The sequence below is a fragment of the Pogona vitticeps genome, chromosome 4, assembly GCF_051106095.1.
Source record: "Pogona vitticeps strain Pit_001003342236 chromosome 4, PviZW2.1, whole genome shotgun sequence".
Taxonomy (NCBI): domain Eukaryota; kingdom Metazoa; phylum Chordata; class Lepidosauria; order Squamata; family Agamidae; genus Pogona; species Pogona vitticeps.
The window spans coordinates 110,438,798-110,582,976 of NC_135786.1; the positions used below are offsets into that span (position 1 = coordinate 110,438,798).

Below are 144,179 nucleotides of genomic sequence, written 5' to 3' on the forward strand. Positions count from 1 at the left end.
AGAGACACACACACACACACACACACACACACACACACACTTTGTGACTTCCTCTTCTCTTGCTTTCCCTGACCATTGTCGCCATCTGTTTCTCTCTGTGGCTTCTCTCTCTCTCTCTCTGTGCCTACCCTTTCTTTTTCACTGCCACCCTCCCCATGGCTCCCCCATCTCCCTCTCTCTGTCTTCCGGCCTCCATCTCTTTCTTGCTCCGTGGCTCTTTTCTTCCCTTCTCCTTCTCCTTCTCCTTCTCCTTCTCCTTCTCCTTCTCCTTCTCTCTCTCTCTCTCTCTCTCTCTCTCTCTCTCTTGCTGGCTCCTTTCTCTCTCGCTCTCCCCCTTCCCTCCGCTCTCTCTGTCTCTCTTTTTCTCTCTCTGTATATTTTAAAGTAATTGAAGATTCCTCAGATCACCCCCCTCAAGATGATGGTCTCTGGGAAAGGAACACACCAAGTTTTGAGACTTGGGGCTGATTATCTATGGAAGGCCTCTCAAAACCTTAACATCTGTGGCTGCTGCAGATAGAAAGGAAACAGACTAGTGTCAGCTACTGCTATTTGTGTATTTCCATAGTTCTCTTCATGGGTTGATTCTGTTCTTCAAACTGTACCCTGATTGCATCTGGAGTGATCCAGATGACAACCAATTTGCTCCAGACTCCCAATTCAAAAAGAAATTATGATCACAAACAGCCTGATATTGCTGCATAGTATCACGCCCATGTTGCCAGGAGAGTAAAAAAGATGCTAAGCTTTACATAGCAAAGGTCAGTCTGAATGTTGACAACACCAATAAACAGCAGTCAAGATGTTTTATGGGATACCTTCTTCTTAGTGATTGGCTGCCTGAGTGGAGTTTTTAGATGGATTGTTGTCTCTCACTTGTTTCAATGTGATTTTGGTGTTGTTTTTGTTTACCGCCTTTTAGTGTTGTATTTTTAAAATACTTTTTATTATCTGTATGCTTACTGTTTTTAGGTTTAAATATTATATTTTAATCATGTAAGCTGCCTTGGGCCCTTTTTAAGGCAGGTTAAGAATGAATGAATGAATGAATGAATGAATGAATGAATGAATGAATGAATGAATGAATAAATATATATTTATTCATTCATTCATTTATATATATATAAAAATAAATAAATAAATGTAAACCAGCAGGCAACAAAGTCATCTAACTAGATATCCTTTTAGACAAGCATAGCCTCTTCCTACAGTTTTGGAGACAGCATGATGGACCCCAAAAAACATCTCCATAATTCTGATTTCAAGTATTACACCATGCTGTCCTCTGAAGATGCCGGCCACAGAGACTGGTGAAACGTTAGGAAAAACAACCTTCAGAACACAGCCAAAGAGCCTGAAAAACCCACAACAACCATTAGATCCCGGCCGTGAAAGCCTTCACGAATATATTACACCATCAACTCACCCAGTGTCATCACTTAACCAAGGTATGTTTTCATCTGGGCTGGCATTGGAAATTTCTATTTTGTGGCTCCTTCCTTCTCCCATCCCATGAGAGAATGGAGAACTGCTCACAGAAGATTCAGTCTTGTCTTGTGGATCTTATCACTATTCTTCACTGCCTGCATTTTTATGCCTTTAACCTGAGCAAGATTGCTTAATGCTCCCTCCTAGAGTAGCTTAGCAGAATGATGGCACTGCAATGCCCTGGGTATGTATCTTCTTGATTTGTGTACAATCTCAGGATCCTCTCCAACTTCAAAGTGCTCTGTATTTTGTGTGTGTATGTGTGTGTTGACCTAGACTCTTTTCCTTCAAATTGCATCTGCTAGGGTTTTGATGTTGCTTCCTCCTGCCTCTGATCTTCAGGCTCAAGCTGAGTTCTCTTGACAGCTGAAGTAGGCTTATTCTCACTACCACCTGAGGGTGAAGGGAAATCAATCTGCTTTCCTTTATTCCCGGGGGTATGATATGTATTTGTGTAACTTCTATAGAAAAACCTCTTGATTGATTAAGTTAAAACTAATGATCAGGTATAATAGTCATATAATAGTAACAGAGAAATTGGAACTGCTAATGATATATATAATTTCATACAAGCAATGTAATGGGTTGAAAATTAAATGTAGTTCTCTGTGCACACAAATATGAAAGAAATGGACAATAACATTAAAAATAATTGTTCTTGTTCTTATGATTCATGATCACAGCGTGAATTAAACATGTAATATAATCATAATAGATGTGTTTCATGAATAAATGAATATGCTTCCTGACAGGATTCAGATGAATATGCAGTTGTACCCAATTTTACAAACATACGTACACAACTGAGATAAAGAAAAGCTCTGCTTTTTTTAATGTGCTACACAAAGAAAGCAAATCAGACACAAACAACAACTGGGTTCAATGGGGAAGATGGGAAGGATAGCAAAAATGAAACTGGAGTCCCATTAACAGGACAAAAAAGGGGGGGGGATGACTCACATTACAGGTAAGTGTAGGCAACAATCAACACAATTACATACTGAAAAGCATTTCATTTTGCGACTCACTCTTTTAAACCTCACAAAATAACAACACAGAGCTCTGCGACTTAATTGAGTATAGAACTTCAGTAACCTCATCTAATCCCTCTCCATAAGCCCTGTGATTGGAGAACAGTGATGACGTTCTTGCCTCAGATTGAATGCTGGAGAAATGAAAGGCTAAAATCCCCCTCCCAATCACACCAGCTTTTCTGAGACACAATGGTTAGAATCCTGTTGAAGCCCTCCTGGATGTAAGACTGATTATGCCATCAGACACAGATATTAATCTTCATTTTGAAGTTTTCTATTCCCCTTCCCTCAGCTTTAAGGCTCCCTGAGGATCCCTTTTGACCTGGGAAATTCTTCAGGAGCCTTGGAATGGGAGAAAGCCATTAATATTAAAAAGAGCAGTTGTCCCAATCTTGGTAGAAGTAATGCTGGTGGTGACTTTTGGATATTAAAAGCTCCTCTCTCCAGCACAACTGTCCCCAGGATCCCAAAGGCTTCCCCCAGTTCAAACAGATGCCTAGGGAGCCTCAGTACCTGAAGGGAGTGGAATAAAGAATATTTAATGTCCATGACTGATGATATCATCAACCTTACAACTGTGGAGTTGTGCAACAGCATTTCACCCAGTGTTTTCCTTTTGTACATGCATTTTAGATTTCCAAATCACTGGATCACTTTGAAGTAATCCAGATGCTTTTGCTTTGCCCAGAACTACATTGCCCCAATCCACTTTGGTCTGAACCTCATGAAACTTTAGTAGCGCTTTTTCAGTTCGGAATTTGAGATTTGGCAGAAGCTGATGTAGAGCCTGACACCCAACTCTGAGCTGATTTATGCATGTTCTGACTCTAGATGGATGTAGTCACAGGACAAATATTGCTCTTGAGCCACTTCCAACAAAATATAATATTGCTGCATATCAGGATTGTTATTAATAGAGTTAAATAAAATGTTAGAGCCTGCAGTTTCATCCAGGGAAACATGTCTCATCTTCTTATTTCTGGATATGTGTACAACATCTGATGCCAGCATAAACTTTCAGTGAAAAGATGATTCATTATTACATTATAAAGCACACAGTCACAAACCTTTCAAATACATTTTTGCATCAAGTTCTCCACTTGTTTTTATGGGTTTTGTTTTTTTATGGGTTTTGTTTTTATGGGTTGAATTTGATGAAAGCCAGTCTAGCCATTTGGCACTCTCAATACAGCATCCCCACCCCACCAAAGATCCCTTCCCCTTATTCACAAGCAAGGTGCAGAGAAATTTGAAGGAAGTTCATTTACATTGATAGCACAATGCAAATTCAGGTAAGAAACCTGGTTCAAAGTAGGCCAATCACATTTTTTAAAAAAGGAACACTATGTCATCTTTTCTGCAGTCTGCAGTGAGATGCAAAAATAAGTTTTAATCCCATACAATACTTAATAATACCATAATGAGCCACAACATGAAGACATTATTGGTTATGTGCTGTTGACATGACAACAGCTGAAACAGTCCAATGGAACGTGTTTCATATAGAGGTGCTTGGCTTATTTTAAATTAAGCAGCCATTGTTTCTTTCATACAGGCAGAATATATGAACTTCATACTGTTCTTAAAGGTGCCATCATCCTTTACACTAAGAGAGAATGATCTCATTTTGAAAAAATTCCTTTGAAATTATTTGAACATTTCTGCTAAAGCAACGTCTAAATCCCAGTTTTAAAATTCCATCCAAGAAAAACACACTGACAACTCCAGTCTATCATTCTGTTACTTTTTATTTATCACAGAAAGTTTTTTTCTCAGCTTCAAATTCCTATTGGTATCACCAGTGTCTGTGAGAGATAGATGCTTAGCATGGTTAGCAATCTACAGGTATGTTTTCTGTAGGCACTACATAAGGAACACCGAACTTTCTTTGATAACTATTTAATCAGTACTGTTGTGTTACCCTAAAATGATTCCAATGTGTTGCTTCAGAAAAATCCTGCCATGGAATATGCACTGATCTCCCCCACCAATCCATAAAAGGCACACTGGCTGAAATCCTGTAGTGCAGTTCAGCCTATAGGAATGATGTCATTGGATAGAGCAGAGTGCAGCTGATGAAAAGCGTTCTTTCACAATTTTGGGGTACACACAGCATGCACACAATGCAAAGGAAATTGCAAAGGGATGTCTTTCAGCTGCAATCTGCTGCTGCTGATGACAACACTCTTTTTGGAGAGGCATACCATCCCAACAGGATTCATATAATAGAATCATAGAACTGTAGAGCTACAAGGACGTTCAAGGGTCATCAAGTCCAACCCCTTGGCAAAGTAGGAAATCTGCAGCTAAGACATTCCTGGGGAAGTGTCTATTTAAAACTCTCCAGTGAAGGAGTCCACCAACAACCTATTCCACTGTCCAATAGATCTTGCAGTCAAGTGACTTTTGGGAGACACTATGCCCTGATCTTTCTCTACATCTGTGACAGTATTTATGCATTTCCAGATCTCCAGGAAAGCCCCATTCCTGCAAAGGGGGAAATGTTAACAGTGAGGACAGCTTATTGAAAATTGTCTAACTGCACCAGAACTCAGAGTTTTTTCGGGGTGGAGTGGAGATATGGGCTTAGGTCCAGACAGGACAGAGACTCTTCTGGCCGGCATAGAGGCAGCCTGAACAACTGGGTGCTCTGCTCCATTTCTCCCACTTTCCCCCCATTTCCAATCTTTTCTGGGACCAGAACAACTCTGTAAGGTAGCCATAGAGAAATGAATGCGGGTCTCCAAAAGGGAAATGCTCTTGGTCTCTTTTTCATTTGTACTTAAAGGGACAATGTAGAGACCCTGCTTTTCTTTCACACTGGCTGGAGTTTTCCTTTTCCATTCTTTTTTTCTCAGACACCTTGTATCTGGTCGATCAGAACAGCAAAAATTCAAGAAAAATACAATGATGAACAAAAATAGAACAAAATCTTCCAGCCCTACTGTTACATACAGCACTGATGTTACCTGTCTGTCATGGGTTTGGAGGGAAAGTTCCATCCTATGGGGAGTGGAAGGCGGGACATCAGGAGGAGGGGCTGTACTGCATATATATGTGGAGCGTGTGTGGAGAGTGGGAAGAAGAGAAGAAGCAGCAGCTGGGAAGAAGAAGCTGGTGTGGGAGTCTGTGTGTCAGACAGGGTACTACTGTGTGTCAGTCAGTACCAACCTGATAGGTTCAGGTGTCTGTATGGTTAGCCAGAACTGATAGGTTCAGGGTCTGTGCTTCAAGTTAAGTGTTCTGTGTGAACCAAACTGTGTGAATGTATGAATGAGACTAAGCCACGTTACTATATCTTATTCACTTGATCCTTTTATTTTTCCCTGTGTGTTATTTAATAAACCTTATTCTTTTATTTGTTAAAAATCCATCCCTGGTCTGTGTGACTTCTTATAGGGAATGGTTGGTGGCAGCTTAGTGAAACTGTGGCATATCCCAGTAGGTCTGGGTTTGTCACATTGATTGGTGGCAGCGGTGGGATACGACTGGTCCAGTTGTCCAGTGGTCCAGCAAAGCCTTGGCAAGTGTGCCCAGAGCAAGGGGGGTCTAGTCAGGGACAATCTGAGAGCATGTAGGTAATCTTCTAGGTGTACCTCACGGGGAGGTGCACTAGTAGAAGAACGTGTAACCTCAGATTGGGGGCTAGATTAGGGAGCTCTGAGGCAGCCTGTTTTGGCAGGAAAAAAGCTGAGGCAAAACTGTAAAGTAGAAGTGATTTAGCCTGCCTGCTGCGAGGCCTAGCAGAGGGGGGTAGACTCTGGCTCGCAACTGTTGCAAGTTAGTGCTGAAGAACAGCAGAAATCTATAGGAAGGCTGGTTCTGAGGCAAAAGAAAAAAAAAGTGGTCGCTTTATTTTGAGGCTTGACTTTTGAAAGCAGCCTGTTCTGGGGGGGGGGATTATGCCCTTGACTCGAAGCCAAATGGCAGAAATGGGTGAAGTGAAAGACCCCCAGGTAGACCAAGGTTCTGAGGATGAATTTGGCTCAGTGCAGGGTGACAGCACGGGAGAACAGAACCCAGAACTCAAAAGAATGCTCATAGCCCAACAGCATGAAATGAGGATGAGGCAATTTGAAGTGGAGGAAAGGGAAAGGGAAAGGCAAAGACAATTTGAATTGGAATTGCAGAGAGAGAAAATGGCATTTGAGTTAAGAAAATTGGAACTGATGAATCAGAACAATAATAACAATAGGGATTCTGAGGGAGGCCAATTGTCTAAAGCTGACCTGAAGAAATTCCCTGTGTACCACAAGGGAGATTGTCCTGAGGTGTTCTTTTCCTTAGTGGAAAGAGCGTTTGTGGACTTCTCAGTGAGGGAAACTGAGAAGATGACTATTATGCGATCTTTAATCAGTGGCAGCCTTGCTGAAGTTTATTCAGAGATGCCAGAGGAACTGATGAAAGATTTTGCAGAGTTTAAAAAACTGGTGTTTGCAAGACATGGGATAAATGCGGAACAGCTGAGGCAAAGATTCAGGTCAATCACCAAGAAACCAGAGCAGACTTTTACCCAAGTGGGGGCCCAATTGGTGAGGCTGCTAGAGAAATGGCTATCTCAGGAGGGGACAGAGACCTACCAGCAGCTTAAAGACCTGATAGCGCTGGAACAGTTCTATTCAGTCCTGCATGGGGAACTGAAATTCCAGGTGAGGGAAAGGAAACCGAAATCTGTGGCAGAAGCAGCCGAGATCGCAGATTTTATTTCCCAAATAAGAAAGCCCTTGGGTGAGGGGAAAGCGATGGGGAAACCTAAAGAAACCTACAGCAAGTACTCTCAGGGACCAGGGAAAAGCCAGCAAGGGGGAGGGGCCCATGGTGAAGGGAAGCCCTCAGACATGAAACCAAGACCTCAGATTTTGGAGGGAAAACCAAAACAAAATGAGAAAGACTCAAAATATAGCAGAAAATGTTATTTCTGTCAGGGAAAGGGCCATCTAATCTCAGAGTGTGAGAAATTAAAGCAGCTAAAAGGAATTGTGCCTCAGGATTCGAGTGGAACCAAGCCAAAAGCTGTGTTCTGTGTCCAGAAAGAGCAAAGCTCCTTGTCACTGAGGGAGCCTGTTGCCATGGCTACTCAATCTGGAACAGTTACATCTGCTGATCAGGCTGAGGAAAATGGTCCTCTTCTGGAGGTCAAGCGCTGCTTGCTCGTGAGAACAGATTCTCAGTTGTTTGAAACAGCAGGGGTGGACGTAGGAATACTTGACCATCAGTATCGGGGGCTGAGGGACACTTGTTCCCAGGTGACCCTGTGCCATCCAGATATTATTCCTAGGGAGTATATAATCCCAAATGAGAGCATGAAGGTGGCAGGGATTGAGGGGCAGGTGATCTCACTGCCAGTAGCGGAGGTACCTGTGAACTTTCAAGGCTGGAGGGGAGTTTGGCGGCTAGCAATTTCATCGACTCTGCCAGCAGCCGTGCTCGTGGGAAATGACCTGGCTGAACATGCGAAACGGGTGCTAGTGATTACACATTCACAAGCCACCACGGGGACAGTTCAGGGGGGTAATGATGAGCCAGAGGCGGAAGCAGAGGGGAGCTCAGAAGCTGTGGTGGAAACCTTAACCACAGACAGCCGATTTGGCCAAGAGCAAAAGGCAGACACCACTCTCCAAAAGTGTTTTGAACAGGTGACTGACGCCCAGCTAACACCTGAAACCCCAGTGAGATTTCTAGAGAAAAAGGGGATTTTGTATAGAGAGACCCTGAGGAATATCTCAAAAGGGGGAGATGGGATCAGAAGTCAGCTAGTGGTACCTGAAAAGTATCGCCCCATGATCTTACAAAGGGGGCACTCTGACATGTTTGCTGCGCACTTAGGGGTGAACAAAACACAGCAGAGAATCACACAGAATTTTTACTGGCCTGACATAGGGAAGCAGATCAGGGAGTTCTGTAAACAATGTGATGTGTGTCAAAGGCAGGGGAATAGCCGCGACAGGACCAAAGCAAAGTTGTGCCCTTTGCCTGTGATTGACACTCCGTTCAAATGCATAGGGGTGGATATTGTGGGACCTTTGCCCAAGGCCACAAAGAGGGGGAACAGGTTCATTCTCACCATTGTGGACCATGCCACGAGGTAGCCTGAAGCCATTCCCTTGACTAACATTGAAACTAACACAGTGGCAGATGCCTTGGTGGGGTATATGTCCAGGATGGGATTTGCCTCAGAAATAATCACAGATTTGGGCACATCGTTCACATCGAAGCTCATGAAACGGTTATGGCAAATCTGTGGAATTAAGCACAAGGAAACCACTGCCTATCACCCTGAAAGTAATGGGTTAACTGAGAAGTTCAATGGGACTCTAATGCGCATGATTAGGGCTTACTTGGCAGAGAATCCAAACAATTGGGACCAGAAGCTGCAATCCCTTTTGTTTGCTTATCGATCAGTGCCACAAGCCAGTACCGGGTTCAGTCCATTTGAACTTTTATTTGGGAGAAGGGTGAAAGGGCCCCTTGATTTGATCAAACAAAATTGGGAGCAGATCACCCAGGATGACCCACAAGACGTTGTGACATACATAGACATCTTGATGAATGACCTAAAGAGAAACCTAGAACTGGCAGCAGAAAACCTGCAAGCTCAGAAGGTCAGACAGAAAACATGGTATGACCACAAAGCTAGAGAGAGGCACTTTGACCCAGGGGAGGAAGTGCTTTGGCTTAGGCCCTGCAGAGAGAACAAACTGCAGCTCAAATGGGCAGGACCATATAGGGTCATTTCCAAGATGTCAGACCTGAACTACCTTATAGAGCAGGAGGAGAACCAAGCAAGGAGGGTGGTTCATGTGAATGCCCTAAAACCCTACTACAGAGGCGAACAGAGGGTTTTATTTGCGATAAAAGCAGCTGAGAGTGAGGAAGCTGAATTACCCTTCTGGGAGGGTAGAGGGGAAGTAAAATACAACCCAGAGGAGGTAAAGATCAGTCCTGCACTCACCCAAGACCAGCAGCAAGAACTAAAAATGCTGCTCATTAAATATCAACAGGTGTTTTCCAACAAGCCGGGGATAGTGAAGGGAGTGATGCATCGGATCCACACAGGGGATGCACCCCCGCAGGCAATATCCCCATACCGAGTAACGGGACCCTATAGGGACAAGGTGCGGAAGGAGCTGGACGAGATGCTTAGGGAGAACATAATCGGCCCCTCTTCTAGTCTTGGTCCTCTCTGATAGTCCTAGTGGACAAGCCTGATGGGAGCATTAGGTTTTGTGTTGATTACAGGAAATTAAACCGCGTAACCACTCCTGATGCCTACCCAATGCCCAGGCTAGACAACCTGATTGAAACCATAGGGGGTTGTTGGTTCATCTCATCATTGGACCTGGTAAAGGGATATTGGCAATTAAGAATTGATCCCAGGGATCAAGAAAAGACCGCCTTTTGCAGCCCTTTTGGTCTCTATGAGTTTCGAGTCCTGAGCTTTGGTCTCAGAAATGCACCAGCCACATTCCAAAGGCTGATGGACCAGACCTTGGCAGGGCTCAGTGACTTTACTGTGGCCTACATTGACGACATAGGGATCTTCAGTAATACCTGGGAAGATCACCTGAAACACCTGGAGTTAGTGCTGCAGAGGTTAAGTGCAGCAGGGCTAACAGTAAAGGCGAGCAAGTGTCAGCTGGGTAGCCCAGAAATAAAATACTTGGGTCACATAGTAGGGGGAGGAGTGATAAAACCCCTCGAGGCCAAGATAGAAGCAGTTCGTGATTGGCCCAGACCCAACACCAAGAAAAAAGTCAAATCATTTCTTGGGTTGGTGGGCTACTACAGAAAGTTCATCCCGAGGTTTAGCGAGATTGCGGCTCCGCTGACCGATCTGACGAGGAAGAAGGCTGATGACCGCATCCCGTGGACCAGCGACTGTGAGGAGGCGTTCCAGAGGTTGAAGCAGGCGCTCATCAACTATCCAGTGCTGCGTGCTCCAGACTTCGACCGGGAGTTCATCATCTACACCGATGCGTCTAACAGCGGGGTAGGAGCAGTTCTTTGCCAGGAGGATGAGAATGGTGACCAGCATCCAGTGTCCTACCTGAGTAGGAAACTCCAGAAAGGTGAGAGACATTTGGCAACCGTGGAGAAGGAGTGCCTGGCAATAGTCTACGCGATCCAGAAGGCCAAGCCTTACATCTGGGGAAGACATTTTGTTCTGTGCACTGACCATTCACCACTGCAATGGTTAAAGACAATGAAAACCCACAATAGTAAACTTATGAGGTGGGCTTTAAATCTGCAAGACTATGACTTTGAAGTGAAGGTGGTCAGAGGGTCAGTGAACTGTGTTGCTGACGCCTTGTCAAGAAGACCTGAAGAATGAAGACGGCGAAAGAAACATGGACTATGTATATATATTGATGACAAAAAGTTAAATGTACCTGTTTTTTGAACTTGGTTTGTATGAATAAAGGTAAATTGATGTATTGTAAATGGTAAATGTTTAACTTAGAGTGTAAGTATAAGTAAGTATGATATTGTATGTATAACTGTTTTTGTGTGTTTTATCCAGGTTGTTTTTTGGTGAAAAGCACGTTAGCTTTCCCCCTACAAAACAACTTATAAAGAGGGGAGGTGTTACATACAGCACTGATGTTACCTGTCTGTCATGGGTTTGGAGGGAAAGTTCCATCCTATGGGGAGTGGAAGGCGGGACATCAGGAGGAGGGGCTGTACTGCATATATATGTGGAGCGTGTGTGGAGAGTGGGAAGAAGAGAAGAAGCAGCAGCTGGGAAGAAGAAGCTGGTGTGGGAGTCTGTGTGTCAGACAGGGTACTACTGTGTGTCAGTCAGTACCAACCTGATAGGTTCAGGTGTCTGTATGGTTAGCCAGAACTGATAGGTTCAGGGTCTGTGCTTCAAGTTAAGTGTTCTGTGTGAACCAAACTGTGTGAATGTATGAATGAGACTAAGCCACGTTACTATATCTTATTCACTTGATCCTTTTATTTTTCCCTGTGTGTTATTTAATAAACCTTATTCTTTTATTTGTTAAAAATCCATCCCTGGTCTGTGTGACTTCTTATAGGGAATGGTTGGTGGCAGCTTAGTGAAACTGTGGCATATCCCAGTAGGTCTGGGTTTGTCACACCTACCTGTATATTTGCTGTCTTTTCTCTTTCCCTTTTTCTCTTCTTCCTCTTCATTGGTTACGAAGTTAATGGTGCTGAGGTCCCATCCTGTAGCAACTGTGGATGACTATAAAAGCAAGTCCCTAAACAGTGGTATAATGAATGGCTTTGCAGATGGAAAGGCAAGAAATATTCATTTATTGGGGGGGGGGAAGCATGCTCTCCTTCTCTGTGGGCACCAATTTAACATTTCCCTTAATTTTTTTTAGTTTTTTCCCTCTTTTTTTGCTTGTTAATTCTCCTGTATCTTTTTTATTTCAACATTTTAATCTGATGAATGACAGATTTAACACAAAGTGGTGTGTGTGCACTTCACATTGTGAGTGTCTCTGGGCTTTTTGCTCTGCCCCTGCTAGCCCCAGAAATACATAGAAGCCCCTGATGTGGTCAGTTTTTAGACATTTATCCAAAGACTGTGTACATTGCCATGCCTCAATTTATAGCAAGAATATTCATAAGGATTCTGTGGAATCATTGGACTGGTTCTTGTACAACATTGTTCCAAAGCAAGAAATCTACTGTATTTACTGTTTGATTCTCAAACAGAACTTATTAAGGGAGCTCCAAATGCATTTCAGGCAAGTGTTCTTAACCTTTGGTCCATGGATGCCTAGGGGTTCCATGAATGCTTGGAGGGTGCCCTGAATTGGGATTAGAAACAATTTTTCCCCTTTGATTTCTTTCCTGATGTTTTGAACATTGTCACTGCATGGTTGGCAGTGGAATAGGGCAATTTTACACATAGGAGCAGATCTGTGGTGAGGGAAATGGGCATTTTGCTGGTGTAGGTGAAGGGGAGGATGTATGAGATGGGAAATGGATAAGGGACATGCCCAACTCGAGAGAGCTACCATAGTTCCCCATCTGATTACAAAGTTTTATGCGGGGGCAGTGGAAGGAAGGAAGGAAGGAAGGAAGGAAGGAAGGAAGGAAGGAAGGAAGGAAGGAAGGAAGGAAGGAAGGAAGGAAGGAAGGAAGGAAGGAAAAGGACCCTGGGAATAAGGGCAAAATATGTTGGTTCTGGAAAAACCATGAGATTGAATTTCAAACATCTGTCTATCCCTGAGTACAACAGGTTGTGAAGAATATTGTTAGGACATGACCAACTAAAATAAAGTCACTGTTGCTCCATTTCCTTTAATACTGAGAATTTAAACAGACCTGTGGATGGCAGATTGGGAAATCCTGGCCAGAGCATAACAAAGCTATATGACCAATTAAGAAACACCATTGTAGAATTTTGCTCAGGTATGTCCCCAAGTTGTCAGTGTGGTAGAGCAAATAGAGTGATGGACTATGACTCGTGTGACTTGGGTTCAAACTCCCACTTACCCATCAAAACTCAAGGGGTGGGAATGATAAAACCATTCCTTTAACATCTCACATCCTTGAAAAACATGAGAGTAAGTGGTATGATAACATATAACAACACCTTCCCAAGACTCTGTGTGGGCACTATTTCAAGTTCTGCAGGAAAAAAAATGGAAAAAGGAAGCTGTTTAAATCCATCCTAAACTTTATTACATCCTCTTAACAAAAGCTTTCAATGGCCCTCTACTATGTTGTTCTTTTCCTCAGCTCCAGGTTGGAAGCAAAGCCAATGATATGTTACATTTTAAGAGACTGAAATAAAAACGGAAAACACTAACTTGTCAGTGAAAAATAAAGTGCAGCGCATCAAGGTTATGATCCATAGAGCACAGGATCAGGATAACAAACAATAAACTAAACACTCCAATAAATCTTTCCCATCTTTCCTGTGAGCTTATATTGTAAATTTGTCACCAAAGTTAATCAGATAACGAGCACGGCCATGAGATCTCTCATGCTTTACGCTGTTTTGAACGCGTTCAGTAATGATTTCTCTTGCCCTTTGTACCTACTAAATGAATGATGAACAGATATTAAAGTGTGTCTTGGTGCCATTATTTATGTAGCCTATTTCACATAATGCATGCTTAATTAAAAATCAGCAGTGTAATTATGAAGCCTGTGAACGAAACAACAAAAGCTATTCAATGAGTAACATTAAACAGTTAATTAGATTTTTCTCCCTTTCAGGAATTTTTTAAAAAAACTCTTTTATATCCATATTTAATGTTCCCTGTAGAAATTACAATGGCAGAATCTACCGGAGAAAATCATCAATAGCATCAGTTATTGTTATTGTCAGGAAAAGCTCCATGTTTGGAGTGTCATTTTTAACTGGCATAATACTCTGCCAAATTAAGTTACATTTAAGATATTATTTCCCACTGCTTTCATTTGTTTCTGTTATAATGGAAGAGATAGTTGATTATAATACAATCCATTTGTGATAAGTGTATTGTTTGCACTTAGATGCAGTGGAAATCAAGACTGGCAGAATATGTTGAAGCCCACAAGGATACTCACCTGTCTACAAGGTATATGTGACAAATACAGCTTCTGTCCCGGAAATGAGCTCATTTCCATCTGCACCTTGCAGATTATCCACAGAACAGATGCAATTTCCACCCCCAAATCCAGATATTGTTTGAGGCAAAGAAAAAAAATCACTAAATTCATCCCCTACCTTCCCATTCCTCTTCATGTAGCATAAGAATGCGGTAGGCAGAATGCTCCTCCCAAGCTCTGGTGATCTTTCTCTTGCAGTTAGAGAAACCAAAGATTATCCTGTTATTATAAACAAGTATTTAAAGCAGGGGGTTTCTGGTTTCCCTCTTGTGTCACTAGCAGGGAAGGATGAAGTCTGTGGTGAACAGATTGTTTCATATTGTGTTTGCGGGCAACAGGATATTTGTGTCCATTCTCTTTGATTTATGCTTATTAGGAGTGGCTCAAGATTTCATAACCTCCATGACAACCATGGTTCTGTCTTGAGTAGTATCTGGCCCCACCCATGCCATTTTCTGCACCTGGCATTCTGTGTTGGTCAGAATGAGAGTAATATGGGTTTGGAGGATATTTCAGAATTTCCATTGTCATGAACAGGGCAGTACCTGGTAGGGTTTAGAGAGTCACTGGTACTCATAACCTCTGTAGAGGTGGGGAATCAATTAAGAATGCCCAGCCACTGAGACTGATGGGTCTGGATGGCTTCACAAAGGCTTCTGAGGAGTTTCCTCTTCCTGGAATCTTCCTCAGAAGAGAGTTTTCAAGCCCCCTGACAATAATCATTTCCAGGCAAGAGAGAAAAAAAGGCCACACTTTTTTTTCTGTGCAAGATCTCCACAATTTCCACAAACTGTCTTTGCATAAAATTTGTGCCCTTCTCGATTTTTGAAGGAAGGCACACTCATCCAATAGACTCTTCTGATGCTTCTGATTCTTAAATGTCTATTCAACAAAGCAAAAGTTGTCATCATTTTACACAATGTGCATTGTTTCTATTCAGTCACTGATTTCATTAAGGCATTCTTCACATGATTCTTCTTTAATATGTGGGAAAAGAAAAGTTCTCATTCTCTTCTGTTGTAGGAAGGTTTATAACATAGCTTGCTCTCTTGTAGTGAGAAGAGAATAATTTTGTGATTTCTTGGCCCAATACATCAAGAGAAGTGAAGCTATACATCCATACTCAAAATGCCACTTCAGCATAGTTTAGTCATTTCAGGGAATAGTGTTCAAGCAGTGCATACAATTTAATACTTATGTGGAAAACAAGTATGTATTTGAAGAAACAATAGAAAGTGATGCATCACATCTCATGTTTTAAAAACCCATACAACAGAACTGAGCACAGACAATTGTAGAAGGAATGAGAGAGAGAGAGAGAGAGAGAGAGAGAGAGAGAGAGAGAGAGGATGTCCATGTCTTTTACTGATGTTCATATTTTTATTACCAAATGTGAACAGGCTATAGGCAGGGCTCAGTCTTCAGAAAGGAGACCAAAATGTATGACATTGATGTGCGGATACATACCCATATCAATGTATCAGGAGGGCTTGTTTTGGGGAGGGTTCAGAGGGTGTTATAATGACAAGCTAACTCTATCGCCTCTCTGGCTTCTTCAGATTTTTGGCACTCATTCACTTACTTTTACTATCATATAGAATGAGACCCCCTGGTTGTCTTGAGTGGGCAAGTTTATTTACTTATTTTATTTATTTAAAATATTTTTATCCTGCCTTTCTCCTTTAAAAAAACCCAAGGCAGTTTACATCATTAGTTTTCGATGTGTCACATAGGCAATTCTTCTTTCATCTGCTCTCCATTGAACCCTGGATAAAGAGGAGTAACAATGTGCTGGTGATTTATTCTTTAGGTTAATTGCCTTCATTCTCACCCACCTGGAGATATGGAGCACCAAGGTAAGGGAAACAAGGACTCTGCTCATCACCTCTAAAGATCTCCCTTGGGGGGTTGGAAAAACCTTCACCACCTCTATGTCTAGAAAGGGCAGGTTTGCTGGAAACATGGACGGTTAGAAACTTGCTGGCCCTCTGATGTAGTTTCTCACAGTCATTTACCTCTGCAGTACCTGTTGTAAATGTGGGTCTAAACCAACAAATGTGGCCTTAATTCAACCAATTTATGTGTCTCCCTTCTCTGTTTCTGACCCTATTCAAAATAGATGGTAGCAAGATACAAATTATATTTCATGGTCTAAATTGCTTAATTGACACACATACACAGATTGGCATGCTTTAAAAATCAGCTTTAATTCATAATGTATAGGTATACAACATGGGGCACATGATGATGAGAAGAGGGTGAATAATCTATCATTGGCAGATGTTTTCAGCTGTACCACTGACTTTTTATTGCATTTTCCTCAGTTTTAATTTCATTTCAACTGGCTACCCAGTTATTTCCACATCAAAATGATGTCTCTACCTATATGGAAATCCCTGTAGTTTTATTATCAAGCTGAACATTGACTTTGGTGACAGCAGCTCTTCAAATGTTTTTTGAAAGCTGATTAGCTATATAAATTTTTGAAGAACCATTTTCTGCACCAGTTGACTAATTACATACTGTCAGGCTAGCAAAAAAGATGTGTTTCTTTAACATTCACTGTAATTGCTAGCAGAACAAAGGCCTGGTTTCTATAGCTAAACATGCCAAGAAAATAAGAGATTGTAACCTCCTATTACTCATTTTTTGTTTTCTATTAAGAAACATAGCAATGTTTATTATTCTTAATTGTACCAGTTATTATCATAATTTACTATTAGTAGGAAAACACTCAAATAATGACATTTTCCTTCATATATCGATTGGAAGGTTAGGTACAGAAGGCCCACAATTGTTAGCAATATTCAAAGAATAAGGAATAATACTGTCTGAATGGACAATGAACATTTGGCTAGGGATTTTAATAGAAGAGCTTGAAAGGTCGTTAATGAGTTGATTATCTGATGGCTTGAAAATCTAGTTTCCCTGCATTGGAATGTGACACCATGCAGAGCTACAGGTAAAGAACCAGTAAAGAACCAGTTTGCAGTCTTAATTCAGGAAGACTAAGAAATAATAGAATGCTGAGTGCATGGGATGGAATCTGTATTGGGGGAAATTGGGCTGCATCTGGGAATCTGATTTAGGGACAATAGCTTTGCAGTGGCAACAGTGGTCAAATTACCCACCTCAAATGCTTCAACAGGCAACACAGGTCCAGGAAAACATGAAGTAACTTGTTCTCTCAGGCACTTCATCTGATTAATCTGGATCTGAGCCACCAAAAACAAAACAGAACAAAAACACAATAAAACAAAAACAGAAAAAAACAGGCAACATATGGGTGCATGGAAGATGTGTTATGAGCAAGCACAATTTCTGATATTGCCCAGAATAATACTAGACTATGTGAATGGCAGAGCTTGTCTATTAAGGCATCAGCCTTAGCTTAAAGTGTTTTGACTAGAGATGGGGATGTCTCACCATTTTGGCAAGTCGTCCTGCTTTGTAAATCGTTGATGACTCATGCAGCGCGAAGTTGCCCCCATGAAGCGACAAATAAGAAAGTTATTCATTGATTCATGGAGGAGTATTAAAAAAACACCCCCACTGTCCCCCTTCACCCCCAGCCCCGCCAACACCCCCTTCCTATTAAAAAAAACCCACCACCCCACCATTCTACCTACTGGCCGCCAATCAACTGATCGGTGGCCGATAGGCAGCCACCCCCACCAGAGCTGCCCAACCCCAAAACCTACCCTCCACCTCCTTCCTCTCCCTACCTTAGTCCCCCCACCCTCACCGACACCCCCTTCCTATTAAAAAAGAAAAAGAAAAAAAACAATTCTGCCTACCACCACCAATCACCTGATCAGTGGTTGATAGGTGGCTGATACGCAGCCACCCCCCACAGCCACCCAACCCCAACAGCCTACCCCACCCCTTCCTCTCCCTACCTTAACCCCCACTCCACCCCACCCGACACCCCCTTACCTTAATTGCTGCTGCCAAGGTCTACTTCTGGTGTCCCAGCCATGGCATGTAAAAAGGAAAACTGGCTGCCCTTTGCAAAGACGGCGGCTGCAGCTTCATTTAGGGTAGGGAAGTTGCAGCTGCCATCTTTGCAAAGGGCAGTCTGGATTCCCTTAAGGAATATATTTTGAAAGCAGTTAAGGGAAACTATATTCTGTAATATTACCTCTGGGTTTCCCACTGCTTGGTGGAGAGCACCCAGCGCTTACAGGCCACATATTCAAAATAATGAAATATGGGCCCAAATCTACCCATAAAATGTACTGAATAGTGAGTAAACATTACTCATTGTTTAAGAATCAGAATAATGTGAATACTTGTATCACACTGCTTTTCTGAACAGCAGGGATGCAACAGTCACCTTGTTTGTTTTTTAGTTGGTTCATATGTTAAAATTACGTTGCTGAAATATTTCAATTCTTGAATAATGGGTAATGTTTACTTATTCGGTAAATATTATGGGGTATTTGGGGCCATGTTTCACTGTTTTTAACTTACAGTTTTAAAGTAGCCTATGACACAATAGGCTATATAACATGACATTGAACAGGATCTAATATTAATAACAAGAATTTGGTTTGGAGGGGTTCCATAACACATTAAAATCTGTAAAAAAATGTCCCGGCCTCTGATACAAACTATTAGAAAACACAATATTCCAAGCAGAACTTTATATTTAGGTCACATTGCAAAAGGGTAGGCTATTTGAAGGGCACTCTTGCAACTACTTTCTGTTTTGTATTTCATAATAATTGTAGCAATCCTGATAGGAGCATTGGCAATAGAGAAACTGAAACAGTGAACATTTTGCATACACCTTGGTTCAACCGTCAATCCAAATGGAGACTGCAACCCAGAAATCAGAAGAAGAATTAGACCCAGAACGACATCAATGAAAGAACTAGAAAATATCATAAAGTGTAAGGATGTGTCACTGAAGACCAAGGCCAAGATCATCGAGACTCCAATCACCATGTGTGGGTATGAAGGCTGCACAAGAACCAAAGCTGAAACGGTAGAGGGGGGACTGGAAAAAAACATATTGAAATGTGGTGCTGGAGGAGAGCTTTGTGGATACCCTGGACTGCCAGAAAGATGAACAAATGGAAGTTAAAACAAATCAAGCCTGAACTATTTGGTGTCAAAAATGTTGAAACTGAGGGTCTCGTGCTTTGTGCACATCATGAGAAGACAAGATTTTCTGGAAAAGGCAATAATGCTGGGAAAGGTGGAAGGCAGCAGGAAAAGAGGAAGAACAAATATGTGATGAACTGACTCCCTAGAAGAAGTCACAGGCTTGAATTTACAAGAGCTGAACAGGGCTTTTGAGGGCAAGACATTTTGGAGATTGCTCATTCATAGGGTTGCCATATGTCTGGGATGACTTGACAGCACATAACATTAGTTGCTGTTTGGGCTATGAGTATTGCGTCTCTGGGATGCATACTTAAATACACAGGACTGTTTATGGATTATAGCAGTACCTGCTAAATTAACGTCAGTTGGACAATAACGTAGGTGCTTTTAAAGAATAACACTTTTCTTCATGAATCAGTTACTTCCCAAAAATACATTCTTCCTAAATGCCAACAGTGAGTATAATTAAGTATAGTTTTCATGGATCCGTGTTCTGGATTTACTGGGACAGCTGAAATGACTGGTTCTGCTGTCTGCATAGAATCTGCCGCTATCCATTTGTATAACCCAGCCTAGTTTTCTTTTGAACAATATTCAGAGGAAGACATACAATCCACTGCTAAGTCTTCAGTAACTGTTACATGTTGCTACATTGTTTCTGACTTAGGTAAAAGGTAAAGTTTCCCCTTGACATTCAGTCAGTCGCGTCCTACTCTAGGGGGTGGTGCTCATCCCTGTTTCCAAGCTGTAGAGCCAGCGTTTGTCCGAAGACAGTTTCCATTGTCACGTGGCCAGCGCGGCTATACACAGAGCGCTGTTTACCTTCCCACTGTGGTGGTACCTATTTACTGTATCTACTTGCATTTGCATGCTTTTAAACTGCTAGGTTGGCGAGGAGCTGGAACAAAGTGATGGGAGCTCACTCTGTTGCGTGGCTTTGATCTTACAACTGCTGGTCTTCTGACCCTGCAGCAAAGGCTTCTTCGGTTTAGCCCACAGTGCCACCACGTCCCTCTGCACTTTCAAGGGTTTTCTAGGTATAAAGTCCCCAGAAGCAGTTTACGAATGCCCTCTCCTGAGGGCGCTCTGAGAGTGTGCAGCTTCCTCAAAATCACACTGGCTGGCTCTTCTCCTACAACACACAAGTGGGGAATTCAACTTCCAGCCCAGGTGCTCCAACTCACAAAGCTCTCCTCAGCAACCTTGATTTATTCCTTCAGTTGGCAGTGCAAATGTCCAAAAGAAGATTAGACAAAAAGTGTACACAACTGCCTCTAATTCAGATGTGCGTGCCATGATCACAAACCATTATTTGAACTTATATCAGTTGGCATGCATTAATATTTGATGGAGACATAAAATCACACATGGAAACTTCAAACAGTGCCCTATGACGGCCAAATGTTTTATCTGCAATATTAATTAATACTCAACAGCACCACTGGGAATGGGCAGTGTTGAATTTAGCACTTTGTTTTTATTTATTTATGGGCATTTCCAGCTGGAACCTCTAAAACGCTTTTAATCAGAGTGTGATTTTGCAGCATAACAACATGTAGGAGCCACAAAAGCATAAATAAAAGGGCAAAACATGGGACTGAATTATTAGCAAGTAATTCTGGCACCATAGTGTAATCAAATTCAAGACCTTGCTCAGAGCATGTTCAAAGTATGGAAGAAGGTTCAGAACTGTGTTTGCTGGACCTTCCCCCTGACCTCTACATAGCAGGTCTTACCGCCTCTAGAACAACTTGCCCGTAGAGATCCATCTGGCTCCCTCTCTGGGTGTCTTTAAAAGTAAACTTAAGATATGGCTATTTAGGCAGGCCTTCCCTCCTGCTGTATTTTAATACAGTGGTGCCTCGCACAGCAAGGTTAATCCGTTCTGGATTAACCCTCGCTGTGTGAAACATCGCTCAACGGAAAGTAAAAAGCCATTGGAACGCATTAAACAGCGTTTAATGCATTCCAATTCGGCTGAATACTCACCGTTGTGCGATGTTCCTGGATGGCCGGCAGCCATTTTCGCGCCCTCCCCTCACTGAACAAGGGTGCAAAAACGCTGCGCGTTGCCATTTTGGGGCACGCGGTGGCCATTTTGGACCCGCCTAACAGCTGATGGGCGGGTCGCAAAGTGAAGGTCGGTAAGCGAACCGCTTACTGACCTTCGCTCTGTGATTTTCCCCCTATCTAGGTGCCGTTTTGCAATCGCATTTGCGATCGCAAAAACGGCATCGTTGCGCGGATTCATCGCTCTACAGAGCGACCGTTGCGCGAGACACCACTGTATTTACATTTTTACATCTTGGATTTTTGCATGTTCATTGGTTCTATTGTTTTTAAATTTCATAATGCTGCCCAGAGTAGTCTATCTGTCTAGATGGGCGGGGTATAAATCTAAACAAACAAACAAACAAACAAATTGTCCACATATGTGCCAACAGATATAAGCTAAACATAAAGGGCAAAATCCTTTTAATCCCTATCACTCCCACAATACTTCATTGGATAGATGGTTGTGAAGATGTTTAGCTTGTGCCTCGGGGCATTTGTTACCCACTTGTTGTTTTAAACAGGTTGATCTCCAGCTTACACGGCTATGAGCTGAACATCACATTGAGAACTATGTCCACAAGGCATAGTACTCTGTGATTCCTAACAGGAACCTAGGCAGACATTGCAGTGTGTTTCACTACAGTGTGTACAACCTGTGCCCTCCAGGTTTAGAGAACAGTCTTGTCCAGCAATCCTGATACAATTTCAGCCCATGATTTCAGCTGAGGTCAGGGTCCTTGATTGCTGTAGGGTCACCACCTCCTCCTCACTAGACCCTTGCCCAGACTGGCTCTTGAAAGCAGACAGACTGTTAAGAACTGAGTGGGCAGAGGCCATTATTAATGGGTCTCCACTTGAGGGAAAGGGGAACCTTGCCCTCAAGGAAACACTTATTAAGCTGATTCAGAAAAAGCCCAACCTGGTGACTGACAATGTTAACAACTACTGCTCAGTCACCAACATCCCCTTCATTGGTAAGCCAGAGGAAAGAGTGGTGGCCGATCAGCTTCAGGTTATCCTGGAGGAAACCACTGCCCTTGATCCATTGCAGTCTGGGTTCAAGCCTCATCATGGCACAGAGACAGCATTGGTTGCTCTGCAAGATGACCTTTTGAGGGAGGCCAACAGGGGCAAAATGTCCTTGTTGGTCCTCCTCAACTTACCAGCAGTCTTAGATACCGTTGACCATGGTATCCTCCTGGGGAGGTTCTTCGGGTTGGGGAGTAGCAAATAGGGCCTTGGCCTGGCTCCGGTCCTTCTTGGAGGATGGTCTTCAGAGAATACAGCTTGGGGAGAGGCTGTTTGCTCTGTGGACTCTCAATTGTGAAGTCCCGCAGGGATCAATTATCTCCCCACTGCTATTTAATATCTATAAGAGACTGCTGGGGGAGGTAATCAGGAGTTCTGAAAGTTCGTGTCACCAATACGCAGATGACACTCAACTCTATCTCTCCTTCCACTCTTCTGCAGTGGATGTTGTCCCTTGAGCACTGCCTGGACATGGTGCTGTGATGGATGAAGGAAAATAGACTGAGGCTGAACCTGGACAAGGCAGAAATCCTGCAGGTGGGGGCTCTAATACTTGTAGGTTTCCATGCAAGGCGGAACTCAGATTTTTCCAGGATTCTAGGTCACATGGAGCCTCATTATATGTAAAAGAGACTCCTACTTCAAAAAAACATCCCCTTCCACATGTGCAGAGCCTGGAGTAGCACGTACCCTTTTGGTCATGTTCACTTCATGGTAAAAGGGAAAGCCATAAGAGGGCTTATATCCCTTTGAAAGAAACTGAATGGGGGAGATGAGTGTTCTTTGAAGCTGAAGGCAGCAACTGTGGAAAGTTGGAAAGAAAAGCAGAGTTGAAGATTCAGAGAAAGCTCTGCCTTCCAGATTACTGTTTTGAATAATCAAAACAAAAAAGTGAGAATATTTCACAAAACACTTTTAAAGAGTATCTTAATGCTTGAATATCATTTGATGTATACCTTGCCCTTTATGAATTTTAGTTATGGATTCTCTGTGTTCATTGTTTATTTATTTTATTTAATTTATATGCTGCCCAAACTACCTGAAGGTCTCTGGGCGGCTTACAACATTTAAAATACAATAAAATTCAGAACAATATTATTTCAATTAAAAGCCTTCTGGAACAGGAAGGTTTTAACCTGGTGCCAAAATGTCATCAGTGTCAGCGCCAGATGAATCACTCTCGGGATGGCATTCCATAGTCTGGGGGCAGCTGCCGAAAAGGCCCTTTGCCTACAAGCCGTCCCTCTTACCTCCTTAAGGGATGGCTCTTTCAAAAGGGTCCCCCGGGCTAGATCTTGACTGCCGGGTAGGTTCATATGGAAGGAGGCGGTCCTTCAGGTATCCAAGGCCCAAGCTGTTTAGGGCTTTATATGTCAAAACAAGCACTTTGAATTGGACCCGGGCAGCAACTGGTAGCCAATGTAGCTTAAACAGAATCGGCTGGATATGTTCCCTAGCGGCCGCACCACTCACCAGCCGCACCGCTCGATTCTGGACCAGTTGCAGTCGCTGGACCGTCTTCAAAGGCAGCCCCACGTAGAGCGCATTGCAGTAATCTATGCGGGATGTTACCAGTGTGTGTGTAACTGTCATGAAACTCCGCTCATCCAGGTAGGGCCGTAGCTGGTATAATTTCCGCAGTTGGAGGAAGGTGCCTCTGGCCACCGAGTCCGCCTGGGCTTCCAGTGTTAGACTGGGGTCCAGAAGCACCCCCAAGCTGTGGACCCTGTCCCTTAGGGGGAGTGTAACCCCATTCAGGGCAGGGAAATGGCCCTCCAGCCTGTCCGGTGAAGCAGCCACTAACAGCACTTCCGTCTTGTCTGGATTGAGTTTTAATTTATTAACCCTCATCCAGTCCATTATCAGGTCCAGACACGAGTTCAGCACAGAAACTGCCTCATCTGGATCAGTGGAAAACGAGAGGTAGAACTGAGTATCGTCAGCATATTGCTGACTCCTCAGCCCAAACCTCCTGATGACCTCTCCCAGCGGTTTCATGTAGATGTTGAACAGCATGGGGGACAGTATTGAGCCCTGAGGAACCCCATGGCTTAAGCGCCATGGGGCAGAGCAACTGTCCCCCAGCACCACCCTCTGGACATGGTCAGCCAGGAAGGAGTGGAACCACCATAAAACAGTGCCCCCGACTCCCAACCCAGCCATCCTATCCAGAAGGACACCATGGTCGATGGTGTCGAAAGCTGCTGAGAGGCCCAGGAGTATCAACAGGGTCACACTCCCCCGTCTCTCTCCCGGCAAAGATCATCGTACAGGGTGACCAAGGCAGGGCGACCAAGGCTTATCTGAACGTTTAGTTATGGCAACTGGACTTTCTTGTTAGGTTGAAATGTTTTGTCTTAATGGGCAGAGACGGACTGCGGAAGTGGGATTATCCCTCACCCCCAGTCTTTTGTCCTTCTAACGAGCCTATTCGGACCAGGGGGAAGTGAAACCAATGTAGAGGATATATCAAGGATCTTCTACCAACTCTCTTCAGACTGAAGAAGCTACTTGGATGAGTACTGAAAGTTTCAACCTAATAAGAAACAAATCCAGTTGCCATGACTCAGCTTCCAGATAATCTCACCTGGATGACTGAAAATCTTCACAGATATATTGCCAGGGAATTTGAGTTTGAGTGCTTAAGTGCTTAGTTATCTCATTAGCTTAAAACAACAACAACACCCTTTCACCATCAGAGGCAAGCTCCATTTCTTATCCTATAAAACAAAAACAGGACAGTTGCTCATGGAGATGTCTGTTTTCTGTGCCATCAAGTTGGAACCAACTTATAGCAACCCTAATAAGGCTTTCAAGGTAGGTGAGATATTTAAGGAGTGGTTGTAGTCAGCCTGTAAAGTCATTGATACACTGTAATGGGCAAAACAATGCACATAGTAGGTCTGCCATGGAGCATGATTGCCACCGATAACTGAAGTCAATTTTTATTATGAGTTTTTTGAGGGGAAAGAAGGAGAGAGAAAGCATAGCCTCATATATATTTTCTCCATAAAGATATATACATTGGCAGCAGCCAAGAAACATATACCCAGGTATCTAGTCTGTGGGATGACTGACAAATCTGAGGAGTAAACCAATGACAACATGGAGTCTACAGTCCTTGACTCATTGCATGAGAGGAAACAATTAGCTTCCAAGATTGCTCTATACAGGTGATTGTTCGTTCATTGTTAAGACAGTACAATCCTTTGTATGCTTATTCCCAAGAAAATCCTACTGGTATGGGAGAACAGAATTCCAGCCTGAATTGGACATTTTAACTGATCTTGGAAGAACATTCTTTGGCTCCCATGAGATTTCTCATGGTCAGATCAACCATTAAGGCAAATCTGCATTTCCTTTAAAACAACAACAACATCATGCCTCCAGGAATACAAATCTTTAAGTGTTAGCACCTGTGGTGGACATCCCACACATAACTCCTGTCAGTCATTTTAGAGCTCTAGGGCAGGAGCCTATGACAGGACAGGAGGGGCGGAGTCAAGAGAACTGGGAGAGACAGAGGGTCAGTTGGGGAGAAGATTGAGAAGTGTTTAGACAAGATATTGGAAAGTTGGTGTGATAGAGAATATAAAAGGGTTAAAAGCAATAGTCTGAGAGTCATAATTGGTACAGTGAGGGTAATACCCTCTGGTGGCAGCGTAAAAGAGTGAAAAGAACAAGTTGTGTCTGAGAGTGGGAAAACAAACAGGGGACACTGGGAGTGTGCGACACGACCCAGTAACTTTTGTGAGCCTTACTGAAATGTTTTTCTCTTTCAGATTCTTTTAAACTGAGAAATTCTAATGAGGAACTTCCCACTTAGTTTTACATTTGGCAATTTAACTTCAGATGCAACTTTAATGGCTACTGAATTTTCTTTCCTCAGCAAGCAAGTGGTAACGTGCCCAGCATGTCTTTATAGCCTGCCCATGACTGGCTTCAGTTACATAGATCTCCTAAAATTATAGGTAATGTGCTTTACTGTATTCTTTTTCATCTGTATTTCCCCCCATTAATTCTAGGAAAAAGGTTCAAACTTCTCATGCTGCTCTTGGATAAGATTACTTAATTGGTAATAGCAGCAAAAAAGCACCTTGGGTAAGGCAAAAATTGTTTTACATTTCATCCTTGGAAGGTATTTCACAGCCCTTGAGAAGAAGTATGAGTATAATAATGCTACTAAAAGAAATGGAATAACTTCCTTAACCTTCCCCATTTACCACAGAAACACTGATTTCACTTTCTCTGTTTACTTAGACTGTGGAGCTCAGAAAGAAATACATCAACAGCAGATGTATAGAAATCAATATACTGCATTTCATCTAAACTATACTTGCAGCTCAATACCATATAACTGCTGAAGGCATTTACAGACTTTCTTAAGAAGAGAAAACAATAATTTTGGAAGTGTCAGGATTGGGGTGGGGAGGAGGGATCTCCCACATTTTTCCCAGATGCTAGTTAAGTCACTGGGACTTCTGCCTGCTTCCTGTTTTTCCCTTTTCTAAATTAGTTTTTCTTTTACAGTGGACCCTCGACTTACAGATGGCTCGACTTACAGACTTTTGGAGTTACAGACTTATCTGGCCACAAAATTTAGGTTCGACTTGCGGCCAGAGAATCAACCTACAGACCAGAAAAAAACCAAAATGGAACAAAAATGGAACAAAAATGACCGGTTACGGGATTAATCGGTTTTCAATGCACTGTAGGTCAATGGAGACTCGACCTACAGACTTTTCAACCTGCAGCCACCATTCCAATATGGATTAATTCCGTAAGTAAAGGGTCCACTGTATACAATATCCAAAGAACATTATCCTTATCCATGTGGTCAGGCTGAACATGTATAGGGCTCAAAGGTTAATGCAGAAGTGGGGGTGCAGATAAGATTTCCCCCCTTCCACATTTCACAAAGTTCTATGTAGGCACCTTTAAAGTTTCTTTAGCATGGTTGCTGAAGATATAATCTTATCTGACCCCATTTAAATGCATCCTATTGACATTTTAAGGTTGAGGGTATTGAGGCAATGAAAATCTCAAAGCATCCTCAGTAAATCAGATCAGAAATTATCGTATTGCACAGGGATATTTATACAGTATATATATTTGGTTCTGTCATTATGGTCTTATTTATTTATTTATTTTATTCCATTTATACCTCGCCTATCTGGTCATTCTTAACTTAATAATTTACATTTGCCTTGAAATGGAGAAAACATTGGTCACTGTATATGAATCTGATACTGTTTCTAAGCAAGAACTCCTTCACTGACACAAGGGATTGACAATGAAACAGACTCTTTGTTCTGTAGATTACTGCCTGGCATATCCTGTTCTTAATCACCAATAACACACCTAGACTGATATAAGAAAGAACTGGAACAAGCTAGGAGGATTTTCTCCTTTGAAAGACAGCCCAGACAGTACATCAGCCACTTATGCCTGAGTTGGTAGTGCGCAAACTTGAAAGCTTTTTTTATCATTATTATTTGAAGTTTTGTACATTAATGCCACAGCTGCATTTTTTCTCTGATACTTGTTAACTAGAAAGGGGTTTCCCAGTAAGACCTGTCTTCTTTTTTTAGCACTTCTTTTTTTAGCACCTCTGTCTTGTCAGTAAAACCATGTGTTATTATTCTGAGGAATGAAAATCTTTCTGGTTTTGCTACAAACGTCCTTGATCAGTGGAAACCACTGGCTGCCCCATGTCTTTTCCCAAATATCTGCTTCCCATCGGGAAGTTTCATGATATTTTCATGATGTGAAAATCTGATAAATAGAATCTAGGTTCAATGTTGTCTGCAATACTTATGTGCCTGTCTGTAGTATATGAAACAGTTCAGTAAACAGTATTGCTGAGTATTTTAAGGGACTGCTTTCTGTTTGTTGGACTGAAACCATAATGATTTAACAACAACAAAACCCCTTAAAACACATCCACCACTTTAAAAAAAAAACATAGAGCCTCAATTTATTGAAAACAAATTTGCTGTTTGCCCACTGGAAGCTCCTCAGGGATGGAGCCAGCTTTACTTCCCTCGGGAGGGAGTTCGGTGGCTGAGGTGCTGGTTCAAAGTCCTCTCTCAATCTAACTTCTAAGGTTGGCTGGACACGCAACATGGCATATCTCACATTTTGGCAGGATCACATAGGAGGATGCAGTCTATTTGATGTCACGCTCCTAAACTGTTTAAGGCTTTATAGGCCAAAGTTAGCATCTTGAAGTGATTTCAGAAACTGACTGGAAGCCAGTAACCCCAACTGCCCTCTAGGGGAGAAGAAAGAAAGGGAGAGAAGTTACCGAAACCCTGTGAGACATTAGATGCTTGCTTCTGCTCCTGCTGGATTTGGAGCTTCTTTTGAGTGTTTCGTTTTGTTTTCATGGTGTAGAAGTACAATGCATCTATGACTGTGATGTGAGCTACTTATGGATATGGGTCAAAAGGTAGACTAGATATCTGCAAAATGAGTGATGTGTAAGTTAAAAGTCTGAAGGATTCGATAATACAATAACATAATTGTGAAGGGTTGCCACTAGTGTCCTGAAAAAGCCATCTGCCTTCGCCTCACCCTACCTCCAGCAGCCTGGGTGGAGCAGCCACTCTGGGTTTTCAGAAGGGCTAGGAGGAGAGAAGCTCAGGTGTCTTTGAGGAACTGGGGCATAATGCACCAGAAAGGATGGGAGGAGGGCCTGTCATTGGGGTTAAAAGAGGATGAGTAAGACTTTTCGGGATATTCTGGGCCCATGACACCTAGAATTTTTTGCAAACACCAGTGTGAGAGAAGGTGGCTCCTCAAGGAGCAAGAAGGCAGGTAATGCTCACCACCAGCTGTCTCTACTTGTCCTTATTAAAGGGCTTTGCACCCAGCCCTGGACTTGTCCTGTTTAGCATTGGGATGTCACTGGCCTCATTCATGGGAACTGAGGCTAGTACTGAACTAACCGTTTCCAGGGGATTAGTGTAGGAAACTCAGTTCACTGGGCTGTGGGAGGGACTGACTTCTTCATCTGCCCTTCCCTTCACCCTTTGTCTGTAACATCACCCACTAAATGTTTAATTGAATAGCATTGGAACAGATTCTGTCAACAGCCAATCAGAACATCCAGAGAGGAGGGAATTTTGAGTTGCACAAGGATCTAAATTGTGGAAACCAGTAGAAAATATTCTTTCCGTTGACTCTTTTCTTGTTGGTAGGATGTGTGGGCGTTGTTTGCATTCAATGGCCTTCTGGAAAATGCATGGTCTTGCATTGTAATCTGAACAGTTGTATCTTGATAGACACACAGTGTTACACAAACACACACCATGCAAAGACTGCTATTCTCTTGAATTCTTGAATCACTGTTATATTCCGCTATCACTGAACTGTTCTGGGACCAAAAAATACCAGCTGTAATACTCAAAACCAAGATAATCAGAATAAAAAATTAAAATGTTTTGAATAAATAGCCTAGGTTTACAATTGAGGAATTGGCCATCGTCTATCCATCTTAACCATATAATTCCTTGCCCACCCAGTCCATAATAATGAGACAGACACAGGTATATGGAAAAACTAGGGCCACAACTTTATTAACTTATTTATAACACAACAACCTCCCTTTCACAAGGGGGCCTACCTTAGTGTATAAAACTGGTCTGTAACTGGAGTCAACCTTGACCTTCCAGTCCAGACTGTCAATCAAGTTCCTATAATGAAACAGCATGCTTCCATATCTGCACTAGCTGTGGTACCCCAAGTTTGCCCCATCTGGGTCTTTATGCCCTAACTGCTCAGCATCCCCTGGGTTCCCCAGCTTCCCCTCCTCTCAACTAAACCTCTGCTACTGCCCTTCTGAGAAGAAGGGTGCTTAGCATCCTCTAGGTGTACTCTTCGGAACTGATCTAACCCTCATCCTTTTGCACTACCCTCCACAGCATAGGGACTACTTAGTATATCCCATGTTCCCCACCAAGCTGAAACATTTCAGCCCTAAGACCCCCTTGTAAATCTTTTAGGAAAATGTCCATTCCCAGATCTGACAGATGCACAACATCCTCTCTCAATAACTCTGGCTGAAAACTTTAACGTGCGACTGTGTGAAAACTGGACTCAGGCCTCACCATACAGCTCTGCCCACCTCTCTGTTTATGCCCTTTCAGGCTTGATCAATCCGGCTGGGGTCAAGTGTTGCCCTCCACACCAAACGTGGAATAATTGCTGACCATATGATGTGTGTCTTCGCCACAAATGCTCTGAGGCCCACTATGGCCTGGAGGACTGGTGACTTGCCTGACCTTTGGACCAAGTCATTACCTCCCAAATGAATCACCAGAATGTCAGGAGGTACATCCGGAGCACCCTGGGACACCACTTCCAAGAACCCATCCCAGAGCATGCCTTTCCATCCCCTCCATCTCGAAGAGGCCCAGGTTGTGACCCAACTGGTCCAACTGGCATATCTGGCTGCCCAAAAAACATAACTATGCCCACAAAACAGAACATGAACTTGGGCCAAGGTCTTCTCCGGATGACACAGAACAAACAATGCAGCAGGACCTATGGCTAAACATAAGCCCGGTATTTGTGAGATGACCATCTGCCCACTTTCTTGATATTCTCTGTTGCATACCCTAGGGCAGGTGCTGTAGAAGCAGCGCCGTTCTGAAAACAGTGCATCCCAAATGGGGCATCCCTGTATCCTGGCCTTGCATAAGACTTGGGAAGTGACTTTCCAAAACTGGTATTTCATTAGCAGCGACATATTCTCATGGTGCAAAAAAGCTTCTTCTGGAGCTTTTAATATCCCCTATCCTTTAAAATTCTGTTAATCTTTGGGCCTTGGACTCTCTACATGACCTCTGAACTGTAGAAGAGCCCACAATCTCTCTAGCTTGTGCCCACTCCCTTTCAAGGACACTAAGCTTTTCCCACAATGACCTATAGTCTGGCCAGTCCTCGTCATCTGATGAGGAAATTTAAGGAGGGGGAGGTGGGAGGGGTGCTTATGTTTAACAGGCTGTTTGCCTTTCCCCCCACATGCCCTTTTTTACATGCCATAATTTTTAATGTTTGTACTCTGCAGTCCTCTTACCCTGTTTTTTATTATTATTATTATTATTATTATTATTATTATTATTATTATTATTATTATTATTATTATTATTATTATTATTATTATTATTATTATTATTATTATTATTATTATTATTATTATTATTATTATTATTATTATTAAACCTAACAATATAACTAAATCTCTATAATCACTCCTTTTCCCACCCAGGCGGAAATGTCCTGAGCACACTCCCGTACTGCAGTGAGTCCTGGACCCTTTGTGCACAGCAGGAGAGGAAACTGAACACATTCCATATGCGTTGTCTTCAACACATTTTTGGTATCACCTGGAAGGACAAAGTTCCAAATAGAGTAGTCCTAGAACGAGCTGGAATTTTTAGCATGTATACATTACTGAAACAGCAACGTCTAAGTTTGCTTGGGCATGTTGTGAGAATGGCTGATGGTCGGATTCCAAAAGATCTCCTGTATGGAGAATTAGTGCAGAGAAATTGCCCCAGAGGGAGACCACAGCAGGACATCTGCAAGCGGGATCTGAAGGCCTTAGGAATGGACTTCAACAGATGGGAAACCCTGACATCTGAGCGTTCAGCCTGGAGGTAGGCGTTGCATCATGGCCTCTCCCAATTTGAAGAGGCACTTGTTCAGCAAGCCGAGGCAAAAAGGCAGTCTCGAAAGCAGCAAAATCAGGAATCTGGACAGGAAACAAATTGTATTTGTCTTCAATGTGGAAGAGATTGTCACTTTCCAATTGGCCTTCTCAGCCACACTAGACACTGTTCCAAGTCCTCCATACAGAGCATGTTACCATAGTTTCTCGAGACTGAAGGATGCCTAGTGTGTAATAATCACTCAAAAAACCCCAACACAGGCAGCTGGCTGCCCTAACAATTCTCTCCCCCCTTTAAAAAATATATACAGATATGTCCCCTGAATTATCTGTTGCACCGTTAATACCTCTGTGCCAACAACTTGTATTCCATTTAAATATTTAGCTATATATTTTATGTTATTTTATTTTATCTATCCATCTATCCATCCGCCCGTCCGTCCGTCTGTCTGTCATCAATTTACATCTATGTATTCAATTTATGCTCTTTTATCTATTATTCCTCAGTCTCACTCATTCACACAGTCTCTCTCCCTTATTTATTTATTTATTTATTTATTTATTTATTTATTTATTTATTTATTTATTTGAAAAAGATTTTGTAAAATGCAGTGGGGGGGGAGGAACAAGCCCCCAACTGTGGAGGGCTGGGGTCGTTCCAAGTCCCCCAGCCCCACCTGCTCTACTAACTTCCTTTATTCACCCTTTCCACTTTTTTTTATTGTGTCAGTTCCTCGTTACTCACTCCCTACTTTTTTTTTCTATACACTCGATGGACTCTGTACAGGCTCTCACCCAATCCCCCCAACTCCTTTCTAACCCTAAGTCCTGGTGACAAAGAAGCACCACAGGTCCACACGGTCAAAATCAAAACCGCTGGGACCACCATGACGCTGTTCTTCTTTCTCGATCCAGCTCCAGCCGAGAAGGCAGGACAAGGTGAGGCTGGGCAGCCTTCTTCAAGATTTCATTCTTATCCAGCCCCTCGCCGGATGTGATGCAGCCATGGTTGTGTCCATCTCTTCCACCTGGGTGGGCAAAGGAGCCCAAACCCCAGCAGCTTCGTGCCTTGCGGAGAGGCACCTGTCTGTGAAAGTTGTTCACACTGTAATTATTTATCCAATGTCCAAGATATATACCACACTCCAGTAGTAAGTCACAACTAGAGTGGGCCCATCAATTTGATAAGGATTTAGTGAGTCAACTTCTCTGCAAATTCCATGGATTCAATACGTCTACTTTAGTTGCAACTTACTACTGGATTTAAAACATTGTGAACGTTGTGAAAGCCCTTTTGATCTGCCATCTTTAAAGTTCTGTATCAAATGTATAATTCTCAGAGCTGTTAAAAGAAACTGATGATAAATAAATCCATCATTTGTGTGGTAATTGCCTCCAGTTTTTTTGTTCATTTTTCTTCAGACCCACTATGCTGAAACTCAGTCAATAATAATAGCACTGGGGGAGAAATCACCTAATTAAAAGAAAACTCCTCAGTCTGAGAGAGCAGTATTACCGATAAAAGAACAAAGAACAATTTGGTTCTTTGTCTCATAAGACATATGCATTTGTTTTAACCGTTCTGCAGGGGCTGTGTCTTCTCCTTTCCCCTTTTATTCTTCTTATCTTCCTGATATTAATTGATTAATTACATTAAAGCATGACTTCTAACAGGCATGTATTTTAATACCAAACATACACATTATGAGTGTCAAGAGGAAAGCATCATTCCACTTCTACCACATTCCCACCACAATCACATTTCAAACCACTTCATTAAATTCACATTTAAATGCACTCAACACACTCCCTAGCTATGTCTATGCATTAGCAATTATTACAATATTATCCTATCAATGAAAAACTCACTAAATCTGCCAATTGATATTTGGTTTGATGCAGAGCAACATCTTGAAAGGTAACTGTTTAAAATGCAAGCCATGCAATATCAATTAAAATATGGTCCACACTGCTTCATCTTCAGACAGATGTAACTTGCATGCAACCGTCCGTAGAGAAAACAGCAGCTAAATAATTTACCCTATCATGTTTGTTGTAGAACACTTGTCTTAAGTGTACACAGATTGTTAAGGGGATTGGGAAGATGACTTAAATAGGTTGCTTGAAGATAACTTTCTCCACATCCACATCCTTTCCCCACAACCTCTTCCTTCTACATTCGCTTTCCTCTAACATCCTAATATTTTCCCATAGCCAGATTCCGACCAACACAATACATGTATCTGATTTTATACTTCAGCCATTCCTAAACTATAGACTAAAGGCAGGTTACACATTTGTAAATCACATAACATTATGAAAATAAATCAAAAACTGTGACAAACATCTGTCTAGAACAGTGATGGTGAACCTTTTTGAGCCTGAGTGCCCAAACTGCAACACAAAATCAGCTTACTTATTTCAAAGTGCCAATAATGCAATTAAAACCCAAATGCTGAGATTTTAGTTTAGAAAAAACAACTGCAAGGGTTAAATGCTTGGTTGTTTTTTCCTATGGGCGGGATTAACAGATAAATACTTACTGATCCTCTAATCCCCCATTGCACCCCTCCGCTGGACCACTGCACCAGGAGTGCCGAAATCTGTGATTGGAGGATGGGTCAGTATTTCTCTATGTCGACTTATGGCTCATGTGCCCACAGAGAGGGCTCTGTGTGCCTGCTGTGGCACGCGTGCCATAGGTTTGCCATCGTCGGTCTAGAACAATAGAAACTGTAGTGGAGGCTTCAGGCCACAGGTCTGAGACCCTCCTAGAGACTCTACTGACATACCTCCTTCCCCATAACACCAAGAGGTGGTGGTTTCCTAGCAATTGTACATTTTGTTTCCTCATTTTTGAGGTTTAGCTACTACCAGTAGGAACTTGGAGCTAAAACATGCAGACGTTTTTGGTCCCATCCTTTTGTCTTTAGAGAAACATCATACTGGCCCAAATACCTTTTGGAAAAGGAACATCTTAACTTTCCTTCATGAAACACAATGGGCAAGATCCAAGCCATCTAGTATTTTAAAGGTCACCCCTAAGCAAAGTTAGACCAACTGTGAGCCAGCTCTGGGACTGGAAAGCATGTGCAGTTGTACAGAATATATGTCCGACCCATATAAATGCAGCCTGGGTGTTGATTAAAGGAGTCCAAGGACTGGGCTTGGTAGGAAGAAGGCAGTGACACTCATTGCTAAGCAGTAAGCCTTCAACTGCGAACAAAGTGCTAAAAAATCTAGTACAGGCAGTTGCCCAAATGCTGCTGAGACTATTTAGTTAAATAGTGCTAATTTTTGTAATACATATATCCTGCTTCTTAATCATGAGTAACTTGGGCAGATTTGAGGGCCAATTTTCTACTTCTGGGTCCCTTTAGGGACCGTGCATACTTCCACTTCCCCCAAAGTGCAAAAAAAAAAAAAAAAAAAAAAAAAAGGAAACAAAAAACCCATGTCTTAGTTTTCAATGTTGAGTATTTTGGTTGCTAAATGGCATAGGAGATTATTGTGACCTATTAAAACAGTGAATTGTCATACTTAATTGTTTTGAGGAGTTCACTCTTTTCTGCTGGGGAAAAAAGATCAGTATGGGGGAGAACTGGGATACAAAAAAAAAATCAGTCTTGAGGCGCTGAAAGAAACCTCAGGGCCATGTTTGGTCCACTCTTGTTCTAGAGGTTAGAATATCTGCTTCTTTTGTAGGGTTGGGTAACAAGAGGAAAAGATGCATCAACTGGGGTAACATTCAAATACAATACTCTCCTATCTACCTGAATCAGGTGATGTCCCCAAATACAGGGCTATCATGTGCTCTTTTGCCCTCTGGTTATCAAGGGAATTGGTCTGGAAACACCACACAAACAACACTATTTAGTTTAACATCCTGCCTAAAAGATTCACATGAATTCTCTGCATAGTAGTGACGTTAATGAGTAATACAGTGGTGCCTCGCATAGCGATCACTCCGTTTTATGGCGAAATCGCTTTGCAATGCTGTTTTTGTGATCGCAAAAGTGATAACTTTACGATGGCCCCTATGGGGAAAATTCACTTTGCGATGATCACAGGGAAGCGATCATCGCAAAGTCCCCATTTTTGGCCAGCTGATCGGCGGTTCCAAAATGGCCACTGGGTAAACAAAATGGCTGCCTGCTTTTTTTCCTCACTTTAGAGGCACCGAAAATGGCCGCCGCAATGGAGGATTTTTGCATAAGGTTAGTTTTTAAGCCCATAGGAACGCATTAAACGCGTTTTAATGCGTTTCTATAGGCTTTTTAAAATCGCTTAGTGATGAAATCGCTTAGCAGCGATTTTTGCTGCACCGATTAACATCGCTAAGCGAGGCACCACTGTATTTTCCCTGGGCAGTATAAATGGGTAGCCTCTTCTTAAGGGATGAGAGATTTAAATAATTCACCATTATTGATTTTAGAACTGCTTCAGAGGAACATCTAAATTGTTCATTTGTGTGCTTTTGAAGATTGTTTTCCACCATTTTTTCTGAAGTGCTGAAATCTTTTTCTGTGCCCTCACAAAAGCCACACTGCTGAAGCACAGAGGCTCTTCTTAAGAGTATCTGTCAAACTCCACATATCACTATCCTGTCAGTCACACACAAAGGTATAGTAGGTGGAAGAGACTGAAGTTTGTGATATGATACAATGTATCTCCCAGATGAATCCCAGGACTCTTGGCTTTAGGCATTGGCTGCCATTTCTATTGTACTAAGGGTTCCAAAGGACTGGAAAATACTTTATTTATGTGTTTGTAAGCAGTACACTGTAACAGTGAACATAACAGGAATGGCCATGCTATGTTAAGATCAATGGTCCATCTCTCTCAGCATCCTTTCCACCTGCAGTTATGGATGTTCAAAACCTTCTCATTTTTCTCTGTCAATATTTCTATTTTGCTGCAGCTGCATCTTTTCAGACTTCAAAGAAGCAGGTTCCCCTTTTTAGCTGCTTAGAAGCATGCTGGCTGCTCTTATGATCCCATCTTCCTCAAGTTCACTTCCTAATTTACATGTTGATAGACACCAAGCCCAGATACAGTGGTGCCTCACTTAATGAGTGCCCCTTGAGCGATTAAATCGCTTAACGAGGGGCTCTGGGCCATCGCTGGAGCATTCGCTCAGCGATGGCCCCTATGGCGTTTTTTCGCTTTGCGATATTCGCTAAGCGATTCGCTTAGTGAATATCGCATAATGAAGCGGGGGAGAACAGCTGATCGGCGGTTCGGCAATGGCCGCCGGAAGGTCTGCGCCGCATTTTCGCGCCCTGCACTCGCTTACCGAGGGCGCGAAAATGGCGGCGCTATGGAGGAAGATCGCTTAACGGTGAGTTTTAAAGCCATAGGAACACATTGAACAAAGTTCAATGCATTTCTATGGCTTTTTAATTTCCGTTTAGCGATGTTTTGCTATAGCGAAGGTTAATCCAGAACGGATTAACCTCGCTATGCGAGGCACCACTGTACTTCATCCTTTTGAAGACTGCCATTGAATTCAGAGCCTCCTCACTTTTCTAAGGAGTGGTACATATCTTAGGTATTCATATTGAAATGGCTCGAGTGATGTGACAGCACACATTCAATGTTGGGGCAGTATATTTCTGAATTCATTTTTATTTACTTATATTCTGCCTTTCACCCAAGTGTACAATATACTGTATGCTTTAAAAATATTACAGTTAAAAACACTGCCTTAAATTCAGTAATAAGTTGCAAATAGAGAAGGCCCATTGAATCAGTGAGTACAGTATATAAGTTCCATCGAGTCAATGAGTCTACCTTAGTTGCAACAGATTTCAGCTGTTGTCACACTGTTGACACATTGTCACACAGGCTCCCTCTTCAAGGACAAGAGCATCTGAAGCAGAGCACAAAGGTCCAGAGAAGAGGAAAACAATGCCTCTCTCCTTCATCAGCTAGGCTGTGATCTAACTCACTGGTTCTTAACCTTTGTTACTCAGATGTTTTTGTACTGCAACTCCCAGAAGCCTTCACCATCAGCTCTGCTGGCTGGGGTTTCTGGGAGTTGCAGTTCAAAAACACCTGAGTAACTAAGGTTAAGAACCACTGATCTAACTCACTGCCTCTCTGGCAAAGCTGTCCACTAATCTGCATTACATTGAAAAGAGGATGGTTACATCTTCATTGCCTTCCTGGAAAAGAGACAAAAACAGATGTTGGATGCATTAAGGCAGGGGTGAGCAATTAATTTCTGGGGGGGGGGCACTTGAAAAATCTGAACTGTGTTTGGGGGCTTTACTTAAAAATAAAATGAAACAGTGATGTTTTGATTATTTTTATTTTATACTTGTTAATCTTCACAAATAGTAAAGAGGTTTTCTGTGGCATGTTAAAGATAAGCAACTGATCAACTTTAAACAAAAAGCTATAAATGTTGATGTTCAAAACTGTCCAACAGGAGCGGTTCACAGACTGTATGTGGCCCTCAGGCCACACTTTGCCCAGGTCTGCATTAAGGCCACAAATTTATCAAACTACCTGCAGCCAGAACTGTGGAGATCTCTGGACTGAGACAGGCCTCTTTTGGAGACCTTCTACAGTAACATAAAGAAGAAACCCAGCCCTGTCCTAGTCTCAAGGCCTACAATTTGAGCCTAGCTACCTCTTGTCGAAGGAGGCCATCTTGGGTCAAGATTTTCCAACATTTTCTGGGGTTTCATACTAAACCAAGTTGTTCCTGGCCTCCAGAACCCAGATGGCAAGTTTATTAAATCCTCTCTCATCATCATGGTGCCTCAGTTTCTATTGTGAATGGAGAGAGTTTGGAAAAGCGGCTAGGGACTCCTCTCTAAACCAGGGCACAATGCAGTATATTCCATAAAGGTTCTCAACTCTTTGTCTCTATCCCTAGAGATATACAAAGCTTCCCCTCTACCAGATATGAGGTGTAGAACAGAAGCTATGATTGCTTCATCATCCCAGTATGATTTAGAAAGAAGGGTTTAAAGTAAAGTTATTACTTTATTCTTGTATTTCCCTGTGCTCAGTAAAGAAAGTATTTATCCTTTTATATCATATGTAGTGTACTAGGTTAATACCCCAAATCCATATCCTTGCTTCAGCATCAGATTTATATGTATTGAAAGGTGCATGTGCCTGTACATGCTCGTCTGTGAGTTGATGATTCATACTGAGTTGGACAACGCAGAAGAAAAAGTGTGTTTTGAAGAGAAGTTCAAGAAGTTAGAGAACATTGTGATATGGAGGAAAAGCCAATCTTCCCCACCTCCCAGGAGTGTACAGCTTTCTTTGTTATTCTTGGAAGTCACTCCCTGATTAAGTGAAATGTATTGTACAAAAGTCTATGCTTGTTGTTTCTGTTGCGCAAGCTTTCAGTGGCATCCAGGAAATGACAACCTCAGTTTTGCATTGCTATAGAATAACAGGTCTGGGTGGGGACATGAATCAAGACAAGTCGTGTACCGCCTTTAATATTTCATTGTCCATGTCAGATTAATTTAGACACAAGCAAACAAGGGAGAAGAGCTGTATACAGTAAAACCTGAAGAAAATCTCACTTCACTTTCAAATGTCCCTTTTTATGACAGCGTGTTTCTTTTTCATTATATTTGATACACTTCCCACATATTTGCACACTTGCAGAAGATCAGAATATCAGGAAGAAGAACAGAATGTTGTTATTCTGCTTCATGTGACACATGAAGCAGAAAAGGAAAAATGATTTACAGCTGTGGCAAGGTTCCCTAGAAGATAGCTTCTTCCCAACTTGCTGTCTTCTCTCAGAGGCAAGTTCTAGGGGTTTACATAGATTAATAGTGAGGGTCTAATAACCTAGCTTAGTATCTGCATGAACTGATCGCTAAATGGTGGGAAACCATTGCTAAAAAAATGCCTCACAATTTATTTGTTGATAAAACACTTGGAAACTAAGTAGATGCAATGTAATCTATATAGTTAGCAATTAGTAGTGGTGTGAATGGCTTTTTAAAACTAAATTACAAGGAAGAGAGTTCTGCAGTGGGATTCCTGAGTATATTTTTAGGTTTTCATGTCATGTTACAGAGGTGATGTTACAGAGGTAGTGCAGGCATGGATTGGGAGCTCCAGATTTTACACAGCTGCTCCCTGGAGCTTGGTCAAGCAACTGTGTCGCTCCAAGAACCTGCCTTGGGCTAAAACACTGACATCCCAAGAAAGCCAAGAAAAAGCATTGGAATTAGTTATTTTTTTTAAGCCTGTGGGTCCATGCAGTTGGAATTATTATATCCTTTTTAGCAAGACACACTCAAACATATTTACCCCGGTGAGCCCCATTGTGAGCAGAGAATGGGAGAAGATGGCTGGCCATCCTTTAAACCCACCATACACATTGAATGAAACATTCTCCTTTTCTGTGCAGCTTCCCCTGGGATTTTTCTTCCTGACTGGAAACGTGAAGAAGCATAACAGCTCCACAAAATGTCTGTCACTACTGTGAAACCTAACAATTCTGTGTATCATTGCCACTGGCACAGCAGAATTCCCTCAGAGCAGCTTCCAAATATCCAGCACCACTTTAAGTGAATCCTTAAAATTATGTGACTCCAAGCCGTGGCCTCAGACAATGCTGTATACTTTGATTAGCTGAAATGGGCATCATGGTTTGTTTCATGGATGTTTATCTATGCCATATATTCTATAGTATCATCAAATAATACAAAATCACATGGACTGCCATAATCCATAGGATTCAGTGATTAATGTGTGAGCAACCGAGACAGAAAACTATGAAGTGAAATGGAAAAGAAGAAGAAGAAGAAAAAAAAACAGCACTGAATCTACTTCCTTGTGTTCTTATCATGTGTCCAGAGTAAGAAATATTTTTCAACAGAATATTTTCAGTACTGATAAGGGGTCAGGGAAAATACTGGTAGAAACAAGACAAAAATCAACAAGTAAACAAATAAAGTTTTGGTTCAGACTTAATATAGATACCGGCATATAATGATAAGGCAATGTACCAAGCAAAGTGGTCCAGAGATGAAAGCATTCTACATTATTTGTGTAAGTAAATTACACTAAAGAAAGCCCATTGAATCAGTGTAGGTTTGATGAGACAACTCCTTTGTAAATTCCAGTGATTCAAATGGGCCTACTCTTGTTGTGACTTATTATTATGTTAAGCAACATGATTTTGATTGGTGTCTTTCATGCATTTATCATAAAAAGGAAATAAAAAGTAAAACATTCCTTCAGCTTCCATACTTAATATGATATCCATGAACTATCACCTATTAAAAAGCATGAGATTAACAAGCCCACTGAATAGTTTTCTTCCCTTGAAATGCACATTTCCCCCCATTCTTTGTAGTCTGTTTAAGCCATCCCAAAAAGACCAGAAAGGGTCACAACACTATCCGCTGCACATTTTCCCATCTTTGGTATTAAATCATTTCACATAATAATGCATAAGTAACTGAGCTTTGATGTCTGTACGTCAATGTGACTTTTAAGTATTTCCATTCCTGCAACAATTTTTTTTATTTCAGTGGCTGTTGTATCATCCCTCACACAGAGAACCTGTGGATGTTTTTCTTTCAGTAAATTAAAAATAACCTGAATGTTAAAGATATAACACTCAACCAGGGTTAGTATTTTAATCTGTCTGTCAATATATATATATATGCTGAATATATATATATATATATGCTGAATAGGAAAGAAAGAAATAAGATACATCCTGGCAGATCACTGAGAGAAGCATCCAGAAATCAAGGGATGTGTTAATTCTGTGGTAAAAGGTAAAGGTTCCCCTTGGCAATTTTTGTCCAGTCGTGTTTGAGTCTAGGGGGCAGTGCTCATCCCCGTTTTCAAGCCATAGAGCCAGCGTTTGTCCAAAGACAGTTTCCGTGGTCACATGGCCAGTGTGACTTAGACAGGGAATGCTGTTACCTTCCCACCGAGGCGGTCCCTATTTATTTACTCACATTTGCATGCTTTTGAACCGCTAGGTTGGCAGGAGCTGGAACAAGCGACGGGAGCTCACTCCGTTGTGTGGATTCGATCTTACGACTGCTGGTCTTCTGACCTTGCAGCACAGAGGCTTCTGCAGTTTAACCCGCAGCACCACCACATCCCTATTAGTGCCACCACGTTCCAGTAATTCTGTGGAGAGTTCTATAAATTAGATTTCGTGTAGAAAGAAAAGCACCAACCCATTTACATGGCTATACCTCTGTTTAGCATACCTTAGAGGTATGAAGAAATCTTGTCATTCTCTGGTTTCTGATCGAGAACAGATAGCACCAACCACAGGGCAGCCTGCTGAGGTCTTCTCACCTCAGCAAGAGTTCACAAGTCCCCTCTATTGTGAAAGATGTAAAAACACAAAATAGGTGACTCTTCTATAAGTATGCACACACAAAGTAAGAAAGCAAGCAGGCAAAATGTTCAAAAACAGCAAAAAGTGACCTGTCCAATGCTAGCATAACAGAGAGAAAAAATTCAAAAGACAAAAACCTATGCCAATTGTTATACTTTAATGTGAGATTTCAAGGCTAAGTCCACTTCTTTGGACAAATGAAGTAAAATACACAGTTCACAGTAAAACAGTCATGCTGGTTTTAAGAGTCAGTAGTATATAGGGACCTTTACCTTTAGTGTATAGTTGCATCTCACATTTGCAGTAATTCATGACCTGTGTTTGTTGTTCAGATCTTTTCTAGTCTGGTTTTGTAAACATTTGCATTTTCTCATTTAGCACATGCAGACAGATCAGGATTTATACCCCAAGTACGCCTCACCCATCAAGACTGAGTTTGTTTGTTTTTAAGTCATACTTAAAACGGCAATAAAGTTTACTCTCTTGGTAACCCAGGCCAGCCAGTGATCAGATTTCCAAATTTGCATAGCAACTGAAATCCAGTTGCATAACATACACGATGTAAGGCTGATGTCATTAGCCATGGGAAGGGGTGAATTTCCAACAATCGCCACTGCTGGTAAAATCCTCCCAGTGACAGTGAGTTCTGAAATTAAAGATTTCTCCCCCATTCCCCACTGGATTTCCACAATAAAAGGGATCCAAAGGGAGGAGTTGTACATTTTTATTTTTGAAAAGTGCCACAGCTGATGACATCAAGTTATGCTGCTGAATTTCAACCTGTGAATGCATTTTCACCCCATGGACTGAAGTATGTCTGTGCACATTTCAATTGTACGCATTTTAGTCAGTAGTATTTTAAAATATGCATACGGTTCTGTGTGCATCTAAGTTCCTGAAAACATCCTATTCCCTTGCCAAATGTGTGAATTCTTGAGGCATGGTGTGCTTCTCCTCATGTTCAGGAAGATGTGAAAACTGAAAAGGTTATGTTTGTCAACAACTGTTGAATTCAACACAATTCTTTTCCAACTCTTGACAAGAGTACTTCAGTGTGCAATTATTATCACAAGACAAAAGACATAGTGTGGGGCTGAGAGTGAATATTACCCCAACTGTTCCACATATCAGTTCAGAGCAGGTTAGGATGATATTGCCTGGCTCCTTGACTGGTATTTGACAGCTGGGCTTTTCCCCACTCACTCTGCTGATTTGGATAGAGAAATATGGGATGGATAGAGTAGCTCTGTAATTCATTAAGTTGCCATTCATTAGGAGAAAGAATAACAGGCATTTTCAGCAAAGAAGTAGTGGGCACATCTTTGGTGAATGGGGGTTCTTTACATTTGCTCACCATGTTCTGGATTCTGGAGATATAGAAAAAGGCATCCTCTGAGCAAATCCTCAAAGATTTGGGGTTGGAGGAGGTGGGTTTTGAGTTGTGAGACATTTCTGTTTCTTCCTGCATATAAATTTCGATCATGTTTTTTCTATACTCTTTATGCATTTTCCCATAGTATTTCCTAAATGCATGCAGCGTTTGTCTAATTTTTGTCTTCTGAAAATGTATAATGTATAATATGCATTTTAGGGCCATAAATCATCAGAAGGCACAGAATTTTTTTATTTATATTTATATTTATATTTATATTTATATTTATATTTTTTTATTATTATTATTATTATTATTATTATTATTATTATTATTATTATTATTATTATTATTATTATTATTATTATTATTATTATTATTATTATTATTATTATTATTATTATACTAAAGTAGGATAAGCGCTCTTGCATTGCCAGTCTTGGGCAGTGTGAAACTGATACAGAAATACACACAAATTTATTTCCCAAACAGAATATTTAAATACTGCAATACTTTCTCTTCTGTTGTAAGTCTGATGGGATAGTCAACAATGCTACTAATGAGCAAACTACCCTTTTGTGAACACTGGCATACCTGCACTGCTAAGACAGTGGTCTACCCATGAATTTAGTAGTGCAAATACTCTTTACGACAATCATGAACACTATTGTACTATTTTTTATGTTGTTAGCCGCCTAGAGTGGTCCTGACACGACCAGATAGGCGGGATATAAATAAAATAAATAAATAAAATAAATAAATAGCTCCACTCCTCATTAAAAAAAAATTCAGAAATGCGGGATTGGCCTACATAACCAGAAAACTACTAGCTCTTAATTGCTCATTTAAGAGTAAACCATCTTTGATTACTTTATCTTAGAAAAGGGACAGCTTGTGATAATATGCTGTTCCTGGAGAATGCCTTTCCCAGCCCCCAGGGTGATCACTACAGCCAAGCCCAGAGGGACAAGATAGGGGGGGGGGTTAGGGGGGAATGATGTCATAATCTTCACTTAGAACACTGGTTCGTAACCTTTGTTACTCAGATGTTTTTGGACTGCAACTCCCAGAAGCCTTCACCATCAGCTGTGCTGGCTGAGGTTTTTGGGAGTTGAGGTTCAAAAACACCTGAGTAACAAAGGTTAAGAACCACTGACTTAGAACATCCTGGGGTGCTGAACCTGTGAGTCCTGGCTTCACTATACCTCCAAGAGTAAAACCAATTGTTAAAACATACAGAGGACTCAGATTATTCCTGGAATATGTAATGTACTCTCATAGTTTTTCATTGGATCTTCTTATTAGACATCACACAAGCTTTGAAATTATAGGCACCAATAAAGCCCACAAAAACCTCCTTTGAATCTGCACAGCTTTATAGACCCATTGGTGAGAAGATAATTTACAATAATGATGGAAATTTCCCAAGCTTTTCTGCCAGCTCTGCTTCAGGGAAAGATAACACTTCTCCAGCTGTGTTGGGCTATATGTTTCAAGAATAGCAACTTATCTTGCACTTAGAGTATCCATCCCTTTGGGTCGCCAGAAAACACGGCAGAAAGTGTTTTTCTGCACATAGCAGAGATTGTTGCTTCCTACCCTAGTGTTTTCAGGCAGCAGAATTTATCTCGTCAGCAATCACAGTAACAAGGAAGTAAATTAAGTAATGTGATTCCTGATCCAAATAACAACAACTTTGTGGCATCATAAAGACTAACCGTTTGGGGTTTGGCAAAAACTGTCATGGATACCAGCCCATTTCATCAGATGCTATCCTCCACACCCAGATATCATTTCTAATAGGAAAGAAACATAGGAAGTTCTGGTTAACAAAATGAAATTCAGCCAAAAGATTCAGCCCAGTTCTCACATGGATATTTCAGAGGATAAAGCCACAATGTGAGGGTTCCAAGAAATGGCGAACAACGTGTTTTATAAGGTCTGGAAGACAGTTAGGTAAACTAGCAAGAGAAGAAACCAGAACTTTTCCTGATAATATTGGTGAAGTAGAAGTGCATTTATTGTAATTAGTTATTGTCCCATTTGTTCGTGGTATAGTGATTAGAAATGGGCACAAACCACAAAAATTTTGGTTTGTGGTTTAAGAGTAGCCACAAACCATTAACCATTCAACTTTTTTTAAAAAAAAGAATCACAAAGCAGTTCTTTTTTAAATAAAGTTCATGCCTGGGGAGGGAGGGGAAACTAATGATGGCTCAGTTTTAGTCACAATGTGGTTTCCTCTTCATGACAACTTGAAAGGAAATTGGCATTTCAGATTTCTTCTGTGCCCTATCCACCCATTCCATTTTACTTGTCTACTAAGCATGTTCATCTCTACTGGAGGGTTACAACTATCAAGGTAAAAGGTGGGTAAAGGCTGCACATTGTTTGCTTCTGGTCACAGAGTGGGAATAATGCTTATTATCACAAGAATTCCCTCTCTCGTTCTTTCTTTCTCTGTCTATCCCCCCCTTCCCTCTCTATTTTTCCCTCCTCCTCCTCCTCTCTCTGCCTCTCAACCATTCTCTATTTCTTCTCATAATAAAGCTTATTTTCAAAGTATATGAGTAGCCTGCAGAAAAGTTAATTGGAATTCTATAATGCATTGTGTGTGACATCCACTGCAGGAAAGTATTAATGCTTAAGAAACCACAAGGGAAATTAATCCTATTAAGTGAGAACAGGTAAAAAGGCCATCGAATGCCAAGGTGGTTAAGTAGGGACATGGAGAAAAGGTTGTTTGAAATGATACACCTCCTAGCAGAACGGAAGTCTTGTAGCAGGATCCACTGAAGGAAATCAACAGACCAAGGTGAAGAGAAGGGAAATAGAGAGTCAGGAAATAAACTGTGAATGGGATACTGCAGGAAAGGGTTCTCCTGGCATAGACCTGGGATTTCCTTTCAGCTGTGGAAGGATACTGATAGTGAAAAAAGAATTGTGAAAAGTGCAGTGATGTTCACAGTCAGAAAAGATTAAGGGAAATTCACAGAATTGTTTTCCTTTTAGCCAGAAAACACCAACAGCAAAAAGGTGCACAGGGCCAGTATGTGTGAACATTCTGCATTTTGTTAGGCATTTATGGAAGTAAAGTGTGCAGTCGCAAAGGCTCATGCTGTAATTATAGCTGCATGGTAGTGTGGCTATGTCATGGTGCAGCAGAGCAAATCAACATTTTACCAGGCAATTCTAAAAATTCAGGCAGGCCTCCCAAAAATAATTACACTGAAACAAGACTTTGGATCAGCACCAGCACAGACCGGTCTTGCTCTATGCCAAATTTTGGGAAAAGAGTTTTGAAGTTATGATTTTTAAAATGTAAAATGGTTTCCTCCCTCATTCACAACCATAAGAGGTTTTCTTAGAAGAGTTTTTTTTTTTAAGAGAAGCTTTCTTTAAAGAAAGTAATGGAATGACAGTCATCCACAAAGGGGGATATTTTGCCATGTTTATCCAGGGAATTAACATACAATTTTGTAAGGCATATTCAAAGTATTTTGCATTAAAAAAGCACAGAGCAGTTGTGTTTGTCCCAGCCCTGAATGTTTTCAATAAAGATTCTCTCGGGATTTCTAAGAGGCTTCAAAGGGGATATTAGCTGCAGGTCTGGGACTATCTGAACCTTTGACTCTATCAACCATGACCCAATTAACTGACTCTCAAGAGGCAAACCAAACTCCTCTTCACATGCTGGCATCAGTTGATCATTTAATCAACATACTTTTCTAAAGAAAGATGAAGGTCCATTCATCACTGTCTTTTAAATAAAACAGGTTTATTGATTACAGATGTTTTGGTAATAATTCATACATATCCTCTTCAGGTTTCTCTATCATCAATAACAATCTTCTATTTGATCTTACAGTTACTATATACTCTTCTGACTAATCACACCTCAGATCTCTCAAATATCTCTCTGTCTCTCCTGACTCCACACTCTCTTCCACACTGACTGACTGTTCACTCTCAGGCTCCGCCTTTTTACCTCTCTCTCAGCTCCGCCTCTCAACAACATTAGCCTACTTCTTAACAGCATGGGTTTGGGAAAGATAACGTTGTCGAGGCTGGACTGTGGAGCTAGGAAAACCAGGACTGGAGTTCTTGATTGAATCTTTGGACTAATGGAAGGAACATACTACAGACTATAAGGGCACCTACTGGAGAGACTGAAACCCTGTGATTGCTGTTTAGTTTGGACTTTGTCACTGGATTGCATGGGACTCTGATAACAGAACGTTGTTAGGTTTCTGGAGAAGAAGGAATATTTTTGCCATGGTTGTACAGTGGTCCCTCGCTTAACGAGGATAATCCGTTCCAGCGAAAGCGCTGTAGAGCGAAATCCTCATTAAGCGAAATAAAAAATCCCATTGAAACGCATTGAAAACCCATTCAATGTGTTCCAGTGGGCTGAAATCTCACCGTCCAGCAAAGATCCTCCATGGGGTGGCCATTTTCTGTGCCTGTAAAGCAAGGAATCTATCAAAAAACAAAGCAGGGAGCCATTTTACACAGCGGGTGGCCATTTTGAAGCCACCAATCAGCTGTTTTAAAAAATCATCTAGCAAAAAATTGGTTCCCAAAGCAGAGAACCAATCGTTGGGAAGCGAATTTTGCCTATTAAAATATCATTTTGTGATCACAAAAGCGATTGCAAAACAGTCATTGTATAGCGGTTTTGTCATTTAACGAGGCAATCGTTAAGTGAGGCACCACTGTATTTTAAACTGCTGGGCTAAAAGTTTATTTATATACTATAACATCTGTGTAAAGATTGGAGGAAGATCCTAGGGGATATTTTTGATTGTGGGTCTAGTTTGTTGATAAAATAGTGGAAACTTCTGAAAGATATTTGAGGATTGGTCTCTTTGGTGAAGGACATAGTATTATTTATACAAACCCCACTCATTGGAAAGATTGAAATGGCCTCCCAAAAACTAAAGCACCAAATGCTGGAGACCTTTCTTGTCCAGTCTCAAAGTTTGGGAAAATTAGTGGCACAAAAATCAGATAAAGAATGGCAGACTACCATGCAAAAGATAATAACAGCAGGATTTCAGCAAGTAAATGAATGTCTTAGGCAAATAGTAGATCAGATGAAAGAGATGACATTAGATGTCAAACAACAGTTAAATGAAACTCCACTAACCCCAGAATTGCTTTTAGTGAGTATGATACCAGGCAACATAGATGAGATAAAGAGTTACCCAGTGATCTATATAGCTACTACAGTCAGAAAGCTTAATGTTAAAAATTGGAAGAAAGCAGAGATACCAAAACAAGAGGAACTTATTGAGAAGATATGGGAAGTGGCAGAAATGGATATTCTTTCAGATGTGTTGAAAGACTGTCCAATTCAAAAGGAAACTGAATGATGGGATTTATTATACAAATGGCCTCAGTTCCCAGATAGTGTTGGAGTAACATAGATTTAAATTAAGACGTCACTGTAAGTTGAAAGCTGGAGGGTAATCAAATTGTAAAAAAGCGGAAAGTTGATTTGTTATCGTAACATGAATAGATTGGATGATTGTATATTTTGTGCTCCCCTACCCCCAACCCTTTTTCTTCCCCCTACTCCCTTTTACCCTTTGTATTCCTTACCTTATTCTTAGTTGATAAATATATATATATAAAATAAAAAACCCAGAAAATTCAATGCCCTCCTTCTCCCTTTCCTATATGAAGAAACCTAAGCTTACAAGAGCCGAATGAGTTTGCAATTCCCTGCTCACAGGACATCCACTTTCATTTTTCTTCACTCCTCTTGACTTGGATAAGGTAGAGGAGGAATGAGATACTGTCACCAACACTTACAGATGCTGTTCATTCCCAAAGCTCATCAGGGTTCATCTAGCATTCACAAAAACTGGCAGGGAGTACTGTATGTCTGGCTTCTCTTCCCTCTTCTGCATGCATGGAAAAGAACAGATAGGCCGAGCTAGGAAGTACATTTCTGCTATCTCCTATTAGAGATAATGGAGATTCCCTTCAAGCTAGCCTCCAGAGTGGGACTAGAGGAAGGGGTTGCCCAGAAACCTCAACAGGTTGGATGGGGGTCTGCAAGGGCTTGATAAGACTTGCAAGCAACTATCTGCCAAATCCAGCTGCCATCTTAAGGCTTTGTTTCAGACCAGTTCGGACAATCATGCCAATGTTTTTTTTCTAAATGAAAAACACCCGGAGCGCCCGGAGAAGTTTGATAAAGGCATTATGGGAGAGTGTCCCAGGTATCTCAAGAGAGAAAGAGAGAATTTATTCAAGAAAGCCTCACAGCTTCAGATGGCTGAGGTTCACAGGAGTTCGTTCGTTTAGTCGTTTAGTCGTGTCCGACTCTTCGTGACCCCATGGACCAGAGCACGCCAGGCCCTCCTATCACAGGAGTTAGAAAAACAAAAGTCACAGGCAGGCATATATCAGGACTTAGGAGTAAAGAAATAGACTTGGGGGTCACGGCCAAGAAAAGTTTTGTCAGGCAGGTCAAGGAGTTCAGGCTGCATCTTGGAGCAAAGAAGAGGACAGGGTTAAGACTGAAGGACAGAAATCACAAGCTTTGAAAGTCAAGAGAGATGAATAATTGTTGCTTCAAGTTGAGATCACACAAGGTTATAGAGGAGAGGTTGTTACAGCAGGAACTGATAAAACCATACGCGTTTTTGCTGAAGGAATCAATGGAAATGTCCATATTACAATCTCTTCCAGAAGTAAGATTTCTTTGTATTCTTGAAGGCTTTCACGGCCAGTATCTGATGGTTGTTGTGGGTTTTTCAGACTCTTTGGCCATGTTCTCAAGGTTGTTCTTCCTAACATTTCGCCAGTCTCTGTGGCCGGTATTTTCAGAGGAGTTGTGACTCCTGTCCTCTGAAGATGCCGGCCACAGAGACTGGTGAAACATTAGGAAGAACAACCATCAGAACACGGCCAAAGAGCCCAAACAACCCACAACAACCATAAGATTTATTTCTTTTTAGCGGCCTTTCTTCCATCATGGACCTCAAGATAACATATAGAAGCCAGACAGTTTTCTACCCAGGCACTACTTGGGTTAGGCCTTCATCATACTGGGTTCTTCATGTACCCTTAAACCAATCCACCTGGGCCCTGGATATGGTGACCGGTTGAAAGCAAAGAACACAGGAGAGACAAGAACCAAAGTTTAGCTCTTCTCAATCCTATTTGTGGGAAGAGAAAGTGGACAATTTCACTTAATTTCTCTAGGAGAAGGAGAAATCATCCAACAGTTTATCAGAGCTGGAACTCATACAGTTTTGCTCCTTTCTATCCCAATGGATTTTTGTTTTTTATGCTACCATTTGCAAGTGCCAATAGCAGCAACTGTGAGGGCAGCTTGGCCACCATTCTGCTTCTTCCACAATGCCTTCTACTTCATGTCATTTCAGGACATCATAATGGTGATGGGAAGGCGACCACTGGAAAAAATGGGATATGGGGTAGGAGGGGAGGGTAATCTTGACATTTGACTCTCTATTTCTAGGGAAGTAAGAAGAAGAAAAAAACCTCAGGATGTTCTCTGAGGGAGGAAGAAGTCTTCTGAAAAATTCTGACTCATCACCATTCTTCAGGTTTCAGCATCTACCCCAGATCATCCAAATGCTGACATTCCAGAAACATTTTGCCTCTTGCACAGACCTCTATAATTCAGTTCATTCTTGGTAATCCCAGTCATTGATATGACGAAAGGAAATGTTATTCCCAGCTTCAGGAAAAAATGTGAAACTAGCACTCTGCCATGGTTTGTACACCAATATCCCAACAGTTTTATATCCCCATGAAAGAGGGTTCAATTTTTTCTGCCTCATTTCTCAGAGTCCTTTAGAATTTCTTTTGATTTTATTTTCGAGCTTTCTTGAACACGTTGGGAGGGGATGCTTCTTTGTTTCTACTTGCTATGTCTTTCTTGATCCATTTGCAGCTTCCCTGTCTGCTCACACTTCCTGTTCTAAAAAAGCTCTGTGGAAAGAGTCATGATATCTTTCTTTGAGGTGTAACTGAAATATGAATGCCTGGCATGTAAATATGTGCTGGCTGCAACAGATATGATTGTGCGGTAAAAAGACAAGATAGCCAAATACCTGTCTTAGCCAATTAATAGGTGAAATAAGCACAATAACCTTCTCTAGATTTCTCTTTTCAAATTTTGTTTGAAGGAAATATGTTGAAGTGAAGACAAAAATGGAAAAAGGAAAAGTGTGGATCTGATACAGACTCATCATCATTTGGATAGTATGACATTGTTAACAGAATACCTGTTTTATAGGTGAAGGTATTAGTCTCAGCAAAAATAGATCCATTGCATCAGTGGGATTCACATAGTTGCTGATTTAGCTTTCAACAGTTGATTCAGTGGGCCTACTTTGTTTGGGACCAGAAATTGGAATCAGGTCTTAGACTCCATGACGTTGCTGTTTTTGCACACATTCATAATAATAACATACCAGAATTTGGGTGCCATCTGCGGACCATAAGGCAAAGGTAAAGGTTCCCCTTGATAAAGTCCAGTTGTGACTGATTCTAGGGGCAGGGCCCATCTCTGTCTGTAAGCCAAAGAGCTGGCGCTTGTTCGTAGACACCTTCCATGGTCACATGGCCAGCATGACTAGACACAGAACACTGTTACCTTTTCACCAAGGTGGTGCCTATTCATCTACTCGCATTTGCATGCTCTTGAACTGCTAGGTTGGGAGGAGCTGGGACAAGCAATGGGAGCTCACCCCATTGTGCAAATTTTAACTGCTGACCTTCTGATCGATAAGCCCAGTGGCTCAGCAGTTTAACCCACAGTCCCAACCACATCCCCTGTGGACCACATTGGCTACCTAATAAACCAAAAATATTAACAACTGATAACTGCAAGTTATTCAAATAATCAGAAGATAAATTTTTTTGCCTGGAATAATTATGATAAGAGTGATTTGAAAATTGTTTAAACACTGTGTAGCATGTAGAAGTAGTCAATTCTGCATTGGATTTGGTGGGACCCACTCTCTCAAACTAGTCATCTCATGGGGTTACAGTTTGATGTTGTTTATGGGGTGTTCATGTGAAGGAAAATGTCAGAATATTGAAGGGTATGTACTTTCTCAGCCACTAAATATATGAAAACTTAGTGTCCCTCCTGTAGGCTCATGGACCATTTTCACAGCGGAACAGTTCTAGGAAATGTCTTCTCATTGCAGCTCTGCAGCCACCTTATGTGTCAGCAAAATTTCATTTATTTATTTTACAGTACTTCTAAAAAGAAAGATGGACTAACAACTGTCTTCCAACACTTCATATTTATCAGGTAAGTTCCACCCACCTCCAAGTTTAAGAACATCACACTCTGCTATGTGCATCCGTCAGCTTTGTTGTACTGCTATTTGATACTGATTTAAACTTCAGTAAGTATGCGTACATATTGCATTGGGTGGGTGGGTGGCCAGATGACAAATGACATATTTCTGCAGATTTATCACACTTCAAAACTTTCCTTATGGCATCAAGACTTGCACAAGGAACTCAACAATCTGTAAACTCTCCCTAGGACTTTTCAACCCATTGACTTTTATCTTAATCGGTATGCACAGCTCCATGCCTTATATATTTTTCTACTCATACTTTTCCACTGCTATTTTTCTCGCATTCATTGTTCATGTAGTGTTCCACTTTTTCTCTCTAAGGTATTAAGCCATTCTTTCCCCTCTCATTCTTTGGATGTCCCTGAATCAATTGATCCGCCTAATAGCTATCAGACATGCTGTAATTATCTGGCATCCAAGTGTTCTCAACTTGATTCTTTGAGATTAAGCACCGAGGGACAACCGGCTGATGAGTCAATGGGTTGGCACTGCAGAATATGTTTCAAGATTTTCTTTGGTCTCTTAGAGTTTGTTCCATGTTGCTGCTTGAGCTGTTGTGATGTATGGCAATTGTAACAGATTTTTTCCTAGATATAAAGTACTCAGAAATGGTTCACAAGTCCCTTCTCCATTGACACTGTGTGGTTGTGCACCTTGCCCAAGGTCACACAGGTAGTGGGGCACATAGCCCCTACCTGGTCACAGTGATCTCAGATAGCCTCTCTCCTGGGAGTCCATCTAGGCATTGGCGGTTCATGTCCTGAGTGAAGTGTATGTGTATTCGCCTTTATAACTAGACCAGAAGCCCTACTTAAAACAGGAAAGTTTGAGAAAGAGTATTCACAATGATGGGTGCTTCTTGAAGTAGTTCGAGACAGTCCAACTTCAGGCAAGTGGCTCCAATACAGGTCTTTATCATATTCCATGATGGCCTCAATTGATGATGTGACTGACATTCTGGAAGAACAATATTGGTTAACCTGTTATCTGCCATGTTGCTCAACATTTTAAAAGCTTAAAATACAGGGGAAGGTTACAATGTGTAAAATTCCTCTGTAAATTTGGTGTGTCTTCTGCTGTTTCCACGGAATCTTATGCAGGAAGGTGGCATTTTCTGTGAGAACTGTAACAAGAAGCCATTTTGTGCAGGAATTGTGATAGTCCTGCACAGCTTGGCATTTTTTTTTCCAGAAAAGAATGAACATGGAAATTCTGAGAAATTCCTTGAGATGCCTCTCTGGATTTCTCAGAAAGGAAAACAAATCTTTTACTTAGAGCTCTCACTGTGAGGATAAAAGTGATTTTTCTCTTGAATTTCCTCAACGAGCAAGAATTGTGAGATTCACAATTGAATCCATAGAATCAGACATGTAAAAGTGGCATTGTATGGGTGTGTTCCTATTACAAATAGCAGTTTTCTGCAATATTACATGTTATGTATTTCCTTGCATATGTATTTCTAAATGCATCTGCTTTTAGAAATAAGTCCAATACAATGTAAGGGGGCTTTAATCCTTTAAGAAGGCAGAATGGGGTGGATCATCTCAATGGGGCTGGGGGATATTTTTCAGATTTCCTTATAGCCCAAGAACCACATTCCCAAGAGGCACAGATGGGGTAGCCAAATGGAGGTGAGGTGGCCAAAGAGACTGAACTGCATATTTTTCTAAAGATTGCTGCATTGAGATTGGTGAGAAATAGCTTTAACAAAAAAGTTCATTTAAAAAAACAAAAAGGGCCCCTTACCCAATAGTGGACAGTTGTTTTTTTTAATGGGACTACAGGGGCAGGATTGATGGGGACCTCAAAACATTGCAAAATTGCCCTCTGCCACCCGATTTTAAAACTATTTTGGGGGTGTAGGGGCCTCAAGGTCAAAAAGTGCTGGAAGGGTTCAGAAATGCCCCCCTGTGTTGACAGCTGGCGTCTCCTAGGCCATTCAATGTCTAGTCTTGAGATGGAAGACTGCATCCTTAATATGCCTTTTATGAATGACATGAAACTTTCAGCAACTACTGAAAAAGATTACACAGAGCTGGCTTTGATCTTACCGTCTGGTACATAATAATTGTAGTCATAAAAATGGTGACAGATCTGCATCTGCACTATAATATTTCACAATAAATTATATAGAACAACATGTAACCCGCCAAAGGTTTGCTTTTAAACACATGAATATTTACTTTGTTTTATTAAATCTTCAGGGAGAAAATGCCTGCCTCATTAATCTGTTTCACTACTGACAAATGGACTGCACAATTAATGATCTGGCTTATTTCAATCAAGGTGCTGAGAGAAAGAAAGTTTTGAATTTAAAACAAAAGATGCCCAAGCCTGACTATACCTATGCTTGAATATAATTGTAATATGAAATTTCCATTAATCCATTCTGGATGGCTTCCCCTCTTCGAAGGTTTATGCTGTCATTTAGTGTTCATTTTTCACACATTAGAGGTTTTTCTCCTCTGTGCGTTTGTCTGAAAACAGCTTTTGCTGAGAATGTGAGAAAATTCAGAAAAAGAACCTAATTATATTCTTGATTAGGATTTGGTGTACAACCATGTATAACTCAATTTGATTTTTTTTTAAAAAAATGTCTACCTCCTCAACACCAGCCACAAGAGCTTAGCTTTTGAAAATATGTTTAAAATTCATGACATTGAAATCAGTGGGAATTATGACTGCTTAACTTGGCCTGGGCTGTTTACTTTTCACTGTAAGGATATGAAGGGCATCCCCCGAGCCCTTAAAAAGCTTTGACTTGAGCTGGAACACCAGCTTTGCAGAAATTCAAAAGAAAAGTATTTACTGCAAGTTAGCTGTAAATAGGCATGAAGCTGCTTGCAATATGCCCTGTTTTACTGAGCACTGTTCCATTCTGTGCCTCTTTTCAGTGCTTGCTGGCAGTAACCTGCTCCCTTCATGTGCCATTACCTCTTTGTCCCCACCCTCACCCTCTGTCCTGCTTTGCCCTGCTCCGGAGTTTGGGAGGTCGATTCCCCACTATGCCTCCTTGACAGGGGCTGGATTCAATGATCCATAGGGTCCCTTCAACCTCTGCAGTTCTAAGATTATATTCTAACCCAATTAAAACCATATTTAACATGGTAAGAGAGATGCTGCTACAACCTGTGAGTGCCCTACCCTCTTTGTTCTACTCTGTGGCCATCAAAATTAGCCTCAATCCAGTTAATGTTTTGGCATTCAGCTGAACATCTATCCCTACAGTAACATAATAACATGAGAAGAACTTTCCTGGGTCAGAGCAGACATCTACTTAGACCAGTCAGAATATTCTTGGGCTGGCCAGCTAGATAAATAGGATATGTAGACAGTAGTGCCTTAACTGCTCTTGCAGTATATCAAAGGGTATTCAATGGAGTGCTGTTTCTGAACATGGTGGGTCCAGTTAATCTTCATGATTAGAGATGCAGAAAAAAATTCACAAATCTCGCAAGTAAAATTTCAACACTTCAATTAAAACAGAAGGTAGAAGTATGCAAGTTTTTTTCAGCATTATATGTGCTGAAACAAAGGTTGAAATTCACTAATAAGGCACAACTAGAGCAGACCAATTGAATCAGTGAGCATTTGGTGAGTCAACACCTATGTAAATTCCAGTGATTCAATGGGCCTACTCTAGTTATGACTTACTATTGGATTTCAGCCTAAGTCTAACAGCCTATACTGTATCTAACTCCATCCTTTTTTCTGGAAATGCTGGCATGTGGTTAACAGAAGCTTACCTTGCCAAGCAGGAATGTTTTGCTTATTTCCACTGCACAATGGAATGGTCTATTTATAACGGATCTATAAGGCCTCTTTGTCAACTCTGCACTGAATAAGGAGATCAAAAGGTTTGCATATTCGTGGGTGTGGATGTCAACATTAACGTGATCAATTTGGTCATATCTGGGATATTTTCATCCAAGTTTATACTTTAGAGGTTATTTTGGTCATTTATTGACTGGTAGGTTCAGACAGGAATTCTATCAAGGAACAGTTCGTAAGCATCCACAAGCACATCTCTGTTGCACTTCAGTTCAGGGATCTGGGATCTAAAGGATCACCTTTGATATCTACTTTAATCATCTAAGCAGATTGTGGAACTCTAGATGGGGTTGATTTGGGAGGGTCCCCCTATCTTGATACCACTGATGGTCAAATGTGTAACAATGAAAGTTGTTGTTCAGCCTGGCTTGAAAATCCTTGCCTCTGATATTTTTTTAAAAATGTAGGCTGATAGCCCCGTTTGCATGAGAGATTCTCATACAGTTCCCTATCGCAGTCCTATTTAAATAAATATGGCTGTAGTTAAATCCATTTATTTTGCTCCTTCTCTTTCCTGAATGCTCCATTTACAAATCTGTTAGCAGTTTAAACATTATGGTAGGCCTAATTCACCACATCATCCATTTGACCACTGAATTCTGAATAAAATGTTGAAGCTATGCTCATTATGCAATTATAGTTTCCACTAAGTGCAGCAGTGTGGGAGAGAGAAAATCTGAAAGGAGACAAAAAAAAAAATATTCAGGCCCACTCACTTGTGGTATCTCTTTAGGCATGACATACCAGAAACAAGGAAGATTAAGGCATCTGGGGAATTCATTATTTGTTCTCAATATTTGCATTAGGCATGATCAATCCAGAAACCACACCTTATTTACTGGTCCTTTTTACAATATTCAAGAAGAGTTCTTGCACCAGAGTGCATAGCCATGGGGACATTCCTAGGTATCCAGTTCAGACCTTGAAGATGCCTCTTCTAGTGCTGATTGCTTGGATGGTCTTGTCTACAACACCTCACAGTTTCTATCTAAAACCGTATAGTTTTGTCTGAAGCAGCTAATTGGGGAAGGTATTCAACACCTTTCAAACTCACAGACGTTGCAGCTCTAATTTTGCTAGTAGTTGCCAAGAGTTATTATATTTCACCTAAGAATGTTAAAACAAGTGTCTTTTATGTTCAGTTCTTGACAACTCCTGGGCATCTACATCTAGCCTGTAGATCTCAATGAGCAGCTTTTTACCTTGCTTCTTAATTAACAATTCCCTCCGTTATAAGTGATGCTTTGCAGACAGGAATAGATTGGTGGCAGCATAATAAAGCCCACAGCAATGGTTTCTTCATCAACAGAAATACAGCTGAAGAAGCTTAAGTACACTTAAGGAAAGGAAACTAAGGATGTAAATTATACCTTCGTTCTTCCTCATGTGCTAAATGAGAAAAGGCCAACCAAACAAAATTGTTCTTGTGGTGACAAGGTGAAATTCCCCCCCCCACACACGCTTGTGTTGAAGAGAGCTTGTGCATTTACAAGGCAGATTTCTTTTTCTCACAATTACAAAATTGCAACAAACTAAAACCAACAACAAATGCTACTTTTTTGCTCCATGGACTTTTAAAAGGAAACCATACTGGATGAGTTGTTTCCATCATTGTGATGCAGTTAGGCCAGCCCTTAGTGGTTGTGCTTTCTCTCTCTGTGCACCTAACATCACAAAGAAAAAATGTACTAGCAACATTTTCACAAATGTACAAAGTACATTAAAATGCTTTGGTGCCTCAATCTCATGCTGAAAGTATGATCTCTTGTGGCAGCTTGAGAATCCTCAACAGACTCCTTTACTGTGCTGAGACAGCTTGTTTCAATTCTGAAGGAGACATTCATGAGAATTCTTCCTATCCCTAATGGCAGTCCAAACTGTTTTTTATCCTTCTGAATGTCAAAAGCAAACACTAATGCATTTTTAAAAAATATATATAAAAAGTTAAGAAATACTTCCATTTTAACAGAGGCTATAAGTTGAGTATTCCATCAAAAACCAATAAAGCTGTGCATGAACTGTTGTAACAGAGGCCATTAGTCAGTAGGAAAAGAAACAGAACTCCAATGTTTAACTGACAGGTGAATTTTGTTTTCTGTACCTTTCAAACACAAAGGCCTTTTTCAAATGCTTATTGATAGCATGAGACAAAAAACACTTCTGCTGATTTCTTTTCAATGCTGAGGAAATTAGCCAGTTGCATAATACCAGCAGGTGCAGCTGATCAGATTTTGGCTTGTATGATGGAGCAGCCTGCTGGATCACATGGAGCACTCTCCCCTCACAGAAACCAGCATCCATCTCATCATCACAAATCCTGAAACTAATTAATGTCTTGAAAATAATAATAGACACTGAGTACAGTTAGAAGTATCTGGGAGATGAGAAAATTAGAGGGAGACAAGTTGAAGTGTTGTTGTTGTTGTTTAGTGATGGCGGACTCTTCGTGTCGACTAAATGTGTCAAGTTGAAGTAATTGTGATAAAAATAATTTTATGAAGCAAAACTTAGCTCAGATACTGTTTGCAGCCCATGTATGTAGATATTCAAATGTTGTAGTTCTGGATCTGGGAGAAAAAACATTCCTGATAAAAGGAACATATTGTGGGGCCCTAGATCTAACACTGAGGCAGTTTGTATGGAGACAGCCTGTTGCTTAGTGAGAACTTTAGTCCTGAAACCACCCATCCAGTACTTATTTAAGGTAATTTCCCAATTCATATTTTTTTAAAAATTCTAACAACATTTGAAGATACAGAACCAGAATCATGGGCTGCCAAAATTTGCTGGACTGTTAATGATCTTTCCCCCTAGGAGAATTTGCCCCCAAATTTGGCTTTCCTTTGCCCATATGACCTTAATAGTAATTACTGTGTAGCATCAAATCAATTCTAAATTATGGCGATCCTTTTCTGGAATTTCTGGGTAGCGAGCACTCAGAAGTGGTTTCCTATTCCCTTCTTCTGGGGGCATCCTGGAATTCTGCAGCTTGCCCAAGGCCACACAGGCTGGCTCTTCTCTTGGAAGGAACAGTTAAAAATTGAACTCCCATCTCTAGCTCCACAGCCACCTAACTAACTCACTGACCTATCCAGCCAGCTCATATATGGCCTTATAGGGCTTTTAAATAAATGCAGGCTGAATAGTTTGCAGTTGATGGCAATCACAGGTAATTACAACAGTAAATTTGCTTGGTTATTGGAAGATGGAGGACTTACTTCGTTGTTTTTTTTTCTGGAATGCCCTTTATATCTAGACTTCAAATTCAGTATCTTACCAGTAATAGTGATAATATTTTGCCAGTAATGGTGATAATATTTTCTCAAATAAAATTACATTTATATTGGCAGGAACAGATTCTTAGAGAACATTTAATGTGGCTAAGCATGTTAAAATTCCCACCACCGCATTGTCAATATAAGCTCTTAAAACCATTCTGATGAATAGTTATTTAATAAAATAGCTAGCTGCTATAGCAGCTTCTAATGTCTTGCGTGTTTGATTTTATCCTATATATGGTTTACTTATATTCAGTCATCTATCAATTTCTATTTCTATTTCTTTTCTTTCTTCTTCTTCTTTTTGGTGGCTGCAGAAAGCCTGACCAGTTATTGCATGATAAACATTAGTCCTTTTCATATTTCCCTTGCAAGCAAAGAAAAATTAATCCTGAGTTCTGCTTGGTAGAATTATTCCCCAACATTATATACAGAAGTACTTCTCATCAGACATACGTATGAAACAGTGTTTTTTACTATGAACAACATAAATATAACAGCATAGTTATCTATTGCTTAATTTCATTTCAAAGTTGTGCTAACTTTTCTGCTTCTGTTGCTTCCTTTTGACTCATAATGATGTCACTGGTTACTTTGAGTGCATGTTTCCTGAAAAATCTACAATACAGTTAGTCTACTTCATGATTTCTGGTAATATAAAATTGACTTTTCCATTTGAAGATGCATTGTCCTCCCAACTCCGGAATAAAGATGCGAGACAATAATATGGGTTAAAACACGGGCCACACTTTATTGAATGAAAATTCAAATTTGCCATCCTTCCGCTGTTGTCATGCGGAAACAGGTAAATCACAGAGGTATCCAAAAAGACCTTAACCAAGAGATGGGCAAGTACCTGGCCCCAGGTTCTTGCAGTCTTAAAGATAGCAGGAACCTGGCCGGCTGCTAATAAACACCCCCAGACCTCAAGCCATCTTTAGTTGATGACTGTTGATCCAGAAGTGGCCCAGTGCATCTTTTCCCCAATCACTGTAATCGCAGGATCTGAAGTGCTGGGAGATCCAATGTGCAGTTAGCTTACCTGATCTTACAGTGGGACTCACCAGAAAATACCTGTTTTTTCCACACTACCCACCACAGCATAGGGACTAACATAGCTAAGTCCCATGCCCACCATCGAGTCATTCAAGCTCAATTAGCAGCCCCCCCTTGATGTCATCCAGGAAGACATTCAAGCCCAAATCAGAAAGATGTACTCCATTTCCAAAAAAACTCAGGCCTATCCAATCGGATCTTTGGGTGATCAATCACTAATCCAAGGCTACTGCTGACCGCTCTGCGGACCTCTTGGTTAACACCCTGGCAGGCCATGTTAACATCAAGAAAAAACCTGGTGGCTCTCCATGCCAATCGAGGAATGATCGTGAACTACACGATCCACATACTGTAACTGGATACCTGGCATTCAACCATTTCAGGTCACGAATAATGTCCAGGATCCATGTCTTACCTGTATGCCTGGGCAAATCATTGCCGCCAAGATGTACCACCAACACATCAGGTGGAGAATGGCCAAATGTCGCCAACCTGCACAGCTGGCTCTACTGCATGCCGCACAGCCCTTTCCACATGACATGCACTTGGGCTCCGAGACCCAGATGCCCCCCCATGGCCTAATGCTCTGTCCAGTGTACATAACTGTGGCCGACAATCACAATTTGTCTTTGTCTCACTGACTCTAAAGAACCTGTAAAGACATAACAAGACTAGGCCCCTGCCTATACATTAGGTAGCGCTCTTATATATCTACGATAATTGGAAGATGACCACCGGCCTACTGTAGATGCTTGATCACCTCTGAGCTATAACCCAGGGCTGCTGCAGTGGAGGCTGCCCTGATTCTAAACAAATGGGTGCCAAATCTTGTAGCAAGAACACATACTCTGTCTAATGCTAGGTTAGTTAATTTCCAAAACTGATATTTCGTCAGAGGCAACTTATCAGTGTATTGAAAGAAATATCCTGGTTCCTGTCCTCTAAATATGCTTGTGTGGCTTTAACAGGGCAGATGCTGCTTATGCTGCACTGCCCAAGGGTGATTTGAGTACCCTTGCCCATTTGATCGGCCTTGGATCGCCGGATAAGAATTTGTACTTTCCCTTCTTTGACCCTAACGTCCTGCCATTGCAGGGCTAGCCTAGACTTATCAATTCCCCCCCTGCAAACAATTCACTAATTCTAAGGGCACCAAAAAAGGCCATTAATGACGCTGTTCCAAATATAACTTTTTCATATTAATCCATACATAAGAGCGCCCATTGCTTTCAAATGTGCTCTAATAGTGGAGGCGATATAGGGGCTCTAGTGTCTTGAACTCTACCCCTCTCTTTGGACCATCCATCTATCATTTTTCTTATGTGGTAATCACCTAAAAATCACTATAGCCATTGATTTTTGCATAAAAGGCCAGTGCAGACAGCCTTCCTTGAATAGTGCCAGGAGCCAGCCCTTTTCTATTTGGATATACAACAAACTGCTGTAAATATTTGACCAGAGCTGGCCAAACTAGCTCCAGGTCGACCATTTCCCTAAAGTCCTAGAATTCTATACACACAGATGAGTAACCCTTCCTTGTCCTCGGTGCCAGAGCCAAACCTATCGCTCTTGATGCATCTTCATGCCAATTTGCCTGACCTCCGGGGGGAAGAACTTCTGGGAGCTCCCTGGCTCCGGGGTCTAGCTCCCTGAACAGCTCAATCTGTTGGTGCGACAATGCATCAGCTATCCTATTGTCTAAATAGTGCCGGGCATGCACTATTATGTTAAATTGCAGTGTCCATAATGTAAAAGCCCTGACCATTGTCATGACCTTTTCTGAGTATGATGTAAGGCTGTTTATGATACAATGTCACACCAAAATCAGACTACTGAATTTGACCATTCTTTGACCCAAAGCCATAATGCACCCACTATTGGGAAAAATTCTAGAAAAGTCAAATCTATGGTAGTACCATTGTGAGGCTACTCATAGCAGCCCTATCTATGTAGAATGGTCCCTGGAATTGGAATCCTAACAAGTCAAAGTTGAGGTGGTGAACTGGTAAAATTCAAAAGGCTGATTTTATATCGCATTTTGCCAGTTCAGCCCCTACTCCACACCTTCTAACCATACACACTGCCTCATCAAACAAAGTTTATCTCACAGTGCATAATTATGGGGGAAAGGCATCATTGACTGACATTCCCTCTGGAAAGGACAAGTGATGGATTAACCGAAACTCATCCTGGGCCTTTTTAGGCACAATGCCTAATGGAGAAACCCTCACATTTTCAAGAGGTGGTGTTGGGAAGGGGCCGATAACCCTGCCCTCCTTCACCTATCTTACTTTGGACAATATTTTCCATCCTGCATACTGATCAAAGGTTCAGCACAAAAAATACTTTGCACTCTAATTCTGCCAGGATCCTAAAACCATATTTAAAGCCATCTAACAAGTGACATCCTCTATACGTGGGTATGAGCTTAACCAATCTTCCAACACTTCAACTTTAATTGGGCCGTGTCCCCTTTCCAGGGGTACCCCCACCATAATTAGGCTTTTTTCTGCCACCTGCACCTTTGTTCTGGCGTTGGGCACCAGTTTTAAAAGATGATGTCTTTGGGTGCTGGCCTCCACAGGTGATGCATTTGTGCCTAAATCGACACAGCCTCTTTGTGCAAATGCCCTTGGAGTTGTACTCCCAGCAGAGCATGAGGGGTTGAACCGCCTGCCCCACTGCAGGGTGGGGATTCTGATTAAGGGCAACTTTCCTATTTAGGTGACCACTGTCAAATCTATCACCAATATTTGGCTTAGCGAGGGTCATGTGTTGAAGCCACAGACCTGGCAGGGGCTTGTCTCAATGCACATTTGGTTGAATCGTACTCCGCATATGGAATGATTCATCATAATGAAGCCATGCTTGTGCCGCAAAATCAATGTAAGATCTGTAGATTATGTCTAAGTATCGGAAGAGGGATTGGGCCCTCTACGGCTGAGCCTTGACTATCAATCCCACATAGATAAAAAACCTGGGAACCCAATTGGACCATGTTCTTTCCGGTTTCTTCCTTCTATGCCGTTCCTTCTCCTTTTCATCTTCTTTGTCCAATTTCTTCTTTTCTACATCTCTGTTTAATAATTTGAATACGTCTACACATTTGCCTTTCAGAGCTTTTCTTGTGTTGCCAGGGTGAGGTGGTCACACAAAGGCATGTAGTAGTCCCCATACGGCAAGGCACATAATTGTAGCCTGTGTTGGATATGGACAGTTATGGCCAAACCCCTGCATTAGCCATATTATTACGTTGGGCTGGCAAGGAAAAGGAATTGTAAAGCGTGCCCCAGCCACTGAATTGTGGGCTAGAGCATGGCCATGTGTTGTTGGGTAGCCCTACACACTGCGTGTTGTAAGGAGTGTATAGTGTGTGGTTGTAATGACCTCCGCTGGCCCATAGCCATGCAGGGACCGGTGTGTAGGTGCCTGGTGCAGTGGCCAACTCACCTGATAAGGTCATGGCCATGCTTGGTTCCTCCACAGGGTAAGGCTTGTTGGAGCAAACTTCCTCTACTTCATCCAGTACTTCTTGGCACACAGTCGCTGCTTCTGTTGTCACTGGATTTGACGGCCTTCTGCCTTTTTCAGTGCTCCTTGACCTCAGAGTCGATGAGGCCCCATCTGTGTCACACTTGGTAGTCGCCTCAGGAAGCTGCTCTGACTCAAGGAGAGCAAACCTAGCCATTAGATCTTGTGCCATTGCCTTAAGCTTAGCCTTACGGTGGCTCTTGGTGTCCCTCACTGATCTACGTGGTTGAGATTCACTTGGCTGGGAAGCATGTCCAGCGAGCCACTTGGCTTCTAATACTGAGATTGTGTAATTTGGGTTCTAAAATCTCACCACATATGTACAATTTCATTGGTCATGAGAAGAAATGCTTCTGTTTTCATTCTGAAATTACATTTCCCACATTTCTGAAATTACACTCTGGAATTTTTCTATTATGTTCCAGAATATCTTTACTCTTATTTTGGCTATTTTTATTTTTTAAAACAGACAACCTTTTATAAGAGTACTACAGAGCTTCCCCCCGACAACACCCTTAATTATTTGATCTAGTAAAGGTATTATTCTGTCAATGTTTTGACTCCTTAAAAACATTCTAATGGACTACTTTGGCTGCAAACATTTTGTAAATAGATCAATTCACTTTAAAGCTTTATTTCTGTGCCCTTTTCATTGCAAAATCATGAATTATCTCCCTGGGGTCAATTTCTCTTTCAGGTTCACCTTCAACAGACAAAATAGTTTGGTGGCATAACTGTTCTTGACTTATAGAAGAACTCCTGGAGTTTTTGATGAGCGATAGCTTGCTGAAACATCTTTCAGCTTCTGCCAGTACAATGGCAGTGTGCAAAAAATAAACAACAAAACAAAACACAGCTCTTTCACTACACAGAAAAACAATTGCAGGGCTTTGTTTGAGCTTCTGCAAATAAGATTTAATTAGATGAGTGGAGGTACTTTTTTTCTAAAAGTAGACTTGAAGATATCTGTCTGTCTGTCTGTCTGTCTGTCTGTCTGTGTCTGTCTGTCTGTCTGTCTGTCTATCTGTCTATCTATCTATCTATCTATCTATCTATCTATCTATCTATCTATCTATCTATCTATCTATCTATCTATCTATCTATCTATCTATCTATCTATCTATCTATCTATCTATCTGTTTAATACTTGGGAATAGCCATGTTTGTATACATGTTGAGTCTCTACATTCTATCAACAGCTCTTACTCTTCCTGAGGTAAATCTCCCAGATCATCGGCATGGTTCATGGACCATGCCCTTCTACTCCTCTCGCAAGCTGTCTATGCAGCTTATTGCAGTTGTTTGTGTAACCTTCCCTCCATCTGATGTGAGAGGAAATCTTGGGGAAGCATTTCATAAAGAAAAGCACAAATCTCTTTATCTTTCAGAATAAAGGCCTATGCTACCTTTCATAAGTGCTCTCTCTCTCTCTCTCTGTTCTAGGGAAGGAGTATTCTGAATGTCATGTTCTTCTCTAATGCTTCTCACCAGCTTTAGCAAATCTTTTAAGGGCTTAACAACAGGCAATAATTAATAATTATGTGCCATAAATTCACTTCAAACTTAGAGTAAAGGTTACCAGGGCTCTCTTAAGTATAAACTACTGAGAAGTGGTTTATCAGTCTCTCCTCCCTGCCAGGAGCCTGCCGCTGCCTCTGAGCATGTGCTGATGGTGGTAGCAGCTGAGACTGAGCTGGCAGGAGCAGGTAGGGCCCCACCAGGCATAAAGTAGAAAAACTGGTTAATTCTTCTGGAGGTTTGTGGCTGTTTGTGTTTTCTGGTTATCCATGAAGCACAAACCCTCACAAACTAGTTTGTGTCCATCTCTAGTTAAAACATCATGGTAAGTAAGTAACAAGGTGGCTGGAAGTAAGTAATAGGCTTCTGGTCACTGTGCCATTGAACCATTACTGTGGAAACGTGTCTCTGTGTGTGGGGGGAGTAAGAAGCTTTAAAATCTGATAGTATATGAAAGAGAAGTACTGGAGACAAATAGCAATTCTGAGGTGTTTAGCTGTAGGAATCTTTCCTTTAAATATGAGTGTGGCAGGGCCTTGAATGGTTCGGCCTGAATAATAGACAGCTTGAAATTGAGGTGTCGCCAACTACTCTCCCCTGCCCAAAAGGGAGGCATTCCTTAAGCTTGAACCAAAAGCTGGAAGTATTTTTAAAAGTGTCCCTCTGTCTTTGTGTGAATGTACAGAGGGTCACTGGGTGAAAGGACCAGACAGTGAAAGAGAGTGAAAGGACCAGACAAGGGCAGAAAAAAAATACTAGTATTCAAATCTGGCCACTGTAAAGTGTTCCTATACTCTATGGGTTGTAGGGGGTCACTGATGCACCTTATTTCTAGGTCAGAAGAAGATTCTAAAAACAAGTACGCCTGTTTCCAAGCTGATATCCAGCTCAGCCTATGAGGCTCAAACCAGTTGTCTGTGGTGGATAAAACAGGAAGACACCTTGCAACTACTCTTATACACGTTTTTCTTTATTCAGCCCACAAAGTACCTGGAACCAAGCACATGAAGGGATTACTTTTCTTGAGAACTGGATAAGAGGAACACCTCTGCAACAACACAAGTGAGTTTTTAATCTCTCCTTCTGTCAATCAGACTGTTAATTGAAAGTGACCAATTTCATGAATTGTAGAAAGTACATTTTCATTCCAAGGATGTGAGATCTGAATTTCCCACATTTATTTCTTGTTTGTATCACACACAAAGGAATCTTTCATGTCTGTTAATTAAGAGACACCTTCACTTAATGATCCATCATACAACTTGACATTATTGATCAATGTGTTTAAAGTGATGTGTTTAAAGTGAACAACTAATTTAAAGGTAGCAACATTGTCTTCATTTGTAGACTTCTAGGTTTAGGAATATGTTCATTCTCTGTTAATATAAATACATCTGAAGTTTCCTTCATTATTTTTTTCCTCACTTTTGACAGGCAGCTAGGAATGTAGATTGTTTTCCCCCCTGAGTATGTAAGACTAGCAAAGAATGGATGATGGGATGGAAAGACATGGTTGAGAGACTTAATTTTTAAAAATTCCTGTACAAAATTGACCTGCACCTCTTGGACCGATGTGCCAACTGGATCTTAGAATTCCAATTTCACACTGTCACAAATGTTGCAGCAGAAATCTCAGCAGTTTAGACATGTAAAAGGGAATGGTCCATTAGGTCTAGACTTATGATTGATGGAGTTCTACTAATTCTGGAGGAAAAGAGAAAGACAGTGATTCTCAGAGATGGCGCTTTTTTGGCACAAACTGTTAGAGTTTTTTCAGAGCATTTATGATGCAAAGTGACAGGAAGAGCTGATTATACGATGGCAATTTCTGTGTGTTTTTCATTTAAGTTATTATAATCAACGTGAGCCATCTTAGGTTATTAGAAACCAAGATCAAGATCATCCACACTATGTAAAGGAAAACAAGCAAAAATAAACAATCTGAGCCTATCCTACCTTTCACATGTAATGAGAATACAGAACTGACCAGAGTAGACAGTATTGCTGGGAAAAGTGGGTTGTGGGGCAGAGTAGGAATAGAGGGACACCTAACTTCATACAAATTGTCTTGGAAAAAGGAAGCCACAGATGTTAGTTTGCAAGACTTGAGCAGAACTTACTGGAAAAGGCAATATTTCTAGGAAGTAGGGCAGGGCAGTATCTAATTTTATCTATCTATCTATCTATCTATCTATCTATCTATCTATCTATCTATCTATCTATCTATCTATCTATCTATCTATCTATCTATCTATCTATCTATCTATCTATCTATCTATCTATCTATCTATCTATCTATCTATCTATCTATCTATTTACTTATTTGACCACCCATCTGTCTACCAAGGCCACTCTGGGAGGTTTACAACATAGTAATGTAGTAGATAACAACTTAACACACTGAACATAATAGCTGTACAAAAATCAAATGTAAATATCAGTACACATACACAAAAGCAAAATAAAATTAACTGAAAGTAACTCTAAGATAATTTAAAAGTAATTTAAAAGGCAAGGTGGAATTAATCATATGAACACCGAGACAACCACCGTGCTGTGGTATTGTAAGCTCCAGGAAGGCCTGTCTGAAAAGCCATGCTTTTAAAGATCATTTGAAAATTCCCAGTGAAGGGACCAGGTGAATTTCAGGCAGGAGACTATTCCAGAGATGACGAGAAACCACTGAGAAGGCCCTGTTCTGGTCTTCTCTTTCTGGTCCTCTCTTGGGGTCAGTGATCTCAGTCGCCTGGCTTGGGAGGATCACATAGGCAGGGCAGATCTTATTGGAAGGAGGCATTCTCCCAGGTATTGAGGTCCCAAACTGTACATCAGCATCATCACCTTGAAGCTGGCACAGAAATAAACAGGTAGCCAGTGCAAGGTGGCCAGGGTGGAAGAGATATGTTTTTATTTCTTCACTCTGCTCAAGACTCTGGCCACCATATTCTGGACCTGCTGAAGTTTCTGTAGCAGCATCACAAGCAGCACCTCACAGAGAGCTTTATAATAGTCTAATCCCATGGTGAGGGACCCAGTGTCAAAGTAGGGATGCAGCTGGGCAATCCACCTCAGATGGAAAAAATTGGAATGGATCACAGATGCTACCTGGGACTCCACTGATAGCGCTGGGTCCAGAAGTACACCCAGGCTGCAAATGTCATCCTTAGCAGAAAGAGTGCCCCTCCCAAAGAGACAGAGAGACCCCCAGTCCACAGATACTAGGGCACCCACCCACACAACATCCATCTTGTTTGGGCTCAGCAGGAAGGGAAAAATGACCTTACATGAGATGTTGTTGGTTTGAAAGATATAAGCAGAGCAGTTAATGAAAGTATATTTGGGAAGCCATTAACACAGAGTCATCACACATCAGAAGTGACTTGATGGCACATAACCTCTTTGGAGCTTTAAAAAATATATTTTAAAAACTATAAATTATACAGTAACATGATGGTTAGAATAACTGAGGTTACAACTACCAACTAGAGTTTATAACAGGATATAGACACCAAAGCTCTACTAACATCAAGCAGGACCATTTGTAGCCACAAAGAAAAAGAAAGAAAGAAATGTCATTTTATGGCTTAAACTAGAGAGTTTCTAAATATTTGTTCTGTATTCTTTTTTTAAAAAATATTTTAAAATACTTTCAATACCTGTATTATTTTATTTTAAATATTATTTTTAGATCTCCATTTTACAATCAGACCCACAATTCCCTTGCAAGCACGATTCTGATTAGACTTTTTGGCCAGGAAGGAGTTTAAAAGTTAGGTATGAATTAGCATATTGTGTCCTGATGACAGAGTCAGAAATCCAGTTTGCCCTAGAAGACAAGCTGATTTTCCCTTTGAAAACTTATATGAAGAGATTGTTTGGTCTTAAAAATTCTCAGATGTTTACTGAAGATGACATATCCACTTTTTTGGAAGAGTGTCACTCCATTATTAGCTTTAAAACAAACCTATTTTCTTTACTCTTTAATGAAAATATGTCTTTTCAGTCTGTTTCTGTGGCCTTTCTTTCTAAATATATCCCCCACACCTAAAATGTATGCAGTGTTGCCTTTTGCAAAATTCCCGATAGCAATCCTATACCATGCATGATCAGTCTTGCAACAAAGTGGTTGTTTTCCCTTGTGAAAGGCCTTTTTTGAGGATCTGTATTTCAGCCCCTGTAGTCTGGATTCTTTCCAAATTAAAAAAAAGCCAACCATTCTCTTTTAAGATAAGTGAGATTTGTCTTTTCAATGGTGCACTCAGCTTTAAATCTAAGGATGTTTAGGATTGACTATTTCTGAATGGGTGGTGGTGTTGAAACAGATTTACTTAAAAACAACAGCACATAACTCTAAAATCCTTTGTCCAGACTTCCCCAAAACTGCTGTTCCTGTGCCAAATTTAGTGCTGATTCACAGATGAGTTTCAAAATTCTAATTTTTTTGCTACCTCCATTTTTAGAATTTCCCTGTAGAATGTTGATTTGCTCTGCAAACACAAGATCATTGCATAATTGTGCAATGCCAATACAGTTTATTTATTACTTAGTTAAAAAAGCGACCACCATTTGTGTTGTGTTGTGTTAACTGTAGTAGCCATTTGCATCAATTCTTAACAACCTAATGAAAACTAAACTTTTGGATTAATCAAGAGGGATACAGTGTAAAAAATGTAGTCCAACCTATTCTAGCGCGTAGGAGTAACATCTGAGCACTTACTAGAGTGACACATGAATGCTGAAGGCTTACTTATACCACTGTCACTACCATTTGTTAAGAGGTATTCAGAAGGATATCACAGAAGTGTTGCTAACCTTTTGCTATGGTAGTCATGTTGTATTTTTTGAGCTTGACAGCTGTGAGTCTAATGCAACTGCCTGGGCCTCCTCAGCAGGCTAGCTTTATGCATGGACTGGGACAAATCCCAACTCTGGATGTTAAGAAGTTTGTCTAGGTCTATAGTTTTGACGAGAATGTGTGACATCTGCAGCAATCTCTTGGCACCAGGCTCCGTTCACCTCTTTACAGGTTTCAGCACCTGACAACTGGAAAGAACATCCTTGTCTTAAGGCAACAGTTCCATAGGCTCCCTCCACTTTCCTGTTTATAGGAGCATTCAGATGTGCTGGTCCTTAAATACCTTAAAAGTAACATTTAGCAAAACTCTCCTTCACCATCTGGAGCAGACTTTCATCCAACTCTGGGCTGAAATGTTTCAAAGCCCCATCTGGTTTAGTGTCTCTGAAGTATAGATACAGGAGGCAGAGAATCCATGTTTCTGGCAGTCACACAGGAAACATAAGGTCAATTGCTGTATCTCCAGCTTAAACTCTTGATCTCTACTTGCGTTCCTTTTGGGAGGCTTTCAAGAGGATTAATAAGGACACCACCTTCAGTCTCTTCCAACCTGAAAGGAAACATCAGGAGGTTTGTAGAATGCCAACAAAAAGAAAATGTGGAAGACATGTGTATGGTTTGCCCAAGGATATAATGAACTCTCATAGATTTTCCTATCCTCGATTTAAAAAGTATATTAACATTTTATCTGTTTTTAATTTTACCTGTATTGCATATATATCCATAATTTTGAATTATGTAATGGTGTAATATGAATAAAGAAAGAAATCTTCAAAATACTAATTTCTTTTGTACATCAACTTCCAGGTACAATCAAATGCTAAATGAGCTTACATGTCACTTATCAAAGACTGTCAGGTACCAAATACTATCGCACAGCAATTAACTGACAGTAAATACCATATTTGCATGTGAGCTATAAAATACGATCAGATTAAGGACAGCATCCTGTTCCGGTTACCTTGCACATAACTACAAATGCAGAAACATCTGTGGCGATGTAAAGACAAGCCCATTCACCTACCCTGCCTGCCAGGCTTTACAGTCACATATATAATAACTTGAACTTACTCTGGTTTCTTTTCACTTCATAAAAACCTTACTAAGGTAACTTGCACAGGATACTGCCCAAACAGTTAAATATTGAATGCTGAAATAAAATATTAAACAATTCAAAATATAGGTACAGATAGTTCTATGTTATTTAATAATTATAAATACTTACTAACATTGGTGGTTTATGACTGTGGAGGACATAATTCAGACTTTTGGTATGATGCTGGCTGTGGGATTCCCATATGCCACTGTGGGAACTAAAAGCTGGACTAAAGGCATATTTGTTCTGATGCAACATAGTTTTCCTTATGTCCATGCATTCTTAATTATGTTTTATGTTCTTAACTCTGCAAACATTTGATATAAAAATTTGCTAAGGAATTTGTGGGTGCAGATTAGTTTTCTTTTAACTGAAACATGTTCAAATGGAATGGGTATCACTGTTCTTTATTTCTTCTAATTCTAAATGAACATTTTCTTTCTGCTTTTCTTTTCCCTTCCTTCCCTCTACTTCCCTACTTCCTCTAACTTTCCCTTGTCCTTCACAAAAAAGAAATATCTTTTCTTGAAGTTTCCCAAATCTCACATAATTTGTGAAGTGTATGTACAACCCACAGGGTGGCAGACTGTCTCAGAGAATATGACTCCAGTGTCTTCTCCAGGTCTCTGGACTTCCAGAGATACTTGGAAGAAATGAAAATTTACGTTATCATTGATCGGCTATTTTAGTATTTGCTTTATAGTTGAGCAAATAAGAACAGTGGGAAGGGATGTTTCATATATAACACAACACACTCCAGCAAAGTTTGTAATTCTTTGCAATTCTTCACAAAATGAGGAAGAAGAGCTATGTATTCATTTCCAGGGAACACAGAATGACACCTCCCTCGTCTGGGCTGCACATCCCAATACACGTAATGCAGAAAGGAGACTTTTGCATTTAAGGAGGATGGGGGATAGGAGAAGATCACTAAATTTCAGTTAGGAATGCAAATCATATCCTGCTTCATCCTTGCATGCTAGTGAGACTGATTTTTTGCATAAAATGTAAAACAATGATGATAGTATCTTTGGAGGCAGTAGGATAAACTTCAGCAAGCTGCCTTAGTGTATTGGACATTGTGTAGACTAGAGTTCATAAACAAGATATGGGCAAGATTTTTCTATATCCATAATATGAATACACATTTACATTTGGAGAGCTTTGTGCATCATTTTGATGGACTGCAAAGATAACAAAGAAGTGCTGAAAAGCATAAAACCAGACACATCACTGGAAAGTGAAATAACAAAACTTAGTTATTTCGGCCATGTCATGTGATCGACATCATGGCCTTATGCTCAGAATGGTCAGTAGTAAATGATGATGAGGACTCCAAAGGATGCATTGGTTAGATGTAATCAAAGCAGACACTGTCCAAAATATAAAACAGCTGGAAGAAGCTGTACAAGATCAGAAATCATGGAGAGAGCTGGCTCATGAAATCGCCAAGGATTGGATACGATTGAATGGATAATTCAATTCAATGCACCATTTCACAGAATACATTCATTTATTGAATGGTATCTTCTATTTAAATACAAAAGTCTACTTTAGTGTCTGTGTAGTCTGAGGGATACTTCATCCCATCATTTTGGGATGAGTCATCCTCCCATGCTACTCCTGCTGCTCAACTGATGTGAGGAAGAAGAGGTGAGAAGAAGAGTTTCTGACAGACCTTAAAAAGATACTTACTACATTTCTTGTTCCATTGGTTTAGGCTCTCTTGATTAGTGCAGTGCAAAAAGATCCTCCCATGAGAAATCTGAGTTTTCAAACATGCTCATTCAATTTGGTGGAAAATAAATTCCCTTCAAAAATAATTTTGGAAGAAGATAAATTCTGGAGAAGGCCTGAGATTTGGGATTCTGTTGATTATTTTTTGAGATGGCTAAGGAACATGTATTCCCAGCTTGTCTTGCATTTTGTACCAGCTTCACTTCGGCTAAAGCAGAAGGGAAGATGTCATGAGATAATGCTTCTCATGTTGCTTGTTCTGATCAGGAAGTATGAGCAGTCAGGGAAGTGGCATAGCGATGCAGCAATGTATAACATAAAGAGGGGAAAATGCAACATCACTGACCCCCTTGTAATGTTAAAGCTCAATGATATAACTAGAAGAAAATCCAGATTCTTTAGCATTTGTAGGACAAAATATGGCCACCAAAAAAACCTTCATCTCTTTTCTTGGAGCAGCGCTTAACAGTGCCATTTCTCTCATGCATGCTACAGGCCTTACAACAGACTTGAGCAAAGTGCAGCTCTCCAGATGTTGCTGAACTGCAAATCCCAACTCTCCTCACTATTGGCTGTGTGGACTAGGATTTCTGGGAGTTGCAGTTCAGCAACATCTGAAGGGCCACATTTTGCCTTACAAGGAAGGAGCTGTGCAAATATCTGGAGTAGAGACGAAATATACCTACAATGATCTTTTAAAAATGTGGCATTTGATCATCATCATCTTAGACCTGCAGAGCTGGAAGGGATCCTATGGATCATCATGTCCAGTCACTCTCAAGGACGCACAGTGGGGGATTGAACTCCCAACCTCTGACTCTTCACCACTGAGCTATCCAGCAGTTTAATCCTGGGGAAAGTTCTGAACCTTGAACAAGGACACGTGCTAAACTGTAAAACATTTTGTGATTTCCTTACTTTTATAGGTCAATTTCAGTCTGTTTTGAGATGGCCAGAAAGAATGCTCACTACAATTCTTGGGTGGAGGGAGGTGCATGCTGGCTTTGTGGTGCGACTCTTTATGTGCTGGCTAGGAATGGATGAAATGCTACAAACTGAGTTATGCTAAACAACAGGAATTAAATCAATGTCTTTGCATGCTTTGCATTTTCAAATGGGAAAGACACAAGTTTTGTTCTGAAAGTTTTGAAAATTGCAGAATATTGATAAGAAAATAATTACCTTCCATGCCAGGCTCTTACCTGAAGGCATGGAATTTCATGGGAGTTAAGAAATCCTCATGAAGGTGTTTTTTTTTTTTTTGGCATAAAAACAACCTGAACTGATGAGGATTGGGAAATTGGGGGGTATTCTTTACATCCCTACAGACACCTCATCATTATGATGAGTATTTCTGCTATAAATTAAGGTTATATTGTAGGACCAAGCAGGAAAGTTATACATTTTCATACAAAGGTACACATTTTATTCCTTTTCCTTGGTAATATAGGTGGCTTTCAAATAATGTTCTTGGTATTTAAAGAAAAGCTGTGACAGAATGAATGAACTTGAACTTTGTTGACATGTTACTCTCCTCTTCCGACTGGGTGGGTGACTGAATGTCAGCATACTTAATTCAAGGCATGGATTGCCCCCCCCCCCCGCTAATTGTCAAAAATGATCGACATCCTGTTTGTGAATACAAACCTTTTTTATTACTACAGTACTTCAGCACATTGTCTTCTTATTTTCAATAGCCCCACTCTCTCTCCTTTTTAACAATCTTGGCATAAACAATTGGAGGATTGATCTAAAGAACAATTCATGTTAGGCTGTGAATCAGAACCAGCCTGGTTCCTAGGGAGAGAAGAGTCCTTGCTATTCTTTTTGATTAATCTGCCTCAAGTACTCCTTAAGGAAATGGAAATAATGTCTCTAAAACACTTATATGTCAGTGGTATTTGTCTAGTCTGAGTGTGTTTGTGTAAGAGTACCTACATTTTCATGGACAGCAGGAAATACATTTGTTTTTGAAAAACTAGCATGGCACTGCAAAATAAATGGGTTGCACTAAAACACTTGAAAATGTACTTTTTCTATTCCCACATGACAGGGAAAGATATTGCTAAAATAGCCCATCCACTTAGCTACATTGAAGTGATTACAACAATGAAGACATTGATTTTGTTCAAAGGTAATGCCATTTTGCATGATGGAAGCACTGAGAGTTATTGCTTGGACACTTCACATTTCTGTAGTTTTCTTTCTTTCTTATTCTTTCTTTGACTGTTGGATTACTAAATCCAACTTTTATTTTGCAAGCATACCTGTCTTCCATTGAAGAATCTTCTAAAGGTGATTTGTGTGCATAGAATGGCAGTGGAATTCACATATACAAATGTTGCATGCACTCTGCTGAACACAAGAAGGGAGTGAGATTGGTAGTCAAACAGAGGTTGGTAGCATTGAGTTTACACACACACACACACACACACACACACACACAGAGAGAGAGAGAGAGAGAGAGAGAGAGAGAGAGAGAGAGAGAGAGAGAGAGAGAGAGAGAGAGAATCAGAGTCCTTTCTTTTCTCCATGTTCAGATTTTTCACTATACACTTGAGGATATTCTGATACAAATTGCATCAAGCAATCTAATTAGTTCAAGGTAAACTGGTTAAGATTTATAAGAAAAATAATTTGGACTAAATCAAAACAGATGATATTTGCATACCCCATCAAAAAGTACTTAGAAGTGTAACAATCCTTTTTCTGCTCTACAGTTGTGCAGCTTGCCCAAGGATACACAGGCTGGCCTTTCCCCCAGGAGGTACGGTGGCAAACTGAACCACTGACCTGTGGCTCCACAACCATGTATTCTAACTCACTGAGCAAAGACGATGGGCTGTTTGTTTCAGCCTACATTCAAACTGCAGATCTTAGCACATTCTGATTAAAGCATAATTGACTATCAGTCCTCTCTTACCAAGGGACCGCCTTCTGTGCTTAGAGTCATACAGGGGAAGAATGAGGAGCAGTAGAGCCTTTAGTAAGGCTGTGGTGGTCCCGACTGCCCATGCATATGGGTGTGTGGTGCAGGGAATTTAATGAAAAATCCACTGATTTTCATCTAAAAATGGAAACTCCAGAGATGAACCAGAAAAACCAACAGTTTAGCTCATAGGCTGCCATGCTGACCTCACCCCCAGGTGTGTGAAGGTACTACACAGCAACTTATATAGTTCTGGGACACTAAATACATGCACCCCCTGGATTTGCCAAGCAATAGGTCTGGGATAAGGGTTCTTTGGCAGGGGGGACACACTGGTGAGTAGACCTGTGCCAGATGCAGCATCATATTTCTACCAGCAGGAACCAGTATAGTTGTCACCATTCCATTCTACTGCAAGGTGTCTTTATGCATTTGTTTACCCTCTCAGTTTACCCCTTCCTGTGCCTACCAGAATTGAGGAAACAAATGAAATCCTCACACATTCCTAATAAGGGTGGATAAAGTGGTCAGATTTTCTGTGTCCATGTTGAAATGTTAGTAAATTCTGATTTTTTTTTAAATGATTCCTTTATTATTTATTTAGTCAGAGGCAGCAGAACCACACAGGGAGGAGACAGGGGCAATGGAAAGGGAGTGGGGGGGTGTCCATTTTACTGAAGCAAAATGAAGCACTGAGCAGAAATAATTATGTGCTTCATTTTGTTTCAACAAAATGGGATCCATGAACCAACCCAGGAAATGAACCACGAACCACTCCCATTTGTGGTTTTTTTTTTGGTCTTAGTTTATTTATTTATTTATTTATTTATTTATTTATTTATTTATTTATTTATTTATTTATTTGTTTGTTTATTTATTTGTTTGTTTGTTTGATTTGTATCCCGCCCATCTGGTCTATGCCAGTGGTTCTTAACCTTTGTTACTCGGATGCTTTTGAACTGCAACTCCCAGAAACCCCAGTCAGCACAGCAGGTGGTGAAGGCTTCTGGGAGTTGCAGTCCAAAACTCCTGAGTAACCCAAGGTTAAGAACCAGTGGTTTATGCGACCACTCTGAGCAGCTTCCAATATAATACAAACAATTAATAAAAAAACATAGTTTCATAAATCTACAAATGAAAATGTGGAAACCAAGAAAATAGAGTAAAAATAAATTAAAGAGAAATGAGAAGAGAGAATCAAGTATTGACTGGAGGGAAGGCCTGAATAAACACCCATATTTTTACTTGGCTTTTAAAGATACCCAGGGTAGGGGCCGCACAAATCTCCAGAGGAAGTTTGTTCCAGAGGCGAGGAGCCACTGCTGAGAAGGCCCGATTTCATGTCTTTTCCTTCTGGGCCTCTCTGGGCATCAGGCCCCTCAGCCTCACCTCCTGACTTGCACGGGTGATCCGGGTAGAGCTTGGTGGGAGTAGGCGTTCCGCCAAATATCGAGGTCCTAAACTGTTTAGGGCTTTATAAGTAAGCATTAAAACTTTGAAGTCGATGCGGAAACGGATGGGCAGCCAATGCAATGGAGAAATATGTTGGCATTTTCTCACTCCACTAAGGAGTCTGGCCGCCACATTCTGCACCACCTGAAGTTTCCCCATCAGCCTCAAAAGCAGCCCCACGTAGAGTGCCTTACAGTGGTCTAATCTTGAAATTACTCTCTGGGGACAGTCCTCCAAGAAAGAGCGGACCCAGGCAAACGCCAAGCCACCAATTCCTAACTCAGAGAGCCTCCCCAGGAGGATACCGTGGTCGATGGTATCAAAGGCCACTGAGATGTTGAGAAGGATCAACAGAGATGTTTTACCCCTGTCAGCCTCCCTCAACAGGTCATCATACAGGGAACCAATGCCATCTCTGTACTGTGGCGTGGCCTGAAGCCCGACTGAAACAGATCCAGGGCATCTGTTTCATCCAAATGAGCCTGAAGCTGGTCGGCCACCACCCTCTCGACCACTTTGCTAATGAAAGAAACACTGGTGATGGGCCTATAGTTGCCAATTTCGTCCGCCACCATATTAAGTTTCTTTCTTATGGGCCTAATGAGTGTCTCCTTGAGGGCTGGTGGAAACCTGCCCTGAAGGAAAGACCCATTTATTTTTGCTGTGGCCCATTCTGTTGTTTTCAGCCTGGCTGCTTTGATTAGCCAGGCCGGGCAAGGTCAAGGGAGGAGGTGGTGGCTTGACAGCAGTCAAGCACCTTGTCCACAGAGTCAGGCGTCACAGGCTGAAAGGAATCGAAAATTACCGGGCAAGATTACCGGGCTGGACATCTCAGCTCGACTCACTGTATTCAAAAAAGGAGAGCGCTCCCGGCGGATGGCCTCCACATTAGAGTTTTAAAATGTTACAAATTGGTCCGGTGAAAAACTAGGGGGAGGCCCATCACTCAGACCAATTCCAGATAGGTCGCTGTGAAGGAGAGACGAGGAGTGCGCCGTCCTCCGAGAAAAGACGTACAGTAGAAGAGACTGAGTGCGCTGTAGGGGTATTAATTGACATTGAGCAAACTAAAGTAGTGGCTAAGAGACCGACGGAGGTGTGCCTTGTAGAGGAAGGAGGGGAGGAGTTAGATTTGATAGTCTGGGAAGATATAAAAGGGGGGAAAAACGCGCGGGCTTTTAGGATCTGTACCGACTTGAATGAAGAGAGAAGTAAGAGCCGAGGGGTTCAAACGGAACCTATGCTTGGCTTCGAAACTCCAGTCGGAGCTGCCGCGGGTTTTCCTAATCTGGCTAACTGTGGGGGATTGTTGCCAGACCTGAACTTTCCCAGAGGACCAGGGAAGTTTTACGAGCCTCTAGAATGGACGGTAATGGTGCATCCGCGAAACTACCCTGGTGGGAGGAGGGTCATACGGCCTGGACCCGAGTTTCAGAAGAAACCCCCAGAGGGAGATTGGGCGAGGCACCCTTGTTGCAGAACGGTCTGTGCCGTTCGGAGTGCCCCCCTTCATCCTATGACCGATCGCGAGAGATTCGGACCGGCCCCTTTCTAAGTGATACAGAAATGCCTCCTGTTGTTCGTTCCAAGAAATACCATTTATTAGATGATTGCCTGTTACAGGATCCGTTTGATCCACAATAATTGAATGCTGTAAACAATAAAACTACTAATGTTGGATTTTACGACGAGCCTCTGTGCCTTTTTCCCGCCTTCACCACTAGTGCCCCCCTGGCTAGAGAAGAACTTCCTTACAGTCGCACAGTATATGGAATAACTCTGCCTGCTGATTTGAGGCTTCGCTTATTCGGTTAGCGAAGTATGTACGACAAGCAGCCTTTACCTTAGCCTGGTAAAGGTTAGTTGCAACCCTTACAGCTATCCAATTATGTTCCATCGGGTTCTTCCTCCACCTACACTTTAGCCTTCTCCTAAATCACTTCATTGCTCGGTAAGGTAAAGGTAAAGGTTCCCCTTGACAATTTTTGTCCAGTCGTGTCCGACTCTAGGGGGCGGCGCTCATCCCGCTCTTCAAGCCATAGAGCCAGCGTTTGTCCGAAGACAATCTTCCGTGGTCACATGGCCAGTGTGATTTAGACACGGAACGCTGTTTACCTTCCCACCGAGATGGTACCTATTTATCTACTCGCATTTGCATGCTTTCAAACCGCTAGGTTGGCGGGAGCTGGGACAAGCAACGAGCGCTCACTCCGTCGCGTGGATTCAATCTTACGACTGCTTGGTCTTCTGACCCTGCAGCACAGGCTTCTGCGGTTTAGCCCACAGCACCACCACGTCCCTTTCATTGCTCGGAGGTCCTGGTTAAACCAGGGCGCTGGCCGAGCTCTAAGCAGGAGAGGGCGTTTAGGCGTGATCGTGTCTATAGCCCTAGTGGCAGTGGTAAACCAGCTGTCAACCAGAACCTCGACAGGAGCGCCAGCCAGGTCTACCGTAACACCTCTCATGGCATCCTAGAATCCAATAGGATCCAGTAGCCTTTGATGGCGGACCATAGAAATAGGTCCCTGTTCCCTGTGATGGGGGAGTGCCACTGAGAGGTTACATTTTATTAGGTGGTGATCTGACCATGACAAGGGGACTTACTCAAAGTCAGTCACCATCAGACCACACTTACTCCAATTGGTGGAAAAGACCAGGTCCAGCATGTGACCACCCACGTGGGTGGGGCCGTTGACATGTTGGGACATGTTCAAGGAAGCCATGGTTTCCAAGAACTCAAGAGCTGGCCCTGAGGTCTCTGCCTCTGCGCGAATGTTGAAATCACCCAGAACCAAGAGCCTTGGGGACCCCAACACCACTGCGGAGACAAAGTCCGCCAGCTCCAGAAAGGAGGTGGCTGGGCTGCGGGGAGCGCGGTAACCCAGCAAAATCCCAATACCATCCCTGGCCCCAATCAACACTTGGAGTGCCTCAAGACCTGGCTTTACCACCGAGGAGCACCTAGTAACCTCCAGGATGGATTTACAAACAATGGTTACTCCCCCCCTGTCCCTCCCGTCTGCCCTGGTGCTGGACAGCATAACCAGGTTAGGTTAGGTTAGGTTAGGTTAGCATAGTTAGGTTCATGCTCATCTCTAGTTACAAATCAAAGCCTCTTATTAACTGAAAATGGATCCCACTCCTAAATTTAACTTTTCCAACAATCATTGAATTGGGATTTCTGTCCACAGACTTATCTTGCATTTCCATGCTAAGATTTTTGTCACCTTACCTATTAAGCATGCACCAATGTCTCCACACTTTATTATCTATAGAGTCTCAGTAATGGCTTGCTTTATATAGAAAAATGCCATTCTGCTATGTTCAAAATGTGATTCCAATTACTGCAATAGGACCCAGTTTATGAAGTATGCTTGTCAGGAACATCAGCTCTTAGCGACATCTGCATCTGTGCATACACATTACTGGATATACTGGATACTAATTATTTTGTCAGCCCCTTTCCATTGAAAGGCAAATAATTGTTGGTTTCTTTGGTGTTTCCCATAATAATCCATTATTTTACTTTGTGAAATCGATTTGAAATAGGCATATCACTACAACATGCACTTTCAGAAGACTATATAATTAATATTTCCACAACACTTAATGTTCACATCTTACAGAACTGGAGAAAAGCCCCTTTGAATTGATGGCAAATACAGTATATATGCTTCTGAAAAGTTCCTTTTTCTTTCCCAACTTCATTTTATTTTCATTTAATTTAGTTCAGTTTAGGTGTTTCTTTTCTTTCATTTTGTTTTTTGCTTTCAAGTGTTATTTTTCAGTTACATATTCTCTTTCTCTCCAGTAGAAGAACCAGATCTTGGAAGTAATTAATTGTAAATTACTTATAGCTAGTTGCTTACTGTCTCAATTCCATTTTCAAAAGCAAACCACCAGCTATAGCTAAATTGCATGACAATGGTAACTTAACAAAGTATAACTTCACTCCTTTTGCTATACAACAGTTACTTTCTAGCTACTTCTGTCATTACAGGGAATTATCTCACTACATAGTGGAGGAAGAATATAATGTGGTCCAAGTGTTTTGGATGGTGAAACCGCTGAAGCCTCTGTGCTGCAAGGTCAGAAGACTAGCAGTCGTAAGATTGAATCCACGCGACGGAATGAGCCCCCATGGCTTGTCCCACCTCCCGCCAACCTAGTGTTTCGAAAGCATGCAAAATGCAAAAATGTGAGTAAATATATAGGGACCACCTCAGTGGGAAGGTAAACAGTGTTCCTTGTCTAGTCACACTGGCCACGTGACCACGGAGGATTGTCTGCGGACAAACGCTAGCTCTATGGGTTGGAAAGGGAGATTAGCAGGACTGGACAAATTGTCAAGGGGAACCTTTACCTTTTTGTGATGTAGTTACACTGCTGCTAGTGTTGAGGCAATGATGAGGCAGATTAAAGTAAGGCACACCTTGTACAGAGACCACTGGCTTGAAATGCTCAGATGCCTAGTGAAGGATGCCTAGTGTGTAATAATGCCTAGTGTGTAATAATCACTCAAAAAACCCCAACACAGGCAGCTGGCTGCCCTAACAATTCTCTCCCCCCTTTAAAAAAATATACAGATATGTCCCCCGAATTATCTGTTGCGCCATTGATACCTCTGTGCCAACAACTTGTATTCCATTCAAATATTTATCTATATATTTTATTTTATTTTATTTTATCCCTCCCTCCCTCCCTCCCTCCCTCCCTCCCTCCCTCTATCTATCTATCTATCTATCTATCTATCTATCTATCTATCTATCTATCTATCTATCTATCTATCTATCTATCTATCTATCTATCTATCTATCTATCTATCTATCTATCTATCTATCTATCTATCTATCTATCTGTCTGTCTGTCTGTCTGTCTGTCTGTCTGTCTGTCTGTCTGTCTGTCTGTCTGTCTGTCTGTCTGTCTGTCTGTCTGTCTGTCTGTCTATCTATCTATCTATCTATCTATCTATCTATCTATCTATCTATCTATCTATCTTTGTCACCTTTCTCCTCATAGGTAACCCAAGCCATGTCACAACTAAAACGATAAACCAATCAACAGTTCAAAAATAGTATATAATAATAATTGCATGTCCTTAAGTCAAGTCTGACATATGGCTATCCTTCCCAGGATTTTCTAGGTACAGAAGTAGTTTAACATTTCCTTCTTCTGAGCATGCCCTGGAACTGTGCAGTTTGCCTGTGACTATACCAACTGGCTCTCCCCCTAGGCGGTAGAGTGGGGAGTTGAATTGTCACCCTTTGGCTCTACAGTCAGATACCTAAACCACTGAGCTATGCATCCAGCTAATATATAGATTATACATTTTCAAGATTAAAAACAAGACCAAAAAACACTTACTGCTTAAAAGCCTGCCTGAAGAAGAAGGTCTTTGCCTGACAATAGAAGGATAAGAAGGAGGGGTTCCAACTTGGCTTCTTGGGGCAGCACATTCTGAAGCCTGAGAGCAGCCACTGACAAGGCTCTCTCTTTTATCCTTGCCAAATGGGCTTGGAAAGGTGGAGAAACTGAAACAAGGGCCTCCTGAGAAAAAAACCCATGAAGGTTCAGATGGAGTGACACATTCCTTCAAACAAACTGGATCCAAGCTATATAGGCCTTTAAAGGTAATAACCAGCACTTTGAATTGGACCCAGAATGAGACCGGCAGCCAGTGATGACATTGTAATTAGGGAGATTACATACTCCCAGAAACCAATTACAGTGTAGATTTCTAGATTTTTTTAAAGTCTCTGCAACTATGCTTAAATTCTCCATTGTGGAGTATGGTAGAGAGTCATATTTTGGTTCCCCTTGAAATACGTAAATGCACAAATTGCTCAAATAAAAGTCAGAGTGATTTATGAGATTTATCATTTGTGCGAAAAATATCACAAGAAAATGCCTGACATTGGAGAACAGTAAGCATCCTCAGGTATACCTTAGACATTTCTTGTTCTAGCAGTATCTTTTGAAATACAAAAGAAAACATTCCACAAGTTTTTTTCTCATTTTTAAAAAAATTCTGTATGTAGGAGGTACTTAGACAGTAGTGGTATGGACGAGGACAAGCACTTTGCATACAGAAAGATAAATACGAATTTAGCACTTATTTAAGGTTTCTGACTTCCTCCACATACCACAATGGGGACAAAGGATGAGTACTGTGCCTCAGTAAGCTTACATAGTGATAACATTGTTTAAAGCACAATGCATTTTCTCATTTGTAATCATAGTGCTTATTCATTATTGGAACGCTTGTATCCCGTTTGGAAAACGTTGCTTGTGCATAAGTTCTTTGAAACCCAAAGAAACCCAGCAAGAAATCTATGGGGAGTAAATCCTTTTCAGCAAAAGACACAGATCATTATCATCCCCTCTTTGCTTTCTTCGTATTGAATAGAAGAGAATAAAATGGTGACAGATTGCATTAATCTTAGGACATATTCCATTGCCTTCGACTGTACTGAGTGTATTCAGGAGGTGCACTTTATATTCAAACTAATACAATTCAAATCAGATCTGCTTCCATGTTGCTGTGTGCGGATGGTGCATATTGTTTTGTCACTTATCTCCTTGCCTGCATAATCACAACCTACTCTTTCACTCTCCTTTGTCTTCTTTGACTGCAAGTGCTTTCACTCTACTTAGTCAGTTTTTACTCTGTAAGGAACATGTGAAACCTTCCCCTTCAGTCCCATAGATACCTTTTCCCCCCATTTTGACACAGCAGCATTGCAAATAAGATGGGGGCACATCCATGACAGCAAACCAGACTTTCTGTGTTATTCCTTTGAAGCTACATTGCACATTAGGAACTGTTGGATAGCTGGTTGTTTTAGGTTTCTGGCTGTGGAGCCAGAGGCTGGGGGTTTGACTCCTCATTGTGCCTTCTTGACAGGGGCTGGATTTGATGAGTTCCTACCAGCTCTGCAGATCTAAGATGAAGATGTTGATGATACCCATTCATAGATTCCATTTAATTATGCAATGTTGTGATTTCAGAAATGGAGGGGTCAGTGTATGTGGTATTTTAACAAATGGATAAAGTGAAACATTGGTCCTTCAATATAGATGCATTCATGGTTTGTATTTCACAATCTGAAACAAAGAAAGAGCAACTTACTTACATATCATTTCCACTTAGAAGCACAACCCTAACAATGATTTTACATTTGACTTCATGTTTCTGAAAATATTTCAAAAGAGTCTCAGTTACAGTCTGATATTTTGAAATATGACAGGTAGCATTACAGGAAAATTTGACTAATAAATTACATATACCAAGTGGAAAGAAGTACAGTGATGCATTTGTTGAGGATCAGTACCCATTCATATGAACAGAAAAGACAACAAAAGGTTCTTCAAAGCATATAGATACTAATGGTCCATGTAACACTATAAATGACTGAAAAGATTTTCCCCCTTAGAGACTATAGTTATAATTTTTTATAGTCTGCAAAAGCAATTTGACAAGTTAGTGATATAGACATTAAATGATCATGGTCCGCTTTGGAAATAGGCAAGTAACAACACAGGAGATCCCAACATGTGAGTTATCTGGCACGATGGTGTCCTTTGATTACAAGGTCTGTATTCGCATTTAGAGTGGATTAAACATTTCAGGGAGGAGTGTTAGATAAATAAAGCCATTCTGCTACACAAATGGCCTTGTCAGACTTCGGGCTACACAACAACCCAGTAGGCAGTTGGGGAGTGTTCAAGATAACCAGCTGCAAGGCACCAAAAGAAGGAATGCGGTCTACCATGGTACGTCACAAGGCTGCATTAATTTGATGTATGGCATGTTTCATAGCCTTGGTGATGGGTATGGAGTCAGCAGGAGACTGATGTCCGCAGAGTGCATTAAACAAAGGTTGCAATTCATGAGTAGGAAGGCACAAAAATGGATGAGCCCAATTTAAGTGCCCGAGGAACTGTTGCAACTGCACTAATGTAAATCGAGATGGAGTTTTTAGTTCTGGTAAGAATGGAGAAGACGTAGCTTCCAACAGTTTGTGCCCTAGATAAAGAAACAGAAGTGGGGTTTGTATCTTTTCTGGAGCTATGTGAAGGCCTTTTTTCTCTAAGCAGTTAGCTAGAGAATCATAGACAGTAGCAGGTTGGATTTCTTGAACTGGGGTAGTATTCACTGAGTTCCCCCCACTTGACCTGGGGCTGGAGGTCCACCCTGTGACAAACCCAGACCTACTGGGATCTGCCACAGTTTCACTAAGCTGCCACCAACCATTCCCTATAAGAAGTCACACAGACCAGGGATGGATTTTTAACAAATAAAGGAATAAGGTTTATTTAAACAACACACAGGGAAAAATAAAAGGATCAAGTGAATAAGATACAGTAACGTGGCTTAGTCTCAATCATACATACACACAGTTTGGTTCACACAGAACACTTAACTTGAAGCACAGACCCTGAACCTATCAGTTCTGGCTAACCATACAGACACCTGAACCTATCAGGTTGGTACTGACTGACACACAGTAGTACCCTGTCTGACACACAGACTCCCACTCAAGCTTCTTCTCTCAGCTCTTCTCCAGCGTCTTCAGCTTCTCCACACAAGCTCCACATATATATACAGTACAGCCCCTCCTCCTGATGTCCCGCCTTCCACTCCCCATAGGATGGAACTTTCCCTCCAAACTCATGACAGACAGGTAACATCAGTGCTGTATGTAACACCTCCCCTCTTTATAAGTTGTTTTGTAGGGGGAAAGCTAAGGTGCTTTTCTCCAAAAAACAACCTGGACCCAAAACAAACAAAAACAGTCATATAATAACATACAATACCATACTTACTTATACTTACACTCTATTAGGCATTTAAACATTTACCATTAACAATACATCAAGTTACCTTTATTCATACAAACCAACATGTTTAATAAACAGACACATTTGACTTTTTGTCATCAAAATATATACATAGTCCATGTTTCTTTCGCCGTCTTCATTCTTCAGGTCTTCTTGACAAGGCGTCAGCAACACAGTTCACTGACCCTCTGACCACCTTCACTTCAAAGTCATAGTCTTGCAGATTTAAAGCCCACCTCATAAGTTTACTATTGTGGGTTTTCATTGTCTTTAACCATTGCAGTGGTGAATGGTCAGTGCACAGAGTAAAATGTCTTCCCCAGATGTAAGGCTTGGCATTCTGGATCGCGTAGACTATGGCCAGACACTCCTTCTCCACGGTTGCCAAATGTCTCTCACCTTTCTGGAGTTTCCTACTCAGGTAGGACACTGGATGCTGGTCACCATTCTCATCCTCCTGGCAAAGAACTGCTCCTACCCCGCTGTTAGACGCATCGGTGTAGATGATGAACTCCCGGTCGAAGTCTGGAGCACGCAGCACTGGATAGTTGATGAGGGCCCCCTTCAACCTCTGGAACGCCTCCTCACAGTCGCTGGTCCACGGGATGCAGTCATCAGCCTTCTTCCTCGTCAGATCGGTCAGCGGAGCCGCAATCTCGCTAAACCTCGGGATGAACTTTCTGTAGTAGCCCACCAACCCAAGAAATGATTTGACTTTTTTCTTGGTGTTGGGTCTGGGCCAATCACGAACAGCTTCTATTTTGGCCTCCAGGGGTTTTATCACTCCTCCCCCTACCATGTGACCCAAGTATTTTATTTCTGGGCTACCCAGCTGACACTTGCTGGCCTTTACTGTTAGCCCTGCTGCACTTAACCTCTGCAGCACTAACTCCAGGTGTATCAGGTGATCTTCCCAGGTATTACTGAAGATCCCTATGTCGTCAATGTAGGCCACTGTAAAGTCACTGAGCCCTGCCAAGGTCTGGTCCATCAGCCTTTGGAATGTGGCTGGTGCATTTCTGAGACCAAAGCTCAGAACTCGAAACTCATAGAGACCAAAAGGGCTGCAAAAGGCGGTCTTTTCTTGATCCCTGGGATCAATTCTTAATTGCCAATATCCCTTTACCAGGTCCAATGATGAGATGAACCGACAACCCCCTATGGTTTCAATCAGGTTGTCTAGCCTGGGCATTGGGTAGGCATCAGGAGTGGTTACGCGGTTTAATTTCCTGTAATCAACACAAAACCTAATGCTCCCATCAGGCTTGTCCACAAGGACTATCGGAGAGGACCAAGGACTAGAAGAGGGGACGATTATGTTCTCCCTAAGCATCTCGTCCAGCTCCTTCCGCACCTTGTCCCTATAGGGTCCCGTTACTCGGTATGGGGATACTGCCTGCGGGGGTGCATCCCCTGTGTGGATCCGATGCATCACTCCCTTCACTATCCCCGGCTTGTTGGAAAACACCTGTTGATATTTAATAAGCAGCATTTTTAGTTCTTGCTGCTGGTCTTGGGTGAGTGCAGGACTGATCTTTACCTCCTCTGGGTTGTATTTTACTTCCCCTCTACCCTCCCAGAAGGGTAATTCAGCTTCCTCACTCTCAGCTGCTTTTATCGCAAATAAAACCCTCTGTTCCCCTCTGTAGTAGGGTTTTAGGGCATTCACATGAACCACCCTCCTTGCTTGGTTCTCCTCCTGCTCTATAAGGTAGTTCAGGTCTGACATCTTGGAAATGACCCTATATGGTCCTGCCCATTTGAGCTGCAGTTTGTTCTCCCTGCAGGGCCTAAGCCAAAGCACTTCCTCCCCTGGGTCAAAGTGCCTCTCTCTAGCTTTGTGGTCATACCATGTTTTCTGTCTGACCTTCTGAGCTTGCAGGTTTTCTGCTGCCAGTTCTAGGTTTCTCTTTAGGTCATTCATCAAGGTGTCTATGTCTGTCACAACGTCTTGTGGGTCATCCTGGGTGATCTGCTCCCAATTTTGTTTGATCAAATCAAGGGGCCCTTTCACCCTTCTCCCAAATAAAAGTTCAAACGGACTGAACCCGGTACTGGCTTGTGGCACTGATCGATAAGCAAACAAAAGGGATTGCAGCTTCTGGTCCCAATTGTTTGGATTCTCTGCCAAGTAAGCCCTAATCATGCGCATTAGAGTCCCATTGAACTTCTCAGTTAACCCATTACTTTCAGGGTGATAGGCAGTGGTTTCCTTGTGCTTAATTCCACAGATTTGCCATAACCGTTTCATGAGCTTCGATGTGAACGATGCGCCCAAATCTGTGATTATTTCTGAGGCAAATCCCATCCTGGACATATACCCCACCAAGGCATCTGCCACTGTGTTAGTTTCAATGTTAGTCAAGGGTATGGCTTCAGGGTACCTCGTGGCATGGTCCACAATGGTGAGAATGAACCTGTTCCCCCTCTTTGTGGCCTTGGGCAAAGGTCCCACAATATCCACCCCTATGCATTTGAACGGAGTGTCAATCACAGGCAAAGGGCACAACTTTGCTTTGGTCCTGTCGCGGCTATTCCCCTGCCTTTGACACACATCACATTGTTTACAGAACTCTTTGATCTGCTTCCCTATTTCAGGCCAGTAAAAATACTGTGTGATTCTCTGCTGTGTTTTGTTCACCCCTAAGTGCGCAGCAAACATGTCAGAGTGCCCCCTTTGTAAGATCATGGGGCGATACTTTTCAGGCACCACTAGCTGACTTCTGATTCCATCTCCCCCTTTTGAGATATTCCTCAGGGTCTCTCTATACAAAATCCCCTTTTTCTCTAGAAATCTCACTGGGGTTTCAGGTGCTAGCTGGGCGTCAGTCACCTGTTCAAAACACTTTTGGAGAGTGGCGTCTGCCTTTTGCTCTTGGCCAAATCGGCTGTCTGTGGTTAAGGTTTCCACCACAGCTTCTGAACTCCCCCCACCTGCTTCCGTCTCTGGCTCATCATTACCCCCCTGAACTGTCCCCGTGGTGGCTTGTGAACGTGTAATCACTAGCACCCGTTTCACATGTTCAGCCAGGTCATTTCCCACGAGCACGGCTGCTGGCAGAGTCGATGAAATCGCTAGCCGCCAAACTCCCCTCCAGCCTTGAAAGTTCACAGGTACCTCCGCTACTGGCAGTGAAATCACCTGCCCCTCAATCCCTGCTACCTTCATGCTCTCATTTGGGATTACATATTCCCTAGGAATAATATCTGGATGGCACAGGGTCACCTGAGAACAAGTGTCCCGCAGCCCCCGATACTGATGGCCAAGTATTCCTACGTCCACCCCTGCTGTTTCAAACAACTGAGAATCTGTTCTCACCAGTAGGCAGCGCCTGACCTCTACAAGAGGACCATTTTCCTCAGCCTGATCAGCAGATGTAGCTGTTCCAGATTGAGTAGCCATGGCAACAGGCTCCCTCAGTGACAATGAGCCTTGCTCTTTCTGGACACAGAACACAGCTTTTGGCTTGGTTCCACTCGAATCCTGAGGCACAATTCCTTTTAGCTGCTTCAGTTTCTCACACTCTGAGATTAGATGGCCCTTTCCCTGACAGAAATAACATTTTCTGCTATATTTTGAGTCTTTCTCATCTTGTTTTGGTTTTCCCTCCAAAATCTGAGGTCTTGGTTTCATGTCTGAGGGCTTCCCTTCACCATGGGCCCCTCCCCCTTGCTGGCTTTTCCCTGGTCCCTGAGAGTACTTGCTGTAGGTTTCTTTAGGTTTCCCCATCGATTTCCCCTCACCCAAGGGCTTTCTTATTTGGGAAATAAAATCTGCGATCTCGGCTGCTTCTGCCACAGATTTCGGTTTCCTTTCCCTCACCTGGAATTTCAGTTCCCCATGCAGGACTGAATAGAACTGTTCCAGCGCTATCAAGTCTTTGAGCTGCTGAAAGGTCTCTGTCCCCTCCTGAGATAGCCATTTCTCTAGCAGCCTCACCAATTGGGCCCCCACTTGGGTAAAAGTCTGCTCTGGTTTCTTGGTGATTGACCTGAATCTTTGCCTCAGCTGTTCCGCATTTATCCCATGTCTTGCAAACACCAGTTTTTTAAACTCTGCAAAATCTTTCATCAGTTCCTCTGGCATCTCTGAATAAACTTCAGCAAGGCTGCCACTGATTAAAGATCGCATGATGGTCATCTTCTCAGTTTCCCTTACTGAGAAGTCCACAAACGCTCTTTCCACTAGGGAAAAGAACACCTCAGGACAATCTCCCTTGTGGTACACAGGGAATTTCTTCAGGTCAGCTTTAGACAATTGGCCTCCCTCAGAATCCCTATTGTTATTATTGTTCTGATTCATCAGTTCCAGTTTTCTTAACTCAAACGCCATTCTTTCTTTTTCCAGAGCAATTTTCTCTCTCTCCCATTCAAATTGCCTTTGCCTTTCCCTTTCCTGCATTTTTTCTCTCTCTAATCTTTCCTCCACTTCAAATTGCCTCATCCTGAGTTCATGCTGTTGGGCTATGAGCATTTTCCTGAGTTCTGGGTTCTGTTCTCCCGTGCTGTCACCCTGCACTGAGCCAAATTCATCCTCAGAACCTTGGTCAACCTGGGGGTCTTTCACTTCACCCATTTCTGCCATTTGGCTTCGAGTCAAGGGCATAATCCCCCCCCAGCACAGGCTGCTTTCAAAAGTCAAGCCTCAAAATAAAGCGACCACTTTTTTTTTCTTTTGCCTCAGAACCAGCTTTCTCTATAGATTGCTGCTGTTCTTCAGCACTAACTTGCAACTGTAGCCAGCCGGAGTCCACCCCCCTCTGCTAGGCCTCTCAGCAGGCAGGATAAATCACTTCTACTTTACAGTTTTGCCTCAGCTTTTTCCCGCCAAAACAGGCTGCCTCAGAGCTCCCTAATCTAGCCCCCAATCTGAGGTTACACGTTCTTCTACTAGTGCACCTCCCCGTGAGGCACACCTAGAAGATTACCTACGCGCTCTCAGATTGTCCCTGACTAGACCCCCCTTGCTCTGGGCACACTTGCCAAGGCTTTGCTGGACCGCTGGACAACTGGACCAGTCGTATCCCACCCGCTGGACACCAATCAATGTGACAAACCCAGACCTACTGGGATCTGCCACACGTTAACTAAGCTGCCACCAACCATTCCCTATAAGAAGTCACACAGACCAGGGATGGATTTTTAACAAATAAAGGAATAAGGTTTATTTAAACAACACACAGGGAAAAATAAAAGGATCAAGTGAATAAGATACAGTAACGTGGCTTAGTCTCAATCATACATACACACAGTTTGGTTCACACAGAACACTTAACTTGAAGCACAGACCCTGAACCTATCAGTTCTGGCTAACCATACAGATACCTGAACCTATCAGGTTGGTACTGACTGACACACAGTAGTACCCTGTCTGACACACAGACTCCCACTCAAGCTTCTTCTCTCAGCTCTTCTCCAGCGTCTTCAGCTTCTCCACACAAGCTCCACATATATATACAGTACAGCCCCTCCTCCTGATGTCCCGCCTTCCACTCCCCATAGGATGGAACTTTCCCTCCAAACTCATGACAGACAGGTAACATCAGTGCTGTATGTAACACACCCGACTTGGGAGTTTCCTGGTGTTGGAACAAACTGGCATTGATTGGCCCAGTGATAACCTTTCGGACACTGGGGGCCTTTTATAGAAGGGTGTTTATTATTTTGGGGGGTTGATCTACATTCCTGTCTGAAGTGCCCTTCCTTGCCACAGGAAAAACATTTACGATCTCAGGAGGGGTTTAAGGAGGTAGCCATGGCTGTGGTCAAAAGCTGTGTCTTGTGAGTTTCTGTTCCAATATTCTGACATAATTTTAGCATGACAGCAATGTCAGTCTCTGGTTTACTGTAAATAGCCTGAAGGGCCATTTTATAATCCATGTTAGCATTTTCAAATGCCAGCTGTTCCATCAAAATATCAGCAGCCTCAGTATTCACCACCTGCCACTCAATCGCTCTTTGCAATTTGTTAATGAAAGACATATAGTCCTCTTTAGGACCCTGACAAAAATTGGCAAAAGACCCTAAAGGGGTGCCTTTGTCTGGGATTTTTTAACCAGGCTGCTCTAACAATGTCACCCACTTGTGCCAATCCCCTGTTAGTGATGGGAATCTGCTGTGCCATGGTGACAAAGAGTCCATCTCCATTTAACAGATCTGCAGACACAGCAATATTGTTTTGTAAATTATCCATGGCCAGAATGGCAGCGGAGGCTCTCCATTCCTGCATAAATAGTACATATTGTGCAGGAGTGAGCATTGCTTTAACCAAGACTTTCCAGTCAGCTGGAATAAGATTTCCATTTCCTTGTAAGCCATCAACCAACACAAGAGTAAAACTGCTATGGAGACCATTTTCAACTACTCTTTTTTCAACTCTTTAAACATGGCATGGGGAAGACTTCATGAAGACGGTGTCCCTGATTGTTATGAACCACAGGACAAACAGACATAAGGGGGAGGGCAGTAGCAACATCCTCCGGGCTTACCTGGGCCATAACATCAGATAATATCTGCTGCATTGCTGAATGAGAAGGGGGAGGGGGAGGAGGAAGAGGAGAAGGGGCCGTTCGAAGAGTGGCAGGAGCTGTATAGGAAGGAGGATTGTTTCTATTTTTATGGAGATCTGGTGGCTTACAGGGTGGCAAAAATGGAGGGGCTGTTGAAACGTTAGCTAAAGACTGGGCTAACAAAGGGTTCCCGATCTTTGAACTTGTGTCCCGGCTAAGATGTCATGTATGGAGGACTTTAACTGGAGCAACGGGGTCTTTTTGCAGTTTATTCCCAATTTTATCCCAATCTGAAAGCTTAAAACTGCCCCCTTCCAGATATCAGGGACAATAAGTACCTATTTCTTTCATTAAATCCTCTACTGAAGCAGATACATCATGGTGACCTTCTTTATGGAGCAAATAAATCAAGTCCTTTTTATGTTGAATTTGAAGTGCTGTGTTTCCCATCTTGAACTAGTAATACTTACTGGAATCCAAAGAGGATGTGAGGATGTGTCTGGAGCCTTGCCAGGCGAGCTGAGCTGCTTTGATTGCCTCAGGCAATGTCCCTATTTGGGCACCAAATGTGGGTGATCACGGAACAAACGAAGGCTAATTGCCTTAGAGAGAGAACAAAGGAGTCAACAGTGAATGTCTGAGCCAGTGGAGCCTACAGGCAATGCCCTGAGAGCTCTTTTATTTACTTAGCATGATTACATAGTATGTTGTTAGAATTCAGATAGGATACTAGTTACCTAATCGCAACTAGGATTGGCTAAAATAACCCTTTGATCTTATGCTCGACCTCTAAGCAAAAGGGCAGTGTTTTATATATATAGATATATAGTGTTATACAGATATAACACTGATAATGACTTCAAGGAGGGAGGGGAAAGGAGGAGGAGGAAGAAGGGGAGAGGAAGCTGCTAACAGGAACGTTTGTTTCCTAGCATACAAATGTGAAAGTAAATTCAGTGAATTTGTTATGACAGAAATATAAAATGTTATTATAAGTAAGGAGAATACTTCAGTTTCCCATCTTACACATTGTAATTCACTTCATCAAATTTAATTTCCCTCTTTTCCCTTTCAGTTTTCCTCATGTTAAGCCTCAAAAGAGTCATTCTTTTGGTAACTACTGTGAACAGCAAATAACATAAAGTGATCTTTTCTATGTACATTCTGGCCAGTTATAGAGAGATTAATAGGACACATTACACCCAGACATATTTGCAAGTAGAGTTTTTGCCCATTTGTCCTCACAAATATTTCACCCAAATGCACCAATGAGGAGAACATATGTAACCATCTTGGAATCGTTTATAGCTATTGGCAGCCTGAGCTTCAGTATATGCAAGCCCAGCTACCTTTTCCTTTTCCTTTTCTTTTTGAATAGCTCATTGTGTTCCATATCAACCATAATTATGGGTATTGTTGTTGGCAGGGAGAGAGGCAGCTGCTAGGAAAAGAAATATCAAGAATTCTATAGTCCCTCTCCTTGTTACTTGGAAGAAATAATTTGCTGACAAATTTCACATCAGTTCTAGTAAGGGCCAGTTTTAATCCTATAGCACTGATGTATAATGTATTAATCTTGTAGCATTGATGAGGTACTGTGGCAATGCCATACAATACCTTTTGTTCCTGTCTTATGGACTGGTCTATGAAAACTTCTGCCAAATAAAATTTGTGGTTCTTTTAGGTGCTTCAAATGTTTTTGATGCAACAGGCTAACTTGGTTCCCCTCACACAGCCGTCTTTTACAGCTGAGCAGCACGTAAGATATAAAAGAAACTGAAGGCTCTTGAACTTTTAATCAATGCCCAATGCTTAGCATAGTAAATTAAACTAAAATAGGCCCAATCGGTGGTGATTTGGTGAGTCATCTCCTTAGCAAGCTATCTACTGTGCTAAAGTAAGTTCTTACTAATGTAGACCAATTTTAATCAATGGAACTTAGAGAGGAGATGGCTCATTAAATCCCCATTGATTCAATGGGCCTAGTCCAATTTACTATACTAAGCAACAGGATTTTGGCAAATGTGTGTTAGACGATACATGGGATGTTCATGTACTGTAGTATCTTAAAGTAATAGACATGAAGCCTGAGATGAATAAGCTCTCATATAGCAGAATTCAGCATTCTTCTTCTGCTGTGTTCACACAGTAAATACTTCCTGCAACTTCCTCTGGACTGTTGTAAGATTTAACTCATCCATTAGGACATATCTTTGGAGAGTTAATATTAAAATGTATGCAGATTACATTTGTAAGCTAGCAAATACAAAACTCATTCTTGTTTATCTCAGCAGTACAATGTGAAAGGCAAACATGTACTCACACCTAAGCCATCTCCTGTCAGTCATTCCAAACCTCCAGCAAGACGTTCACACCGAGTTTACTGGCAACCATCCAATATTTCTTCAGTTCTGCAAGAGGTTACTGCCTAGAAAGCTGATGACAACAATACAACCCATTAGACAGTGACTGAAATTCAATAGTAAGTCACAACTAGAGTAGACCTGTTGAATTAGTGGAATTTTCAGAGGAGTTTAAGTCATCAAATCCCCACTGATTAAATGGGCCTACTCCAGTTGTGTGACATATTATGAATTTCAGCCACTGTAACAAAGTATGGGAAGCAAATCCTTCCTTGGGTGCGGTTTCTATAACCGACATTAGGTTTCTTTAGGTACAATGATAAGCCTATTTTGCAGGCTCACTTCCTATGCTGTAAACTACTGCCTGTTGAATGCTGCTGCAGCTCCAGTGGAGCAAAGTTTACACCATTCATGCATCTGTGTACCCAGCTAGGGCTAACTTCAGTTACTAGCTCCAGCTAGAGTACACTTACTTTATTTATTGGCACTGGTTGGTTAATGCTCACTGTGTAAGTCTTACAGAGTCAGAGGGTCTGTTCGCACTGTTAGCAATTGGATTTCACCCATAAACTCTTTTTTAATGTTAAATTCATGATTAAAAAAGCCGGACCAGACCTACCATTAGGCAGAGTGGTGTTGCCACCTCAGGCACCAGATGCCGGGAGAAAGAATTTTAGTTAAGAACTTTCCCACATATATAATTCAAATAAATAAAGCGTTTGAAACTCAGTGTTTGTATTTGATATAGAGATGGGCATGAACCACAGTTCGGCAGTTCAGCCTGGTTCTGCATGGCACTCACACATTTGTTCAGTGGGCACCGCATGTTTCCCTCCCACTGCCCCCTCCATGAGATCATCTACTCACTGGCAGCGGCATATCCTTCCCTCCTCCACCTCCTCTGGTGGCTGCCCAATCGGATGAGGAGGTGGCGGAGGAAAGCCCCCAGTGCTGCCAGTGAGTGAATGATTGCATGGAGGGGTAGAGGAGAGAAGTGTGTGGCCCCTGCAAAACATCTTTGCGGGTGCTGTGCCAAACCAGGTCAAACCGCCAAACCACAGTTCATTCACCATCTCTAATTTGACGACGTTCTTGCACATTAGAAAAAAGCCTTCTCAGTGGCTACTGGCAGGCTTTGGAATGCCCTGCCCTGAGAAGCCAGATTGGCTCCCTCCCTCTTGCCCTTCGGTCCTTAGGCAAATCCCTTCCTCTTCTGGCAGGTTGTGTAAGCAAGAACTCGGAAGTCTACTTATGAATTTTTGATATTTTAAAATGTTTTAAGCGTTGTTTTAAATCTGGATTAATATTTTAAATTTATAGTTTTATATGGTATTTTAAACTTATTGCTGTCCAGATTTAATTGTTGTGAGCTGCCTTTGGTCCCCTTTGGAAAGAAAGGTGGCATATTAATTAATTAATTAAAGGAAGTCAGTTCATACAATATCTTGCTAATGTCAATTTCTTTTCTATGTCTAGTATAGGCAGGCCAGTGCTGCTAGCTCAGGATTTGTTTCTTGCTTTAGCATGTATGCAGACTGACTGATTTCCCCTCTCCTCCATCCATTTTACATTTTATGTTAGGTTGGGTTAAATTGGTTGGTTGGTTTTGTTTTGTTTTGTCCTCTGTTTTGCTTGGACTGTTTGATTACACTTCATGGGGTATGTTATGAAAGAACAGAAGGAAGGATGAGCTGGGCACTGGCTAGTGGAAAGGAGGACCTTAGCAGGTGTGGCAGAAATCAGGCCCCATCTGCTTGGTATCAGGGAAGCAAGGTGATTGGCTGGGTGGTGCATGTGGGGAGTGTAAGTGAAGAGAGAGGGAGTGTGTGGCTGGGCTGTTGGGTTGTAATGGAAGAAGAACTGGAGCTTAGATCTGTTTCCCAAGTTGATGTTACTTTGTAATAAAGTGGTGCCTCACAGGACGAATGTAATTCATTCTGCGAGAATCGCTGTCTTGCAAAAAAAATATCAAAATTTATTCATATTGAGAGGCATCGGTCTTGGGGGAAAAAACCCCATCTTGTGAAGCATGGCCATAGAAGAAACCATCTTGTGAGGCACCATAGCGATCACAAAAACCAATCATCTTGAGGGTTTCTTGTCCCGTGAGGCATTTGTCTTGCGAGGCACCACTGTAAATTGAATGTCATTTTTCATTCTTTAACCACTGGGTCTAGTGTGGTTAACGGCTGATGTCAGGAAAAGCTGTTTTAAAAAGTGACAAGAACCTCCATGTACAAAAGCAGTAAGTCTCTTAGGAAAGGCTGGTTCCCTTATGCTATCTTTGTGAATGGTCAGACTCAGCATCCAAAGGGTTGCTAATGAAAACAGGCTAGATAGGCCTTGGTCTAATCCAAAAGTGAGGAATCTGTGGCTCTCTCATCATTCCCAGCTATTGACTATGTTGGCTGAAGTTGATTGGACTTGTAGTCCAACAGTATCCATCCAGAGGGCCACACGTTCTTCATTTGTAGCTGAACCAGAAAAGAAATTTTAATACAGTGGTGCCTCGCTTACCGATCGCTCCGTTGAGCGACGAAATCGCTTTGTGATGCTGTTTTTGCGATCACAAAAGCGATTGCTTTGCAATGTTTCCTATGGGGAAAATTTGCTTTGCGATGATTGCGGGGAAGCTATCATCGCAAAGCCCCCATTTTCGCACAGCTGATCAGCGGTTCCAAAATGGCCACCAGGAAAAAATGACCGCCCGCTGTTTTGCCTCACTTTAGAGGCACCGAAAATGGCTGCCCATATGGAGGATCTTCGCATAAGGTTAGTTTTTAAGCCCATAGGAATGCATTAAACACGTTTTAATGCGTTTCTATGGGCTTTTTAAAATCGCTTAGCGATGTTATCGCTTTGCAGCGATTTTTGCTGCACGAATTAACATCGCTAAGCGAGGCACCACTCTACTCTTTGGCACCAATCCTTTAGTCATAATTAAGACGCACAGAGGAAAAATGGAACAAGTATACAATTAAAATTTGTTTTACTCCTTTTGTTCATTGTGACCTCTTCTTCCCACAGCTGTGCCCATCTATAACTATTTTTTCTGTTGCTTTGGGTGAAGGACATTAGAAAGGGGACAATTCCCATATCTGAATTTCAGACATTTTATGTTTTGGGTTGCTCTAGTTTCATTTCTTCAATCAACCTTCTGAGTGGCAGCCCAATTTATTTTGTAACATATGATTATTTTATTCTGATTGAAAATCTGCAGCATGATTCTAGTTCATATAAACAACCGAATGCTCGATTCAAAACCAAGTTATTTTCAGGGGCTGTCTTTTTAAAACCACCTTCATAGACCCCCCCCCCCCAAAATGAAATTATAGTGAATAAAAGAGAAAAATAATTTGCCTAAAGATTGGCAAAATGTAGTTTTCTTTCTCTTCTCCTATGTTCTCTCTTTCATGTGCCCAAACACACACACAAAGATGCATGTAAAGCTTGTGGTGCTTCTGCTATAGCAAAAAGTCTAATCTGATGACAGACAGAGAGGAGATGTTTAGGGAGAAAGCCCAAACAATATCAAAAGGGTAATTTATGGTGCTTTGGCAAAAGTACTAGGCTAATTCTATCTTCATACCAGAGAGCCGGTGGGAGAGTTTAAATTAAAAGTTGAGAAGATGATAGATAGATAGGCATCTGGACTTGGGGAACAAAAGGCCAGATTATCATTTTGGAACTGAGCTGTAAATTGATCCAGCTTCACTGTGATCAGGTGTATATGTAGGGAGTTATGTCTTCTAGAAGTTTCAGAGGAAGACTTAATTTGCTTGGCTCAAGGAGGTCATCCAAGACTCTATAGAACAGATGGCAAAGTTAGTCAAATCCCTCGGTTTGGGGACTGACTGCATCGGGGGTGTATCTAGAGATGCAGCACAAGTTGCTTAAGAATTGGCACTTTGTATTAGCTCAGAAACCTTGTTGTGTTTGTCTTTTAGCTCCCTCAGTATTTTGTTTAGGCTAAGATAGCTTTCATATTTGATTCTTGTGTCTATTGTCTGTTTGGCTTCTAAACCATTAAAGTATTTCCTTTTCAATTTCACTTGTCGTTTCTTGTTCTTTATGTAAAATTTAACATCTCTGGAAGCTTGGTTTTTAATTCAGTTTCTCAGGCTAGAATAGCCTGTGTGAACATTCATTGTCATTTTTCCAACCTGATTGTGTACTGCAGCTGACTGGGGTTAGGCCATCCACCATGTTGCAGGAGGCTAAGCTGCAAACTGTGCTTGCCCAAACCCCAGCAGCCACTCAGCACCATTTTGCAAGCTCAGGTGGCTCCCTGAGGCCTTCACGCTCTTCAGTTTCCTGGCTGCCACTGTCACTCATGTCCTCCAGGGAGGAAGAGCCACAACTGCCACCTACCATCCTTTCCTCTACACCTCCTCCCACCAACAAAGGAGGGCCTCTTCTACGACCCCACTTTCTCCTTCACCCACCTGGCCAAGAGGTTACAGCCTTGCCCTCAGACCCCTTTTGGGCTACAAACCGCATAGCAGTGTTGATGCACCCCACTAATCTCTGGACACACCTCTCCCGATAATGATTCCATCCAGCTACAGCTATCCAAAGAGGTCAGCGTGGGTGCTAGGCAAGCATTTAACACTTCTTTTCCTGGCTCCAATGTCAGTAAGGCTGTGATGACATCACATCATTCATCTACCTTGCCTCTTCATCACTGTAAAGGAGGAATGTTCCTCCTCCTTCCAAGCTGCATAGGATCAGCAGAGGCAGCAATAGCTTCCCCTCCCCCAGAATTCAAAGCAAAAAAAGCAAAGCGTGCTGCTTATATACCGCCCCATAGCGCTTCAAGTACTCTCTGGGCAGTTTACAAGTTAATTATGCAGGCTACATATTGCCCCCCAGCAAGCTGGGTACTCATTTTACTGACCTCTGAAGGATAGAAGGCTGAGTCAACCTTGAGCCGGCTACCTGGGATTGAACCCCAGGTCATGGGCACAGTTTTAGCTGCAGTACAACAGTTTAACCACTGCACCACTAGGCTCACCACCTCAAAAAATAATCTGTTAAATATTTTCATTTTACTCATTCCAAATTAATTTTACTTAATCCAAGTGAAACAAATGTGATTTAATTCAATAAAAATTTAAGTTTTTCTATAATTAGCTATTTTAATAATTGATCTGTAGTGCCTACTTTGTGCCCCTGTTTGAATTATTCCTAGGGCTGGTACCACATTCTATTTCTGCTACAGTCTTCTTTCTGTTCCTTCAGCTTCTTTGCACTGACTAGCTTAATTAGTAGGGATACAGCAGTGAAAACACACAGAAAGAAGTGTGTTAGACAGATGGAATAGTTTGCCGTCCATTTTCTGCAGTGCAACCCATTATGTGAATTGATGGCAATTTAAAACCAAAATAACTAGATATATCACCTTATTTTATAACAAGGGGTTTGACACTTCATCAGCTAGCTTTTTCAAACAGTTGCATCACAAAGTTATTGTTGGGGGGGGTATCAATAGGATGAGTTGAGATGACAGCATGATGAAAAGGCAACTTTCCAGTGCAAGACTTTTAAGCAATACACGATCATTACTTCCCAGAAAGAACCACTGTGGGTCTATAAGTATGATGGATATAACAGCATCTTCATCCTAGGAATCTAATCCCATTATATTTAATGGCTGTTATGCATGCGCATCAAGTGGAAAATAGTCCACTACTCATGCATTTGCAGATAGCAAATTGGGCATTTCTTCTCATCTTCAATTACGACATGTCTGCCTCAACAGGAAACAAAACCATCAGCAATTTATAACATTAAGTTTTATTTCTTGTTGTTTATGTCTTCCTTGGAATTTTGAGAGGAAGGTGTTCTTGCTTTCTCACCGCTAAGGGATTCAACAATCAGTCTTGGATATTACAAACTTTACTACATAATTTATTTTATTTCAAAGGTCCCCAATTATAGGCACTTGCCCTGTGCTCTGGGACAGGAAGGGAACAGAATAACTGGGGTGGAAATGGAACAGGACAGAAAAAGCTTCATGACCAAGGCAAGAAAGGAACTCAACAGCACAGTTTATTATGGGGAAAAACTGAAGCAGCCCAGAGGCTGAAATCCTTTTGTGCAGTTACCCAAATAGGGTAAGTTTTAGATGTGATTTACCATAAGTTAATCAATCTTTGCATGCAATGAAGTCACATAGCTTGGCACGCAGCACATAATGTCTATGGAGATTTCTTAGTTTTTGTTCACATCTAAAAGTTATGACATTTGTGTAAGTGCACAATAGGATTTCAGCCAAAATGTTTTTTAAGGGTCCAATGTTTTGGCTGAAACAATGATGCCTTGTGACAGACAGAATAGAATTAGTCAGTATGAAATATAAAGTTGTCTTTCTTTTCCTGTGTATCTCTATTTAAGCATTTCTAGGCCATCTTTAAGGCATGGCCTTCAAAAGGCCAACTAAGATAGCGTGCTTGCCAATGCCACACAGAAAGAGACCTAACATGTAAAATGCACTGAAATAAATTACATTAATTAGAACAGACCAGGGATTCACAGCCTAGTTCACAGATGGGAAGCAGGCTAAAACTAGGGGTGTGGAAAATTATGTTTCAGGTCCTTTTTAATTTTTAACCATCCAAAGTTTAAAACTTTCAAAATGAAAAAAAAAACCCTACTGAGTGGAGGAAGAAGAGGGAGGAACTGAAATTGACACATTCATTTATCAAGAAACAGAGCTTAACTTTTAAAAGTCAGATTTTGCATTCCCCCCTTATTTGTAAGGCATAAGGGTTGTGATTAGAGATGGGCAGGAAACAAACTACAAAGCAAAACACCCAACAAATCAGGCCATTTCATGGTTTTAGGGGGGCATTTTGGGAAAACATATTTGCCCAGAATGAAACAAAATGCCAAGCTATTATAGGCATTGGTGATTTGTTCATGGAATATAACTCAGCTATCCCAAATCAAATCTTCACCAAACCTGGGCTCTCCTCCACACACCCTCTAAGTGTGGCAAAGATTGTATTTGGGATGTCTAAATTATAGCCCCCCAAATTGGGTGCCCCAGAAAAGCACTCTTTAGCAGCTGCTAAAGAGCACTTTCTTGGGGGGACCTGCTTTGGGGAGCTATAACTCAAATGTGCCAAATCCAATTTCGCAAAATTTGCAGGGAGGAGGAGAGTCAACTGTAAGTTTAGCATCTCTAACCCAAGCAGGGACCATTCTACTGCTCCCAGAAGTCCTAAATCATACAAACCACACAATGGTTTGTTTTGTTGAAAAGTTCATCAAAGTTTGTGGTTTGTGAATAGTGATGAACCCCAAACCATCATGAACTGCCTTTATTCTGGCTGTTGCCCATTTCAAGTTGTGATTCTTTTTGCTGAGAAATCCCTTATCTTTAACATAACATCTTTAATGTACATGTCAGTCAGATACAACAAGATCCTCTCCATGCTTAGAATTCTTGCACTTAGTAAAGTTGCCTAGTGCAGATGTGTGAGAATTTTGCTTTAATTTGTTTTGAAGAATGTATGAAAACTGACTAATTATATATGCAGGACAGAAAGAACATGAACTTTTAAACATTCCAATGTGAGGGAACAAGATTCACAGATTTCTCCCATTCCTGGGCAAAACCGTAACACACAGATTGATTTGAAATGCACCACACCAGAAATATTATGGCAAGAAGATGGCTCGGAGCTGCCACATTATAAAAGCCAGCTTGGAGTCCTGTGTTGCATAAATCAAATGGAAATGAGTCTCATAACCACTGAAAGAAACTCCACTCTATCATGTCTTTGAATCCTACTGGTTTTCACAGCAGACAAATGAGCAGGGTCTATGGAGGACATTTTACAAAACAGGCAGGGTGGTGCAAGTGAAAGCAGCCATTAAAATAATCTGCATTTCTTCATAATTACTTGTTTACAACAAATTTCATGGATCTCAGTGGTGGTGGGAGATCTGGAAATTTTGTTTTGGAAGAAGATGTTTTCCTTAGCCCGACAGATGTTCTTGTTGGCCCTAATGCTGCCAGCAGGAACAGTATATCATGGATGGATGATGTATTATAATAATAAAGGCAACAAAACAATGGTCCCATCCTGAATTACAAAATTAGTTGTCATTTCCTCACTGGCAAGCAGAAACAGAGCAATCCAGATATACATTAAATGACTACTTCATTTGTAGACTTTGGTGGGGGACTGCTTTCAATTCTGGTGACCACACAAATATGCTGGGTGGTTTTGTTGCTAGTTTCCACCCCAGCCTCTCAATCCAGCCTGTTTCAATCCTTGCATGACAGTCCCCTCCCTTTGATACTACCCTTCTTCCAATCCCCAGCTCTTCTTTTATGGTCTGCCATAAAACCACTGGGACTGTTTAAAGTGTCGTGCTGCAATAGGGAAAAGGGGACAGTTTTCCAAAGTTCTCCACATATGTGTACAAAAATATAGTACACATGTACCATAGAAACATTGTAGTCTGCTGAGTTCATCAGAATTGTTTTGATTTTAATAAAGAAAAAGGTATTTCAGAGTTACCAAGGAGAAAGATTGTGGGGATGGATATTCCTGTTGTCCTAAATCATGATGCCCCAACTTATGACATCACCAGAAAACCACCCAAAGTCACTCCTCCTGGACCTTTTGTCGAATGAAACAAATCTTTTGTCGAATGATCACACAGGCAAAACACCATTCATATTGTTGCAGTTAAGAAAAAGCAGAAGCCCCCCTGAACTGGAGGAAAAATCCAGATTGGAAGAAGAAAAGGGTAGGCTGATTTGTATTGGCTTTTACATTGTATGATCATTGAAAAATACTTTGAATTCACCCAAGCCAATTCCAGAACAAATTGTGAAGTATTTTCCAATGTACCTGCATGCTAAGTTAGGATTTCAAGGCAATTATCACACTAAAATCAAAATACTTGAGCACACCTCGGTTGTACCTGAAATATGAAAATCATCACTTTGGACTTGGAAGAGGAAAAAAAAATAGATAAATAAATGCACAACTCCCTAATTAGCCCCAGCAAAAGGTGGTATGTTTTTCTGTGCTTTATTGCTGTTTGATTTTCCCAAGTGTTGTGAGTGGTGGAAACTTGTAGTTGTGTTTTAAAGGAAAAACTTGACAAAACTGCTGTGAGGCAAGGATAGTGTCCAGAAGCAAATTATCTGCAATTCAGTGACTTGGGGACCTGAGTCCTTCTGGCAAATAATTGGCAGGTGCTTGGTCAGCGTTTTCTGACTTTCCTGATCATTAAATCTCCCACTGACCCAGGCACTGTATTTAGTGAAAAGTCAGCCAGCCTGATCTATACACTAATTATCCTGGAGGGTTTTCCTTTATTCCAGTTTGAGGTAGCCATTTGCACCTGACAACCTGCCTGGAATGCTGACATGTTGAGCTGGGTATGTGTATATATATATATATATGTATAAGTGAGAAATTAGGCACCTGAAGCTTTTCCTCTCACTCTCCCTTTCTCTTTGGCAGGAAACACTGCACTGGGGAAAATTAACTTCCTTCCATGCCAGGTTGCAGTTAAAGGCCCGGGAAGAAGGCAAATATGCCAAGAATTGCTAGCAACACTAGTAATTCTGCAGTCTGGGGTGCCAAAATGAACAAAGTAATGGCCACAGGTGTTTCAGAAGTGGATATGAGAATAATGTTATGGAAATAAGATGAAAATGCCACCATGTTTCAAAATTGTTTTCTTCATCCTGGAAATGTGAGACTATAAGTTCTCAGAACCCCATGTCGTGCTGGAGAAGAGCTTTGAGGATACCCTGTACTGTCAGAAAGACAAGTAGATCCTAGATCAAATCAAGCCTGCGCTACCTCTGGAAGCAAAAATGTTGAAATTGAGGCTGTCCTACTTTGGACACACAATGAGGACTCAGGATTCTCTGGCAAAGACAATAATGCTGGGAAAGGTGGAAGGCAGCAGGAAAGAAGGAAGACCAAATACAGGATGGATTGACTCCATAAAAGAAGCCACAGGCTTGCGTTTGTGAGAGTTAAGCAGGGCAGTTGAGGATAGGACATTTTGAAGATCCCTTATTCACAGGAGTTGCCATAAATTGGAGGCGACTTGCTCACACACAACAACAACAGCAACATGTTCAGAGAGGTTGGGGCCTATTTTTGGTTGTTTTCAGCCTTACAGAGCTGGCTGTCTTTCAGTTTGTATAGATTGGGATTTGGGATGGCCAGTTCTATGTTCCATAGCAAGTAGCAGGCGATGGGCCTGGATTTGAGATATGCACGTTGCCACAGAATGTAGTCCTTCACCTCTGACAGTAACTGCCAATAAAGGGAACATGGATTCCTATAGTTAACACATTTTCCCACTAGTGGTGTGATTTCCACAGAGATAACATGCTTCAGCCACCCAGAGTGGTCGACCAGACCAGATGGGCGGGATACAAATCAAATAAATAAAATAAATAAATTCATCAATTGGACTTGCAAGTTAAGCCTGTGTTCACCATCCCAAAACCAATCACAAAATGAAACATGAAAAAAATGCAAGAAACTCTTACTATTTAGTTGGTGTGAAAAATCATGTGCTGTGACAGATTTCTTTTAGCACTTGAGGGAGAACCTCTTCCCCAAAACAAACAAATAAAAATATAATTTGATTTGATTCTATATTGCTTGTAATGAATTTACATGCCCCAGACGCTGTTAATATAATTTTTTTTCATTAAATTTCTTTTCTTGTTCTTTCTTTTTTTCTTTTTGTACACATTTTATAACTTATACGTATGAATCACCATATTGTTGAATGTATTGTCCTGTGGAGTCTTGTGGGGTTTTACGTTTTCATTTGTAAACCACAGACAGTAGTGCTCACACTAAAGAATAGTATATAAATCAAACAAATAAATAATTAAATATAAAATGGGATTTGGAAAGGTTTGGTTAGAGAACAGAATAGCAATATACAAGTGTTACAATTACAGCACAGTCAAATGCATATCTATAGATATCTAAATGGATAGGGGCTTACTTGCAGATAACACACATAGTACTGCAACCTGAAAAAGTACTTTCTAAGTGATAGGGCAGAATTGACGAACAGTAAAGGTCCATGGGGTCACAAAGAGTCGGACACGACTAAATGACTAAGCAACAACAAAGATAAAGTAGCAACTCTGTTAATATAAGCACTTCATTTTAATTTGTGAATAAAAACTAATGGACCGTCCACTCTCTTGGGATTATTGTACCTTCAAGAGGTTTTGGCTGTGAGGGACTTCCTGGACTGGGGTGAATGTCAATCAATTTAGCAGCAGCCTGTGGTTTCCTCTTTGCCTCAGAATTTCGAAGCCAGCCATGCCTTCAAGTCTTCTTTTCCCCAACTTTTTAGTCAGGCAGTCTGTGTGGACAGTTACAGCCATGTACAGTGGTGTCCCGCATGACAACAATAATCCGTCCCATTGAAATAGCTGTTTAGCAAAGTCATCGTCTTGCGAAAACTGTTTCCCCATTGGAATGCACTGAAACCCGTTTAATGTGTTCCAATGGGGAAAAATCATTGTTGTTTTGTTAAGATTGACCATAGGGCAGGCTGTTAAAATGGTTGTCCTGCAAAGCATCGGTCACGAAAACATAGGGAAGCCATTTTGCGAAGCCGCCGATCAGCTGTAAAAAATTGTTGTCTTGCGAAAAAACAGCCCGCAAAGCACACACCAAATAATCGTCCAGCGAAAATCACCCACTGGAATCACTGTTTTGCGAATCACTACAGTGATCGCAAAACCTCATCGTCATGCAGATTTGTCATTTTGTGAGGTTGTCTTCTAGCGAGGTACCATTGTAGTCAGTAAGCAGACTATGAAGCTAGTTAACCAATTAAGCTTTGTTCATCTAACCATTTAATATTTTTCTACACAGTGCTGTTTGTTTTGATCTATGAAGAACTTGGCATGAAAAGGGACATTTTATTCTTTCTCTTACCAGTGTTTCTGAGTGAATTATTGAGCCAATAAGTGCCATTGAGGAGAACTAAGTAGAGATGGGGGTATTTGTATATGACTATCCCCATGCAGTTGAACTTAATGAGAGTTCGCCCCCTGGGGCCAGGCCGTCCACTCACACGTCCATGGCAGTAACCTCACTCATCCTTCCAGTCACTCCCAAAGCCCCGCTCTCTTCCCACTTGATTGGCCACTGCAGGCAGGGGGAGGGAGGATGAGTCTCCTGCAGGGTTGCCGAGAGATAAGAGAGCAGGACTGATTGGAAGGATGAGTGAGGCCGCCACTGCCAGTGGACATGTGAGTGGACGGTCCAGCTCCAGGGGCCAGACCTTCATGAAGTCCAGCTGCGTGGGGACATTCATATACGAATACGAATACCCCCCATCTCTAGAACTAAGTAATAAGCTGCCATCTATTGAGATGAGACTTGAAACTAATTCTGCTCTGTAGGTCCCTGAGCTTTTTTTTACTGTGTTGTTAGAAGCTTTAACCCACAAAATTCCCAGAATCTGCCAATACTATCCTCATCTGTGACAGGGTGGTCCTTCTCAGCTTTAGAGTAGAATTCTTAGTCAAAGCTCAGACCAATAAAAGCTCAATAAAACTTTTCCCAATCTCATACTCGACAGATGTGCTGGACTACAACTCCCAACATAGCCTCGCTGGCTGAGGATGATGTGAATTGCAGCTAAGGAGGATGCCAGGTTATGGGAGACTGTCCTGGAAAGAGTATTTGCCTTTGTCATTGGCCCAGGAATTACTAAATTATGAGCTTTTGTTTCTCAGTTGCTCTCACTCAGATTTTTTAGAATCTTCTTTATAAACCAAGCAATTCAATGCTTCAGAAAAAAACCCCAGTGTGAATGTGGGATACTGTCCTTTTGTATCCATGATACAAAACACCAGGAAATTGTCCTACATTGCTGCACAATATTGCACCCATGTTGCTAGCAGCCTGAATGCTGACAACATTAATAGCAGTAGACAAGATGGTCTATAGGATACCCACTTGTGGCCCACTGCCATTCACAAAGTGACATAAAGCAAGGCAAGATCCCAGGAGTTGACTCCTTTTTTTCATCAATTAACCACTTCTTCCCCAAACACAAAGCAATTGTCAGGATTGTTTTTCTAACAAGTGTGAATAGTTCTAAGCACAAAAGCATATCCTGTTGACTGTTTGGTGCTGGTCCTAAGTCCAGTTTCAAATTATTTTTATTTCAGCTACCCCCATTTTTAGCTGCCTTCTAAAATATTGATTTGCTCTGTTGCGCAGTAGCAGTGATAATTTCCTTCACAGGAGAGAGGGGAAACCTCTGGAGATCTGAAGGGGTAGATTCTGCCCTTCCACAGGAAACCAGAGGAGAAATCTATACAGACAATTTGGTTTTGCATTGTGCAACCACATATTAAAAGTGGCACGAGTCCGTGTTTAATTTTTACAACTGTGTGGTTGCTTCATAATTACAGACAAGGTTTAATGTTCTGCAAATGTGTTTTATAAATGCAACACTACCCTCCCCCAAATCCCTAAAGCAACATTATTGCTGTGCAATTAAAGCTCAAGAAATCAGCACATTCCTTTGGATGTTATTAGAAAGAAGAATTAGGATGTTTGTATCTGACTTTTTGCAGAACTAGATTAGAGAAGGAAAAAAATGCTTAATGTCGCATGAACAAGTGAAGAAGAAAAAACTAGCAAACTTCCATTCAGTAATCTTTTCTAAAGAGGTAATGATGTGTTTCTTCCATTAATAGGGTGCTCATTTTATATCCATACTTTCCAAAAGACCTACACATCTAGGACCAGGAGAGAGGAATAATCTTGGGTGGCCCTTATTGAATGCCTGGAATATTAACTAGCAAAGATCACCATGTTCAGCCAGGAGAACAGAAGAAGAACATCCAGCTGCAGTTAAGTGTGGACTGCAGATCAACTTTGTGAAAGAGATGGATTGGGTTTTGCCAACCACAAACGACCTGCTAGCAAATAGTACAGTCTTAGCTGCCCTGATTCTAAGATCATCTTCATATCTGATTTGGGGGGGGGGGAGATGTTGGCTGATTGAGATAAAAGGGACAAAGGAAGTTGCTTTGTACCAAGTAAGACCATGGTCTATCAAGTTCCGGATTATTTACAGTAGCTGAGACTACAGCTACTGTTTTAAAAAAATCTGGAACTTGATAGATTGATTGGCCCTACCAAGAGATTCTGGAGAGTGAACCTGGCATATTTTGACAAATCAAAAATGAACAATATCAGACATAAGCAGAGCTTTCCTATGAGCCTTTAGGACTGGGGGTGGTTGGGGTGGGGTGGGAGATATTCTGCAGTGCACAAATGGTAAACCTGTTTTGTTCCATTCTGGAATGAATATAACTTGGTTTCGCCTGCTATCTGTTTCCTGATTTATTTATTTTTTTAAAAAAGAAGTTAATCAACCATGACCACTTGCTAATCCCAGAATTTTTATAATGTGCATTTTCATAACCACTCAGATGAATCATCTTGAATTGTTGAAACTCCTTTCAATATTTATGCCTACAAGAAGAAAACACTAAATCTTTGGGGTCCCAACACAAATTTGTTTAGAAACTCTAATTGAACAAAAATTATTTACTGGGAAAAGAAAATACAGTAGGATCGGCTCCACCCACCCATGGGCAGATGCTGGAAAACATGGTCAGTAGCAAATGCTAAACTCAGCATGGTCTTTGGCTCCATCTAGTGGTCAGTTCTGGTAATTTCATCTTTAGAAATAAATATTTCTAGGATTTTTAATATTTTCAATATTTTCATACTGTGGATAAATGAATCAGTGGATAATGATCCCACACATAAGGGGGGTTCGACTGTACAATAAAGGCAGCATCAGTTTTTTTTCATAAATGATAATTCTGATCTCTATTTTTCTCCTAATTTCTCTTCAGTCCTCTTTCAAAAGGCATTTGTGATTTACTGAATACAACTGGTAACTTCCTCTCTGTTAGATAAAATATTTCATAACTTTCAAGGGATGAGCATGCACATTGCTGTGTGAACTCAAGAATCCACCAAGCTGTGCACAACAGCAAGGCTCTTGTCCTATTCATTCTGTATAAAGAGTAATTTGGCAAGTTTGGGGGAGGATGGTCTTACCCTATTGGAGTGCAAAAGGCTGGAATCTCTCCATTTATACAAGTTTTCAAGCCAGTCTGGAAGCCCTGCTTCCATAATAGCTTATTGTCTTGTCCCAGTTTGAAGTTGGTTAATCTGCATTGAAAGAGATCGGCTTGCTTAGTAATTCCAAGCACAGGAAGATGTACATGTGTGCATTTTGAATAATGCACTTCCATTCTTAATCAGATGTATAATTTTCCCCCTTATGAAATAAAAACCCCACATTCCCACTTTATAAGCTTGGTTCCACACCTAGGACCAGATCCACAGAGCTGTACTGATACTAGTAGGAAGACTTCAAAAATATGTCTTTCTTATCCACATATATATAGGACTTGACGTTCTTAAGTTTATCAGGATCTGATTTGAGATTGCAGCTGAACCCAAGCAAAAAGAATAAATTGGGGAAAGCAAAAGTGTCACAACAGATGCAGTATTCCATTGGAGATTTACAAGCAGCATATTTTAATTATTTCTTGTTTTCCAGAATAATTAATTGCTTTGAAACCCCAACAGGATCTGTCTAATCACTTTCTGTCTTTTGTCCTCATTAATTCTCCATCGTTTTTAAATATAAGAAACTCTGCCTTGACACCCATGGTAGGAAGAGACAGCTGGTGTTATTATTCAGAAGTCTATTTAAAAAGGTCTTGGAAAAGAGTCTGAACTAAACATTCATATACAAAAATATTTTATGTGAGTTTGGAGAAATTGCGGCTCATTAACATCTTGATGAGAAATACACTTGCCACCAGTGGGGGGAAAAAGGAGGTGGTCATAGTGTCACCCATCAATGTTGTTGTTTTTGTTTTTAAAAAGATGCTGATCTCAGCATACTTGTTAAAATAAAAAGACTATGGGTAAGAGTATCAGACATGTTATATTTTACATTTTATCTTTAGCAATCCTTCACCCTTTCGCAGACTGGCTAACTATGGTCAATACTGTACTTACTGCAGAATTAATTGGACAGATGTATTTCTCCCTGGGCAATACATTTTGAATTTTCAGAATGCCTCTCATTATTATTTTCCGGTTTTCTTTTGCCTGGGAAAAGGCATGTGACTCTTCTAGGTTGCAGAAATTCTAGCTGTTCTGCGGAACAGAACATTCTGTGGAATATCGTAGCTTTGTACATGGCTACGAAGCAACCAACATGAATTTGACACAACTACGGGAGGCAGTGGAAGATAGGAGGGCCTGGCGTGCTCTGGGGTCACGAAGAGTCGTACACGACTAAACAACAACAACGTACATGGATATCAAAGCTTATTACCTCACTATGGTATTTTTATAGTGGCTGAAGGGTTATATAATATGGCAGAAGCCCTGCTTTGGTCGTAGAAGATTAGACATGCAGCCCAAATGAAATATATCCCAATAAAATTCATTGGACATGTTGATGAAACATTCCACAGCCAGAGCGTCAGGGATATATCAGTGACAAACCTCTCTCTTCAGAATACTTAGTTTATAGGGGGAGGCAAAGCTCCAGCCAGAGGGACTAATCCAGCCTACAGTGGCTATGGGTTGTTCTCTTCAAGCTCCTCTTATAGATGGTTGGAAGGCAGGAAAGACACCTCTTTACTGTTGTGCTGAAATGGACATAGAGTTGTACTGGCCATTAGAAATCCATTTTCTAATCTGTACTGAGCCATCAAACTCACTGGGTGACCTAAGGCCAATTATTCTTTCTTATTCTGGCCTGCCTCATCAGATTGTTTTCAGGATGAAAGCCATGTAAATACTTCACCTTGATATTCTTGGAGGAAAGGTGAGACATGACAAGTGTCTAAATATCAATAGTAATAAGTTCATGGATTTCAAAGAGTGAAGAGGATATGCTGCACCTAAAATCTGGCAGTTCTTGTGTGGATTTTTGCAAGCACTGGCTGAGAAACCTTTGCTCCTCCTTCCTTCACACAGATGCTCTTTGGAATGGCGACAGAATGTACAGAATTCCAATAAGTTCTATGGTCATTTCATTATAATTTTTACATGGGGAGGGGGAATTCCAGCTTTAGTCACTACAGTGGATTTGGGCAGCATTTGTAAACAGCTATTCCTTAAAATTAGAAATGTGTGTGTGTGTGTGTGTGTGTGTGTGTGTGTCTGTGTGTCTGTGTGTGTCTGTGTCTGTGTGTGTGTGTGTGTGTGTTCTTTTTTGCTTTCAACAAGAAGACATGAGGTAAATGCCAAAAATTGCCCAGCTACCACTAAAACAGATGAGATAACTCCGATTTGGTATCCAAAGCAAATTTAGTGTATTCCCAGTTTCCTAGTAGCTAATTTTAGTGAAGATAGAAATCGGCTTCTTACTTGCAGGGAACATTTGTATTAATTAAAAGGAATGCTCACAGAAGGAACACAGTTTAAGCTTGAACAGTAATCAGTATAAAATAGTGGGAAGCAACCATCTGCAGTTACTGAATTCTAGATGAAGGCATTTGTAATCCTCCCCTTTGGAATTTATTAGCCTTCTGCAGGCACAATAACTGCTCTAGTTTAGAAGAAGGTAATAGCCGGCCTTCCCCTCGACGCCTATTAAATTCCCACAACTCCAATCTCAGCGCTTTAAGAAAAACATAGCTCTTGGTTCCCAGAAGCCAAGCCAGGGCATGGCATCTTTGCTGTTTCTGACTCTTTCCAAGAATTTAATGTCCTACTGCTGGTTCTACCAGCAGCTATTTATCATGGGCGAGACTGGAAAATACTTTTGTCTTATTTAGCCAATGCTTTGCTGAGGGCCAGGAGGAATATATCTTCCCTTCCCATCTATCTAGCAAGTCTGTGCTATGGCAGCCCATGTTTGTTGAGTTTCTTATTTTCCCATTTCATCTCATGTTCATATAGTGCTCTCTCTCTCTCTCTCTCTCTCTCTCTCTCTCTCTCTCTCTCTCTCTCTGTGTGTGTGTGTGTGTGTGTGTGTGTTTGTTCATTTGATTTCAGTGCAACCCATCTGGCAGCCAAGGCCACTCTGGGTGGTTTACAACAACTAAACAGTAACAATAATATAATAACAAAAACATAACAACATCCATAAATTATAAAAGTGCAAAACAAAAACACCATAAAATATGACAAGGGACATAATAATATGCAATAAAATGAAATAACATGAAACTCCTTGATTCCCACTCTAAGGAAAACTGTGCAAATGCAGACTTTGTGAACATTTATGAATTCCATCCACTCTCTAGTTCAGCCCCTATTAATAACAATAATGGCATAGGTATTACCTTTTTTTGGCACCAGGTTCCCAGGAAATGTATATTATCCACCCATCTAACCATTGCTGTTTAGCATGCATGATTAAATCCTATGAGGAACGGATGGGGGAAATAAGCATGTTTAGCCTGAGGAGAATCTAACTGAGAGACAATGTGATCACTATATTCAAGGATTAAGAAATGTAATATATATGATAAGCACACTTGTTTTCTCCTGTTCTGTGAGAAAAGGTCCAAAGCAATGAGTACAAATTACAAGAAAGTATCATTTGAATAGATGTTAGGAAGAATGGGAAAATTGGAAGGAAGAACTTCATACTAGGATAGACTGCCAGGAAAGATGGCCTCTTTTTTGTTGGTGGTTTTGAAGCAGAGGACGTTTCAATTATAGAAAGAGTCTATAATTCTAGGACTCTAGGCCTAGCTCAGAGTGGAAGAAGAAAGACCAAAAACAGTATGTGTATGGCTCATGGGCTACAAAACTGAAATAAACTCGAAACCTGACCAAAAACAGAGGTGGAAAAAAAATCATATGAATTATAAAGAGCAAAAAACAAAAGACACATTTAAAAAAACAAATGTTTTCCAGTAAGAAAGAAAAAAAGAAAACATAGAGATCTGAATATAAGCAGTTTATACAAACTGCAATAATATTATTCCATTAGCTATAGCATAAACTGATTTAAAAACTAACATGCCAAATATACTAAATGCAGAGGAGAAAAAGTCCATATAATCAGATTAGAACAATTATCAATGTTTCAAAATAGGTAAATTTGTTTAACAATGATTTTTCTGGAAATAGGAGGACATCACCCTCCTTCTGCTCTTGCTTGCCACTCCATGGCAGTCTGGTCCATTTAGTCATTTGAAACTTCCAAAAGGGGATCATTTAATGCAGGATATAATTTGTGCGTGCTTGTTTTTTTCTGGAATTATGCATTTTGAACATCTGGGACTTTTTGAGATGCAAAACACACCTTATATCAGAAATGTATATGCTTATAGTATTTCATGCATTTTTAAAAGGCAAAAAATGTATACCCTTGAAAATGGACAACAGAAGATTTATTAGAATGAATATTAGCCAGAATATTGTGCATCAATATATAATAATATCATAAGCACTTGGTTGTAATTTACTATTAAATATCTATGATTGCAGTGTATCCAGTTCTATTTACCTGCTTTAGAACTGTTGAGAAAAAAGGACAGCACAAAGATTATGAGTTATGCCTATCATGAAAAAAAATTGCTGTATAAATATGGATTGTCTTCTTAATTGGCACTTGACTGAAAATAGTACAGAAAAGAGAACGTGTAAGGGGGCAAGAAGGCCCAACAGTATGTCTCTCACCTAGGCTGTGCTCCAAACACTGACTGTGGCTGCATCAGAGGATCTCAGGAGTGTCATGTCCACCCAACCTCTCTTCTGTGGGTGGATCAAGTGTCAGACTCCCCTTGGCAGAGGTGTGCGGAATGATCATACGGGCTCCCTTCATGGCCCAAGGGAGGGAGGGTTGCCTGGCAACCTGGCAACAAGCAGGGGAGACTAGGTAGAAAGTGGAGATGTAGGAAACGTGAAAGGAAGCCAGAGAAGAAGGCTAGAATACCCCACTCCATCTGGTCCATGCTCAACAATACTTATAAATCCCTTGTCCTGGCTTCCAGCTCAACTTAACAGGATGGGGTGACCCCATGGATATTGACCAGAAATGGAGGAATGGCTCCTGCACTTTCTCTGGAGGATATAGGAGCTGGCTCGTAACATTGCAAGGCAGCAACAAAAACCATGTTAGCGCAAAATCGCGGAAATTCAGTAGAATCAGCAGAGTAATGTCCAGTCCAGGGAGTCCAAATGAATCTCTCTCTCTCTCTCTCTCTCTCTCTCTCTCTCTCTCTCTCTCTCTCACACACACACACACACACACACACACACACACACACACACACACACACACACACACACACACACACACACACACAGAGGCGCACATCTGCCTGTGGCCAATCACATTAGACATTACATCATGTATGAGTCATCATTAATGAGTGGCCATGATGAACAAGTGTGTAGTAATGCTGAGTCATGATGACTCATGAGTGCTGACTCATACATGATGTAATGTCTAATGTGATTGGCCACAGGCAGATGTGCATAAGTATATATGTGTGAGGCTGTACAGTAGATGTAGCCTCCTATTCTGTGATGAACACTATCCAAGTTTGCTTTCTTGCATTTCCTTTTCTTTGGGATGGTTTTTGTTGCTGCCTCCTGTACAATGTTATGAGCCTCTATCCAAAGTTCTTCAGGCACTTTGTCCACCAAATCAAATTCCTTAAATCTGTTCTTCTCTTCCGCTGTGTATTCATAAGAGATTTGGTTTAGATTATACCTGACTAGCCCAGTGGTTTTTCCTACTCTATTCAGTTTAATCTTGAATTTGGCTATGAGAAGCTGATGATCAGAGCCACAATCAGCTCCAGGTCTTGTTTTTGCTGACTGTATAGAGCTTCTCCATCTTTGGCTGCAGAGAATATAATCAATCTGATTACGGTATTGGCCATCTGGTGATTTCCATGTGTAGAGTCGCCTCTTGTGTTGTTGGAAAAGAGTGTTTGTGATGACCAACTTGTTCTCTTGGCAAAACTCTATTAGCCTTTGCCCTGCTTCGTTTTGAACTCCAAGGCCAAACTTTCCTGTTGTTCCTTTTATCTTTTGACTCCCTACTTTAGCATTCCAATCCCCTAGAATGAGAAGAACATCTTTCTTTGGTGTCAGTTCTAGAAGGTGTTGTAGGTCTTCATAGAACTGGTCAATTTCAGTCTCCTCAGCATTGGTGGTTGGTGCATAAACTTGGATTATTGTGATGTTGAAAGGTCTGCCTTGGATTCGTATTGAAATCATTCTATCATTTTTGAGATTATATCCCATTACAGCTTTTCCCACTCGTTTGTTGACTATGAGGGCTACTCCATTCCTTCTGCGGGCTTCTTGCCCACAATAGTATATATGGTAATCATCTGAATTGAATTCGCCCGTTCCTGACGCCCAGGATGTCAATGTTTATTCTTGCCATCTCCTGTTTGACCACATCCAGCTTACCAAGGTTCATAGATCTTACATTCCAGGTTCCTATGCAGTATTTTTCTTTGCAGCATTGGACTTTCCTTTCACTTCCAGGCACGTCCACAGTTGAGCGTCCTTTTGGCTTTCGCACAACCACTTCATTAGCTCTGGAGCTACTTGTCCTTGTCCTCCACTCTTCCTCAGTAGCATGTTGGATGCCTTCCAACCTGAGGGTCCCATCTTCCAGCGTCATATCTTTTAGCCTTTTGTTTTTGTCCATGGGGTATTCTTGGCAAAGATACTGGAGTGGCATTGCCAATTCCTACTCCAGGTGGATTGCGTTTTTCGGAACTCTCCACTATGACCTGTCCATCTTGGATGTCCCTGCATGGCATAGCCCATAGCTTCTCTGAATTACTTAAGCCCCTTCGCCACGACAAGGCAGCAATCCATGAAGGGGCATATAGTAAATAGAAACCTGATTTTAGAGATAAGCCATACAATTTCTGTCTGTCATGGCTGGTGTGGAATCATTTTTCAGAAGGAGAATTTTATTTTGAGTGTTTGGATACAGTCTCAAGTGGTATGGCCCAGATACAGGTGCGTCACCTCATTTTGTTAATGAGAAAGAAATCTATGCATCCATTTCAAATTACTTTAGACATTTTTTGTGCCAAATCCAAATAAACTGTTGGTACAACTTTTTATATTATACAAATCTTATAGCCTTTGCACAGAAGATATAGCAAAACTTCACTAGAATCACACACACATACACACACTGAGAGTTAGAGCGAGTGAGCAAGTGAGAGAATAAGTGTTTAGAGAAATATTTACAGTAGACCAGGAAATTGTTGCTGCTGGGGTGAGATCAATATAAAGGAAGATTTCTTTAAAAAAAAAAAAGAACAGTAAGCACGACATATTTTTACCTGTTGACTTTGCTGCTAAATCAAAAGTCAACAGTAACAAATCCCAGAAGTATGGTCTGTAGAAGACAGCTGCATTTCTTTAGTTCAAGCAACTGGCATAGTCTTTAATAATGAAAAGAATTGTCTTTTGTAACCTGGCCAGCCAAGCACTAAAGAGAAATGACTATATCTGTACTTGGCTCTCACTTGCAATCAGAGACACACAGCCTCAGTGCTTGGAAAATGTATTACTTTTTGCTCTAAAATTCTCGGGATGCTCAGTAAGAATCCTGCCTAGGAGATTCTGGGAGGTGCCAAACAAAGAGTAACTTTTCCAAGCTCATCTTTCAGATTATTTTTAATGTTTCTTGCAATAAATTATCAACAAATATAATGACTTCTGTTAACTGGACAGCAGAGGGAGTAAAAAAGAGAGAGATTAACTGTTTAGCATTAAAGAATGATAGCTCCTCTTCATACAGGAAGAAGTAAATTCAGTTCTTCAAAAAAGAAAATATTGTGCTTCTTTATCTATTATTCAAAATTCCAGGAAATGGCCCAATATTGCTGCCAATATTGTGCTCACATTGTTGGCATTGAAAAAAAGGGTAGCAAATACAAAAACAACTCTGACAATTGCTTTAAGGAATTTGATTTGGGGAGATGGGCGCCCTTATGTCTTGAACCCATCCCCTTTCCTTACTCCATCCCTCAATCAATTTCCGAATGCGGTACTCAGAGGTGTAGTCCTGATATCCTAGAACTTTGGCATGAAACACTAACGTGGACATACTACCCTGGATGGAGCCAGGTGACAGCTCTTTCCTGTGCAGATGAATTATGAACTGCTGCAGGTGTTCTACTGGAGAAGGCCATATGATCTCCAAACCTACTAGGTTTCTAAACCCCTGGAATTCTATGCTCACTGCCGCATACCCCTTCCATGTCCTTGGGACCAATGCCAAACCTATTGCTCTTTCTGCATCATCCTGCCAATTTGCCAAACCTCTGGGGGGAGTGGCTAAGTCAGGGCTATGCTTCGCTTGAACTAGAATGTTGAATCTTAAGGCACACAATGTAAACATGTGTACTTAGGTCATCACGTGTTCAGAATGTGAAGTGAGGTTGTTTATGATGTAAACTACTGTCAAGTTGTCACATCAGAAACACAAGTTGAGATAGCCCATTTGTGCAAACACAAACACAATGCACATACTATAGGGAAAAATTCCAGGAACATTAGGTCCCCGGTGATCCCTTCCTGGTACCATTCTTCTGGTCATACTTTTGTGCACCACCTACCCATAAAATAAATTCCAAAGCCCAAAGAGCCTGCTGCGTCAGTTTGGACCCGGAAATCAGCCCTGAGGTTCATCTCGGATCTCCAAATCCCTCCATTAAACCCCTCTAAAAACTGGGACCAAACCTGTAAATCCTGTTTCATGACTGCTGTCACCCGAGTCATATGGAATGGACGACACAGCCCCCGCATGGCATCACATAGTCTTCACAAGAAAACATGGTCAGGATGGTACCCTGCATGCAGAGTTCATATGCCCTATGATTTCCTCCATCTCCTTGAATAAATACTGCATAGGTAAAGGTAAAGGTTGCCCTTGACAATTTTTGTCCAGTCGTGTTCGACTCTAGGGGGCGGTGCTCATCCCCGTTTCCAAGCCATAGAGCCAACGTTTTGTCCAAAGACAATCTTCCGTGGTCACATGGCCAGTGCAACTTAGACACGGAATGCTGTTACCTTCCCACCGAGGTGGTCCCTATTGATCTACTTGCATTTGCATGCTTTTGAACCGCTAGGTTGGTGGGAGCTGGGACAAGCGACGGCAGCTCACTCCGTCACGTGGATTCGATCTTATGACTGCTTGGTCTTCTGACCCTGCAGCACAGGCTTCTTGCATAGGAACTTGGAATGTAAGATCTATGAACCTTGATAACCTGGATGGGGTCAAACAGGAGATGGCAAGAATCAACATTGGCATCCTGGGTGTCAGTGAACTAAAATGGACAGGAATGGACAAATTCAATTCAGATGATTACCAGATCTACTATTGTGGGCAAGAATCCTGTAGAATAAATGGAGTAGTCCTCATAGTCAACAAAAGAGTGGGAAAAGCTGTATTGGGATACAATCTCAAAAATGATAGAATGATTTCAATACGGATCCAAGGCAATCTTTCAACATCACAGTAATCCAAGTTTATGCACTAACCACCAATGCTGAAGAGGCTGAAATTGATCAATTCTATGAAGACTTGTGACATCTAGAACTGATACCAAAGAAAGACGTTCTTCTCATTCTAGGGGATTGGAATGCTAAAGTAGGGAGTCAAGAGATAAAAGGAACAACAGGGAAATCAGGAAAATTCATGCCTAACCACAAAGCAACGAACAGTAATTTCATAGTTTAAACAAGTGAGTTTCATCATCTTCACTTATTTTTGAAAATATTTTAAAAAATACTTTTATAGTCTGACATAGAATACCTTCCAAGTATTAATCCCACTGTTTTGGCCAGGAAGATTTTCCGGAGAGTCAGTTTATTTGGTTATGACTGACAGGTTCAAAAATTCAGATTGCCCTACATCAGGAGCTGATTTCCCCTTTGAAAACACATGCAGATGCATATATTTTGTATATGCCTGACCAAATTGTATGCTATTTCCCTGAAGATACATGGAAAAATATCCCCTTTTCTGTTGGACTGCCACTCCATTTTTTATTTAAAGTAACTCTGTTTTTCTGATATTTTTTAAAAAATAATAGCTGTGATTTTGTCGCAAAGGTTTTGAATTTCTGGTTAAAATTCTCCTCTTTATACACAGCAAATGTACAGAAAGTCACAAAAGACAACAACTTCAAATTCCTCAGTTAGTCCACCATTTTCTCATTAACAGACATTTAAAGTCTCAAAAACTGAACATTAGTACTAAAAAGAATAAAAAATATTTCATTACTTACAAGTATGTACAGACCAAACTGACAACTGACTGACTGCCAACAGACTCTAGCAGAAAGGGAAAAAGAACTCTTTGAACTCAAAGGTGGGAAGGAACAATTAATTAGTGCTGGATAGATTGACAGTCACCTCAACCCAGAAAGGTCCCTCTCAGCCAAACAAACCACAGGCAGATATGAAGTTGTAAAAATTCCCACACACCTTCTCAAACTCACATGCAGCCATTTTGTTGAAGTCCCATCTTGCTACTCAAGTTCTGGAAGTGGTCTCTTGAATGAGAATTGGTCAGGGTGTCTGCTGTCATATTTTAGTGTGTACATTCATATTTTCACTTGGCAATAACTTGATGCAGTTCTGGTTATTTTCCATCAACTGAAGCAGCATTTCTTCATTTATCACAAAGTCATTCAGCAGTTTCACCAGCCACAGTAATTCTCTGCATGCTTGAGCTGCAGCAATGAATTCAAACTCTGTGAAAGACAAAGCTACAGTACATATCTTGCTTGTGATTAGCCCATGAAATAGGACCATCACGATACGTAAACACTGAACTATTATTTGCCTAGTCTGCATCAGTGTACTTCACAAGCTTTGGGTTTTTGGCGGGGGTGGGTTAGGGGCTAAGGTAGGGAGAGGAAGGGGATGTGGGGGTAGCCTGTTGGGGTGACTGGCTGTAGGGGGTGGTGGCTACCTATCTGCTGCCGATCAGCTGATCGACAGCTGGTAGGCAGAATGTTTTATTTAAAAAAATATAATACAAAGGACGAATAAAAACAGATAAATATTTGTCCCTTCATATTCATGGGGGTCTCTGGAACCCACCAATATGAAGGGATGAATATTTAATGAACTGGCTATTTTTGTCGAAAAAAACTGATCTGTTTTTATATTCGTCCCCATCTCTAATAAATGACACAACTGGATTCAATCAAAAATCCTTTCTCCATCAAATGAATATTAATTATCTGAACTTGGCACAGTCTATTAGTTGAAACAGATATGTACCAATATACCATACTTGGGTGTATATTGAATGTACAGTGGTGCCTCGCATTACGACGTTAATTTGTTCCAGCGAAATCGCTGTAAAATGAAAACGTCGTAATGCAATTTTTAAAAGCCCATAGTAACACATTAAAACCCAATTAATGCGTTCCTAGGGGCTTGAAACTCACCATCCAGCGAAGATCCTCCATAGCGTGGCCATTTTCACTGCATGTGCAGCGAGGAATCCGTGCCAGAAAAGAGCGGGCGGCCATTTTGTTTACCCGGTGGCCATTTTGAAACCACCGATCAGCTGGCCGAAAATCATCGCTTTGCGATGATCAGTTCCTGAAGCAGGGAACTTATCACCACAAAGCGAAATTCCCCCATAGGGAACATCATTTTGCGATCACTTTTGCGATTGCAAAAACATCAATGTCTAGTGATTTCGTCATCAAACGGAGCGCCCGTTAAGCGAGGCACCACAGTACTGTTAGCCAAAATCTTCTTCTGCAGTTATGCTGGCCTCAGCAGTAGCAGCAGCATCTTAGACCTGCAGAGCTGGAAGGGACCCTATGGACCAAGTCCAGCCCTCATCAAGTAGACACAGTGGGGAATTAAATCTGACGGCACATACCAAGATCCAGGTCTATAGAGCTTGTGTTCTGAGCAGTGTGTTCTGTACTGCAGTGAGTCCTGGACCCTTTGTGCACGGCAGGAGAGGAAGCTGAACACCTTCCATATGTGTTGTCTCTGATGCATTTTTGGTATCACCTGCCAGGACAAAGTTCCAAATAGATAGTCCTAGAATGAACTGGAATTTTTAGCATATATACACTACTGAAACAGCGATGTCTACATTGGCTTGGACATATTGTAAGAATGGCTGATGGTCAGATTCCAAAAGATCTCCTGTATGGAGAATTACTGCAGAGAAATTGCCCCAGAGGGAGACCACAGCTGCGATACAAGGATATCTGCAAGCAGGATCTGAAGGCCTTAGGAGTGGACCTCAACAGGTGGGAAACCTTGACATCTGAGTGTTCAGCCTGGAGGCAGGTGGTGCATCATGGCCTCTACCATTTTGAAGAGACCCTTGTCCAGCAGGCCGAGGCAAAGAGGAAGTCCCAAAAGCAGCAAAATCAGGGAGCTGGACAGGGGACAGATTGTATCTGTCTTCAGTGTGGAAGGGATTGTCACTCTCGAATCGGCCTCCTCAGCCACACTTAGACGCTGTTCCAAGTCCTCCATACAGAGCACGTTACCATAGTCTCTCAAGACTGAAGGATGCCTAATGGAACTCGATTTCTGAGCAATGTACAGATTTCAGAGTAGCAGCAAACCTGAATGATATTTTATAATTGAGTACAAGCATATTTTCAGACAATTCAGAACAGTGCCCATGGCCATGACTCTAAAGAAGACTGCTTAAAAACTCTAACTTAAAAACACATTCAGAACAAATTATTATTAAAAATCTCACAATTAAATTTCTGGGAAATGACTACCAGGTCGCCATTGTAGGAATGGTCTTCATAAGAAAATAAAAGAAGCCATGTTGGATCAGGCCAGTGACCCATCTAGTCCAACACTCTCTGTCACACAGTGGCCACACAGTGGCATAGAACATGACTATACCCTCTTATATAGATATATAGACACATCCTATACCCAGCAAAATGCAACAACTTCAGCAAGCAGGCAACAAAGCTATTTCAATAAGGAAGGCCTTACTCTCCCCCAGTGTTCCATTTCCCAAATACAGTGGAATAACTTAAGTAACTGAAAAGTAAAACTTGAGTAAAAGATAGAAACTCACTTTCCCCTAAATGTCATTGGGAACACCATCCAAGCCAGTACGTTCAGCTCAATAGAGGTCTTGTAGTTGCAGTGTAAGAGTTGCCACATTGAAAGTGAAACCATAGTTCACTCTAAATTGCATTAGGGGGTGTTGGTCTGGCACACAGAATCTGGGAATTTTTAAGAAGAGGCGTGAGCAAGAGATTATTAGATCTTCCAGGTTAGAGGTCACAAGGTAGAAGTTCTGCTCACAAGTTGATTTGGCTTAGAGAGGAGGGGAGGGTACACAGTGATGGCAACTCTGAAAGTGCTTATTTATTTATCTTTACTATCCAGTGGTTTTTTGCTTACTTCCCTTGATGCCAGGGGTGATATATGGAAATGAGTTATGCTAATGAGAGTACCAGCAGCCCTTTTTCTGTGAAATGACCCCTGGGTTGCAGTACAGTGGTGCCTCGCTTAATGAGCACTTCGTTTAACGATGAATTCGCTTAGTGATGACTTTTTCGGAGCAGTCTTGCGCTCTGTTTAACGATGTTCCCTATTTGTGATTTTTCTCATAGCGATGTTTGGGACCATGCTTCGCATAGCGATGACAGTTTGGGTCCCCCTGTTTCGCTTAACGATGGTTTTGACAGCCTCATGTTGGCTGTTTTTTATATGTTTAAAAATGTTTAGAATGCTTGAAATGATAAGTGCACTTAATAAGCCCTTTGTTAAACTAATTTGACTTTGTTCCAACTCTTTTTAAATTTGTTGTAATTTTTTCCCCCATTGAGATGCATTGAATAGGTTTCAATGCATTTCAATTGGGGAACCGTGTTTCGCTTAGCGATGTTCCCTATGGCGATTTTCGCTTAAGGATGGCAATCCGTTCCCATTGGAATGGATTATCCTGTTTTCAATGCATTTCTATGGGAAACCGTGTTTCGCTTAGTGATGTTTTCCCATAGTGATGATTTTTTTGGAACCAATTAAAATCGTTAAGCGAGGCACCACTGTATATAGAAAAATTTTATAAGACTTTATAAATAATTATATTCCAAAGCACTGTGGTATTTATCTTAAAATTAAAAAAATTAAATTTTCAGTTGCATTTTTTAAAAGAAACTAGTCTGTATAAAACTCTCTCAGGTCAGTTCTGCGCTCCTCTTGAGTTCAGTTCTGCAACCCTCTATGGTCAGTTATGCACCCCTCTCAGGTCTGCGATCTAGGCGGTCGCCTAGTTCGCCTAGTGGTAGCTCTGGCCCTGGAGGTAGAGAAGGAAGTGGCCAGGAGGGCCCTTCTGGCTCTTTCTGCTGTGCATCACCCACTGACACAGAGTCGGACAAGGAAGATGTTGGGGCTGGGCCACTGATAGGCACAGGGGCTGTGAGGCAAGTGGGCAGCCATGCCATGCCTGCTCTGAAGTGATGCTGTCATGATCATGGGATATGTGGTTAGAAGCATATCATGATGATGGGATGTGTAATCAGAGAAATATAAAACGGAGTCAGAATGGTTCTGTGTAGAGATGATTTGAAGGGCTTTTGAATGTGTTTTTCTTAAGCATCATGAGACTGTTTTCCTGAGACTGTTATCTTGAAGGCCATGCTGAGAGGCCTGTGAGAGACTCAATATTCCAAGCCTATTACAGAAGACAGACAACACCTGCACTCTCATGGGAATAATAGGGGGAGAGAGGTGGTACAACCTCTTAAATTTAATTGGTTAACAGCCAGATAGTCCATGAAGAAAGGAGGAGTTTGGGGAAAGTGGAAAATGGAGGATGTGTTATATGAAATAATTCTTTTTTCCATAATTCTCTTAGTGATGATGGATTGAGACTGATGATGGATTTAGACTGATGATGGATTTTAGATGATCGTATGAGTATGTAGCTTGAATGAGAATGAAAGAGGGGGGTTAGCTCTCTATAGCCTACCCTAGGTTAGCTTTTAGATGTTTATTATTTTAAATGGGAAAAATATTTTATTTAACTGCAATGATCTTTGAATATGTTCTTGAATACTATGCTTTTGCAACATAAACTGATTTTCTATGAAACTCTATTTTTCTAATAAAAAATTTAATCCTTCTTGGTGACTGGTCTCTTGAACAGCAAGGTCCGGATAATTCCAGTAGAGAAGAGTGCCGCAAGTTTGCTACATTTCAGAGTCCTACCTCCCTGAGCTGTTGTGAGTTCTGAGGAATCAGAAAGCGCAGGTGTTTGTACTTGCTAAGTTTCTGAGCAAGTGCAAAGTGTTCTTTTTAGGTCAGACTTGTTTCAAAGGGCTTATGATACGCACTGCTGAGATCTAGGGACTCAATCCTGTGTAAAGGTGGTACCTAAGAGCTGGAGAACTCTCTGACCGACTCCTAAGAGGGTTCGGGTGCATCACAAATGCCAGCTGGAGAGGAGAAAGACCAGTAGCAGCAAAGGCAGGAGGAAGAGAAAGCAGAAGCAGGAGGAAGTGGAAGCAGTGGGAGAGCTGCAGCCAGCGGAAGGAGTCTATATGTATGTGTGGGTTTTGTATGTGTACGTGTGTGTGTTTTCCTCCCAAGGAGAGAACATCTCTGGACAGTTTCAGCCCATGTCCCTCTCCTTTGCCCAGGATGTGTATGTGCGCAATCAGTTTAACAACAGATCAAAGTTTTTCCAAGAGGATACACACGGTGACCTAGGGATCACATGGCTACCACATGACTTTAAACCAAATTCAAAACCCCTGATCCTTTTCCTGATTTATCTCCATAGTGTTACCCTTCGGTGGGAAAAAGGATATATACCTGCATGCCTGATATATCCCAGGCTGGTTTGAGATGACATATTACAAATTGAGAAAGGTATCTCTCTCACTTCCTACAACTGAACGCTCTTCTGTTTTTCCAAGCAGATGTCAATTCTTCCCCTTTCCAAAACTGTTTTCTCAACAGAACTGGGAGGAGCAATCTTGCCTTCTTCCTACAGCACCCCAGGAACCCTGAAAACCTTTTCCACATAACTAGGACACTTTACAGTGCACTTTTGGGTAGAACAGGGGGCTCCTTGAAAATTCATGCACATTTCTTCCCAACTATGCATATTTTGTTTAAATAATTTTCTTTAATGCAAAATGGTATGCAACATTCACTAGTACATAGTTTTCATTTTTGAATGGTAAAGTGCATTGCAAAATCTGGGGAAGCACAAAGACCAAAAGATAATATTGCTTTTGCATCCATTTTAGCTCAGGAATTGGGAATTCAGTAATTGCATATTTAAATGTGAACCACAGAAATTTCTCCTGTCTCTTAGTTGTCAAGAGACAGGCTTAGCTCACACAGAGTGATTGCCTCCAAGTGGCCAAGCAGGGAGCTTCAAATAAAGTTTATTTATTTGCTATTTCCTTCTATTCACCAATTGCTGATATTGTGAACATCAAGACTAGGAAAATGTGGCATAGTGGGTTTTGTCACCATATTCACAAGGCTACAATAAACGCTAAGAGGCTTAAAAGAGGCCATTTTTGGGTTTAAAAAAATTACAGATCGAGATTTAGTTACATTTGGAGCAGACCGATAGAAATTACAGTCATAGAGTCACATAACTTTTGAGCCAGAAGGAACCCAAAGATTGTAAAGTCCAACCACCTGCCAAAGCAAGAAGTCCTCATAGAAAGCATTGATGACAGGTGACCAGCTAATCTCTGTCTAAAAATGCCCAGTGAAATAGAAAGGATATAGATGAATCATAACTAAATTCCAACTGATTTCAGTAATGTTAAGTATTACTAAATCTGAATCCAATCCAGTGTATGCAGTTGACTGGCTGTGGCTCTATCTGGTAAAATAATGAAAGAAAATAAAATGAGGAATCTATGTGATCCATTTATTTGCCATATATTCTGAATATGCTCTACTTACATAGGTATTCATTGTTTCCCTTGAGGGAAGGGAGAGTAATACAATATCAGTAAATTTTAGCAGGTCATTTGCAATATGAGGAGAGCACCATTCATCTAGAAGTCAGTTCCACTTGCATGCAAATGTTAAAATGCTCTCCCTAATGCATGGGCAGACGTCTGCTTCCCTCATGAGACAGCAGAAGTCCGCAAGAAATTCTTCACAAAAAGGCCTCAGAGGTGACTTGTGAAAGGACAGAGAAATTCATCAAAATTGAGGGAAAGTGTTATGTACTTTTATTTCATTTTTTCCCCGTGAGATGAGAAATGTGAAATCTTGCATGACAAATTTAGCCTACTTTGTAATTGAGCAGGGCTGTTCAAATGGAACGTAGCAAAAAGACCCATTGTGCAGGTCAAATGAGAAAAAGGAAGAGGGAAGATAGTCCAGTAGGTAATGATGGATGTTTGCTATAAACACAGCCATGTACTTCTCAGTTCTCAGAATGTTGTTGAGAGTGTAGATGTATTGGATTGGGCTATTAATTACTGTACCATACCATGTCCAACATTAAACATTTTTCTTCATAACCAGTAATATAAGACAAGTATAGTTTAGCACAGATGGGAAACTTAAATTTGGATTCTGCTTTGGTGTATCATATAGGGAGCCTCTTTTGTGTTTTGCTCTGAGCCTCTGCATTGATTGTTATTAGGAAAAGGAGATTTTGTGTTGCTTTGTTACTTTTTTAACTTATACTTTTATTAGATTTTTAGCCCGCCCTCCGCCCCCAGACAAAGTCTACTTGGGGCGGCTTACATACATAATAAAAACATCACAGTAACAACATCATAAAACATTTAATACATCAAATTTTAACAAGTATATAAATCATTGCCAAGATGAGGTAATTAAAAGAAAAAGAATAAAGATCAGTTAATTGACTGGACAGAAGGCCTGCCTAAAGAGCCAGGTTTTTAAATGGCTTTTAAAAACACCCAGCAAGGGTGCCAGATGAATTTCTGTTGGGAGGCTGTTCCATAGCCGAGGGGCCACTGCCGAGAAGGCCCAGTTTCTTGTTCTTTCTTTCTGGGCCTTTCTCGGTGTTAGGCCCCTCAGCCGTCCCTGCTGGCTAAATCGGGTGATTCAGGTAGAACTAGGTGGGAGAAGATGATCTGTCAAGTATTGAGGTCCCAAATCGTTTAGGGCTTTATATGTCATCATCAGCACTTTGAAGTCAATGCGGAAACGAATGGGCAGCCAATGCAAAGCAGCCAGAGTGGGGGAGATATGCTGATATTTCCTCATTGCACTAAGAAGCCTGGCTGCCACATTCTGCACCATTTGAAGTTTTGTTTTCAAAATGGAATGAAATTATCAGATGTAATAGCTCTGTACTGGAGAATGAAGCTTGATCTAAGTAATTCAAATAGATGAAGCAGGAGGAAGCATTGTGGCAGCTTTCAAAAGTCCCTTCCAGCTCTGCAATTCTAAGATGATGATGATAATTAAATTTTGGGGGTTTTTTTATGTGAACAGACTAACATAGCTTCCCTTCTCATAGACATGGAATTTTCTGTCCTTGAAATTTGATTATTTCCCTCTCCCCATTTTTAGAAGACACCTGCTCTTTTTATTATTTCTTGGAAGATCTTAACAGCATTTTAAGAATTGTCATCCCTTCAGAGGAAGGATATAGGCTAAATTTCAGTGGGAAGGATATAGATGGAGTCAGATATTTCACCCAGGTTCTCATTTTTTCCACAGTTTGGTTTGTTCCACCTTGCTCTCTGTTGTATGAGGAAATTGAAATAAACTGCTGAGTAGTAATAGATGCATCTGTCAAGCTCTGTTTCATTCAAATCCTCATTCTTCCAGTGTTCCATGCTGTTTCCACATTGTCTTGTGAACTATTATTACTTTCAGTCTACATCACAATTCATATGGAATTTCAGAATAATTTATATGGAATATTCATATGCAACAATGGAGGATAATCTTATTTTGTCTGCTCCATGACATCCTCAAAGTGTCATCCAGCAGAATTGTTCTAAGTGGTGAAAAGCTCATTGGAATCAAACTGAGAGGGCTTAAGAGTGGCTATCTATGGTTGATTTGTTAGGTATTTTGGATTTCATTGTGACTGTGTCCTGCAGTTGCTATAGTATCTGGGCAGGTGTCCAGAGCAACTTCTAGTCAGGTTTGGGGCAGTCAGTTTCAGTTGTAGCAGTTGCATGACATGGACAAGACCCTTGAGTCTATTGGTCTCTGTAGCAAACAGCCCCGCCCTCACCTGTCTGTCACAGCTGAACAGTGGAGAAGGAGCCAATGAGAGGACGGAAGGTGAAGCTAAGGGGGGAGGGGGCTGGGTATAAAGGCTGGTGTATGGAGTCTGAGGAGAAATTCTGTGAGTGAGACACAATGTGAAACTTAAAAGTGAATTCAGAGTGAGTTAGAGATCTGTAAGAACGCTGAATGGAACAGAGAGTTAATAGAGTTTTAAAGTTAAAGTAGAATTGATTTAAATATAAGTGATTAGCAACCTGTGATTTACCTATTGAATATTAATCAGATGTGATGACTTCCGGCTTGACGTCGCGACGAGACAGCAGCAGGAGGACAGAGCTCTGTCCCCCGGGCTGAATTCTGACCTTGTTTGGGACACCGTAGGGTGTTGGAACCACCCTGGAGGGATGGTGAACTGGGGGGGAAGCCTGTTGATCACGGGGGAGCGGCCACCCCGTTCGATCCAGGAAACCCCCTAATCAGCCAACGGGCAGAAACAAGCAATCTTTGCTTGCGAGTTGTCGGCAGCCGGCCAAAGAGGCAAGAATCAGATTTTTGGCATCGCTGTTTACCATCGGGTGAGACTTTTATAACTAATTGCTTATACCCCTGAAATAATTCCTATATATGGAAAAAAGAATTGCTATCTCTCAGAAACTAAAAAGCGGCAAAAAATCTGGTGAGAGGGATAGCTGATGGAAAGGAAATAACTTTAAAAATATACTTTAAGAATATTACAGTTTGACGTTGTAAAGCTTGAGAAATTTTCCTGCAAGTTATACTTGATAAATCTGGACTTTGTTTTGACTACTTGGAATCTCTTGGCAAGGTGCCTAGGAGCGGTGACCTTGAGCACTCTGCTGTTATTTCCTTTTGACTTTCTCTGTGCCTGGCTGGGAAAATAACCCTAAAGTTAAGGCCATCAGGCCGCGGATACAAATATTGCACCTTACCCTGGTATTTTGAGGGTTCAAATTTGGCTCAAGCCTATTTAGCCAAAGCGGACTTTTTGAGATGACTCTGGAAACCTTGAATATCTGTTTATAACCATCTGGGCAGCTGAAACAGAATGGCACAACAAGGACAATTCTGGAATGAAATAAAATCTGCACTTGAAAAAATATTGGACACCGTGAGATCTCACTATCAAGAGACAAAACTATCTAATCAACATCAGAAGGACTATAGTCTGCAAGCAACAGGGAACAACAAAGAAGGAAATGGGAATATCTCAGATGAGGCATCCCAATCAAAACAGCAGCTTGAGAAAATTAATCTAAGAGAAACATCAGTCTTGGACCAGAGAGGAGTACCAGGGGAAGACAAAGGGAAAAAAACAGCAAAATTAACCACAAAAAGCCTGGAAGACTCATTGAGGATAGACCAAGTACATAAAGAGTTAGTGGACATAAATCAGACCTACAAAATGGTTTCAGAGGACATGAAAGATGACAGAATGCTTAGAGACACAGTAATATTAAATGAGAAAGAAATTAGAGAGGGAATTACCTAGAAAGGTGAAAAAAAGGCAAAACAAGGAAGGGCCCCTTAATATTGAAAACATATTTATATTTATCATCTGGATTTGTAAAAGGGTATATTCTGTATATTAAAAAGGAGAACTAAATTGAAATAAGGGAGGCCTAATCAGGGTAAAGATGTAATATGGTGATTTTTTATTTTAGGTAAACTAAATTAGATATAAAGCTGGGTTATGGATCTGGAAACACCTTTAATAAGAATGTTATTAGAAGACTGTTAATAGAAGAATTATTAGAAGAATTTTATATAATATGAGAGTAATATTATGATAGTGGTCATCTTGTGTACTAAAACCTGTTTATGAATGGTTCGAATGCTTGAAAGATGTTTGGAATTGGGGGGGGGGGGATAACCAGGAAGACACTGAGATGTAAAAAACAAATAATTGTAAGCAAAATATGTAACACGATGTCTGACAAGCACAAAATAATGTAGATAGACTGAAAAACTAATAAAATGTTTAAAACAAGAATATTAATCAGATGTTAATTCCCTGATCTAATAAAATGACTTAAGTTTTAAAAGCACACATGTCTCCATGATTAAGTGGTATTAAAGCAGTAATACCTGGTGGCAGCGAAGAAACAAGAAGGGTGAGGACCTCGTGAAGGCCTGGGGGGATAGGGGCTTCAGAGGAGATTGCCACAGTGTCATTGCAGGCAAGTCTGAGACTTGGACATATTGGCGGCTGTTTCATTATGTCATTGGGTGGTGCCTGCTACCTTGAAAGAAGCATTGATTTTCCTTCTCCTGAAAAGAGTCTCCGTGGGCCTAGAAATGTGGGTAACTACATCATATCATTGAACATATCTCTTTCCTGTGCTATGAGCTTCAGAGTATGGTGACTAGGTAGCTTAAGGTGTGCTTGGAGAAAACTGATTATACAGAGTCATTTCAGTCCGGTTTAGACTGGGATTGGGAACAGAAACTTGAATGACTTGTTTCAGGAGACAGATGGTGGTAACCCTGGTTACCCTGTTATTGTTCTAGGTTTCTCAGCAACTTTAATAACCATCAACCAGCAGCTCTGTGAGGTGGGAGTAAGAAGCACAATGAAGCACTTCTTTCATCACAATGGGTAGGGGCAGGTGCAAAGTGCAACACTGGCTAACTCCATTCCCTTTCATAAATGTTAAGCTGTGGGAGGTTGGATAGCCCGATTAAGTCCTCATGCTATTTCTTTAAATATATATATGAAGCTGATGGTTGAAGTCATCAGGAGTTTTGAAATTGAGTGCCATCAGTATGACACTCCCGTCTATTTTTCCATTTCATCAGAGTCAGTTTGTGTGTGTGCGTGCACATGTGTGTGTGTATCTGTCTCTGTGTGTGAGTTACATTGGTGTTGTGACACTAATGGATTGAATCAAGACTAATTGAAGCTGAATTCCAATATGAGGGAGGTGTCCTGGCTCAATAATTCTCATCTTCAGAAATTGGGTAGGTAAACCGTTTTTCTTGGAGTTGCCCTCCCCCTGAAGTAGCTTGGGGATGCTCTCAGTCGGTAGAGGTCCAGGTAGACTCATTGGCTGAGATTGGCTGGGTCAAAGTAAACCATACAGTGGTAAATTTCTACTTAGACTACTGCTCTCCATGAGCCTGCCCTTGAGGCTGACACAGAGACTGCAACTATTAAAATTTACTACACTTGGAGTGCTGACTGGAATGCTATGGAGAAGCACAAGACAGCAGATGTCAATAAATTACACCAGGAACCAAATATTTTCAGCTTGAGTTCAAGGTACTGGTCAAGATTTCACATGCGCCAAATTACTTCAGACCTTGATAATCTGAGTATCTCTTCCATATATACCTGCCCACTCATTGATACCTGTAAGGCTCTCTTCCATGCTTTACCAGTGGGAGCAATAAATTACCTGGAGACTCAGAAGAGGTTTCTCTCAACAGTAGCAATCTAGTTCTGGAATGGCCTATCCTTAGATTTATGACTGGTGCTGACATTGCTTTCATTTCAGCACCTGGTTAAAACTGTTTTAATGTTCAACCCAGTAAAAAATATGGAGCATCATCACCAGATTCCCCATCCTTGTTAGCTTAACATGGCTTGATAACACAAGACACCTGAGTGAAGAATTGTTTTACCCCTGAAAGATTATTTGCCTCTAGCCAAGAGCAAGTCGAAGTCCCTGTAATTTCTAGAAAAAGTCCAGGTGACTGCCAATCCAAGGTTCCTATTTGTTAAAGAAAGCTGTGCTAAAGGCATAGACACTTTGGCACACTATCCAGCAGGAGAGACCTCATCGCCCACCCCCTACAAACTCACTGGGACTTAATGATGGATTGTTAGCAGAGATGAGAGAGACATTTAAAGAGAAGGGAGGTGAAAACTCTCTGCCTTAGGAGAGCTAGATTAGAGGGAAGGAAGGAGTGAGGATGGAATGAAAGAGGAAGGGCCTTTCTGTTGACATTTAAGAATGTCGAAGAGTGGATTAGTTGTCTGCCTCTTTCTTCTGTGCTTCCTATACCTGTATGCTTTGCTCTAAAGGGGAAGAGACACTGGCTGTGTAGTGAACTTTAGGGCTGGATATCATTCTTGCAAATATGAGAATTGAATTGAGAATGCCTTGAAAGTCCTCAGTGAGAAAAATATTTAGTTCTTTCTTGCTTGCAAGCATGAGATAATAGAGGATTTACATTGTTGCATTTGGTGTCGGCTTGCTTATTTATTTATTTATTTATTTATTTATTTATTTATTTATTTATTTATTTATTTATTTATTTATTTATTTATAGCCCTTCTACACCACAAGAACTCAGGGAGGCTTACAAAACGTATAGAACAATTTAAAGCATAGGGTATTTAAACCAATTTAAAATTAAACAATACAAAATTAAAACAAACATGAAAAACATTGGACTAAAACCTGTGCATGCCACGATCCTTACCCCCTACTAAAATGATGATCATGTCAGCATCAATTAAGCCTCCTAGGGGAGGGTATTTTACAGTTGGGTGCTAGGCCAGAAAAAGCCTCCCCCTCCCAATTTCTCCACATAAGAAACTGTTCTCAATGGGAAGGGCCTCCCCAGCAGATATTAGTGATCAAGCAGGTTTATATAGGGAAAGGCGCTCCTTCAATTATCCAGGTCTGAAGTCATTTAGAGCTTTATACAGTGGACTCTCTACTTACGGAATTAATCTGTATTGGAACGGTGGCTGCAGGTCGAAAAGTCTGTAGGTTGAGTCTCCATTGACCTACAATGCATTGAAAACCAATTAATCCCATAACTGGCCCTTTTTGTTCCATTTTTGTTCCATTTTGATTTTTTTCTGGTCTGTAGGTCGATTCTCAGGCTGTAAGTCGAACCTAAATTTTGTGGCCAGAGAAATCTGTAACTCGAAAAGTCTGTAAGTTGAGCTGTCTGTAAGTCGAGGGTCCACAGTAAGTCATTGTCAACACCTTGAACTCAGATATGAAGCATATTGACAGACAATGCAAATCCTTCAAAAATGTGGGTTATGAAGGACTCACGCAAGCCTCCAATAACAATGATAAATCTAGGAGTACCTCCAAACTACAGACCTGATCCTTCAGACAGAGTGCAGCTCCATCCAATGAGGCAGTCTCTTGCCCAATTCCTGGAACTGGGAAAAAACAACCTACAGAGCCTACATCTTGTTGGGATCCTGCTTCAGTTTATTAGCCTTCATCCAGTCCAGTGGTTCTTAACGTGGGCGATAATGCCCCCCAGGGGGCGATTTCATTTTTCAGGGGGGCAGTAGAATGAAAAGGGGCGGCGTGGGGGCGCTGGAGCAGAAGGGGGGCGGTAGGGGGGCGCTGGAGCAAGCCAAACCTGTGAAGATGGCTGCAGCCTTTTTACAGTGTGCATGAATATATATTTTCCTACAATTTTAATTTAGTTTCAGACTTTTTGTCTTGAAATTTTAGTTCCTGCATTTGTTTTTATGCCCTTTTTATATTTCATCTTGCGTCTTAAAATTCACTTGCAATTAAATCATTAAATGTTACTTTTTGGGGGGCATTTCATTTTCTTGGAATTTAATTTTGTTTTCAGGGGTCATTGGATTTAAGGGTCTTAAATAGATAAATAAATAAATAAATAAATAAATAAATAAATAAATAAATAAATAAATAAATAAATAAATAAAAAGATATCATCACCGCGGGGAGGGGGGCAATGATAACTTCCTCAATGGCTCAAGGGGGTCTTTCTTTCAAAAAGGTTAAGAACCACTGATCCAGTCCATTACAGCCTCCTGACATTGGCTCAGCACCTGTACATCCTCAGCAGACTGCTATTATAATGAGAAGCAGAGCTGAGTGTCATCAGCGTGTTGATGGCACCCAACCCAAAAACGCTCTCTCAGTGGCTTCATATAAATATTAAACAGCATGGGAGACAATCCCAGCTTAATCACCATGAGGCTGAGCAGATTCCCTAAAGCCACTCTTTGGAACTAGTTCCAAAGATAGGAATGGAAACACCACAGTACAGTGCCTCCCAATTCCATTCCATGGAGCCTGTCCAAGAGGATATTGTGATCAATGGTATGAAAAAAACACTGAGATGTCCAGGAAAATCAACAAGGCTGTACTCCCCATCTTTAGCCTAGAACAGGTTATCAGTCAGGCCAACTAAGGCTGGTTCGGTTCCAAACTCTGACCGGGAACCAGACTGAAATGGGTCCAGATAATTAGTTTCTTCCAACAACATCTGAAGCCTCCCTTCCACCAGGTGCTCAAACACCTTGCCCAAAAAGAGGATATTTGCAATGGGACGGTAGTTGCAACATACTGTGCCTCTGGGTCCAGAGAGGTCTTCTTCAGGAGACAGTGCACCATCATTTCTTTCAAACCTGTCCCCTGATCCCTGACAAAACCAAACCTGCTAGAGGTCCCAAGCAGCTATACAGATACTCAGTCCAGATCTCTGCAATGTATGGATTTGTCAGCATCATCTAACAGTCCGACAGTTAGGTGGAAAAGTCACTTTAAAACAAACCTTGGATTGGCTTTCACACAAAAGAAATGACAATTTCTTTCTGTTCCTCTTTCCTGAACTAAACACAGAATGAAGTATGATCCAGAACATTGTTGCATGACCTTTTCTTGTCTAGTGTTTTCTTTTTACTTCATTTTTTTATTTTAATTTTTGCTTTTTCCAACCTATCTGTTTTATTCAGTGATCAAGAGAGGCTAAAGAGACCATTTAAAAGTATACCTCTCCTGTCTGCATTTTATGTATATGTGCAGAGATGAGTGCAAAAATATTCTTATTGTAATTTTTGTTCTGCTTCATTTCTCCAGCCATTAACAGTTATTTATTCCTTTCCAGTGCCTTTTGTACATAATTGTCTTTGGGTTAGCAATTATACACCATGCATAATTCTTCCAGTATAAAAGTCAGAATGGTGATCACCTCTTTCCTTTGAATTATGTACTATGTGTTGGTGTGTGTGTGCTGTTAACTATAACTCTAAAATGAATATGAAAACGATGCTCTCCTTTTAACTGCAATGGTTAATAGCACAGATATCAAAGGATGGAAACACAGCACCAACCAGCCATTGTTTTCTGCCCAGCTTGGTTGCTCATACTGTTTCACTAATCAGCCATTTCGTGAAGGAAATATGCTTGTGCATCATTTGGTCTGACCAGATGGTGGGCAGAGATACATAATGGCCATGGCAAGCTTTCCTGTGGAACACCAAGGTAATAAACCATAGATCAAATTTGGTTCTTTGTCCACCCAAAACAGCTAAATATGCAATATGTGTGTGGTATGTAAGGGATCAGAACACATACCTTCAAATTATGTTATCATCTGGCGCCTAATAAAGAAACAAACCTTTTGCTCAGCAGGCATATATTGCGTATCAAAGCCAAGACAATGCAGTAGTTGATAACAGGGTCCATTAATCTGGAAACATCTAGCCATATTATGGAGATCTGAGAAGCCTGTGTGGCTTTGATTGTGAAAGTGTTGCATAATATCGTAAAGAGATCTGGTTTCAGGTCTGCTCATTGGATACCACCCAAACATACATAAATCCCACTAGTATTGAATTAAATCTTTTTTTAAGTTTTTTAATTTTCTTTAACTATAAAATAAACAAAAACATATACATGAAACATATAAACTCAAATACAATAACTGTGTTCCCCACCACCGTATAAGGGACCTCTTGCCATCTTCTTCTTCTTCTTCTTCTTCTTCTTCTTCTTCTTCTTCTTCTTCTTCTTCTTCTTCTTCTTCTTCTTCTTCTTCTTCTTCTTCTTCTTCTTCTTCGTATTGAATTAAATCATGTAATAACATGCTGACTAGGTCTTCATAGTTTCTTCATTTGCATACAGGAAAGCAAGAGAGTGCTGAATGTTATTGCAAGTGACAGTAAAACCATGAAATTCAGGGGACTAGGAGAAAACTGGAATGGATTAGAACAAAATGTGCAGATTTAATAAAAAAATAATACAGTGGTGCCTCGCATAGCGAGGTTAATCCATTCTGGATTAACCTTCGCTATGCGAAAACATCGCTAAACGGGAATAAAAAAGCCTATGGCTTTAAAACTCACCGTTAAGCGATGTTGTCCCATAGCGCCGCCATTTTCGCGCCCTCGGTAAGCGAGGGCAGGGCGCGAAAATGCGGCGCGGACCTTCCGGTGGCCATTTTGGAACCGCCGATCAGCTGTTCTCCCGGCTTCGTTATGCGATATTCGCTAAGCGAAACGCTTAGCGAATATCGCAAAGCGAAAAATCCCCATAGGGGCCATCGCTGAGCGAATGCTCCAGCGATGGCCCAGAGCGCCTTGTTAAGCGATTTCATCGCTCAGCGAGGCGCTCGTTAAGCGAGGCACCACTGTAATGCCAAAAGTACTGGGATGTGATGGACACAGACCAGAACAATATTTTAGATGCCAACCCCATCAAATAGTACTTTTCATTGCCCCTTCAATGCCCAGAACAGAACAGAATGGCCTGGATCACCAAATTCCACATAGGATAAACCAACCAAATTCATAATCTTGATGGGGGTGGGTGAGACTGATGCAGAAAACCATCCCCAGGGATCACATACCAGTCCTCACTACAGGCAGGAAGCACACTTGGAGTAGCAACTTCTGAGTAGATGACCAAATGAAATCTATCTGTCCCATATGTTTAGAAGATGCTGATGCAGTAAGGCACAAAACATCCAGAGGGATCACATTACAGTATTAATTTTGGATGAAAAAAAGCAGGTTCTGGGAAACAGCCTAGAAAGACCATTTCCAAATAGGAGAATAAAAAGATAGGAATCTGAAACCAAACCTAAAAATCCGTATTCCAGAAAAGAAGTTTGGAACAGTTAACTTCTGAGTAGCAAAAGCCAACCTTGTTCTCCAGTCATAAAAGCTCAATGGACGTTACCAACAAACTACAAAACATTCAGTGGCACTTCATTCTGGTGTCTAGCATGTGCATGACATAGATTTTTAGTGTGGAATGGATGCAACAACATTGTTCCTGTGGAAAATCTGTCACTTGTTGCATTGCTCTCATTTAGTCATGTTTGACTGGTAAATATAGTTCATGTGTCCTACCCAGAAGTAGCTGTTCAGAGATCAACAGACTTTTGGCCCAGACCATTTACAATTTATTTGGTAGATTTGTCCTGTTCAAAAGTTTCTACTCTGGCCTGTTTTCTGGAATATAGGACATTGAAAAAGAAGAGAGACAGGAGGCAGGGCTTTGTTGCAGTGAAACCAGTCAGGTTTCAGGAGGTTCCTGAAAACTGACCATGACCACTCAGTTCGGGACCCCCAAAACCTAGAGGGCAAAGGACTGTCACTAGGAGAAGTGATGTCTGAAGTAGCAGAGGTGACCAAAAGGAGAAGAGTCAGCAGAAGCCTGTTTTTCTTCTCTTTGAAATCTCATCTGAATACACTGACCAAGAAGGGAGCTGTTTTGGGCAAAGAGCTGGGAACATCACTCACAGAGAGTGGAAGAGTATAGAAGGGTTTTGGGAAATATTTCTGACCAGAACTCTAAGTAAGTCAAGATGCCTGTTTTGTTTATAGAATCTTTAAAGACCTAAATAATGATATAGAAGAGAGTGGATATAATTTGTCAGAGAGTGACCAGATCTATATCCGGCAAGATGCAGTAGAGCAAGTGTCCCGCTCCCCCATGTTTTGAGGCTTGATCAAGAGAAAGAAGGAAGAAAAAGAAAGGGGTGTGTGTGTGAAATTACTTTGCAATTGAACTGTTGTAATAAGACTCACTCCTGCAAGGGATGTGGTGTCGCTGTGGGCTAAACCGCAGAAGCCTGTGCTGCAGGGTCAGAAGACCAAGCAGTCGTAAGATCGAATCCACGTAACAGAGTGAGCTCCCATCGCTTGTCCCAGCTCCCGCCAACCTAGCGGTTCGAAAGAATGCAAATGCAAGTAGATCAATAGGGAGCACCTCGGTGAGAAGGCAACAGTGTTCCATGTCTAAGTCGCACTGGCCATGTGACCACGGAAGATTGACTTCGGACAAAACGCTGGCTCTATGGCTTGGAAACGGGGATGAGCACCGCCCCCTAGAGTTGAACATGACTGGACAAAAATTGTCAAGGGAAACCTTTACCTTTACCTTTACCTTTACCTTTGCCTGCAAGACAATATAACTACAAACTACTGAACTATAAAGTTGATGGTTGCAGCCAGAACTAGAGAACTAGAGATGAGAACTTCTGAACCTAGGAAGTGCTTTTGGATCTGAGAAGACACTGGGTGTTGTTTTGAAGGCAATCCCCTTTCTTACAGCCCAGAGCAGTCTTGGGTGGAGGAGCTGAAGAAACATTTTAAAAGGAGACAAGGCTCTTTCCCCAGCTGACTATTGCTAATCGTGAAGGCTGGAGAGAAAGATTGAATTGTAAATGTTACTTGAGTCAAGGTACAGTCTGTTCCTCCAAATATCCATTCTTAAAACAATTGGTAAAAGAGACTCAGATAGCACCTGAAAAAAATCCTAGACCAAATAATGGGACAAGAGGCCCTCGAAGACTGGCGAATAAATAGTCCAGACATGTGATCTATTGGGCTACAACAGATACAAGGAGGGATGGAGCAGCAATCTGAACAAATTGAGGTTTAGGGATGCAAATGGAATCTGCAACGAAGGCGGAGAAAAAAGGAGAGGATCTCGGACAGAACTGGAAGGGAAACAACAGGAAAGAAAACAAGATGAAATCAACCTGCTAAAACTACAAATGGAGGGAGCCAATCTTATTCTTAGATCTCAAAAATCTCCGGAAGAAAATGCTGAAGATACAGTGCAACTGATAACTAATTACTGTATTTAGCCCCACTTATGGAGATGTCATTAGAAGAAGTGCAGCAAAGTGTGGACACAGCAAGAGTCATTAACATAGCATATAGTAGGAATGGCAGAATCCCTGGAGAGGTCCATGTTGGATTCATGAGAATGATATTTCGAGATGAAGTTCTAGGGACCACACAGGAGATGAACTGTACTGTGGAAGGGAATGGAACTGGGATCCTGGGTCATATTCCATGGCAGGTGAAGCAGAGGAGGAGACAGCATGCGGAGTTGATGAAGCTCCTTGGAGCAGAGTTAATTACATTTAAGTGGTTGATAAAATGGAAACTGAATCAGTGAAGGATTGTATGATAAATTGGGCAAAAAAATATTGGTCATAATATTGATTTAGAACATTGGGTACAAATTTGGTAGAATAATATTAACTTACAAATGCAGTAAGTTTTAAAAATATATATACAAAATGCTTTATAAATAAGGACTTTAAAATGAGAACACATAATTGGATTCGAAATATACAGTGGAAAGTATAGATAAAAGAAGAATGAGAAGGTCCAAAGAAATGGAGAGCTAAGTAACTATAGATCAGTGGTTCTTAACCTTGGGTTACTCAGGTGTTTTTGGACTGCAACTCCTAGAAGCCTTCCACCAGCTGTACTGGCTGGGGTTTCTGAGAGCTGCAGTTCAAAAACACCTGGGTAACCCAAGGTTAAGAACCACTGCTATAGATATTCTGGAAAAATTGTTATATTGTTTTTATTTTGTGGGTGATTTCCCTCTTGAGCATAACTGTGTAAGCAGATGTAAGAATACTCTTTTGCTCTCTGGAATTTTACCTTTTCCCTATTCTTACCCATCCCCCTCCTACTCCCTTATTTTCACACCCCAACTCCTATTCCTGAAAAATCTTCTGAAACATATAGAAAACAATGACTACCAGCCGATGACAGCCTGTCCTGCCTCTCTCCCTTTAACCTTTTACCTTGTTTTATTTTCATTTTAACCTCCGCTACATTTTACTTTTTTATCTCTATCTGTTTTTCTTAACTCCAGACCATTGAGATAAGGGCTTCTTGGACTTTTTATTTTGAAATAAAATTTTGTGTACAGTTTGTTTTAGGGCATGTCCAGCTACTGCAGATTTTTCTGGTTGTTTTAGTCTGCAGTATCTCTCATGTTCCTTGATTCTGGTGTGGATGCTTTGTTTTGTGGTTCCAATATATACCTGGCCACAACTGCAAGGTATCCGGTACACTCCTGCAGTGGTGAGGGGTCCCTTTTGTCCTTTGCTGACCGTAACATTTGTTGTATTTTTGTGGTGGGCTTGAATACTGTTTGTAGGTTGTGTTTTTTCAAAAGTTTCTCCTTGCAGTCCGTGACCCCTTTGATGTATGGGTCCGTGCGGTCCATGACCCCTTTGAAATTTTATTTCAAAATACCGAAATACTGGACAACACCAGCAATCATTACGTCAGACTGCACAGGGAAGCCATTGAAATCCACAAGTACCAGCAAAACTTCAACAAAAAAGAAGAAAGTTTGAAACTCAACAAAACTTGGCTCCCAGCTCTCAAAAATACAGTGTGCAAAAGGTCAACGAACTCTACCCAGCCACAAGGATGGGGGATCACTACAAGTTGCGTTCCCTACTTGGTGTTTTGTCTAGAGACCAGCCTTTCCTCTTTGGAAACAATGGCTTGGCTAAGATCATTTCAATTCTGGCTAAAACTTTTCTGCAACTCTGACCCAGATAGTTTATTATATCAACTATTACCGGACTCTAAACCTCTCTTTGTGTCTACCGCCCTTTTAAAAAGACTGAAATGGATTGGCTTAGATAGTGACTACTTGGGCTCACTAAATCAAGGGCAAGCCTTTCAAATGATCAAAAGAAGAATTTTGAACATTGAATTCCAGGAACTATGGAATGCTGCCAATGAGACTTGCTCACCACTGTTTTCCCACATTCCCTTTAAGATTGGAAAACCAGCTGTCTTCCTTTCTCTGCTTAAGTGTCCACAAAAACATAGGGCATTCTTCTTAGCCAGATGCAATGTGATGCCTGCAGCCTTACTATATGGTAGGTTCAAAGGAATCCCATACCTCAAAAGACATTGCTCATGCACAGGGCCGGACTGGGACCAAAAATCAGCCCTGGCATTTAGAGCACACAGGCCCACCGGCTGTGGGGACACAGGTCCACCTGTTGTGGGCTCCATTCACGATATTGTGGCACGCTGAAAGGGCGTTGCTGGTATAGTGGTATTGGTACATGCTTACGAGTTCTCCCTATCCCAATCATTGCCCTGGTTGTATAAATAACAAGGAGCATCAGGAAATCTAAACCTATAAAATCATCACGTTTAACAAAAAGTGTAATTAAAATTTAATGTTTAAATTTGTCAATGCTAGTGCTCTCTAAACAAAAAACACCAACAGTACAATGTGAGATCTTATAGCTATTTTAATGTATTGAAACATTAGATCATTAAACATAACTGCAACAAAACATTCAATGTGAACAAGCCATAAGTAGCAGATCCTCCTACATCAACACTTCCACCAGGAACAAAAGGCTCGGCTCAAGAACTTTCCACCTCGTTTATGATTTGAACATTTTAAATTTGAACCCTACTAATACTGGAAAGACTTAGGAATGATACGTTATCAAGGAATAAGAAGACTTTGCAGGGCTTCACTACTCTCTGCAACTCTGTTGATGATGGCATCCACATCAAGACTCATGAGGATTTCTTTTTCTGCAGCCATTAACATGAATGAATCCAAATGGTCCTGGGATACAGTATTCCTCAGTCGATTCTTGATGAACCTCAAGGTGGAGAAGCTTCTCTCACAAGCAACTTGAGTAAATGATAGAGTCAGTAGGAATTTGTAGGCTAGACCTATCACATTATAGGCATCTGTTAATAAATTGTAGCGCCATAGAATTTGATAGCAACAAATGGCACAGTTCTTACATGTTGCACATGGCTTATTTAACAGCTCCATTTCATCAAATTGTTGACTTAGATC

At 41.3% G+C, this 144,179-nt stretch overlaps 1 long non-coding RNA gene across 1 annotated transcript; it reads left to right on the forward strand.

Moving 5' to 3' along the window:
• The first annotated feature begins 50,089 nt into the window (after positions 1 to 50,089).
• LOC140706349 (uncharacterized) lies at positions 50,090 to 111,269 on the forward strand. The gene is made up of 4 exons (XR_013544596.1): positions 50,090 to 53,004; positions 67,252 to 76,095; positions 82,343 to 82,540; positions 104,761 to 111,269. It is a non-coding gene; the product is annotated as an uncharacterized LOC140706349 (long non-coding RNA).
• Positions 111,270 to 144,179: the final 32,910 nt, after the last annotated feature.